We start from the raw sequence: 142,550 nt of genomic DNA, 5'->3' as shown, positions 1-142,550 counted from the left end.
ACCTGAACCAAGCAGAATTAAACTCCTTGTGCATCAGCTGATGGATGGGGACGTCACTCCTGCTTTCAATAGAGTTCAGGTGCACCAGTGAGTTACTTCTCTTTTTTATTATTGAAACTTTTCAACATCCAATACAATAAAAGCCAAACTAATCCAAATAAAAACAGAAAAAACGAGAAAGCAAATGTACATAAAAGAAAGAAAGAAAGAAAGAAAGAACACAAAAAGAAACAGTGGGAGGGAGAAAGGAAAATGCAATGGCCTCTTATCAGCCTCCCACTCTGGGAGATCTTCCCTTCTCTGCATCTCACACAGGGTTCTTCATCATCCATCCACCACCTTCCTTTGTGTAGCCTCATTAACTCATACTCGAGTACAGGGCATCAAAAAACAGAACAAAACATAAGTATAGTAGAGTTTACAGAAGAAGACAAAAGCTAGAAATCATAAAAAATAAAATGAGATGAGATAAGGACTTCCAGTTCTCCATCTGCCAATTATGTACATACAGATTATTCAAAATATTCATTCCAGAATAGTTAGTATCTAGTTGTATTCCAGGATAATGTCCTCAATCTGCTAGGCGTTTTTCCAATCTTCAGTCCCAGACACCTCAAGACATTCTTCTTTCCACACAAAAAGTCCCAAAGGGGCTCTTTGATTGTTATTATTGCTAAAGGCCAAAAAAAGTCTTTCTCCAGTCCAGTATAACAACTTTCTCTCCAAGAAATTCCAAGAACTCTTATTGGAGTAATAGTCCGTAACTATTTGCTTGTATCTTCATTAATTTTGGCCTTGGCCCCGGCCAGGTGGAATGCTCTGCCACAAGAGATCAGGGCTCTGCGGGATCTGACATCTTTCCGCAGGACCTGTAAGACGGAGTTGTTCCGCCAGGCCTTTGGTCAGGACTCAGCCTGACTCCCCTTCTCTTTTTGTATAAGAACTAGTATGAAAGAGGCTTCCCAGCATTTTCACAGGCCCATATAAGAACAGCGTAAACAGCTGGGCCTGATGAACATTTACTGTTCCCAACCCTAATCCTGCGGAAAGCCATCTAATTAGATTTTAATTTGATCCTAACTTGTTTTTAGGAGGTAATTTATGTTATATATTCTATGTTAGCCGCCCTGAGCCCAGTCTAGGCCGGGGAGGGCAGCATATAAATAAAAGTTTATTATTGTTATTAATATTATTATCCAATTCCATATTTTCTTGGCTATGCTTTCCCATCTTTAATTTAAATAAACAGTCCTTCCATTTCTATTTCTTCCATTCTTTTCCCAAAGATAGCCAGCAGCTTGATGGTGTTTTCTTCTGTGTTCAACTTGTACAGAAGAGACGTAAGTCTCTTACGTCTATCATTTCCATCTCCAGATGTTTCTTATTATCTCTATCCATAATTCCACCCCTCTCTTCCAGCATCCCAACACCCACATTTGCCTGTTTCAGTCCTCCAGTCACCTAGGTGGAGATCCTCATCTGCTGTTTCCCACTCTGCCATTTCACTCTCATATTCAGGCAGATCTTGATAAACATAAAGAGCCTTGCAAAGAATCAACATAAATATGCTTATTTACCTCCTGCTGTAATTCTTCTTCTTGTTTCTTGCTTTGCTCTTTCATATCTTCCAACTTTTGTTCATATTCAGCCTGCAGCTTTGTCATGGTCAGATCATACTGGTTTTTCAGGATATCATGCTCCACTACAAAATAACATTGTGTTCTGTTATAAAATTTATTTTCTTATCAGCTGTCAAAATACACACAAAGAATGCACTCTACACCTGAGATACAGCCCTGCTTGTGAGATGACTGCTTCAAACCAGTTTCTGGCATCACAACAGTCCAAACGTCTGAAGAGATATATAAGGTCAGCAGTGAATTTAAATTCTACTTCATACATACAATTCTGTTAAGTTTTCTAATAAATTCCACAATCTTTGTAGCAATGTTTCTGACAAAAAAGTATTATAATGTGAAATGTGAAAAGCAATGCCAGATGCTGTACTTTGTCTAAAAGAGGTGATATTACAATGCAATCCTTACAAGTTTTATTTTAATTTTAACATTTACTGTATTTTTCTCCCTATAGGGCGCACCGGCCCATAGGGCGCACCTCTTTTTTGGGGGGGGGGAATAAAGAAAAAAAAATATATTCCCCCCCCCCCGGGAAGCCTGAGCTTCCCCCGACCCCAGAACAGGCTGCTATCCGCAAACCTTGGGAGCCTGGCGGGAACTCCCGCTGGGCTCCCCAGGCTTGCGGATATCTGCCCGATATCTGCTCAGCGTGCCCCAGGCTTCGGGATGCAGGCTGCTGTCCGCAAGCCTTGGGAGCCCAGCGGGAAGTCGTGCCGGGCTCCCAAGGCTTGCGGAGAGCTGCCCGAAGCCCAGGGTGCGCCCCACTGCGCTCCCCGGGTTTCAGGCTGCAGGCTGCTGTGCGCAAGCCTTGGGAGCCCGGCGGGAAGTCGCTCCAGGCTCCCAAGGCTTGCGGAGAGCTGCCTGAAGCCTGCATTCGCCCCATAGGATGCACACACATTTCCCCTTCATTTTAGGGCAAAAAATACGGTATATCCCAACTTTCTTCTATCCCAAGACCCTGTATATGTGGTTCACAAGTGGGCACCCATCCAAGAACTGACCAGACCCAGACCTGCTTAACTTAAACAAGCCAGTAGCCTTGTGTGCCTGTTTACTCAGAAGTAAGTCTAACTATGTTCAATAGGGCTTACTCCCAGGTAAGGGTGCATAAGACTGCAGCCTTAGTCTCCCAGTAACTGGGAAGCAAAAGAGGAATAGAATTCTGCTATGGAGAGTCTACAATTACAGACTTCCTTTCTTTTGTTCTACATTAAGGAAACGTATCCCAGGACGTGGGTGGCACTGTGGGTTAAACCACACAGCCTAGGGTTTGCCAATCAGAAGGTCGGCGGTTTGAATCCCCGCGACAGGGTGAGCTCCCGTTGCTCGGTCCCTGCTCCTGCCAACCTAGCAGTACGAAAGCACGTCAAAGTGCAAGTAGATAAATAGGTACCGCTCCAGTGGGAAGGTAAACGGCATTTCTGTGCGCTGCTCTGGTTCGCCAAAAGTGGCTGAGTCATGCTGGCCACATGACCCGGAAGCTGTCTGCGGACAAACGCCGGCTCCCTTGGCCTATAGTACAAGATGAGCGCCGCAACCCCAGAGTCGTCCGCAACTGGACCTAATGGTCAGGGGTCCCTTTACCTTTTTATCCCAGGTTTACATGCCTGGGAAACAAGAGTATTAAAAGAAGATAAAAAGAAGTTTAGAAGGGGAAAGGTTTAGAATGTAAAATATGTTATTTCAGAGTCATTCTGGTGGGCTACAAAAATCAGAGAATGAGAAACAACAAATAAGGACACCTAGAGAGGCTGATACATCAAAGTCATTTTGCTCTGAACAGAAAATCAATGTGAGCGAAAAGAATATGTGATAAAACGTAAGACCTGCAAACTACCCCAGCAAGACAAGGGGTGGAAATCCAAAGAGGAGAGAAGATGGAAGTCATCTAAGAAAAAGGATAGCATCATGTCACAAAGAGAACAAGATGATAGACATTGTTCAATAAGACTAGCAAAGGACAAAGAAGAACTGAAAACCTTGGTAAATGCGGATTCAGTGTAAAGTGTGATTGCAGAGGACCAAGTTATGGGATGGAAACAGCCTTGGCCACCCTGGTAAATAATTCACAAGGGACAATAGACAGAGAACTATTTAACACCACCAACCATGGTATCCTCCTGGTAGCTCTGGTCCTTCCTAGAGGGTTGGCCTCAGATGGATAAGGAGAAACAAGCTGAAGCTTAATTTATTATTTGTAACATTTATATCCCACCTTTCCTCTACGGAGCTTAAGGTGGTGTACATAGTTTTCCCTCTTTCCATTGTATCCTTAAAAAAAACCCAATTAGTAGATAAGGCTAAGAGACATTGGGAGGAATTCAATGTTGCACAAAAGTGACCGTTCCGTTACTATGGCTTCCCGGAGAGAATGATGCCCCCTCGCCTCCTGTGCGTCGTTTTGGGGCTCTTCCAACACATACCACCCTCACCCCCCAGCCACATGAGCCAATTTCAGTGTGGGTGGTGGGAGGAAAGAGGTTAAAAGTTCCATTGTGCAAGTTCTTGTGCAGAGCTTCCACTGATGGGGCTCATTAGTTCACTCCTGCCCAGTGAGCTTCATGACTGAGTGGTGATTTGAATACTTGCTTCCCAGGTCAATTTCCAACACTCTAAATACTACACCAAACTTGTTCTCCAAAGAAGATGGACTTTCTGCACATGAGAGAACCATTAACTCTGGGAAGAGGTGTTCAACTTCTGCTTCAAGGAGCTGCACACCCCTGAATGATCACATTCATAGTTTGGGGGCACTAAATGCTTCATTGCTGACTGTGGAAGCTGAAGTGGCGAGGAGTGCTTTTTACCAGCTTATACAGGTACACCAACTGTAATCCTACCCAGTAAATAAGTAATCCATTCACTTGTCACAGACTGAATTACTAAATGCACTTTACAAAGAGTTGCCTTTGAAGATGGTCCAGAATCGTCATATGGTACAGAATATGGTCACCTCGTTATTGGTGAAAGCCAGGCAGTCACAATATGTTACCCTGATTTTTGGATCAGTTGTACTGTTTACAACTGCACTTCTGGATCTAATTCAGGGTGCCAGTTATTACCATTAAAATCCTGACTGGCTTAGAACAAGATTATTTAAAGGACCACTTGTATGCAGGGCTTTTTTTCAGCTATAATTTCTTTAAATAAAGAAATCGTGAGAGTTGGATGACAGAAATGATGTCAGTACTGCTAATCTATACTTTAAAGAAGTCTAGAGGTATATAAAATACAAAGAAGGATAGAGGGTAGTCACAGACTTTTGGAAGGTGGAGAAGACTTGGATATGAACTGAAGTGCACAGTCTGGCTTCGCAGCCCTCTAGCAGCTGACTAATACTTCCCTACCTGCCTCTCATTTTTGATAGCAACATACCTCAAGAATTGATGCAGTTGTCATTCTATTGGCAAGAGTGGGAAAGCACCTACTTTTTTAGAGGCAGATGAAATACTGCTTCTTGCACATAAAATTATATTGCAATGATAATAACTCTTCTCAGAATATAATACCTACTTTCAACCTGCTCTTTTTCAAGAGAAAGACTCTTCAACTTTCTTTTTACTTCTTCAATTTCTGCATTTAGGGTTCTTTCCATCTCATTTAATTCAATCTGATGTTTCACAGATAACTCTTCATGCAAGTTTTTTAAAGTGAGGTCTGTATTTGATGCACATCCTCTTTTAAGATTCTGAAAGAAAATGAAGTCTAACATTGAAAATTGCCACACAGAATCCTGAAAAATACATAGCTTTTTAAATTAAAGGAACAATCATTCTTCCGATTTAAATGCTTTTAACTTTAGTTACTTGTCAGCCCCAGCTGCTACTTGTTGAGCCTTTGCAAAAATGAAGTGGGTTTCCTGGACAGGACTTACCCAATAGCCCATGTGTGTTCAAGCAACTCTTTTTTCAGAAAGAAACTAACATCTCTGCTTTTATTTCATGATCTCTTTAGCAGCTGCCACTTGCTTTCATACAGCAGTCAGCAAGAACACTGGATGCCACCACTAGATTAGCCTTTACATTCACTTTTATGATCTTATTTTAAAGATGCATGATCAATAGTTTGTTAGTGCATTTGTATTAGCATGCTTGGATATTTAGCCATACAAGAAAACATGTACCCACAATTCCTACATTTTAAGAAAGGGAACGTGTGTGTGTGTGTGTGTGTGTACACACACACACACACACACACAAACAAACAAACACAAACACAGAACAATCTGAGGAACTGTAATGTAAATCAAAGAATTTTCATCATATAAAAATCCAGAAGCTTTAAAAAGAAAATATTTAAACACAATAAATTATACACAATACCTCTAAGAGCTGGGTGTGTGTCTTCTCCATTTCCAGAGCTATGTCCTTCTTCTGTTTATCTGAAATATCAAATTTGTTGCCACTGCATAAATTTATTTGGCATGTCAGCTAATATAAATACCAATTTCAAAATATATTAAAAAAAATTATCTACTCTTTAACTTCCACACTTCATATAACCTTCCCCACATCTTCCTTTGTTCTTAATGGCTCCCCCCTTGCTTTTGCAAATATTCTGATTTTGCATATTTATGCTTATTAAAATGACTTGCTTTTACATAATTTGCAGAGGGTTTTTTTTGTTTTGTAAAAAGCTTTTCTTACAGCACACTTGTCAAAAAGCATTATGTACTTCTAAATTATAGCATTAAATTTTATATTTTATATAATCTCTGTACATTGTTAAATCATTTTCAAAGTATTATCTGCTATGATTAAAATTGACATTTATTTTGCTCTCAAACAGAACTGAATAAAACATCAAAATGTCTGCACTAGTATTCTATGGATTGCAATATTTTGGCTGAAAACTACAAGGTAGCTTACCCATGGCATCTAGATGTTTCACGACCATTTCTTCTTTTTCCTTATCACTCTGTTCTTTAATACGCTCCAGCTCAAAATGGTATTGACCTTGTAGAACTGCTACTTCTTGAGCATGTTTATCGTTGAGCATCTCACGCAACTCCATGAGGGCAGTTTCTTTCTCTTTTCTCAGATTAGTCTGCATCAGTTCCAATTGGGATGTGTGTGTGTTATTTGAACTTAGCCTTAAACCTTCCAGTTTAAGATTATGAAGAGCCTGCAGTCAAGAAAGACAATAATTGAAACCCATAACCCTGCTTGCTTCAGGATGAGAACAAAAATCGTGCTCCAGTGGCGTGGCAGCAGCAGGAGGCCCCATTAGCTAAAGTGGTGCTTCAGGTTAAGAACAGTTTCAGTTTAAGAACGGATCTCTGGAATAAATTAAGTACTTAACCTGAGGTAACACTGTACTTTCAGTTTATTACAGTGCAATCCTATGGCTCACTTATGCCAGCTGGACATCCTTTCACCAGGGATGTCACATGGCACTAAATTATGTTGCTATAGGAACCAGAAAAGGTGAGCATCAAGGAAAAGGGCCAGGCTTAGTTAGTACCCTAATTTCCCTCAAACCTTGATTCCATTTTTAACAATGGGGCAAAGTGATGGTAACAACTGAGGTACTACAAGTTAATGTTAAAGCACCTTTCCCAAATAAACAATAATAGTGACTTTTACTAGACAGTAAGGAAGGTATCTTTGTTCAACTTATTAATAATTACCTCTAAGGATGTGGACAGGCTTCTTTGACAAGTGAAACTGATCACCTGTCTCCTGGACCCCTGCCCATTCTGGCTCATAAAAGCAAGCCAGACAAGGCTGGCCAATGAGCTCTGTAGTGGAGTGGTGAATGCGTCCCTCTGTGAGGGAGTCTTCCTGGACTCCCTCACAGAGGGAGAGCATTATTAAACCGCTTCTTTAAAAAAAACCATCTTTAGACCTGGCCATTATGGCCAGTTATCACCCAGTATTCATTCCTGGGCAAGCTGTTTGAGCAGATGGTCGTTGAACAGCTCCAAGCACGCCCAGAAGATGCAGACCATGTGGATCTCTTCCAATTGGGATTCCAGCCGTATCATGGGACTGAGACCACCTTGGATGCATTGGTCAATAATCTTCGGCAGGCTAGGTTCAGAGGTGTAAGCAGTTTCCTGGTTCTGCTTGATCCCTCAGTCACTTTTGATACCATCAACCATGGTATCCTTTTGGACCGTTTAGAGGGATTGGGAGCTGGGGGCACTGTTATGCAATGGTTCCGCTCCTTCCCCTGAGCTATGTCCAGAAAGTGGTGTTGAGGGATGAGGATTTGGACACCTGGGCACTCGCTTGTGGAGTTCCTTGGGGCTCCATCATTTCCCTCATCCTTTTTAACATCTATATGAAGCTGCTGGGAGAGGTCATCAGGGGGGTTGGGGCTTGGTGTTCACCGGTATGTTGCTGATACCCAGCTCTACATCCGATTTAAATCAGAAACAGTGAAGGCAGTGAACGTCCTATGTGAGTGTCTAGAGGCAGTTGAAGGATGGATGGTGGCTAGCAGATTGAAGTTGAATCCCAATAAGACAGAAATACTGTTTCTGGGGGACAGGACAGCCAGGTGAAGGGGACTTCCTGGTCCTGAATACGGTAACTGTGCCCCTGAAGGACCAGGTCAGCAGCCTGGGAATCATTTTGGATTCACAGCTGTCCATGGAGGCACGGGTCAATTCTGTGTCTAGGGCAGCTGTTTACCAGCTCCATCTGGTATGCAGGCTGAGACCCTACCTGCCCACAGAATGTCTCATCAGGGTGGCGCATGTTCTAGTTATCTCCCGCTTGGACTACTGCAATGCGCTCTACATGGGGCTACCCTTGAAGGTGACTGGGAAACTACAACTAATCCAGAGCACAATTCAAAGTGTTAGTGCTGACCTTTTAAGCCCTAAACGTCCTCGGCCCTGTATACCTGAAGGAGCGTCTCCACTCTCACCGTTCAGCCTGGACACTGAGGTCCAACGCTTGAGGGCCTTCTGGCAGTTCCCTCACTGTGAGAAGTGAGGTTACAGGGAACCAGAGGGCCTTCTTGGTAGTGGCACCCGCCCTACGGAATGTCAGCCCAGTATACCTACAGGAGCATCTCCAGCTAACGCTATTCTGGGTTGTATCAACAGAAGTATAGTGTCCCGATCAAGGGAAGTCATAGTACCACTCTATTCTGCCTGGGGTCTTGTGTCCAATTCTGGGGACCTCACTTTAAGAGGCAGGTAACCAAGATGTTCAAGGGTCTAGAAACCAAGCCTTAAGAGAACGGTTGAGGGAGTTGGTTATGTTTAGCCTGGACAGGAGGACACTGAGAGGAGGTATGCTAGCTATCTTCAAATACTAAAGGATTGTCACATGAAAGATGGAGCAAGCTTGTTTTCCCCTGCTCCAGAGACTGGAACAGAATCCCTCGGAAAGTGATTGACTCTGCTTCATTGGAAGTTTTTTTATGCAGAGGTTGGATGGTCATCTGTCATGGATGCTTTAGTTGAGATTTCTACATGCAGCAGGTTGGACCAGCTGATCCTCATATTTCCTTACAACTCTGCATTTCTGATTCTATATGCAAATAACTGTGAATATTTGACAAATTATTTTTTAAAAAATGATATTGGTTTAGGATTCAGTTTATAATCTTCCCTGTGTTCTTATTTCAAATGACCTATTTCATATGTATATGCAGCAGCAAAGGACCTTTGAATTATTGCTTTGGTTAAAATTGTACCTCTGCTTGCTGCATCTCTTCTTTGTGTGTCGCTTCCATTTTTTGTAGCAACTGTTGTTGCTCCTTTAATTTAGTGTGCAACTCTTTGATTTCTTCCTCATGCTGAACAATTAGTTGACGTATTTCACAATAATGTTCTTGTTCATGAACCTAGGGAGAAGAAAATATCATTAAAGACATTTCTTAAAGTATAATTAAAGAATGCATCACCATCTGTTAAGGATGCTTAAACAAAAATGGGTGCAGGACAGAACTATTGCAGAGACTTAAGTGAATGCTTATTAGGAGGGCCTGAAGAGCCTTCAACAATCTGCAGTGGCGGGTTGAAGGAGAAAGGTGCGCGAGTCATTCTTGGGGGGCAGAGGAGAGATGAATCTGGGGCGCCCCTCTCCCTTTGGTCGGGACATGCTCTGCGCGGAGCTCCTGAAAGAGGGCGCGAGGCGGACTACAACTCCCGTCAGCCGGTGCGGCACAACAACGCCAAGCGGGACGGACGGCGGCTCTTGCGGGCGCCCAGCCTCCGGCCCGCCCGCTGCTGTGGGGCGCTTGGCCTCAGCGAGAGGCGGGCGCTGGAACTCCGCCACCGCTTCCCCGCAACGCGGGAGCCCCAGAAGCGCCCCAGCCGGCGCAGCCCCGACCCTCGAGCGGAGAAAAGAAACACCTCCGGGCCGCCGCCGCCGCCACCGGCCTCTCGCTCCATTTCCACGACCAGCTGCTGCTCCCCTCAGGACGCTGCTTCTCAGGCCCGCTTCAACGGCCGCGCAACCGTCGGAGCTGGAAAAAAAACTTTCAGCCAATGGGCTGCCTCGACCCAAACTCCGCTGTCCAATAGCGAGGCGAGCCCTGAGAGGCGGCTAACCCGCTGTCGCCGCCCACCGGGCGCCCGTGCTGACAGTAGATTAGCAGCGCCAGTAGCCAATGGGGCCTCGGATGCGCCGCCGTGTAGTGTTTTTTTTCCTCCGATTCAACTTTGTGTCCCGCCCTTTCCTCCGGAAGCGGTGTCCAGGCCGCCTATGTGACCGCGCGGGGGGCGGGTCGACGAGCCGTGAGGCGGCTGGCGGGTTGGGCCTCCCGGGTCGCCGGGGAAAGCAGCGGCTGCTTCTCCCCTTCCACTGCACAGTTCCTATCCGGAGGATGGAAAGAGGCTTTTCCGAGCTCTGCGCCCGGGCCGGGAAGCGGCGCTGAGGGGTGGGCGGGCGGGCGCCGTCGTCTCTTTCGGCCCGGAATGGCCGGAGCCCCCCTTCCCCCCCCCCGGGGGGGGTGTCATAGAGATTTATATTTTCCCCTGACAAAGACTCAAGGCAGCTAACAGATTAAATATAAAAACATCTTTTTTATTTTAAGAAAAACCGCAGGGCAATTTTTGAAAACTTCTTTTAGATTATTATTATTTTTACACTAAATGAGGTTGAGAAGAGCGGGAATTTCCACCTGCCTTTTGTTTCTGTTTGAACCTGCTTATGATATTGCCACGACAACACGTGGTGGTGGCGGCCCCATCTCCCCTCTCCGCCCCCCTGCACTTTGGCTGGTTGAACAGAACTTGTCTCCTCCCCTTTTCCTGTCTGTGTGTGGAGGGAGGCAAGCCATTTGCTTCAGACAACCCCATCCCCTTGGCTGCACCTCTGCCAGCCCCTCCGGGGCTTCTTCTTCGCCTGCACCACCAACACAGCCTTGTTGCCCTCGCTGCATCACAATTACCACTTTGGCAGTGCAGTGGGGGTACAGTTGTGGAGATGGGGCTGGCAGAACTGCAGGCAAGACCAGCAGGGAGCGTTGGGGGTTGGACGTGGAGCAGTTAGATGTCTTGGGCTGGCCCTGCTCCTTGGCGCTCTCTCCCCACCCTTCCCGCCCCCAGGCGATGTTGCAATGCACAGGAAATTTGAAATATGCACTCGTCTTAGCTAAGGGCCCTTTCACACTTCCTCTTGTCCTGCCACTTTCCCCAAGGGAAACCGGCTGTTTACTGCTGAATCGTAACAAACTTCAAAGAATTGGCATTTGTCAGAGCTGCCCTAGGTCCCAGCTCACAAAGGACCAACGCCAGTTCTTGTTATATACAAAAGTCTTTATTGAAGTTCAGTTTCGATTTCAAAGCCGCGGCACGCAGCTCTACGTCTTGAACTCTAGACCGCTGAAGCTCCGTCTGAATCTCCTCCCCCCAGACACCAGTTTAAGACTCTAGCCCTGCTCCACCTCTTCCTCTGCTCTTTCCTCCTCTGGGTCCGCCTGTCCGCTGACTCCTTGCCCTTTCTGGACTCTTCTGACGCTGAGTCCCCTGAGTCTTCCCCCTCCCTCCGGCAGGCTTTAGGACCTGGTTCCCAATCCGGGTTTTCTGCTGTCCCGCGCGCCTGTACATTCGAACTTGGCGCCCGCGCCCAGCCGGCAACCTTCCTCCTGACCGTTACACTGCTCCTGTCACTGCTTCCCCCTTCGGGGGGGCTAGCTGGGCCTGACCTCCCCTCCGTTCCCTCACTCTCCAACAGAGGCGTGGTCAGCCCTGACTCATCTTCTCTCCCTGCTGGAGGAGACGCTGGCCCTGATACATGGGACTCTTCCCCCCCACTACGCTCTGGTGGGGGAGCTGGCCCTGATCTCCCGCTGCTGCTTTGGGAGTCCCCGCTGGCCCCTTGCTTCTGGTGCGTCCCCCTGGGACCCCCCTTGCCCTGGCCATTGGCGCCCCCTTCTGGGAATCTTCTGATTCGCTGGAGAGGCTCATGGAATCTCTCGGGCCACTGTCATACTCCCCTACGCTGCCCTCCGATTCTTCCCCTTCGCTCTCCATTTCCTCTCTCCCCTGTGCCTCTGCTCCTGAGCCCCTGACAGCATTTGTTCCGATTCAGTGGTAAAAAATGGTATTCCCAGGAGAAGCGGTAGGACAAATGAAAAACTGTTTAGACCCATTCCTAGAACATTTCTTGGTACAAGAAGTATATAACCTCATATACTCTTTTTGTTTACCTGGGCACTGAAATAAATGCTAAAACTCAGTCCCACTGAGTTCTGAATCCATTTGTAGGTGTTTTCACATGTCATGCTCAAAATCTACATTGGTTAATTTGCTTTCTAAAACATAAATAAGATGCAGTGTGTCTTCTGAATTCTACAGTTATAAAGGCAAATTTAAGCCTCATGTCACGTGCAAAAACACTACAAAGGTACCTTGGTTCTCAAACTTAATCCGTTCCAGAAGTCTGTTCCAAAACCAAGGCGCGCTTTCCCATAGAAAGTAATGCAAAATGGATTAATCCATTCCAGACTTTTAAAAACAACCCTAAAACAGCAGTTTAACATGAATTTTACTATCTAACGAGACCATTGATCTATAAAATGAAAGTAATAATGTACTGCAGTCAATCAGTAGCTGAACTGGGTTCCATACAGTCACAAAAACAAAAAATGAGCTTTCCCATAGAAAGTAATGCAAAATGGATTAATCCATTCCAGACTTTTAAAAACAACCCTAAAACAGCAGTTTAACATGAATTTTACTATCTAACGAGACCATTGATCTATAAAATGAAATTAATAATGTACTGCAGTCAATCAGTAGCTGAACTGGGTTCCATACAGTCACAAAAACAAAAAATGAGCTTTCCCATAGAAAGTAATGCAAAATGGATTAATCCATTCCAGACTTTTAAAAACAACCCTAAAACAGCAGTTTAACATGAATTTTACTATCTAACGAGACCATTGATCTATAAAATGAAAGTAATAATGTACTGCAGTCAATCAGTAGCTGAACTGGGTTCCATACAGTCACAAAAACAAAAAATGAGCTTTCCCATAGAAAGTAATGCAAAATGGATTAATCCATTCCAGACTTTTAAAAACAACCCTAAAACAGCAGTTTAACATGAATTTTACTATCTAACGAGACCATTGATCTATAAAATGAAAGTAATAATGTACTGCAGTCAATCAGTAGCTGAACTGGGTTCCATACAGTCACAAAAACAAAAAATGAACAGCAAAAACAAAACGCAAAATAAATAGCAAAAACAGACCTCAGTGTAACTCTCAAAATGGAAGTATGGCACTCAAATCGTCAGTATAACACTCTAAACGGAGCATGTTCGCTTCTGGAAAAAGTTCGCAAACCAAGGCATTTGAGAACCAAGGTACCACTGTACTCTATGCATAGCGTGAAGTTCTATACTTGCTCCTGTATTGCCAGATGGAACCAGCTAGCTCGAGACAATCTGCTGTCCGGGACCTCTTACTGTTTGATTTTATTCAGTTTGTAACAATTTATTAATGAATCAAAAGGTATGCATTATTTTCTCTGTACAGGCAAGGACCAATTTAGGTGCATCCGAATGATACACAATCATGCACATGCACATAGCACCAAACTTGGAAATAGCCCCAAAATGTCGTAAAGATGACATGAAAATGGGCAGAACAGACTTAGGCTCTGCTGACGCATGTGAGGGTCTGGAACAGAAACCCAGGACAAAACAAGTGTTGCCTGTACTGTACAGTGACTTCATGTGAAAGGAAATTTGAAGAAAGAGGGAGATCTGGCAAAGTGAAAAATCTGATGGGTCTAATGCACAGAATCATAGAATTGTGGAGTTGGAAGATATCCTTAAGGGTCATCTTGTCCAACCCCTTGCAATGCAGGAATCTTATGTCTAATACTGGGTTTGAACCCATGACCCTTGAGATTAAGAGTCTCATGCTCTTCCGACTGAGCTATCTCAATATCCAATTTCTGTTTGGGCTTTCCTTGAAGCTTGCCTAGATTAAGGTACTTTTAAGTGATGGTTGGGAAATGCTTGGTTTGACACCCTCATTTGATTTGATAGAATCAAGAACAGCCTCGCCCAATTGGATTTTTATTTTTTGTTTCTTTCAGTTGACCAAACCTCATATGAACCAGGTTAGTGCCTGAGTTTGTTTAGGTCACAGACAATGCAAACAGCTACAGGGTAACCTGAGCTTAACAGAGTTATTCATAGGAGCATGTTAGCAACGCACAGGGCTGGGCTTAGTGACTTTGTATGGGGAAAGCCAGCAACCACTGAGAAAATGCTGCTGTTGTTCAAGCAGAGCAATATCTTAGTAACCATACTGTGCACACTGCAAGAGACACTGTGTATTTGAGAGGATTCTGTTTTCCTTTGTAATTTGGGACTGAAATTATCACAGAGACTTTATGGAAAATTTCGACAAAGAGCCTGGAGGAAGAAAGAAGCAACACACATTAAAAAACAAACTACCGTCCTTTGTGATTTGAAGAGCCTGTTGCCCTGAAATTTTGTCAGGATGACAGACTCGGATGTGGCCGATCACATGACTCGACTCAAACTCAAACTCCTTGAGAAGGTAAGGTAAATTTTTCTAAGGTCATATCTAAGTTATAACTTCCAACACGATTGTTTTTGCAAACTACCATTAATTGGTAGTCGGCAAAGCAAAAAATATCCAAAGCGGGATTTTTAACTAGTTAACTCTTCTGCCCTGTGTCCATCCATGCTGATCAGCAAAGGAGTTTACAAACTCAGCACCCTGACAGCTAATATGTGATGTTCTGGCTACCCTTGTGTGTGTATCTGAAGAAGTGTGCAGGTCTCTAAGATGCTACTGGACAATTTTTAAATATATTTCGACAGTCTACCCTTATTCATGATGCATCAACTTCTCAACTTTCTAATATAAGAGTTAATATCTGCCTAGTTGAACATACTAACCTTCCTTGGTTTTATTTAGACTTGCTTATGTTTTGAAATAGGCCTTGTCTTAGCTATTTCCCCTCCCACATTTCCTTCATTCTCAAAGCCTTTTCTATGTTAAACTTACTAAAAGCATGTTCACCCACTCATCCTCCCAGAACCACCTAATTTCTGGCCTAACACAATCCCATAAGTTACTCAAGAATTCCCCTTATGTACTGTATGCCACAGAAAAGAGCCAGGGTAGTCTAGTGCCGAGCTTTCCAAACTGTGTGTCGCGACACGTTAGTGTGCCGGCTGCAGTGTGCAGGTGTGTCACACAAAGGCTCCCCACTCTCCTCCTGGAGCTGGAAAGGGGTTGGTTTAACCTCTGGTTTGCTAGTGAAACTGAATTACTATGTTGTGAAATGATGCATGTCAAAATCCACCATGAAAAGTTGGGAAAGCTCTGGTCTAGTGGATGAAGTGCTGGAATAGGATAGGACCACAGAGATCCGGCTTCAAATCCCTGCGCAGCCATAAAGCTCAGTGGGTGACCAAGATGGGCCAGTCATTCTCTTTCCACCTCACCCACTTGAGAGGGTTGTGAGGATCAAGCAAGCAGGAGGACAACCAGGTATGCCACCTGGAGTTCCTTGGAGGAAAAGTGAGATCTAAATGTATTTTTACAAACAAGGGTTATTGTTTTTTTTACAATCCAGCAGAATAAAAAATGTATGAAATAATAGAAAATAAATTATCAATACATTTATATCCCACCTTTTCTCTACAGAGCTCCCCCTCTCCATTTTATTATCACAACAACCCTGTAAAGTAGGTTAGGCAGTGACTGGCCCACAGTTCCCGATTGGGCATTTGAACCTGGTCTCTGGGGTTGTACGCCAGCACTCTAACCACTCTAATCAACTTAAATCCTAAGAAGGAATGCAAGCACGCTGCAAAGAACTGTCTTAGGACAGGAAGGAGCTACAGGAGAGGGGTCCGGTTTTGGTGAAAACATTCTTTAAGTACTAAGTATGACTCAACAAGGGACGCGGGTGGCGCTGTGGTGTAAACCACTGAGCCTTGGCTTGCCGATTGGAAGGTTGGTGGTTCGAATCCCCATGATGGGTGAGCTCCTGTTCGGTCCCAGCTTCTGCCAACCTAGCAGTTTGAAAGCATGTCAAAGTGCAAGTAGGTACCGCTCCGGAGGGAAGGTAAATGGCATTTCTGCGTGCTGCTCTTGGTTTTGCCAGAAGCGGCTTAGTCAAGCTGGCCACGTGACCCGGAAAAACTGCAGACAAATGTTGGCTCCCTCGGCCAGTAAAGCGAGATGAGCACCGCACCCTCAGAGTCAATTGCAACTGGACTTACCGGTAACTGTCAGGGGTCCTTTACCTTTACCTTTACCTTTTTATGACTCAATATAAACTAGTGCCAACAACTCCCACTTTCACAGCGCATAGATTGCACAAATCTTTGTAGGTTTTTTGATGTTCAATTACTTGTTGACAGTCAAAGCTGAGGTTCTGAATTTTTTGTTAATCCTCATTCTGCTTTGATCCACAGAAACTAGAAAATGAACGTGAAAACATTGATGATTTGGAATCTTCCTTTTCTGCAGCAAGTAAGAAGTTAAAGCTCACTCATATCTCCATATGAATCAATTTGTAATGTTGGTTTGAGGGAAAATGCATTAAACAGGATTTCTCAACATTTACTATGGGATAGATGTGGATTTTGGCAAACTTTCTCTGCATTCCATCCTCTACAGATCCATGGGCCAATAGGACTTCTGATGGTGAGGAATGCAATGAAATCCCACCCTATATTATCATTTATTAGATTATTTAGCTTCACATGTGGTCCCAGGACATGTTAGAACAACTTTAAAATACAATACTAAAAATAATTAAAACATAAGAGAATAGAGTGGGTTCCAAAGCGTACATCCTGGGTGTCAAAACTAGGGTTAAGAGGCATATGACAAAAAACGACACAATGAAGGTGCCAGACACCCCCTTGTGGGTAGAGAATTCCAGAACAGAGGTCCTTTCCCAGGCTGCTACTACCCAAATTTCTGAGGGTGATGGAAATCCCGGAAGGATGAAGGATATTTGTGGCCTGAATCATTTAGAGCTTTAAATACTAGCTGAGTGCCTTGAATTGGATCCATAACTGAACCACCAACTAAATGCCTTCTTCCCCCTCCTTTATCTACCCCCCTTTCCTTTGTTTTGTAAATTACTGAAAAACTGTAAAACTAAAGGAGATGGCAGACTCTTTCCAATTGTTTTTGCAGGGAATTACGGCAGCCATGGCAATGCATTGCAAAGTGCATTGAGACGAAGAAAGGATCTTCTGCAGCAGCTCAGGGTATGTCTCAAGCAGGGGGTTGGACTAGATGACCCTCAGGGTCCCTTCCATCTGTACAATTCTACATTTCTATGATTCAGTACTATGAAGTTTCTTCCAACACATGAAGGCTGCAGTCCTGCAGTCCTAAATGAGAGTACCTGAGAGTAAGTGCTATTGAACTCGATAAGACTTACTTCTGAGGAGACACACATATATAAGGTCAGATTGTTAAACTCTTGGAAGTCTTTAAAGATGCTGTTAAGAGTTTTCTTTGGAGGGAAAAATTTTTGGATCCAGCATGGAATAACCAGACCAGCCTGGTAATAGCTGGCTAAAGATGGGTCCTTAAGGAAACAGAGGAGTAGCTCTGTTTTGCTTTTCACATTTGGCTTATGTTAAACCCATTGGGCTTCTCATTCTTGATGGCATTCCATACATAGGGTAAAATCTCAGTGGTTTGTGTCTCCCATTAGACACAAATGTTGTTGGCCCACCATGCTGTCATTGCTCCTATCAAATCCAGAATCTCCCATACCAGCTTTAATGTTTAATGGAATTGGGAAGTGCAGTCACTGGTCTCCTATGTCATGAAAAATTATAAATATTTTTAGTAAATAGTTAAATATTTCATTTCTCACTGATACACTTGGCATAACAAGGTTTGTGAATTAGAAAAAAATGCAACATAAATAATTTTTCCTCTTATAGAAAGCTTATATATTTGGTATTGTAGGAGCAAAATGTTCTGGAAGAATTGTCATTACCACGTGGCTTGCCAAGACTCCAGAGGAAGCACTTCAGACCAGAACCAGAACATTTCTACCAAATTCCTCCTCCTCCTCCTCCACCTGAACAGCCAAGGATTATCCAGCAGACAGTGAGTGCCTTATTATAAAAAAGAACTGCCGTATTTTTCGCTCTATAACACGCACCAGACCATAACACGCACATAGTTTTTAGAGGAGGAAAACAAGAAAAAAAATATTCTAAACAAAATAGTGGATATATGATTTTTGTGGTTCATGCTGTGGCCACAGACATGTGATCTGACAGTGAGTTTGGAGTAGCCCAATGCAAAAATCCTGAGGATCCATGTGGATCCATGCTTTGTAACCATGGAGGAGGGAAGGAAGGGGAACCATGGATCCTCTGCTCATGACTGCAGCAGATTCCCGCCCCCGCCACCCGCAGGCATTCGCTCCATAACACGCACAGACATATTTCCCCTTACTTTCTAGGAGGAAAAAAGTGAGTGTTATGGTGCAAAAAATAAGGTATACAGTTTGGAAGTGCAAATGATGGATGCATAGATGATGTTGATCATTCCTATTAACAGATGAAAGCTCCAGCACTGTGCGTGTGAAAGCATATTGCATAGGTGTAATAATGGAGATTTTGCACGTGAAAGATTTAGATCAAATTTGTTTGATACAAAACTTCTAACTAAATGTAAAATGTAAATGTAAAACTTAGAAATGGCTTGGGAAATCTATAGCAGAACATTTTTTTAAAAACTTTTCGCTTTCAGATTATCTAACATAGTGTCAGGGACTATGCTGAGGAGGAATAGTGGGAGCCTCCCCCTCCCCCTGCTCCTGATCAGGATCCTAAATCTTCCCAGGAGCAGGAGGACAGTACAGGGGTACCTCGGGTTACGAACAAACTTAATTTGTTCCGGAGGTCCATTCTTAATCCGAAAACGTTCTTAACCTGAGGCACGCTTTCTCTAATGGGGCCTCCTGCGGCAGCAATTTCCGTTCTCATCCTGGGGCAAAGTTCTCAATTTGATGTACTACTTCTGGGTTAGCGGAGTTTGTAACCCGAAGTGTTTGTAACCCGAAGTACCACAATATAGATTTGGAAAAGTGGTTTGCAAAGGGACATAGTTCAGAAGGCAGAAGCTGGGAAATACTGGATGGGGAACAGCTAGGGGAAGAAGGACTGGAAGAGAGAGAGGTAATAGATTCACTGTCTCTGGAAAGCATTCATCCACTCTCCCCAAGGTCAGGAAGAGCTGATAAAGTGGCAGAACAGAAAGCACAGAGGGTAGGAGCTCAGGTTACAAGACGCAGTAATGACATGGGTGACTAGGGAGGAAGGGGTGGAACTCTTAATTGGGAACACCTCCTTTCCTAGGAAATGGATTCTTTGTTCTCTCACTGTGATCATTAAAGGTTATAACTGGTAAGAAGACTCCTTTCTCTTGTGTATCTGAAGAAGTGTGCATGCACATGAAAGCTCATACCAAGAACTGACTTAGTTGGTCTTTAAGGTGCTACTGGAAGGGATTTTTTTTGTTTTGACTATGGCAGACCAACACGGCTACCTATCTGTAACTAATCCTTTCTCTTTGTTCTGCTTATCTACTGCCAAGGGGGAGTGGGGAGGAAGCAGATTCCCTGAAGCCTGACATAGTAATAGCTTTCACACATAACATAAAAAGTATGAGAGAAAGTACTTTCTGATAGTGTATCTATAGCTAACACTACTGGATCCCTGCAGGACCCATATCTAGGAGGCAACAAATAGGATTCTAATATTCACACAGGACCTACAAAATGTTTTATTCCTTTTTGGTAGCTGCATAATCCTCCTGTTCTTTGGGCCAACCCCTTAACTATCAGATAATTGTGGCTTTACGCAAAAACGGATCCTGTTGTTCTGCAGTTGTTAGCTTTAAATGACTCTTGCCAGGTGTTGAAGTAAGAGGACAAATCCCACTCTTAAACAAAAGTAAAGTCAGGCAAGCTAAACAGTGAAGGTGCCAAATACATCTCTTTGGAGAGAGAGTTCTCCAACCAAGGACTTTCCACAGAGAAGGCCCTCTTCCACCATCACACACCTGAACTTCTAAGGGTGGAGAAACCACCCAAAGTCAGTTAACACCTGAGAGAGACTATAGGACATGAGGCAGTCTTTAAGATACTTGGGGGCTTAGTTGTTTATGGCTTTAAGCGCTAGCGCAGGTACCTTGAATTAAGCCTGGAAACAGATTGGCAACCCATGTACACCCCCAGCATGGCCATGGGTCAAGGTGAAGGCCAACAATGTCTGCTCTAGGAGATACTGATGCCTGCAGAAATAATCTAGAATATGAATACAGCACTCCTGCAATTTACATGGCAGTTATATTCTGGGAATCATGCCCAAAGCTAGTCAAAACACATTAGGTTCAAGGGTGGGTGGGATTGCCAAGTCGTTTCTCTATAAATCCACCCCCTTTCCACTGCTTTTTGCTTTTTTAATTTTTCTACTACATGTGTAAAGCTGAATGCACACAAGTTAAATGTGTGTAAGTTGAGGGAGGCTCAGTTTTGTTGTAACTTAGATGCACCAATTTTGTTCTGTCTACACACCAAAAAAGGAATCCTTGGAAAAAGACAAACTTCTCTAGCAGTTGTTGATGATGCCTCTAGGTTTAATGGTGATTTAATGTGCCATGCAAACCAGACATAGAAGAAACTGTAAAAAAATAATAATCCTTGATTAGTCCAATAATGAACTGAACACAAAATATGTATCAATTTACAGTATTTGCTGTTTAGTGTGTTGAGTACTGACAGGATTTAATCAAAGTCTAGGATTTTGGCTACACTTTGATCAGTTATTATTTTGTTTTTGCTTCCTTTCTTTTCCAAGTTGCCTCAGCAGCCAGCAACCATTATTCAGCAAATTCCTCAGCATCCACCGCTCATTACCCAGATTCCATCTCCGCAGCCTTGCGCAGGCCCACGCTCTGGCAGTATTAAGGAAGGTGGGCAATCCCATATGCATTGAAAATGGGGAAACTTTTTCTGGGTGCATTGAAAACGGAGGGACTTTTTCTGGGTAGATGTAGGTTAAATGTGCAAAGAATTACAGCACATCTTACAACCCTGTGCATACTTAGGATTAAGATCCACTGAATTAAGTGAGATTTACTTTTGAGTAAAGAGGCATGGAAGCAGGCTGTGAGGCCTTTTTCAGATTTGCCTAGCATTTTTTCCATCTCACATGCCTGCATGAACTAAGGTGTGCCTTGCTACAAACTGCAGCAAGCTGGCAGCCCACATAGAACCAAACTTATTTCTGAGTTTATTTAATTGCACCACATTTTCAGAGCGTTATAGTACAATGGAGATGTAAACTTTGCTGAATGCTTCCATACAAGGAAAGCAGAGAGTGAACCCTTGAAGCTTGTAGGAAAGTCAAATCATATTATGGGGAGAGCCAGGATCTCTTCCTGTCTGGCTTGCCAGTTGGAAGGTTGGTGGTTCAAATCTGCATGATGGGGTGAGCTCCTGTTGCTGTGTCCCAGCTTCTGCCAATGTAGCAGTTCGAAAGCATACCAGTGCAAGTAGATAAATATCTGCTGCAGCGGGTAGGTAAACGGCATTGCCATGCACTCTGACTTCTGTCACAGGGTCCCATTGTGCCAGAAGCAGTTTAGTCATGCTGGCCACATGACGCGGAAAGCTGTCTGTGGACAAATGCCAGCTCCCTTGGCGAGAAGCAAGACTAGCCTTGCACCCCATAGTCATCTTTGACTGGACTTAACCATCCAGGGGTCCTTTACCTTCTACCATTTACCCCTAATGAGCAGAAATACATTGATGGCTAGTCCCTTTCCTCCTCTGCCAATTACTCCATCTCCATTTTAATAATGTATTTCTAGGGCCAAACTAGGTGTGACATAGCAGATACTTGAAGGAATTCCCAACTTTGAAAAAACCTTTATGTAGCTAGTGGGGCAGTCTAAATTTTATTGGACTAGAAGGGATGGGCTGCCTTCAGAATTATCCATCCTAGCTTCTTTCCTATGTATGGGAGTTGGGAAAATTGGATATTTGGGGTGTTTCCCACGAGGACAGAAAAGATCAGGAGATGCTTCATTGATTTTCAGCATTACATATAGATTGACACTTCAGTTACAAGATAATACAGTTAAAGCTCTTCACATCTGTTTTCCTGCATAGTGAAGGACTGGTCTTGCCACCAGTGCTTTTTTCGTGGGCATGCGCAAAGGTATACAGTACTGGCACATTTTTTTTAAAAAAAGTTAAAGGTGTGGCACTTACTGTAACAACTTCATGGTGAGTACTGGCACCATTTTTCTTAAAAAATAAAAGGAAAAAGCACTGCTTGCCACACATTTGCATATACACTGGGTGCATTATCCCAACCTCTGGCAGACCTGTTGTCTACAACAACACAGTATGTGCCATTCCACAGATAGAAGGAAACCTAGAGGCATCTTTATTTCTTCCTTCCTGTTTACTAGTTTGCAAATAATCACTCCAAGTTACTTATATTGCTGATCTTTCATAGTTTAGAATACAAAGGAAACAGACAGAGCCACTGCTGGGCTGGTTTTATTCAAAGGCTTCTGAGCTGAAAAGATGAAGACTGCTTCTCCCTAGCATTCTGTTGTGATCTCTGTAGTAAGCAGAGTGTTGTCTCTTGATCCTGATTTTCATGTTTTCCTAGATATGGTGGAAATGATGCTAATGCAAAATGCACAGATGCATCAGATTATTATGCAGAACATGATGTTGAAATCTCTGCCACCACCTGCTTATTCACCAGCTGGTGGGCATGGAGTTCCTGTGCTTCACCCTGGACAACAGGTAAACTTGTTTTTAAAGGACACTAAATGTTATCTGAATGCCAAGGCGGGAGTCAGGAGAAGATCAGGAATAACTCACAAGGTCTCCTTGAAGTTAATTCAGAGAAACAAAACAGCTCAGGGCCAATGAGCACAGCAACTGGTGGCGGGGGGGGGGGGGATAACAAATAAAAAAGTGTACATTTGAAAAGGGAGCTTATGCGCTCCACAGAAGCTCTTCCTCCCCTCCATGCCATGCTGCATGTAATTGTTACTTAAATAATGTTAACAATCTGGAAAGTGTGCAGAGGATGACCAAGAGGACAAGGGTGTGGGAAACAAGCCTTATGAGGAACTGTTGAGGGTGTTGGGTTTGTTCAGCCTGGAAAAGAGGAGACTGAGTTAAATTATTTGAAGCCAAGCCGATAGCACAACTTCTCTATGGTGCCCGGTTGGGTCCCTTTTCCACTAGAACTTGTACAATCCAAATTTCTAAGGTCAGTCCTTCATGTTCCAAAATGTGTCTCTAATGCTACTCTAAGACTAGAGACAGGCTTCACAAAAGTGGAGGCTAGAGTGTGGGTGACCATATTCAATTATTGGCTTAAACTACCTTTCTTTCCCCGTGGCCTTGCCCCACTAACTGTGAATGATGACTTTCAATCCACGTTGAAACAGGCAGTGGCAACTAAAATCTCATCCCTGGGCTTCTCTCCAGGTCTTCCACTTAACATAGGATATGATCAGGCTAAAGCACTCATTAAACAACATGTAGTAGACACAGAGCACCAATTGGATCTAGCCAGGACTCCAACTTTTATTGCCAAGGAATCCACCAAGTACTTTGCCCCCCCCCCCCATGGCATATCTAACTAAACTCAAAGTTCCTAAACAGCGAAGGGCTTTTAGCCTGGCTCTGTGTCATGCCCTCCCCTCTGCCGTTATTGAAGGTCAATACAGGAAGATTGACTACCCGGAGAGACAATGCCCCTGTGACTCGGGACAAATAGAAATGGTAGAGCATGTCTTTCTCCGGTGCCTGTACTACAGAGACACTCATATTAGCCTGATTTTCCCACTACGTCATAAGCACCCGGGGCAATTCTATACCTCCCTGCTGCTCTCAAATATCAATCCTGCTACAAGACATACTGTTGCTAGATTCTGCACAGCAGTGCTCAAAATTCGCTGGAGGAGGACCTGTGCCACAATCCAGATTTAATGAGCATATCAGAGTGCTTTGTAAATTAATAGTTAAAGTCTTTCTATGTATCAACCTTTTATGCTCTTCCACACCCACCCAATGCCTTCTTCTAGCTTCTTTTAAATTCTTATAGACTTTTATATTCACCTTCTGTTTTAATACCTTTAAGCTTTCCAAAACGCTTTTCAGATTTTAAATGACTGTATCCCACCCTTTTATGCTGGTTTATGACCGTAATAAAGATTTGTATTGAGGAGACTTAGAGGTGATAGGATAACCATCTTCAAATATTTAAAGGGCTGTCACATGGAAGATGGAGCAAGTTTGTTTTCTTTTGCTCTGAAGGCTAGGTCTCAAAGTGAAGGCTTCAAGTTCCAAGAATTGAGATTCTGACTAAATATCAGGAATAACTTTCTGATAGTAAGAGCTGTTTGACAGTGGAACAGTCTCTCTTGGAAGGTAGTGGATTTTCCTTCCTTGGAGGTTTTGAAGCAGAGGTTGAATGGTCATCTGTCATGTATGATCTAGTTGAGATTCCTTCATTGCAGGGGGTTGGACTAGATGGTCCTTGGGTTTCCTTCCAACTCTATGATTGTATGAAATTTGGAAGACATCATGATTTTATTACCTTTTATGTAGTATCCTCCCCATCTATGGAATGCTATTCCCAGGGAGACCGACCTTGCATCAACATTGTCATTATTTTGGTACTAAGCAAAGACTTTTGTTTTCCTGGGCATTTGGCCAGAGATTAGTAGAGCAGCCACGCTAATCTCTAAAGCAGGAGGGGAAAACATTTTTGGCTCTGCAGGCCAAATTCTTCTCAGATCCCAACCTTGCAGGCCAAGTACTGTATTTTTTGCTCTATAAGACTCACTTTTTCCCTCCTAAAAAGTAAGGGGAAATGTGTGTGCGTCTTATGGAGCGAATGCAGGCTGCACAGCTATCACAGAAGCCAGAACAGCAAGAGGGATTGCTGCTTTCACTGCGCAGCGATCCCTCTTGCTGTTCTGGCTTCTGAGATTCAGAATATTATTTTTCTTGTTTTCCTCCTCCAAAAACTAGGTGCGTCTTGTGGTCTGGTGCGTCTTATAGAGCGAAAAATACGGTAAGCCCCTTGCACAGTGCTTTAAATCACCTGGGCTTCAGACTGCTCATCTGTTTGGTAGTACTGAGTTTGCTTTCTGTAGGCCCTTGCTGTGTGAGTGAATTCTCCATGGGGAAACTCCAGGAGACTTTGGCTTTACTACCCATCAGCTGATAGGCAATAGAGCCGAATCCTGATTTCCCTTCAAATGCGGAGTTGGGAGTGCACTTTAAGGCTCCCAGTTGTGCATTGGCAGCTTCATCCCTCCTTTCCCCACATCTAAGGTGTGGGGCAGGTGGGCGTGGTTTGGGGGAAACTGCCTCACAGGTCAAAGTTGAACCCCTGGCAAGCTAGGTTTGGCACACATGCTGGAGGTTCCCCATCCCTCCTCTAATGTGTTCGACTTGCTCTGCTCCCTTGCCAATCCGAGCATGGAAGAAAAGACAAGCAAGATGTGTTTTATTGAAACAGGCAGAAATTAGCTACTGTTTGGAAAACATTTTTTACTATGCAGAATTATTGATTTTGCTAAGATCTTTGATCCAAAAAAATAAAACACATGAAAGAGGAATATACTGCATACCTTGCAACAAGAAAGGTTATAATTTTACCTGACATTACTTGCAGAGGAAAAAGGCCAGTGGTTTATTGAAATTGTTTGTGAGGCTAAAACATAGAGTGATCTTAAGCCAGAAAGCTACAAACTGGATCAGCTTCAGAATTCTTGCCTGTCCCAACAGCTGGGCGAATGTAACACACCTTCTTTTTCTTAACTACCTGCAGCTGACTGCTCCGCTTCTAGTAAGAACAGAGAAGTCACGACCCCCAACAGTGCATCATCACCACTACACACCTCCAGGGATGCCAGCCATCCCATCTCAGCTTGGCTTTTCCATGGGCCCTTCTGTGATGCAACCTGGCCTTGGCACACCACTGGGAGGATTCCCATCTGATTTACATCACCTGCCCATCCCAACATCTGCAGCGTATGTGTAAGTCAACATATGTAAGTCAACAGGCTGCCACGCTAGGAACATGCTAGGAACATGCTACAGTATTCCCAATTCAGTTTTATTTCAATATTGTTACTGGCTGTAACAAAGGCACAAAGATAGAGCGGTACCTCGGTTTTCGAATGTAATCCATTCCCGGAAGACAGTTCAAGATCTGAAACATTTGAAAACTGAAAACTCAATAGCCAACAGCTAGCTCTCAGGACCTTGCACTCAGCGGAAGCCGTGTGGTATGTTCAACTTCCAATCCGTGTTCGAAAACCGAAGCACGCACTTCTGGGTTTACAGAGTTCAAAAACCGAAATGTTCATCAACAGAGACTTTCGAAAACTGAGGTACCACTGTACAATACCTAACATTGTTTTGAGAACTAAGAAAGTAATCAATTCAGGCTACTTTGGCTCAATTGTCAAGGCAGGCACCAGGTCTCATATGAGCTCCCAGCCCTCTGCAAACTCATATATAGGATGCTGCAGTTTTTAAGTGTCATATAAATGCCTTCTAAATGATAAAGCAAGGGTGCATGTATAAATTAATTCCTTGCAATGAATGCACATTTCTAATGGCTTGTTCTGTCTTCCAAGTGTACCTACCAATGGACTGCTTGGATTACCCCCGGGTTTGTAGACTTCTACAGTGCCTGACTAGCAAAGGTAACCAGAACACAGTCTTCCTGTGTTCATATTTGGTCCTTCTCTCCATGTGAAATGGGCCTCGTAGTCCAGGAGCCCACGTCATAATAAGTCTTAAGATGATCAAAGTTATGGCGTTTCTAAAGCAGCCAGCCTTATGAGCAATGAGTGGGGCATCTAGTGGGTGGCAAGCAGCCCACCCCTTTCTTGGGAAGATAATTAAATCAGAAGGTAAATGGGTGAAAGAAGCTGTATGTGTTCAGGGATAGTGTGCATAATTCAGAACTGTCCAATCTGACTGACATTGTTTGGGATCATCTTTCTAACCCCACCAGAAGGGGATACTTGGCTGTTTCACTGACAGTAAATGGCTGGAACTGGCAGTTCTGGGTAGAGATCTCCTTCCTGCATCTTAAACTATCTACTCCAGAGATGCTTTAGCTGCCCACATCCTCACCTTAACCAGCAATGGGGTCCAGTTCTGGGTACCACATGCTTTCACTTCACTTCTCACTTCACTATTAACTATTCCTGATCCAGTCTTTTAGTTTTTTAGAAATAAGGTCTTTGTTTACATTTTTAATAAAGATTTCAGAGCTGGCTGAAAACTCAACCGGCCTGTAATTTCCCACAGAGGTAAGCATCTTGCCCCTTATTCATGGGTGAATAACAGTGAATCAATGAGAGAAGTTAAAAATAATAAAACATTTCAGTAGCACTGTTGTAATAATATGAAGGGAGGTTTGAGACCCCTTGTGGGTCTATTGAGGTTGTGAACCAAAGAATTAATCTGTGAAGGAAGCTGTGCTATGCAAAAAGTATTTATAACACCAGTCATCATCATCATCATCATCATCATCATCATAATAATAATAATAATTTATTATTTATACCCCGCCCATCTGGCTGAGTTTCCCCAGCCACTCTGGGCGGCTCCCAATCAGTGTTAAAAACAGTACAGCATTACATATTAAAAACTTCCCTGAACAGGGCTGCCTTAAGATGTCTTCTGAATGTCAGGTAATTCTTTATCTCTTTGACATCTGATGGGAGGGCGTTCCACAGGGTGGGCGCCACTACCGAGAAGGCCCTCTGTCTGGTTCCCTGTAGCCTCACTTCTCGCAATGAGGGAACCGCCAGAAGGCCCTCGGCGCTGGATCTCAGTGTCCGGGCTGAACGATGGGGGTGGAGACGCTCCTTCAGGTATACAGGACCGAGGCCGTTTAGGGCTTTAAAGGTCAGCACCAACACTTTGAATCGTGCTCGGAAACGTACTGGGAGCCAGTGCAGATCTCTCAGAACTGGTGTTATGTGGTCCCGGCGGCCACTCCCAGTCACCAGTCTAGCTGCCGCATTCTGGATTAATTGCAGTTTCTGGGTCACCTTCAAAGGTAGCCCCACGTAGAGCGCGTTGCAGTAGTCCAAGCGTGAGATAACCAGAGCATGCACCACTCTGGCGAGACAGTCCGCGGGGAGGTAGGGTCTCTGTCTGCGTATGAGATGGAGCTGGTAGACAGCTGCCCTGGACACAGAGTTAACCTGCGCCTCCATGGACAGCTGTGAGTCCAAAATGACTCCCAGGCTGCGCACCTGGTCCTTCAGGGGCACAGTTACCCCATTCAGGACCAGGGAATCCTCCACACCTGCCCGCCTCCTGTCCCCCAAAAACAGTACTTTTGTCTTGTCAGGATTCAACCTCAATCTGTTAGCCGCCATCCAACCTCCAACTGCCTCCAGGCACTCACACAGGACCTTCACCGCCTTCACTGGTTCTGATTTAAAGGAGAGGTAGAGCTGGGTGTCATCTGCATACTGATGAACACCCAGTCCAAACCCCCTGATGATCTCTCCCAGCGGCTTCATATAGATATTAAAAAGCATGGGGGAGAGGACAGAACCCTGAGGCACCCCGCAAGTGAGAGCCCAGGGGTCTGAACACTCACCCCCCCCACCACTTTCTGGACACGGCCCAGGAGGAAGGAGCGGAACCACTGTATGACAGTGGCCCCAGCTCCCAGCCCCTCTAGACGGTCCAGAAGGATGTTATGGTCGATGGTGTCAAAGGCCACTGAGAGATCCAGCAGAACTAGGAAACAGCTCTCACCTTTGTCCCTAGCCCGCCGGAGATCATCAACCAGCGCGACCAAGGCAGTTTCAGTCCCATGGTGAGGCCTGAATCCCGATTGGAAGGGATCCAAATGGTCCGTTTCCTCCAGGCGTGCTTGGAGTTGTTCAGCAACCACCCGCTCAATCACCTTGCCCAAGAATGGCAGATTTGAGACTGGGCGATAGTTGGCCAAATTGGCCGGGTCTAAAGATGTTTTTTTAAGAAGCGGTTTAATGACCGCCTCTTTCAGCGGGTCTGGGAAGGCTCCCTCACAGAGAGAAGCATTCACCACCCCGCAAAGCCCATCGCCCAGCCCTTCCCGGCTCGCTTTTATCAGCCAGGATGGGCAAGGATCAAGGAGACAGGTGGTCGGTTTCACTCGTCCAAGCAGCCTGTCCACATCCTCGGAGGTCACAACTAATTAGCAGAAACTGAGTTAAGCCTTTCACCACCTATTCTAGAAGCCAGTGACATCTTTATATTTAGTTTTATTAAGTTAACTTCTACTTGAAAGAATGCATTTCCTGAACCAACTTTATTTCACAAACTCCTTTTTAATATAACTTCTCTTGTTTGTTTAACTGACTCCTGCCTAAGACTCTAATCCCTACGTTTTCCCTCACAAAAGACACCCCCACAGGATGAAATGTGGTAAAAGGTAGAAATTCATTTAAGGGGCTTACCATGAGGTGTGCATGCAATATTTAATTGGGGCAGTAAGCAGGGTGAGTCTGCTGCTTTATTAATTGGTGGTAAGCGGTGGATCTGCTACAACTGGCATTCAGATGTTTGGTGAGAACTATTTAGCAAGGAGTCTTTTCTTTACAGCATGAAATGAGATTAAGAGTGTGGTGAACCCCTTCTTGGAAGGCAAGCGGACAACAATCTTGTGACCCGAAATAAGGAAGGAATGCAGTAAATGAAGATTACATTGGGCAATGTTTGCTTAAGGGAAGAGTTGTATCCATTTACAGTTTGCTTCAATAAAGTTTTAGCATCTTTGATACATAGCTATTTGTTTCATTCTCATAGTATGTTGTATTTATGGTTACACAATTGGTTGTGTACATCCAAAGAATACAATCATTATACAAAGATTTCATTATACATAGGTTTTAAACTATACTACAGTTTATATCTCCTTCATGGATCACTGCCTTGTCATGGTGAAGGGGCTTGAATAACTCAGAGAAGCTATGGTTTTCCCAGTAGTGATGTAGTGAGAGCTGGACCATAAAAAAGGCTGATTGCCGAAGAATTGATGCTTTTGAATTATGGTGCTGGAGGAGACTCTTGAGAGGCCCATGGACTGCAAGAAGATTAAACCTCTCCATTCTTACGGAAATCAGCCCTGAGTGCTCACTGGAAGGACAGATCCTGAAGCTGAGGCTCCAATACTTTGGCCACCTCATGAGAAGAGAAGACTCCCTGCTAACATGAGTTTGACCAAACTGCGGGAGGCAGCGGAAGACAGGAATGCCTGGCGTGCTCTGGTCCAAGGGGTCACAAAGAGTCAGACACAACTAAGCAACTAGACAACAACAACAGTCTATATAGAAAAGTTCAGGTTTGCGATCTTATTTATTAGATTCAGGGTGGATGAATCATGTTCAAATCACATTGTTTTATTGGTAATACTTCAAGTAGGAAGAATATAGAAGAAGAAAAGGCAAATGCAGTTTCCTTAGTGAGTTTTTGCTAAAGATTCCCCATAGTGGAGATGAGAAACCCCATTCAGTTTGCTAGTACTGTCAATAGGTTAAAAAGGGAATTGCGCTAATGAGGGAAACCTGGGGAGTCTGTGCTGAGAAGGAAAAGGGGGGTGTCTTTCCATTAACCTACAAACTTTGCTCCATGAACCCCAGGGTACATTTATCTACATGTGCCCCCTACGTGTGTCTTTTGAGGGGCATTTTCCCTTGTTGTCTGGGCAGGTCTACATCAGCACACAGCAAGTAGTTAAGAAGAAGAAGAAGAAGAGTTTGGATTTGATATCCCGCCTTTCACTCCCTTTAAGGAGTCTCAAAGCGGCTAACATTCTCCTTTCCCTTCCTCCCCCACAACAAACACTCTGTGAGGTGAGTGGGGCTGAGAGACTTCAAGGAAGTGTGACTGGCCCAAGGTCACCCAGCAGCTGCATGTGGAGGAGTGGAGACTCGAACCCGGTTCTCCAGATTACGAGACTACTGCTCTTAACCACTACACCACACTGGCTCTCAAATGTTAATGGTGGCAGTAGATATATCATATCATAACAAATGTCAGCTTATTCAAATATTCTATAAAACAACAACAGTATATCAGGGAAATCAGCTGAATGCCCAGGCAAGTGAGATTGCTTGGCAAAGAGAGCAGACCAGTGGACTAGGGCCAGGTGGATGCTTGGCCTGCATGTAGTGAACCCTGCCAGGATCTCTCATAATCGCCCACTATCTGTTAAGGAGGACACAAATTTGCAGGACACAAACTATGCAAATTTTATGCAAACTTGTGCCCTCTCAAATATTTTATGGGGGGGGGGTCCCCTGAAGGGACCTCAGCCCCTAGGAGTTTGCTCCTATTGGGGGGTGGGGGTGGAGTCCAGGCTCCATACAGGAGAATCATACACCCACCAGCTCTTAGAAGCACTTTTTGCCCTTATTTTTGAATTTGTGGAGCACAGGGAAAATCCAGTTCAGGGAAGGGAGAGAGTGAGAGAGCAGTGACTCAAGGGAATGCCACACAGCCACCAGACCTTCTAAGGAGTGCCAAAAAGTCTAAATAAGACATGGATTAGTTCCAAGGATAGCAAGTGAATCATTGACAGAGAACTCCATCAAAACATACACACAGCAGATCAATCAGGAAAAGTGAGTCAACTTCATTTACATCATCCATTGCTGACCTGCCCTTTGGACTCAGGCACAGCAGCACCTTTGAGGACAGAGTGCAGGTGGGACAATGTGACCAGACTGCAGCAGCCCATTCTCCATTGCAGCAGTAACAGCCTGAGGAGCTAAGGTACTCCACAACCCTAGGGAGCTTAGAATCATTTTTCTTAAAACCCACGTGCTTCCTTTCCATGGTCCCCCCCCCCTACCATCATGCTACTTTTAGTGGCCTGGAATGGGAGTAAGTAATCAAACAGGAAAGACAGTGGGGAAAAACGTCTCACAGGTAGGAGAGTGTGTTCCTCTGCGGGAGGCTTCCAGATCCTTAATCAGCAGGGATGGATAGAAAAAGTTGTGATATTCAGTAATGTATTCAATATTGGTTAGAGTGACACTGACCAATGAGAAGTTTTTGGGATGGAAGAAACAGCAGGTTGTGTGAACCACTTGAGTGCTCCCTGTCAAATGTTCAGAAGTATTCTGTTTATGCTGTAGAGCCTGAATGAACTGCCACTTCTCCTCCCCTTAAAACATTTTCTGTTGAGCAGGAGAGATATACATGCACTCTGCCTGGAGAAAAAAGTGTCATGGATCTTTCAGCTCCGCAGAGGAAAAAAGTGGCCATTATTGGAGGAGGTTTGGTAAGACACTTTTATTTTGTTCTCTAATACTGTGGGTTCACACATAATGCTAAGCCATAGTTTAAGAAATGATTTCTTAGTGCTATGTGTGAACTCTCTGCAACAGCTTAACTATGGTTGCTTACTGCCAGTAAACTAGGATTTGAAGACTTGGTTTTTGCAGGCTCAGAAAACTTTGTTTGTTTTAGCTGTGGCTTGGTATTATGTGCACCTCCATCATGCTTCCTTAAACCATGGCTTGTTCAACTCCAGATACTCACAAAGATACAAAGGTACAAAACAAGAGCTGCTGGAAAATAAACCAAATTTTGGAGAAACAAGCTACATATGTCAACTCATACTTAACTTGTAGTTTGCTGAGCCAGTGTCTTAACTCTGGGCATATAGCAAACATGTAGCTGTAAAACTCATATAAGCTACAGTTTCTGAGATAGCAAATAATTGCACCTGGGCTTAAATTCAGGGTTTTTGCTCTCACAGATCTTTGCTTATACGGTTCATGCTTTAACACTTGTTTGCTTCCCCTTAACTGGGTGTGTGAACTAGCTGACTAGATTAGGGCTTCTCAAACTGCTTGTAGGAACTTTGGGGTTTTGCATCAACACCTGTATTTCCCTACAATTTGCAGCTTCCATGGCATGTCTGATTTTAGGATGTGCCTTCAGTTTACACAGAAGCTGCCTCACAATTCTCCCCATGCTGCTCCGTTCACAGAGGCAGACTTTGGGGAGAGGTGGAGAGTGGCTGAAGAGCACAGGTTCACAGAAGCGCAATGCACAAGAGCTTGAAGATCCAGCATTACATCAGTGTAAAGCCTACAGGCACTATATACATCAGCAGCACCCGCTCACTTTACAGTGTTGCCAAGAGAACCTTTATGCCAGCAAAATATAAGGGTCACTTCAGAAAAGATCTTTGGATATAGGCACAAAAGCTGCTTCTCTTCTTCAATGAATAACAGAAAGTCAGCACGGCTCACAATGAGCTACTGGGAAGAGTATAAGGGTTTTCCTTTTTGTTTAGTGAATCCTGTGTAGTGGCTCAATATCAGGACTACATTCATCTGATGAATATATCTGATGATATAAGAATGTTTGCATTCAACACATGACACACCCTTTCCATGTACCATTGTTTGTGGTACACTATTCGACTCTAAAATTCTTCTAATGCTTTTCTTGCAGGTGGGTTCTTTAAATGCTTGCTTCTTTGCAAGAAGGGGCTTTATAGTGGAAATGTATGAAACCAGACCAGGTATGTACATTTTGATATTTGCAGGGATGCAGTAGAAATTTAACCTTTCCCTAAATGCATGCACATCCCATTGATTATGTGGAGGTTGCTTGCTTGTGAGCATAAGAGGCCTGCTGGATCTTGTTCTCATAGCAGCCGATGGAAAGCCAACAGACATGACACGAGAGCAAAAACATTCTTCCCAGCTGCAACTCCCAGCAGCTGATATTTAGAGGCCTGCCACAGGAGAACATTGCCATGATGACAAGGAGCCACTGATGGTCCTATCCATGAATTTGTCTGTTCATATTATCTATATAGTCTATTAGCCTTTTATTTATTGCCATCTGCTTGTCTTTTTAGAGTGGAGTAAAACTATATTTTGAAGTCATAAGTTCTATATTTTTGCAGTGGGAACCTCTGTGTATATACAGCAAATATAAGTAGGCATGAGACGCCAAAAAATAATCCAGAACAACCCAGAACGATAATAATGCAAAAACACTTCAATAAATACTCATCTAGTAGGGTTGACATATGTCCTCTTTTTCCAGGACACGGCCTCTTTTTCATGGGTAGAGTCGTCATAGCGATCCATAGTTAAAAGCAGAAGTCAGCAAAAGTCCTCTTTTTTGCTCTGTTTTTTGCTCTGTTTTTGCGTCTGTTTATTACATTTAAAACCCACGCTGCAGAAACAACTTTTTGAAAACTACATTTCTCCCCCCCTTGAGACAAGAAAATCCTTAGATAGTTCTAGGTGGGTGTTTTCTGTCATTGTATAAGACAAGTGCTGCACAATACATTTTGGCACCTGAGGCGAACCACAAAATGGCTCCCTCCTCCCCACCAGGTACAAGTCAGGAATAAAGAGCTACATCGGGATCTGCTGCCCCTGTGGATTCTGCCGCCTGAGGTGGTCGCCTTACCTTGCCGCATGGGTGGGCTAGCCCTTAAAGACTAAGACCTGGCAGATCTCATCCAAAGGAAATCCGTCCAGAAAGGGTGCTGCCATCACCCAGGCCTTTTCTCTAGATTGCCAAAACACAGACAGGAGGTTCTTATTCTTGCCTTTTAGGCAGTGTTAGAAACTGAGATATGAAAGCTAAGGGCACCTTAAACCTAAGTTATGGGGGCAACAACAGAATGTCTAGGTCTACTTTTTCAATAACAAGAATACAAAGCTGAAAATGAATGAACTACAGCTAAAATATTATGTTCATTTTTCACATGGTCTAGTCCTTCCCCTGCCCACCCCCCTAATATTCTTAAGAGGGTCTCTTCTCCAGGCTTCAGAGAGTAGCTGGAAGTGGGGAAGCAGAAAAAGTGCTCCTTTCCTTCCACTCTGCAGTTTTACTCTGAAATCTTAGGCACAGTACTGCACCCAGAGCTCAGAAACTACTCGCACTAATGAAATTCCCTGTCACAAAATGTGCCTAGTACAATGGGAGTTTCAAACTCTGCTTTTAGGGCAGGGGTGGTTTCAGACCTGTACAAAAATCCTGGGCTTTATCAAATGCCCAACCCCATTGCCAAAGAACAGACCAGTCACAGGGTCTTTAGCTGCTTTGAAGCCAGGGGCTTGGTTTTCTGTTTTGGTCAGGCATTTCCCCCCCTCCCAAAAAAAGTCCTGTCTTATCTGCATCAAAACCTGGCGGGGGCACATATCCCTTGTTGTCTCTCCGCTGATTAAAGTGTTTGAGGAATCCTTTTGCCACCCCCCTGTCTGCCAGTGCAGCCTCCCTGGAAATATGCATGTTCCTGAGGTTGAAGCGTGAAGCCAGCCAGTGCTGGCTTTGAATTCCTTTTTCCAGGCTGCTCACTCTCTGGAAGGTTTGATGTTTGCACAGAGGGAGAGAGCCTTTTGGTGTCGCTGAGGTCCATCAACAGGCACCCTGTTTTCCAGCCACAGGTTTAATGTCTTCTCAGTCTTGACTAAAGCCTTGGCACACCCCTGGCTGGTCACCTTGGCAGGTAATGGAGCACTTGATGCCACAGCCCCATGGATCTTCTTTGCACACCTTGATGGCGCGGATGCTTAACTCGTTTAGGCCCTATCCCTGTGCCAGTGCAGACAGTCATGCTGCCTCTCAAGCAGTCCAGCACAGCCAGTTTCTCTTGCACTATGGGAACACATTCTGCTTTTTAGCTTTCCCACCTTGAGGAAGAAGCTGTCTTGTGTTTGGGGGGTCATTCACTCAGACTGAACCTCTGCTTGCTTTCAGACCACCTTCCCCTCGCTCTCAGATCACCTTCACTTGCTCTTCATGTTCATGCTAGGCCCATTCACACTCCCCAATGCTGACTCTGTCGCCATGCCCAAGGGACACTGCAGTGGCTGATGGGATTGCCAACTCTTGTTTCCTGCTTGCCTGTCCCTTTCTTGGAGTTTACTTTGGAATTATTTGAATTTTTTTCTATTTTTCCCAAGCAGCCCCCCATTTATTTATTTTCCAGCCAGCCACAAAAGTTTGTGGTTGCCTGTCAGGCTTCAGGGAATCAGCTTCCTTTCCTCTTGGCAGTAGATAAGCAGAACAAAAGAAAATGAGTCTTCTTACCGGTTAGAAATTTAACTTACCAGTTTAACTTACCAGTTAAAACTTTAATGATCACAGTGAGAGAACAAAGAATCCATTTCCTAGGAATGGCGGTGCTCCCAGTTAAGAGTTCCACCCCTTCCTCCCTAGTCACCCATGTCATTACTGCGTCTTGTAACCTGAGCTCCCACCCTCTGTGCTTTCTGTCCTGTCACTTTATCAGCTCTTCCTGACCTTGGGGAGAGTGGATGAATGCTTTCCAGAGACAGTGAATCTATTACTTTCTCTCTCCCAGTGCTTCTTCTCCTAGCTGTTTCCCATCCAGTATTTCCCAGCTTCTGCCTTCTGAACTATGTCCCTCTGCAAACCACTTTTCCAAATCTATACTGTCCTCCTGCTCCTGGGAAGATTCAGGAACAAGGGGAGGGGGAGGCTCCCACCATTCCTCCTCAGTGCAGCCCTCCTCAGCATGGTCCCTGACACTGCCTAAGGAAAGTGAGTGTGTACTATAATAGACCTAACAGCAGTGGCTGTAGAAGCCTTTTCTAAATTAATGTGGCCATCCATTGCAACAGGGTCACACACATAACGAAAGTGCCACCTCGTTTCATTTCAGATATCCGTGGTTCCAATGCCGCTCGTGGCAGGAGCATTAATTTGGCCTTGTCTCACAGGGGACGGCAAGCTCTCAAGGCTGTTGGGCTGGAAAACCAGGTGACCTTACATTTAAAGGATGAAACAAAATGTAATGCCTTTGTGATGGGTTTTTCAGTATTGGACTGCTGGGTAGTTTGAAGGAACCAAGGGTTTTAAAAAGAGCTTAAAATCAGGACTCCCTGAAAGTTTTTTTTTTTTTAGGAAGACCGCTGAATTGTTGAGCTTTTCATAGGACGCCACCGACATTGTTTTTTTAGTTGTTGAGCAATACATCTTTTTTAAAAAATTGATCTCCCTTCTTCCAAGGAAAGATTGCAGTCTGGGACAGGTTTTTAATACAGATGTTTTCAATGCCAGACAGAAAGTTACTTACAGGATTCCTTCCAGTTTCAGTCATACAGCTTAAGTGGGCAGAGCCATTTCCCAGCGATAAAATGCATCATTTGCATGCAGAAAGACCCAGGTTAACTCCCTGGTATCTCCAGGGACATAGAGAGTAGAGTTGAGGAATATATATATAGAGAGAGAGGGAGGGAGAATAGCTGGGCCTCCTGTTATTTGCTGCTTTATAGGTAACTACCAGCCCTTTTAATTATGCTTGGAAATAGATAAGCAAATAGTGCATTGCAACTATTTAAGCACAGGAGAGATGTGGTCTGAGTACACTTGAGAAACCAATGTTGGTGCAGGGAAGGAGTTTAGGGGGAAATATTGTGTCGTCGTCCCCATACACTGTGACTAAGCTTTTGTGGGCCAAGGGCTGTGTTGACCCCTGCTCAACTCTCCAAGGGCCAAAGTGCAACAGAAGTGGCTGTGGAGAGATCAGCAGGGGGGACACATTTTGGAAGTCACAATAACCTTTTGGCACCTGAACGACATCAGGAGGCCTATGGAAACAGTCAATGTATTATGTATTATAATATAGTGTGTGTGAATTTTTGGGTGAGGTGTCTTGCTCCCCTTGCACCAAAAAACCTCTTCGTGGGCCACATATGGCCTGTGAGCCAAGGGGTACCAACCTCTGGTGTTCAGAGTCAACCAATAAATACAGTGGTAGCTCAGGTTAAGAACTTAATTCATTCCAGAGGTCCGTTCTTAACCTGAAACTGTTCTTAACCTGAGGTACCACTTTAGCTAATGGGGCCTCCCACTGCTGCTGCACTGCCAGAGCACGATTTCTGTTCTCATCCTAAAGCAAAGTTCTTAACCCGAGGTACTATTTCTGGGTTAGCAGAGTCTGTAACCTGAAGCGTCTGTAACCCAAGGTACCACTGTATAAGGAATGGTTTAAAATCAGTGCTTTTAAAAACCATATAAGTACAGTGGTGCCTCGCAAAACGAAAAGAATCCGTTCTGCGAGTCTCTTCGTCTAGCGGTTTTTTCGTCTTGCGAAGCTATTAGCGCTATTAGCGGTTTAGCGGCTTAGCGGCTATTAAAGGCTTAGCGGCTTAGAAAAAGGGGGGAAGCGGGGGGGGGAATCGCAAGACTCGCAAGATGTTTTCGTCTTGCGAAGCAAGCCCATAGGGAAATTCGTCTTGCGAAGCGCCTCCAAAACGGAAAACCCTTTCATCTAGCGGGTTTTTCGTCTTGCAAGGCATTCGTCTTGCGGGGCACCACTGTAATGATTTAAAAATTAAAGTCATGTTCTACACAACTTAAAATACAACAAAAGCTGCAAAGATTTAGAACCTTTGGGAACTCTAGCCTGTTGCTTGCTACTTTTAAAGATCTCTTAGGATGCAAATGTTTCTCTTTTCTGATTTCAGATTGTGTCTAAAGGCATACCTATGAGAGCAAGGAGAATTCACACGCTCTCAGGCAAACAATATTCAATTCCATATGGGACAAAGAGCCAGGTATTATTTTAAATATCCCTTTATAAGATAGTTTTTTAGTCTTTAGTGGTGTCTTTTTGTGTATAATAGCAAATTCCTACTATTCCATTGAGCATAGCTGTCAACGTTTTCCTTTTTTAAAGGGAAATCCCTTATTCCGAATAGGATTCCTCGCAAGAATAGGGAAAAGTTGAGAGCTGTTCCGTTGAGAGAGGTTTTATACTGCAAGCACACATGAGAGGGTGCACTGGGCATCTCCCTACATTCCTCTCCCTTCAGAAAATTGAGTCATCTGCAAAACAACTCTGGAAATCAGGCCAGCACACCTTTATTCTCATGATGCCCAAACCCAGGCTTATAGCTTATTTCTCTCCAAACAAACCATGACCGATATTCAAGGTTTGTTCTTGGATTCCTGATTGTGATTTGTTTTGGGAAAACAAACCAGAAGTCAGGATCTGGATGTCATGACAAGCCACTTGGTCTACTTTCCCGGTGGCACAGCAAGAGCGTGGCTTCTGCTGATAATGGTTTGAGATCATGTTGGGGTTTCTATTGCATGCCAATCACCGTAAAAACAACAGCTCCTTGATTGATCAGTCCCAGCACACTTCCATTCAGGAGAGCAGTAACGACACACAGCTTCCAGCATGTGGAAACCCAGATTGGGGTAGTGATAAATCACAGGATCCCTGTATCCTAGGTTTGTGATGCATGGAAATTTAGGGAAAGGGGATTCTTAACATAATTGTGACCATTCATATATGTTACAAGACATTCAAACTTATTCTGTGTCTTATGTATTTCCCCCCATGCAGTACATTCTCTCTGTAGATAGAGCAAATTTAAACAAAGATCTGCTAACTGGTAAGTATGATGCCTGCCTGCCCCTGTTTTCAGTCATTTTTTACCTCTTAAAGACTCAGATGATGGAGACTGTAATTACTCAATCAAAATGAGATATAAGAAAGACTGAGCGCAGTGCTACTTCACTGGCGAATGTGCACATATTCCTCATCCAAACCATGGCTGGTGTGAATGCACTACTAGCAGGCAGAAACTTACAGTAAACTTCATGGTTGTTTTGCTCCTCCCGGGTTCTGCTGCTGTGCTACCCAAAGCTAAGCCATGGTTCTAATTATAGGAGAAGTGGTTTAGATGTGCATTGGCTGCGTACATATGACAGATTGTTCTAGAATCAATGGAGACAGGAGTACTTGGTTTTTTTCCTATGTAGCTCATCCACAATCTGGATCTAGTGCACATTTTGTGCCCCTGAATGCACTTCTTGAGAAACTGGTTGTATTCTGAAAATAAAAGCTCATTGCAAAGAGATTTTGCATTACCTTACAGTGTGTCCTTGTAAGGACAGATGTCAGTGGTCTTGGCGATGGGAGTGTTTGTATATCCACACATATGCCAAGGGGAGCATATAACAAGAAGGTTATCACCACTTCCCTCCTCTTTCACCTGGGGTAGGTGCAGAGAGGGAAAGACATGGATAACCTAATCAAGGGGTATCAAATCCTAATCAGATAAACCCACCCACTATTATGGATGGCCGGATCTAGAATCAAACTAGATTGATTCTACATCCGGCCATTGATTCTTCCCTGAAAACAAATACCTCAGAATACAGCAAATGTGTTCAAACCACTTTCATAATAACTTTAAATACTGCTACTCTCTTCACTCTCCATGTGATTCAAATGTCACAAAAAGATTCCCCAGACAGCCCTTTTTCCTGTGGTGACCTCATGCCCCCTATAATCCTGGCAGCCTCCCCCTTTCTTGTCTGTTGCTGAATGTCTCACCTGTCAGGGTAATGACTCTGTCACCACCATTGCATTTGTTTTTGGATGGCACCTGTTGAGGTCCAACTCTCGAGGAAGCTGGCTTGGCTTCAGACCTCACATTTACTAATTTCAGAAATTCTGGGGAGAACCTGGTGCCCAATATTTTTGGGGGATCCTTGCCCCCTGCAAATCCATAACAGTATGTTACATGAACTTTACCTTGCAAATAGCTGTTCAGCCATTCATTAGGAAAAACGTAATTTCATTATGCAGCTCCCAGTTTGGGTCATATTTGTGTTCAGTACAATATATTTAATACTGTATCTTTCTACAGCTGCTGAGAAATATCCCAATACTAAATTATACTTTGGACACAAACTGCTTCACTGCAATGTGGAACTGGGAACACTGACCTTTTCAGGGTAATCATTATCTCCATCCTTCCTGAACATGCTGATAACTAATCAGAACCCAAAGGGCGAGTTGACTCTGTCCATCCCTCTTGGTCTGGTGGGGGGGTCTGGCGAGAGGCCCACCAGTTGCAATTGCTCCAGGAGTCATTAGATCTTTCAATAGGACATGTCACCTAAATAAATTAAGAATATATTTATTTGAAAGTACGCCTCACTCAGCGATAGAGGAAGCCGCTTAGGGGCCTGGGGTGGTTCACCCAGGGGCGGGGTGAGCTGCCCATAGGGACGGGGCGAGGGTGGGGCACACCATGCGGCCTCCATAGTCTGCCTCCTCCCACTCAGCCGCCCTACAGCTGGTGGGGGGAGAGGCAGTGTGCAGACCGTTTGGGCAGCGCAGAGCCTGCGCGTGCCCTAGCCACCGCGTCTCTCCCAGGAGAGACATGTGGCTCGGGCACGCTGCAGGCCCCGCGGTGAGTGCCGCACAGCATTTAGTCACCCCCCTCAGTGGTGACACCCGGGGTAGTCTGCACCCCCTGCACCCCTCTTTCTCCTCCCCTGGCCTCTCTGTGTTCAATGGGGCTTAAACCCTAGTAAATGTGTTTAGTTTTGTAGGCTAAGAGCATCATAGTAATTTTCTTTGACGAAAATTTTTTATCACTAATATAATAATAGCTGCCTCTTTCATTGAGCTAATATCATAGTACTGTAGCTTATACTTGTATCTTCATAATCAGAAGATGTCAGTTCCTCCTCAATAAATAATTTCATAAAAATAAACTGCAAAATGTTGATTTTTGTGCCCAAACATTCAATAGGATTGTTTACATGTTACATTCAACAAGTGTATAATCTGTGTGTCCATGTACACAAATGACTTAACTGTACGCTCGGGACAGTTTGACAAATGTAACATTATCAAGTGGACAGTCTGTGTACTTGTCTGCACAACTGTTTAACTTTACAAATCAACTAGTGTATACTCATTCACACTAACACTTGTATATATGCAGAGACAGCTTGTACAGTATCTGTATGAACAAGCCTAACAAGAGCGGCTTTTTGTGTTAAAATTTTTGAAATCAGTATGCACAGGCCTGAGAGGATGTTTTGAAAAGATTACAGCTGCTTGAATAAATGGAAGAATGGACTAAAAAGCATAAATGGCATAATCTGTTTTACGTATACTTGCATTTTTCATACTATTTCAGAGGTCAGCTGCTGTTTTTGGAATATTCAGGGTTATTTTCGACCCACATCTTGGAAAGAAAGTTAACCTTCTTTCTCCCTGTTTTCTCAAATCCATTTGAGCAAAACTCAGTGTGGATTTTGTGTGTGATATGTTTTATAAAGTCCAGACGTAAGAAAGAAAAAAAGCAAACCCTTAGGGTCTTAAAATGTCATGCTACAAAAAGAGGTCCAAGCAAACAGATGTAGGTTTGGCCACCACTGAAAATACTGTAATAGCAAATAAAACATGCAAGATAGGTTTGATTATCAGTTAGTGCAAGGGAGTACAAATCTTCTTCTTCTGCTGCTGTTCTCCTTTCTAGATCCAACCAGATGTCAAAAGAAGTCACTTGTGACCTAATTGTAGGCTGTGATGGAGCCTTTTCTACCGTTAGGAAGCAGTTCATGAGACAAGCACGTTTTGACTACAGCCAAGTATATATTCCTCATGGATACATGGAGCTGAAAATACCCCCAAGGGATGGAAATGTAAGTACAGTTGTACCTTGGTTCTCAAACGCCTTGGTACTCACATGTTTTAGCTCCTGAACGCCACAAACCCAAAAGTGAGTGTTCTGGTTTGCGGATGTTTTTTGGAAGCCGAACATCTGGTGCAGGTTCCTCAGCTTCCAATTGAATGCAGGAAGCTCCTGCAGCCAATCTGAAGCCGCGCCTTGGTTTTCGAACGTTTTCAGAAGTCGAATGGACTTCCGGAACAGATTACGTTCGAGAACCAAGGTACAATGGTAGTGGTAGCAGAATCTCACTATAGACCTTGCTTTCCAAGTTGACAGCTGCATAAACATTGACAAACATATTTCTGCCCCTCTTTTGGTCTCTTTTTAGTTTGCAATGGAACCAAATTATCTCCACATCTGGCCCAGGAATACATTCATGATGATTGCGCTGCCAAACCTGGTAGGAGAAACAGTACATGTTTAAAACTGTTTTTTTAGTAGTAACACATAATTTGAAATGTTGATGTAATTTCAGGATCGTTTAGATTTAGATTAGGATTTCTGGAAACTAGAATAACAACAAAGTACAAACATTACAGTGACCTAATGTACCTAGTTGAGACAGAGACAATATTTTCTATCTACTGTCAGAACTAACAAATATCTTACATGCTGTCTTGTGGGAGAGGAAAAGGCTAAGGAGTAAACCCTACACAATTCCAGAGTGGAGTCGCTGATGGTTCATGGTGCCTTGTATGCTTCCTTCTGGCAACTCCTGCAGCCAAGCGGGCGCCTAATGTATTGCTCTGCTTTCTTTTGGGCCCCATCAGTGAGGCCGAGAGGGGGACCTTGTTGTCTGGGCAGCCTAGGACCTTGACACACACTGCCCAGTGTTGCGTCCCAGGGAGGGCACTTCAGTGCTGCTAAAACAACAGTTTGCCTTCACTTCCAGAGGCCCACTCCATTGTCTCTTGAGAGGCCAACAGGCTGAACCTAATGGACACAAATCCCACATCCATCTAAAAGTAATTGCAACCAGTAGGACCTGCAACGTAATGTTGCAATGTTTCTCCATCCTTGAAGAGGAATGCTCCTGTTGTGGTTTCAGATCAGAGGTTAATTTCAGGGTAGGCTGAGGCATCCCACCACTTTCCAGGGTATGTCTGGAATAGATATAACAAGTATCAATATTTAAAAAAAAAAAAATCTTTCTCCTTTTCTTACCTTTGTGCTTTCTTCTTCATGTTGTTCCTCATTGCTGTAAGATTCTCCCCTCAATTACCTGAACTTAAGGGTGCTTGGACCCAGGTTAGTTAGAACACCAAGATAGCAGTTTTATGTTGGACATCCAGATGAAGACTGAAGACACCTTGCTGTGCTCAAATGGTTTTTTTTTTTGGGGGGGGAGGAATATTTATCACAGGTAACTTTTGAAGAATTTAGAAACAACATTTTTGCACATATTTTATTTCCCCCCTCAAACACTGCTCTTCTGTCCATTTAAACTTCATTTTATTTTATTGTAATTATGTTTTTATTATGGGATGAAGAGAGTTGTTGTTCAACCACAACTGGGGTCCCAGGCTATTAGAAGGTTGCAATGAGTGTTGAAAAAGATATAAGACCTGGAATAAGCTGTGTAATGTACATCTGTATTTTAGACAGAAATGTATACTGTATATACTAAAATGCAGATAGTATGTTTACCACAGCACTTGAAAACTTTGTTTCCAAAAATACATTTTACATAAATGAATCAGTGGAATTTAATTTTTTTGCTGATATTTCAGAAAATTACTTTCAGCTTTAAAACTAACCAGTGATATCTCTTCTTTCAAGTTCTAACATCCTTTTTAATTCATAGGATAAGTCATTCACATGCACTCTCTTCATGCCTTTTGACGATTTTGAAAAGCTCACAACAGGAGACCAAGTGCTGGATTTCTTCAAAATGTACTTTCCGGACACAATTCCTCTGATAGGAAAGTAAGTTTGCCACTTACAGCCAATGAATGGACACATGAGATCTCAGAGTGAATGGAGTCTTGCAGGTGGCTCGCTCTAATTAATGGGAGAGATAAAAATGGAGAGGAATGGCACAATGTCTCTGGAGGTGAACCAGGCAAAACAAAGTGCTTTCATATCTAGTGAATCAGCATTAACAGTTATTAATGAATCCGTCTCCTTTATCTTGCCTTTTGAAATAGGATGCAGAAGGAATATCTTTCATTTTCAGGAATTTTCAAATCATCACAATATTTATAAATGAACTTTATGATTACTAAAATTATGAACAGAAGTGATCATATATTAGCATAATTCAAAGAAATGTTTTATTATTTAGGATGCTGAAAGTCAGGATCTTCATGGTGGATTTCTCTGAAATGCTGCCAGTTCTACACCAGCTAGACAGACAGCTGTGTGGTCTCCATGTGTGTGTGTGAAAGAGTGGTGCTGTGCAGGAGAGTTTTGGAACAAGCCAGGCCTGTGCAAAAGGGACGGGCTCCACTTGAAGCAGGATGGAATCAGACTGCTGGTGCTGCATATCAAAAAGGTGGCAGAGCAGTTTTTAAGCTGATAGTGAGGGAAAAGTCGACAGGAGCTGAGGAGTTTCCAGATCAGAGCAAATCATCACCATGCAACAATCTTTTTGTAAACAGCCTTGAAATAATTGATAAAATGTGGCATATAAATGTGTTAAATAAAATAAAAAAAACTTACTCTGGATGTTTACCAAGAAAGCCTCAAAAGACTAGACCAGCTATAAAACAAACCTGGAGGAACTTGCCCATCGCTTCCCTGCAACCCCAAGTTATAAAATCCTAGTGACTCTGATTAAATTCCCATATCTGGATTAAGCTTTAATCAGTGTTTCTTTCATGGCTACAAAAAATCGACAGAAGGAATGATTTATAATGGCACGGCCACGCTTTGGCCTGCAGAAAAAATTTCATGTAGAAAATGTTCTAGTGTACCATTTCCTTCTGTATCTTAGGTTTATAACATGGCCATATTTAGCATTTGATACATGCTCTGCTATTTCAATTTCAGGCAAGAACTGATGCGAGATTACTTTTTGTTACCTGCCCAGGCCATGGTCTCTGTGAAGTGCTCCTCGTTCCACCTTGGCTCTCGCTGTGTGCTGATGGGAGATGCGGCCCACGCAGTCGTGCCCTTCTACGGACAAGGCATGAACGCTGTGAGTCAGAGCATCAGCTCCGCCATTCCTTTGTCCCTCTCCATAATTATATTACTTGGGGAATTAAAAATCCTTTTCTTTTTGATTTAAAAAGATTTAACATTGCCGTGTAGAGTTTATTGGCTTTTAGAACTGAAATGCTTTGTGATATGTGGCACTTCAGGCTACTTCTTCCCCAGTTAAAAAAAGTAAAGCAAAAACTGAAGACAAAATGTCCCAAGCATACCAAACTAGCAGGTCAGTTTGTTGCATCCCATTTTTCCATGTGAAAAGGGCCGGACTTTAGTGAGCCTTCTATTAGAGGAATCTAATAAAACACAACACAACATCACACGCTAAAAACTTCCCTTCAGATGTCTTTTGAAAATCACAGAGCTGTTTATGTGTTTGACATCTGCTCCCAGAGTAGCTCCCTGTGGTCTTCCTTTGGCCTTGTGCGTGGCTCAAGCAGTCCAGTTGTCCACAGCAAGAAGAGTCTTGTGGATTACATACTGGATCTGGACTGGATGATCAGTTGTGTTAGTGCATTTTGTAATTTTATAAGGTTTGTGACTTTGTTGCTTGGTTTGATATTTTCCCATGTTTTTTATGAATTGTGATATTTTATATATTGTGATGCTGCTGTTATTTTTGTTGATTATAGTCTAGTCATGATTTGTTGTAATTGCCAAGTGAATTTCTGTTTAATTATTATATATTGATACTTAGAATGTTAATTTTGTTGTGTAATATCCTAAATGCATTATTGGCTATTACTTTATTTTATATAAGCTGTTTGTTTTAAAGTTGTATTTTTTGTTATAACATTTGCATTGGATTGGGATTGTTATAAGATGCATGATTTTTTTGGGGGGGTGTACATATATACAGCTTTATGTATAGCAATATAGAAAGATGGTATAGAAATTAAAAGTGGAATGAACTTGAAATAAAATATGCTGGCTGGCAGCTGCTTTCCAGATTTTCTGGAGATGCTGGGGTTTGACTCTGGGACCTTCTGAATGCACAGCATCTGATCCAGCCCACAGGTCCTATCCTAAGCTGTTTTTCCCCTTGTACTCCTCCTTCAGGGATTTGAAGACTGTCTGGTTTTTGATGAGTTAATGAACCAGTTCCAAAATGATATATGTGAGTATATGTTTCTGTCACGAAAGACCATATTCCTCATGAGCCTGAATGAAAACTGCTGCTGGAAGAGTCATTCCAGCTTGTTAGCCCTCTTCTCAGACGCTCCCTCTTCACATCCTCAGTTGCTCTGATGGCCTCCTGAAACCGAGGAAGTTGGTTACAGAAAACCTCCACCAAGCAGGTGCTTCCTCTTGCTAGGATTCAAAGCTGCCCCCAATATTGCTACATGGCACCCCAATCTCCACAGCAGGGAGAGAGTCCAGGGAGTTCTGGGTGCCCTTCGTTACCAGGATCTGTGTTTCCTTTAGGAAATGAGGCACAGCAGAGAATACCCAGCTGGGTAGGAGTGGAGGCACCATAAGATGGTGTCCCCAAACCCTTTACCAGTTGGACTCCTCAGAAGGATATCAAGGTTGACAGTTATTAGCTTCTTGGGCAAGTTATCTGCCTTTCCCCCTTACCACATGCACACCCTTCCTCTTCCAGGACCATCCTGTCCCCTCCTCCCCTGCTGTGCCTCTTGCTTCATCCCCTTTCACATCTCCCATTGCTCCCACAGTCCTCACCTACCTCCAAGTTTATCAGGTGCTCCATAGCCATTTTCTAAGAATGCCTCTGAGTCTGAGTCAACATAGCACCCAAAAGCATTCTGGGGAAATAAAGATGGAGGGTAACTCTTTGATTTACTTTGTGGGATGCTGGAGCCAATGGGATGGCTATGTCCTTGTGATGCTAGGCAGCCACAAAGAGTTGTGTGAAGCAGCCTCGACTCCTCGGTTTTTTTCTCTTGCCTGGCGCAACAGTCCTTCCTCCTGGCTTTCCTTTTTGTCAGATAAGTCTATCTTGTTTCTTCTCTAGATCCCTGTCTTTAACAAACCAAAAAACAAACCAAAACCTCTCCTCAAACCCCATTCCTGCTTTCTTCCGATCAGCATTATTATCTTTGCCCTGCTTTGAGGTTATTGTTGCCATTCTGCAAATTTCCTGGGTTCCTGTGAACGTTTCTTCCTTCCTTTCCTTCTTTCTTTCTTTTTTTTAATAAATATTTATTGAGGTTTTTCATAATAAAACAAAGTCAAAGAAGATACACCAATAACAACAATCAACAAAAAAGAAAAACAAACAGAGTCAAAAACGGCACAACATAACAAAAGAAAAATAAAAAAAGGAAAAAATTATTACTTGCATTTACTATCTCTAGAACCCTCTTTCCTGACTTCCTCACATCTCCCTTTTCTGTGTTCTCCTTTACACAATCAATTTTAGCAATTTCCTACCCTCTTTCCAATCTTGTTCCATGTTGTATACTTCAACCTATTATGCATTTACTTTCCTTCTCTTTTAAACACTATTTCACATGTTCATTATAACTTAATCCCTTATATCATTTATTTAATCACAACATAATAATGCTCTGGTCTTAGCCCTTCTTTTCCACATAATTTTTGCATATTTCTTTTTACCAATTTCCTAATGCCATATTATTTTTATATCCAACATCATTTTAACATTCAAACATTTTACAATGTTTTTGTACGTATTCTTTGAACTTCTTCCAGTCCTCTTCCACCGATTCTTCTCCCCGGTCTCGGATTCTGCCAGTCATTTCTGCCAACTCCATGTAGTCGATCACTTGCATCTGCCATTCTTCCGAAGTGGGCAAATCTTGTGTCTTCCAATGCTTAGCGATGAGTATTCTTGCTGCGGTTGTTACATACATAAAGAGTGTTCTATCTTTCTTTGGCACCGATTGGCCGACAATGCCCAAAAGGAAGGCCTCTGGTTTCTTAGGGAAGGTATATTTAAATACCTTTTTTAGTTCATTATATATCATTTCCCAGAAAGCCTTAACCTTTGGGCAAGTCCACCAAAGGTGAAAGAATGTTCCCTCAGTTTCTTTACATTTCCAACATTTATTATCAGGCAAATGGTAAATTTTTGCAAGCTTGACTGGGGTCATGTACCACCTATATATCATTTTCATAATATTTTCTCTTAAGGCATTACATGCCGTAAACTTCATATCGGTGGTCCACAACTTTTCCCAGTCAGCAAACATAATGTTATAACCAATGTCCTGTGCCCATTTAATCATAGCTGATTTGACCGTTTCATCCTGAGTATTCCATTTCAACAGCAAGTTATACATTCTTGACAAGTTCTTGGTTTTGGGTTCTAACAATTCTATTTCTAATTTCGATTTTTCCACCTGGAAGCCTATTTTTTTATCCAGATTGAAGGCTTCTCTTATTTGGTAATAATGTAACCAGTCTCGCACCTTATCTTTCAGTTTCTCAAAACTCTGCAATCTCAATGTATCTCGATCTTGTTCTAATATCTCCCAGTATTTTGGCCATTTAGCCTCCATATTAAGTTTTTTCAGAGCCTTAGCCTCCATAGGTGATAGCCACCTTGGAGTCTTGTTTTCCAGTAAGTCTTTATATCTTGTCCAGACATTTAACAAAGCTTTCCTGACAATATGGTTTTTGAATGCTCTATCGACTTTTACCTTGTCGTACCACAAATATGCATGCCCTTCCTTTCCTTCTTTCCCAGCCTCCCTCTCAGGCATGAGGCAGCTTTGTTTGTTTCACAGCTTTACTGATTGCAAAGATGAGGAATACTCTTTATTACTGCAGTGTTTTGGCGGCTTTTTGCAAATGCCACTGTTTTTTTCTGCAGGGTTTCTTCCTGTCCTTTTTTTCTATTTAGTTTGTGGATTTAAGGGATTTGTTTTCTCTTCTGGCAGTTTGTTTCTCTTGCTTTCTGTGTTGCTTTGGCAAATGGGCAAATGGAGTGGAGCCTCAACATTTCTAATTTAACCTAAGGTTACCAGATTTTTTTCAATGAATCCGGGGACACTTTTCAACTTCAATGGATTTTGTATGGGGACTGTCCCTGGGAAACGGGGACATCTGGTAACCTTAATTTAACCTCTTGACAGGCACTTGTGTGTATCAAAGGCAGTTGGACTTGGCCTATTTTCTCCTGGTCCACGGTGTGGCAAAAGGAGATTCAGCATCCTGTGACAAACAGAGTTGAGAGCTTATATTTTGCAATCCAGGGCTGTGGCTGTGTAGGGTGTCTCTTTGTCTTGTGTTTCTCTGACTACAGTGGGGCCTCGCAAGACGAAATTAATCCGTTCCGTGAGGCTCTTCGTATAGTGGTTTTTTTGTCTTGCGAAGCAAGCCCATTGACAGCTTAGCGGATTAGCGGTTTAGCGGCTTTTAGCAATCAGCTGTTAAGCGGCTTATCAGCGGATCAGCTGATAAGCGGCTTAACGGCTTAGGAAAAGGGGGGGGGAGAAAAAAAACCCCGCAGGAACTCGCAAGACATTTTCGTCTTGCGAAGCAAGCCCATAGGGAAATTCGTTTTGTGAAGCGCCTCCAAAACGGAAAACCCTTTCGTCTAGCGGTTTTTCCGTCTTGCGAGGCGTTCGTCTTGCGGGGCACCACTGTATTATGCAGCCAACCCAGGCTGTGGCTGAGCCACCTCTTAAGAAAACGAAACAAAGCTGAAGCACTTGTTGCCCTCTAAAGGGCCTGTTGTTTAGTCGTTTAGTCGTGTCTGACTTCGTGACCCCATGGATCAGATCACGCCAGGCACTCCTGTCTTCCACTGCCTCACACACACGCACCAAATTTGCTCCTCCTGTCCACCCCAGGAAGCGTCTTTCTTCCATTATTGTTTTTCAGTCTAAAGTTTCAGAGACAGAGCAGTCAGCTGTTTGAAATGATTCCACCCATTTAAATGCCAAGGATGCACTGCCACCTGCTGGTCACTCTCAGGTTGACACATTATCTGAATCTGAACCAGACCTTTATGTTCTTCTGATGATCAGGGACATGAGGTTCAGACCTCCCCTCCCACCAGTCGGGTTGCCTCTGCCTCTGTCCCTCAAACTTTTCCAGCCCCGCTGTTATGTACTGAGTCGAATAGGATCCAAACTGCAGCAGTCTGATTGGTCCTAGAACAATAGGATCCAAAAGGCAGCAGTCTGATTGGTCCTAGAACAATAGGATTCAGAATGCAGCAGTCGGATTGGTCCTAGAACAATGCAGCAGTATGATTGGTTGGCAGGAACCACCCAATCATGCTCCAGATATAAGTGAATCCACAACCTGATTGGCTTACAGTAGAATTCCAGAATTAGCCAATCATGTGCAGCCCATTGTGTAAATAATGTATATAAAGCAGATACCTTGAGGGGACTTTCATTCATTCCTCCTCACCACTATGAGCTGAATAAAGAGCATGAAATCACTTTGCGACTCTGAGTATATTTCACCCGCTTATTGAACAATTTAGAGAAGCTATAATTGCTTCACACTTACAATTGCAGAATGAAGAAATTGGTTAAACCTAAGAAGGCTGCCCCTTTCTCATCACAGAGGGCTCAGGTTCATTTGGATATAAAGGGACCCCCCCCCACCCCATTCACATCCATAGGTGATGATGAGAATGTGGATATTCCCTTGGTTTCCTCCCCAACCCTTTTCCAGGAAGGGGAGCTGGATGATAACTGGAGTGAAGGATCTTTGCAAGATGAAGATTAATCTATGAGGCTATTTCAGGAGGCCAGCACCCCCATCCTGGAACGAGAGAAAATGCATGCCTTAGAATTAACTGCTCAACCTGACAAATCAACCACTGAACCAGAGTGTTAACTAATAGCTGTACCCCAGCCAACTACTGCTTAAGGCAATAGTTAAATCTTAGCTAAGAAATTATATGTCTTGGATCTGGAATTCATGGCATATATTAAGACTCCTTCTATAGACAGATCAGTTTTAAATCTGTCATCGTGACATCTGGTCACCAAGGAAGGAAATACTCAACTTTGGGACACTACTGATAGGAGAATTAAATTTGCCTTACGTGAGATGCAGTGGTCCTCTCTATGAGAGTGCCTGGGTAGCATCCTCATGTGCTTGAGCTTGTATTGTTTGGCTTGAGGATTTATTGCAATCTCTTCAAGATCCAGCTCAACAGCACCAGATTCTTTTTTTTTTATAGAATATTTATTAAGGTTTTCAAAAAATAATACAATATAAAATAAAAAAGAAAGAATAACAAAAATACAAAAATACAAAAATAATTAAAAACACATAGAATTTCCATTACTTATTTTATTTTAACTTATTTTCCAGACCTCCTCATACCTCCCTTTCTTGTATTCCAATTCAAATTGTTAGTTCAGCAAGTCCTCACCATTAATTTTTACTTATTTCTAAACCTTTATTTTCATATCTCTTAAGCATTACAGCTGGAAACCACTTAATTTCTGTCCAACATCATTCTAACATTCATTAATTTTACAATATTTCTGTAAGTAATCTTTAAATTTCTTCCAGTCTTCTTCCATCGACTCTTTTCCCTGGTCTCGGATTCTGCCGGTCATTTCTGCCAGTCCCATATAGTCCATCATCTTCATCTGCCATTCTTCCAGAGTGGGTAGATCTTGTGTCGACGGGCACCAGATTCTTACCAAACTCCTTTAAACTTTTATGGCCGATGTCTCCATGGACCCCATGCAGTTTGCAGCTAGAGCAATGGCATCCCAGGTAGCTGCTAAAGTCCTGGAACGCTGAGGCTGCCTCTAAAGTAAACCTTTCCACTGAACCTTTCGGTCAGCTTTCAGAGAAGGGGTGTTGAAATATGTCTTTATAGAATCAAAGATAAGAGAAAAGTATTGTTTCAACGCCTCAACTTCTTCCAAGACCAAAGCCACAAAATAGCGAGCCCAAGGACGGGTCCACACCCAGGGTGTGGGGTGGTTGGAGTCTGACTGCTTTCCTTCCTGCCTGGCAGATGTCAGTATCTGATTGCTGGGTTTTAGGAATTATTTCACAAGGTTATTTCATAAAATTAATTTCCACTACCCCCTCACGTTCATTCCCTCACCCTTGCCAAGAAACAAAGTATGTTTGCAAGCTGTTTGGACTTGTGTTTGCCATCTTCTGTCTATGGGAACTGTTGTTTCAAGTGGTCTGTGTTTGCTTGAGCTTGAGTGTGGACTAAGGATTCTGAGCTCCTGTGTTCTGATTTGATTCATGATGTCCAATCACAGAACATTTCAGGATTTGGACCTCTGCCATTGGCCCTTGAACTCTGAGTCATGATTTGCAGCTTGGAAGTTTAGACAGCCAATCACGTTGGGAGTGGGAGTGGCCCAGGCTTTCAGGAATATATATAAGCAGTTGCTTTGCCCGTTTCCCAGTTATGTAGTTCAATAAAGGTTATTTCTGTTATCGCAATGTCTTGGCTTGTGGGAACCCACCTACACCTTAGGAGCCATAACTCCTGTTTCCTCAGATCAGCGGTTTCGCGGCTTCTAATCCGTATTTTTAGTTGTGCCAAAAAAAAAAAAAACCCTACCAAAAATGGTGTCCTATTCTCAATTTACATTTTCTCAGTCATTATGTGGCTTACAAAGATTCAAAATGGAATATCTGAACTCAGTCTGAGTGTCCTCACACCACGGAGTTTTCATTTTGAGTGTAGATTTTGAAGACAACATACCTTCATCTCCTGTCCCATCCAGTGCACCAACAATAGCTTTGATTCCCCTGCGTGACCACCATTTTCAAGAAGGGAATGTTTTTCTATCTCTGGAGAGAATAGCCAAAATCAAAGCTGCAGCCTCTTTCCTAATTGCCTCCAAGATGATGTCAGCTAAACAGTTGGCAGTTATTCTAGATCTCTGCATGTCTGCCTCCCAAATTACCTCCTGGGCGAAACATCACGCCTGAACCTTACAGTGGTTTCTTTTACCTCACCAGTGGGCCATCACCCACAACATTCATTTCCGATGCACTGTTAGTGAAGATATAGTCTATTGATCATAATTTCCTTGCCTTTCAGATATCTAGCACATGTCTTTCTTTAGATTTTCAAGCCATGGAGAGAGGAGGTAGGCAGACCTTTTTATTTCAGTGACTCCGTCAGTGTTTGCTACTTGGCGAATCCGGAAAACTGAGGAGTCAAGCCTGCTTCACACAATTATTTGCTCCTGCCTAGCGTCACGTGATGAGGACATAGCCCATTCCATTGTCTAGAAATAATAATAATTTGCAGTCTAAATTGAAGCCATTAGTAACTGCACCTACTTTGCTGAGTGACAAACCAAGACTTACCTTCAGTGTAATGAGTGAAATGACCTTGTTTCTTCCCCAGGTATTTGTCTCCCAGAGTTCTCAAAGCTGAGAGTACCTGATGATCATGCAATTTCAGATTTAGCTATGTATAATTATATAGAGGTAAGTTAAATATAGTTAAATAGAGAATGGGTGGCAGCTGAACGATGAGAGATGTTTCCAGATGTTTCTCTTGGTTGTTTCAGATGCGGGAGCATGTCAATTCAAAGTGGTTCATTTTCCGAAAGCACATTGACAACTTTCTTCACGCCCTCTTCCCCTCCACTATCATCCCTCTGTACACCATGGTAAGACCAGCAATAGATATATTGCAGGGTTTCCCTTGTTTTCTTCATTCCCAGCTGCCATCCCCTCCACTTTCAGTGATGATCTGTATGATTTCGTAATCTGATTCAGGTCACATTCTCCAGAATTCGATACCATGAAGCTGTGCAAAGATGGAAATGGCAGAATAAGGTCAGTGGCAGCTTAGATGAATTTGTTTGGGCTGGGAGCATATTGTATTATGGGTGATATAGCCATGGGTGTAGCCAGGATTTTTGTATGGGGGGGGAGGACAGGACTTGCTTAGGAGGGGCAGAACCACCGTGATTGGTCAGTTAGTTATTTCTATTGTTTTACTTGGTCTGGGGGGGGGCAGCTGCCCCCTTGCCCCCCCCCCCCGGCTACACCCATGGATATAGCCAACAAAGTCCTACTCAGAGTAGATCCTATAATGGAAAGGGGAGATTAAACACCTTTTACTCCCTTTCTTTGATGACTGCCTGTCTTACCGCCATAGTTTGCCACCACACTAGTCTGCCACCATAGTTTGCTACCCCACCCCATTTGGTTCCCTCTAACTGTGGGTGACAGGGCTTTCCTGGGATCCAAGGTACATGTATACAAGAAGCAGAGAGAGCAGTTTACCTCTCTCCCCCCAGAGACCAAAATAACTTGCTTTTGTCTGTCAAACTTATACACACACATAGCATAAACCAAGTGACGAGGCACATAAGAGTTTGGAATAAAATACAACCAAAGCACTCCTAATGGAGTTAAGAAAGAAAGGAAGAGAACAAACAGAAGAGACAGAATGCTGCTCCAAAAAAAGAAAAAAGGAACCTGTGTTTTATTTGGCTTTATCAAGCTCTGTTTATATGGGTTTTATGCTCAGATATTAGTATCTGTTTAACAAAAGGCAGTGTACATTTAAAACAATGGGTTGAATCCAATTTATTCACAAATACCATTGATTTCAATGAGTTTACTCTGAGTATGATTATGTCTGGAGCCCATTGTGATTTTAAATTGGTTTTTAATATATGATTTATTAAATTAAATATGGAGTGATATGTTATGCATACCTTAAAGCAACTTGTGCATTGTCTTTTGTATACAAATATTATAAATATATTTTATTGTGATCCTTTAAAGATTCTAAAATTTATTTTGAATGGTATCTTATGTAGTTAGCGGAATAGACCAAAAGATTTAACTATAGACTAGTAAAAATATTGCAAACTATTTCCTCCTCCAACATTTTCTGACTCAAATTTGATTTCTTCTTAAAAGGTAATTAATAGAGGCCTCTTTCTCACTGTGGCTGTGACAGCAGTAAGTGGCATCTATCTGCTCAGAAATGGTATTAAGCTACAAATTGACGTATGTGCAGAGAACCTGTGGAAATGGACACTCAGCCTCAGAAAATTTGGAAATGTACCACTGGTTACCCAATAGTGTTAAAAGCGAGAGAGAGAGAGAGAGAGAGAGAGAGAGAGAGAGAGAGATGTATTCAGTGTTTTAATTTCACTTCTGCTTGGAAAGTCAGAACATCAAAGGATTCCCAAAGGACTAATTGTGCTACATGGTGCTGAATCCAAGTGTTAGAAGGCCATCCACATGGAACCCAACAAGACACTTGCCATAGACTTGAGTGCCCTGCTGTCATCTTCCTAAAGAAATGGTATGTGTCCCTCAAGAGCCTGAGGGTCTGTAAGCTGTTCTTCCATACTTCCCCAAATACCAGCATCAACTTTTACACACAAGAGGACATGTATAAATTAACTGCATTTTGTGAGTTTTAGAATAGTTCACTGAACTTGCAATAGATCTGTATCCAGTTTTTAAAGTGTCAACCAGTTTCCCAGTTTCTTAAGTGAACTATTGTCCTACAATGTCAACGAGAAACAGGATCAGCAATAAATTTGGCATATAAAATTCAGTTTTGTGTGGTGCTTTTTTGTCACATAGAAACTAATAAATATATATACCGTATTTTTCGCCCTATAGGACGCACTTTTTCCCCTCAAAAAATGAAGGGGAAATGTGTGTGCGTCCTATGGGGCGAATGCAGGCTTTCACTGAAGCCTGGAGAGTGAGAGGGGTCCGTGCGCACAGACCCCTCTCGCTCTCCAGGCTTCGCGGACCTCTCCGCAAGCGGGGGGAGTGCTCCCGCTGCTTGCGGAGAGGTGCCTGCATGCGGAAGCCTGGGCGCACTGAGCTCAGCGCGTCCAAGCTTCGCGCACCTCTCCGCAAGCGGGGGGAGCGCTCCCGCTGCTTGCGGAGAGGTGCCTGCATGCGGAAGCCTGGGCGCACTGAGCTCAGCGCGTCCAGGCTTCGCGGACCTCTCCGCAAGCGGGGGGAGCGCTCCCGCTGCTTGCGGAGAGGTGCCTGCATGCGGAAGCCTGCGCGCGCTGAGCTCAGCACGTCCAGGCTTCGCGGACCTCTCCGCAAGCGGCGGGAGCCGGCCCTGGGCTCCCACGGCTTGCAGAGAGCTGCCTGTTTGGGGGCTGGGGTCAGGGGAAGCTCCGGCGGGCCTCCCCCACCCCAGCCCCGCGCCTGGGGGGGAAATAATTTTTTCCCCTTTATTTCCCCCCAAAAAAACTAGGTGCGCCTTATGGGACGGTGCGTCCTATAGGGCGAAAAATACGGTATATAATTTCAAACTTGAGGCTTGCCTGCAGCACAATGGAGAATGTCTACGTATATGGAACATGTCACAATTCAATTTTCTTATTATCACTCTGAAACAGATGAAGGTTCCACCCATTCTGTACTTAAAAGAAATAAAGTTATGACCAAAGATGATACAATCCTTTCCCTGTCTTAAGTTTAGTCCAATAGATACTGCAGAGAATGTTAACAGTGGACACAATGACACTCCAAAACAAGTCACGTCATTTCAGGAATGGTGTTTTGAGATTTATTACTTTCAAATCATAGGCACACAGTAGAGGTTTATACACTTGCAGCACCTGACAGCTTGGGAGCTTATTCACTTCAATACACAAGGCTAGAATGAAGGCTTTAGGTTCCGAATCCTGTATTTCTTCACATGAGTACAGTGGTACCTCGGGTTACATACGCTTCAGGTTACATACGCTTCAGGTTACAGACTCCACTAACCCAGAAATAGTACCTCGGGTTAAGAACTTTGCTTCAGGATGAGAACAGAAATCATGCAGCGGTGGCACAGCGGCAGCAGGAGGCCCCATTAGCTAAAGTGGTGCTTCATGTTAAGAACAGTTTCAGGTTAAGAACGGACCTCTGGAACGAATTAAGTTCTGAACCCGAGGTACCACTGTATATCGTCTGTCTGTTTCTCTGAGATGTTTCAATTTGACTGAGGTCTCTTTTGCGCTGATGGTCTTGTACAGAATTAGGAAGGTGTGGATTCATCATCCTACCTTATTACTGTACACTGAGCAGACTGTCGTGAGATTTATCTGCCCAGAAACCCAGAGCTAATAGAAGATGACAGTTCTCCCCGCCTGCTAATGCCATTTGGTAAGGCAGAAAAGGGCCAGGGGGGTCAAGGTTTTATATTCTAGAAGCACTGAATGTGAACAACAGGGGACCCCATCAACCTAATATTCAATAGCGTAGAGCATGCTTATTGTTTCGTGTGCTTCCATAATATGTAGCACTACAATGTTTAACTTAACAGGTTAATCTTCTCAATTAGGTAGAAGATTTCATCATTATTATATTTATTTTATATGTGCATTATAGAAGCACATATAAAAACTGTAGCTGGAAAGTTATGTCTTAAGAGGCATGAGCCCTTTTCTGTCACACAGGAAGGAAAACTTTCAGATTATGCCTTTCTACAACACATGCATGCATGTGGAATTAACAAATACTTTATCTATGTAGATGCTTGAATGGCCAGCCCACCTTTTCCCCTTCTATTTGGGTTTCAAGGGTTGACCTTTAACAGCTGATAACTGGAGAAGTTGCTCAGAGTGCCTTGGGCAGGATAAGTGGAAAGGCAAGTTGAGATCATTCCATGGTGTGTGTGATTAAGCAGTCTTAACAGGGAGACCTTTTAATGAAAAGAAAATCATCAGCATCAAAGCATGTTTGAAAAAAAGCCACACAAAGGGTTATCGAAAACACATGAAGTGACATGGATAGTGGTTGACAGGAATAAAGCACAGTGGAGAATAAAGTCAATATCTTCTGCTTCCCTCCTGAAGAATTTCTTTGTGCTTTCCCATGTTGCTGTAGTTGAACTTCACTGGCCATTGAATCTGGGGTTCACAACAGTGGTCGTGGCACTCTTGAAAAGAGGGTTATCAGCCTGCCAATAAAAACATCACAAGTGTCTGTAGCTGGTGCTGCTGTTTTACTCATTCAGTATTATTACTATCCCAGGCTACCACATTAAGTAAGTAGATCAAGTGGGCAAATGTCACTACAGCTTGGTCTCCTTTAATGATCTGACTATATACAGGGCTACTAAAAATAGTAGCCATTGATGAGGAAATGGGGACAGTTTACTCAAGAAGGAGAGCTTCCATTGTAGATCAAACACTGACCCTCTTCTGCTGGTCTAGGAAGACAGGGAGGAGGTTGTGTGGCTTAACTTGCTGGTCCTTGGTCCTCTCTCCCATCACTTCCTCCATTCTACACCCAGCTAACGTATCTAAATTTAATCTATGTGGCTAAAAAAGATCATTATACAGTGGTGCCTCGCAAGACGAAAAGAATCCGTTCCGCGAGTCTCTTTGTCTTGCGTTTTTTTCGTCTTGTAAAGCAAGCCCATTAGCGGTTTAGCGGATTAGCGCTATTAGCGGCTTAGCGGATCAGCTGATAAGCGGCTTAGCGGATCAGCTGTTTAGCGGCTTAGCGGATCAGCTGATAAGCGGCTTAGCGGATCAGCTGTTAAGCGGCTTAGTGGCTCAGCTGATAAGCGGCTTAGTGGATCAGCTGTTAAGCGGCTTAGCGGCTCAGCTGATAAGCAGCTTAGCGGCTTAGAAAAAGGGGGGGAGGGAAAAAAACCCGCAGGAACTCGCAAGACATTTTTGTCTTGCGAAGCAAGCCCATAGGAAATTCATTTTGCGAAGCACCTCCAAAACGGAAAACCCTTTCGTCTAGCGGGTTTTCCGTCTTGCGAGGCATTCGTCTTGCGGGGCACCACGGTATAGCACAGTAGCAAACCACACCTCCCTGTGTGGCTGAAATGCAGAGGAGCAACCCGACCATGCCACTCTAACATAAATAGGACCCCATCAGTGGTTAGTGCATCTCTGAATCTTTCTGAAGGCACATCTCCCTCCACAGAATAATTGTGTAATAATAATACTAGCAATTATTATGATTGTGCCCTACCCTTCCCCCCAAATAAGTGCAGGACAGCAAACAAACAACAAAGCGTCTTAAAAACAATTCCAGTGCAGATGCATTATGGGAAAGATCTCAGCTTAAAAGCCTTGTTGAAAGGAGAAGGTCTTCAGTAGCCACCCAAAATACAACACTCTGTCGAGTATTCAAGGGGCTAGTTTCCAGAGGGCAGGTGTCACAACACTAAAGACCTAATTCCTACATAGTGCAGAATGGACCTCCTGATATCTACAAGAGGTTCTCGCCTGCAGAACACACACTATTTATTTCAGGCAGTTAGGTCACAGTGTAAACGTAGCCTGTGTGTGTGCTAATGTAAGAAGCTTAACTTCTCATGCTTGAGCAGCTGCATTCAGGCCTGCCAGAGGTACTGGAACTGAAACAAATGTTATGTCCCTGACTTTTCTCAAGAACTCGGAAGAAGGGGGGAAGAGCCAATGCCTTAGCAAGTCTTCTTCCAGCCCCTCCTGCTGAAAGGGGAGTGTCTTACATCATTCCACTTGGCCTTGGACTTCTCTTTCTCAAATCGGTGATATTCCTTGCGATCAATCAGCTCCGTTACCAGCTTCCAAATCAGGAGGAGGAGGAGGCCGATAAGAGCCACGCCAGCAACGGTGCCCCCCACAATGGCTGCGACATTAGGGGGTTGTGGGCAATCTATGAAAAGAAAAAACAACGGAGAAGGTGTCTCATCTGAAGGAGGAGGGAAAGGGTGCATGTGCTGTATGCCAGGAATGAGCATACCACAGATCCAGGAAAGGTTGGAAGTCGATTCAATGAATGGGGCAGCTGCACATCAAGTATCTCTATCTCTCCACCATGCAAAATACTACTGAAACTGCTCCAGATAAATTGCAAGGAACTCTCTTAAGGCCACATATACTTCCCGCTAGAGGAGCCTTGCTCACCTGGCTATGTAGCCTCCACTCTGCTTCCTTTGCCTCTTACCTGGAGCTGGGTCCCCACCTGCACTCAGATAGCTTGGAAAGGAAGCCACTCCCAGGGGCCCCTCCATCTGCCACACCTCACAATTTGGAGGGCCATCTGCCTCTGAAGCCTTGGGGGATGCAGACCTCTGACATGCACAGTCTCTCTTCCTGTTCCAGTACCCCACCCCTCACAATGGGACTTTATGGGGGGAACTGGTGATTCTCTCATGTATCAATTCAAAGTTTTGGTGTTGACCTTTAAAGCCCTAAATGGCTTTGGCCCTGCATACCTGAAGGAGCATCTGTTGGCTTCGAGGGCCTTCCGGCAGTTCCTTCATTGCGAGAAGTGAGGTTACAGGGAACCAGACAGAGTGATGTCTGCCCTGTGGAATGCCCTCCCTTCAGATGTCAAGGAAACAAATAATTATATGACCTTCGATTGACATCTGAAGGCAGCCCTGTTTGGGGAAGCTTTTAATGTGTGATGGTTTTGTGTATTCTGCTGGAAGCCACCCAGTTAGATGGGTGGGGTACACAACATTTATTGTTTATTGTTTATTGTTATTAAGCCACTGAGCCCTGGTGCTAGGTGCTGGGACCAGAGCATGGAACTGGTGTTGCAGCTGGTGGCACCTTCCCTCACATACCTTTTAAAGGTTCCACTTTAACGGAGTATCTCTCCTCTCCATCCAACTGAAACATAGAGAAGGAGATCCAGCAATTCTGAGAATCTTTCTCCTTGCATTCTTTACTTCTGGGCATCACATTATCTCTCAGAATAATGTTTGAACAAGCTTGAGAGCAATTCTTCTGAAATGGACCACTCTGAAAGTAACGGCACTCAACACACGATCTGGAAAATCAACAAGAATCATGTCTCCAAGAAGAGTTGCTTAGCAAGACAGAGATGCAATGGATCTATACTACATAACATAAATCTAATATTCAGTGCAGTTACAGCCAGAGATATAAAGGAAGCCAGTATTGTCATCCTCACATTGCAGAAGCTAATAAATAATAATAATAATAATAATAATAATAATAATAATAATAATAATATTTATACCTCGCCCATCTGGGCGGCTTCCAATCAAATATTAAAATACAGTAATACATCAAACATTAAAAGCTTCCCTAAACAAATGCAAAGAAGATGCAAAGGAGGCAGGGACTCTAAGAAAAAAGAGGCTTGTCTAAGCCCAGCTGTGAGTTAGCTGAGCACCTCTGAAATTCCCACAGCGATTTCATGTACATGTTAAAAAGGGAACTCTGCTGGACTCCACAGAATGAATTTGACCTATCTAATTTGGCTATCTAATTCAATATACAAGGAAGTGAACAACTACCAAGAAAACCCAGCACAGTTAATTTTTCTCCAGATTGTTTGTGGGTTATCCAAAACCATGACTCCTGAAGCTCTGCTCCAACATCCGCTGCAGACCAAGAAAGGTACTGTCAAATTCTAAAGGATTCCCGTGTGGTTAAGAAGCAGAGCCAGGGAAATGGTTAGAGGCAAGAGGCTTCCAACAGGAAATATAAATCTAACCCAAGTGAGAACACAAAGGAACAGCAACTTGCTCTTTAGACATTCATCCCATGCCAACTTGCCAGCACCACCTTGTGCAAACTCCAGGCAGGGACCAGCACCATTGTGCCCAGGCACTGGCTGTCCTCTAAAGGATAGAAGTTTTTCATCCCTTTATCTAGCTTTGTTAAGGTAGGTTTATGTCTATGTTTTATCATACTGTATTAATGTTTCATTTCTGCCTAAATTGCCTTCACCTTATTGGTGTGTTTGATGGACTAACGTTGGAGAGAGGAAGACAGAATAACTGAGCTATAAAAGCCCAGACTTTAAAGGAGACTTCTGTACAAGAAAAGCAAAAAAACGAGGCAGTGCAGAATCAGTTTCCGCTACCCAGCCCTGTTACCTGGAGAAACACTGCCTATTCTAAAGGCAAGACTTTAAAATACTGACATGCAAAGCGCAGTAATTTTCACTGTGGTCCCTCTCATATCACTTACACATGTTTGGGACAGGGTGATGAACAGCCTTCGCAATCTTCACAGTGTGGAAGCTGATAGCCTGATTTACATTGGCATGTGTTGCACAGACATTCCCCACGGCCACTGCAGACGGTCTCATTGATGTTCAAGCAACCATCTGTTGAAGTTTCACATTGGCAGGCACTGCCGCCAAAGCCAAGATTGCATTTGCATTTCCCACAATCACACCGTCCTCTTACTAGAAAGAGAAAGTGGAGAGTTCAGGACAGAACGCATTCCCCGTATTTGCAATTCTGTTGGAAAACCCAAGTTTGCCAGTAAGTACAATTTAATTTAATTAATTTAAGGGATGCGGGTGGTACTGTGGGCTAAACCACAGAGCCTAGGACTTGCCGATCAGAAGGTCAGCGGTTCGAATCCCCGTGACGGGGTGAGCTCCCGTTGCTTGGTCCCTGCTCCTGCCAACCTAGCAGTTCAAAAGCATGTCAAAGTGCAAGTAGATAAATAGGTACTGCTCTGGCGGGAAGGTAAACAGCGTTTCCATGCGCTGCTCTGGTTTGCCAGAAGTGGCTTAGTCATGCTGGCCACATGACCCAGAAGCTGTACGCCGGCCCCCTCAGCCAATAAAGCGAGATGAGCGCCGCAACCCCATGACTGGACCTAATGGTCAGGGGTTCCTTTACATTTACAATTTAATTGCATTCTGTTCTACAAAGTCACATTCCATAGTAAAAGGCCATCTTGGTATCACCTGCAAAACACTGAAATTACCTTTCATGAAAGAATAGGCTGCCATTGTAAAATGATGCAAGTGTTTTAGAAGTCTTAGAAGAAAAACTAATATTTAATATTCACACCTGGATGATGGTAAGCCATTATATGAAACAAAGACAGATTGATAGCAGCTTAGCTAGCTTCCAAATTATTGTGCTATTCAAACAACTCTTCCTAAGAATAACAGAATCACAAAACTGTTGACTTGGAGGAGCCCAAAGGATCATCTAATCCAACCTCCTGGAATGCAGGTATCTCAACTCAACCTCTGCTTGAATCTATTGGTTCAGATCCTACCCTCCGGAGCAGCAGAAAACAAACTTGCTCCATCTTCTATGTGACAGCCCTTAAGATGTTTGAAAATTACTATCGTATCTCCTCTCAGTCTCCTCTTTTCCAGGCTAAACAGACCCAGCTCAACAACTTTGCCCAAAAACTTTTGTGTCCGGATTTTCACCTTTTGAAATATGGCAACAGGATCTTCTGCACATGTTTCAGGTTGCCAACACCCTCCTTAAATTGTAGTGTCCAGAACTGGACACAGGACTCCAGGCAGGGTCTGACCAACGCAGAAGAGAGGGCTACTATGACTTCCCTTAATCTGGACACTAGACTTCTCTTGATGCAGCCTAGAACAGAATTAGCTTTTTTTGCTGCTGCATCACACTGTTAACTCATGTTAAGCTTGTGGTCCACTAAGACCCCTAATTGCTGTGTGCCCTTTAAGAGCTTGTGGTAGAAAATGTAGCTTGCTGGAACTCTGGCAACAGGAAGCTGGGAGAAGTAAAGCAATGGAGTCCAGGATATTTCCATGTCCCGCAGTCGCCAGCTACTCACTTTCTCCGCCACAAAGTTGACCATTGTGAATCTCACAGTTCATGTTGTCACACTCGCAAAAAGAACCATAGATCTTCTTTTTGGATGCTTCATCGGTGTGGCAAACACACTGCCCACACACACAGTCGCCCAGGCCGGAGCAGGTGACGGAGGCATTGTCCTTGCGGCAACTCTTCTCCAGTTCCTTGCTGGACTTGCCTCCAGTTTGACAATCACAATTCTTTCCAATAAAGCCAGGAAAACAGCTGACATGAGAGAAGAAATGTTCAGAATATAGGAAAGGCTTACTAAGCAATACTTGTTTGTGTTGGAGGGTTGATTTGCCTGAACTCACACAGATTTATTGTTTTATTGTAATTATAACCCACATTTTCACATTACAGAACCCACGGCAGCACATTCCCAGAAGGTCACCCATCCAGGCACAGACTAGACCTGAACAATGGTCTGACAGGCCAAATGTGGAGACCTGGGGGCTCTGTCAGCCCTCACCCTAGTCCATTACCCAGAGTGGCTTGAGAATTTGGCAGGAAAAAAAGTCTCAAGGTCATTTTCCCAAATGTCCTCATGCCAAATTCTCAAATTCTCCTTTTCATTCTAGGAAAAATTATACTCAAGCAGTCTGCACATTCTGTGACAACAGATGTTGTTCCCAGACTGCATAAAACTGCAGGTGCAGATGTTTCTTGCATAAGCAATCATTCAGATGTTGATCATGGTTAACCTTTCCCAGTAGGACTGGCATATCCCCTTGTGATTTGGAGGGAGAGTATTGGTGAAGTGGTTTGATTACCTGCAGATTCCACAATCTACTTTCCCATGTCCACTGCAGTCAGAGCTACTTGATATTTCCTCATCACATTCGCAGTTGCATCGACCGCGCATGTGCACAGCAAGGGAGTCTGTGAAACCGAGAGCCCGGATGGTAACCGTTTCGTTGTCAATGCATTTGGTTGCTGTAACTTTCACCTGGAAAGTAATCTGTAAGAAAACAAAGAACTCCATTAAATATTCTCCATTAAATATAAAAACCACTAGGAAAGCACGAAGGAGTGCATTTATAAATAAAAGACTAGGCATGCTAACAGTCAGAAGGATGTCAGTGCCAAAAAAGTGCCAAACCAGTGAGTGTAAAGTTCTCATGTGGACAGGAAAGGGAAACTCACCCCCCCCCCTTTTCTTGTGGGTGTGTAAACACACGGCCATTAAGTGTGGTTGCTGCCTTCTGCATACACTCCTCCTCCTCCTAAAATACTGTTTGCTTTTTATTTTTTAATTTATTTATGTATGTTGTTTTCAGAGATTTCTATTCCTTTATATTACTTAAAGTAGTGTAACCTGTTTTTCTGTGATTGATATGATTGTGATGGTTGAAACAACAACAACTTATTGTTTATACCCTGCCCAAATGACTGGGTTGCCCCAGCCACTCTGGGCAACTTCCAATAAATATAAAAACATAATAAAATATCAAACATTTTAAAAAGCTTCCCTATACAGGGCTGCCTTCTGATGTCTTCTAAAAGGTAGTTATTTATCTCCTTGACATCTGATGGGAGGATGTTCCACATGGTGGGTGCCACCACCGAAAAGGCCCTCTGCCTGGTTCCCTGTAACTTGGCTTCTTGCAGTGAGGGAACTGCCAGAAGGCCGTTGGTGCTGGACCTCAGTGTCCAGGCTGAACGGTGGGGGTGGAGACGCTCCTTCAGGGATACAGGGCCAAGGCGGTTTAAAGCTCAGCATCAACTGTTATGTTTACCAGGGGTTGCTCGTGTGCAAGCAGGGCAAACCTCTCCCCGGCTGGCTGCTAATGTAAACTTTATCTGTCCGGATGCCACTCGCCCATGGCCGCCTCAATCGCTGGCAGAATATGTGAGTGGGCGTTTCTTAAACTTCTTCCAGCATAAAAGCTCCTTGACGCCCAGTCTCCGCCTTCCCTCTCTGCGCGAAAGCCTTCTGCGAGAGAGGGTGTGGACAGCGGAGGACCCCTTCCTTCCCCGCTTGTCCCAGGCAAGGAGTTGTGGGACCGCCTCACCACATCCAACTCCTGCACCCCCTCTCCTCCTGGAGCTGCGTTTATTCTCTTCCCCAGAAGAGGAGCTGCTTCTCCCGATCCCTGGAGGCTCTCTATAGTCCCTCTGGCTTTTGCTCTCTCCCTCTGGCACTGATGGCAGTTCCCTGACATCCACACTTTGAATTGTGCTTGGAAATGTACTGGGAGCCAATGTAACTCTACATAATGAAATAAAGCCTACATATTGCTTAAAGTAACAGGCTTAACCCAGCTGCAACTTTTAAGGAGTTTGGGAAAGGAGAATAAGTGAAGACCCTTCTCACAAGCAGCAGTATTGGAAGAAATGCACACTGCTCTTTTCTCTCCACATACAGAGCAGCAGCAATCAGAACAGCTTTAGATAGAAACAGAAAAGTCTTCTTCTACCTGATCATTTATCTTCACGTTGTCACATTCCCCTCTTGGTTTATCCTTGGTGTGTATTTGGTTAGGGCAGAAGGAATCATATGTGATTTTGATGAAATTTGGCAAGGGGCCATGGTCCAAAATAATTTTGGAAGACAAACTCTGCAAGGAAATGAGAATAAGGAAGAGGTGAGAATAGGAGCTCAAGTCTCCAGCGAGGGAGAAAAATATGAGAATTAATTGTAATTTCCATTCCCACTGCCTCAGTTCTTCTGTTGGAAAAGATGAGCCTTGAGAGAAGAAGGGAACTAGGGCCAATATCTCTAACGGTTATGCACTTTCTTTATAGAACTGTCAGGTCAACACAGTGATGCTTAAGTGAACATAGAATCATAGAATCATAGAGTTGGAAGAGACCACAAGGGCCATCGAGTCCAACCCCCTGCCAAGCAGAAAACACCATCAGAGCACTCCTGACATATGGTTGTCAAGCCTCTGCTTAAAGACCTCCAAAGAAGGAGACTCCACCACACTCCTTGGCAGCAAATTCCACATGTTGAAGCAGAGGCAGAGGCAGGGGTTTTCCTGCAATGTAGGCTTGAGAATAATTTCCCAAGGGACAAAAGGACTATGTCGGGGACATAGCCTACTGACAAGCTGAAATATACTCAGAGTTGCAAAGTGATTTCAGCTCGTAGTGGTGAGGAGGAATGAATGAAAGTCCCCTCAAAGTATCTGCTTTATATACATTATTTACACAATGGGCTGCACATGATTGGCTAATTCCGGAATTCTACTGTAAGCCAATCAGGTTGTGGATTCACTTCTATCTGGAGCAAGATTGGGTAGTTCCTGCCAACCAATCATACTGCTGCATTGTTCTAGGACCAATCAGACTGCTGCATTCTGAATCCTAATGTTCTAGGACCAATCAGACTGCTGCCATTTGGATCCTATTGTTCTAGGACCAATCAGACTGTTGCAGTTTGGATCCTATTCAACTCAGTACATAACACAAGCTAAAAAACCTTGACTACTGGGTGTGTACTGGATAGATGTAACCAAGAGCAGATAAGAATATTTGGCCAGTGTGACACTTCCAATGTGCCACAGCAAAGCTGATTAGTGCTTTTAAGAAGCTCAAGCAAGGAAAAGAGAAATGTGTTACTGGGAAAGGAAGTTTAGGATCGGTTCAACCAAGGAAATTGCAGTGGGATGCAGGTCAACGAGTGTTAAGCTTTGAGAAAGTGAATTTGATCACTTGTTCATGCTAATCAAGACCCTGCCCTTATAAACAGGCAACTCACAAAAATATGGTTTACAGCGAAGAAAGGAAGAAAGCATTTGCAACTGCTCAAATGACCTCCTCCTGTTTCTGGTTTAATAGTAGGAAAGCATGTTAATTGTTGACCATTTTCTCCCTCAGCTTCCATTATGGCTGCTTTTTCTTTTGTTTCATTTCTTTTTTAGGCTTGGTGGGTGCTTTAGTCAGGGAAGCTTTATAAAGGGGAGACGGAGAAAGGAAGGGGAAAAGGTGGAGCAGGGTGGGGGGCAGCTATCCCCTGAAAACTGATTTGGAAATCTGAACCAAATCTGCATAATTTTGAGAAAGTTACACAAACATGCTTCATGTCAACAAAGTGCAAAGTCTGGCAAAATCTGGCTGGCTGAAATATATACTGTAAAGGATTAAAATGATAATATCAGTAACACTTACATCATAGGCACGCTGGATGAGTTGGATGATATTATTTGAGTCTTCCTGCAGCTCTCCCACAGCAGATTTGGGAATCATCTCACTGAGTTTCTATCAACAAAGAACAAATGAATTGAAAGCATTGTCTCACTCTATTAAATAGAATGCCAACCAGAATATAATGCAAGAGCAAAGCAGTAAATATCTGTTGTCCTAATTGTTCCATGTATATTGCTCAAATTATAGACTTAGGCATTTATGTTATTTTATTTTATTTTATTTATACCCCGCCTTCCCCGGCCAATACCGGGCTCAGGGCAGCTAACATCAGGTATAAAAACAATTGATTAAAATACAACTTAAAAGCCAGATTAAAATACTACTTAAAATGCAGCCTCGTTTCTAATTATTATTATTATTATTGTTATTGTTATTTCTAATAATAATAATAATCTAATAATCATTTTCGCCACAGGCATTGTTTACTTAGCCTTCTTTACTGCTGGTAGTTTTACTTACCCGATATGTATCAACCATTTTACTGGTAACAGCAAAAATGGGCTGGATATTGTTTTCTTCAAGTTTTTGAACCAACTGACCAACAGATGGATAGTCCTGTGTAACAAAGGAAACAGTATTTAGGACTCACTCTCCAAGTTAGTGAAGATCCTGGTGGGATCTTGCAGGCTAGATCTGGCCTGAAAAGAATCCCTCTGGCTCCGCCCCTTCAGTCTGGCCCCTCCCTCCCTGGTTCCTAAGGGCAGGGCCACTGGTGTAGTTAAAGCAGAGAGACTGTCAGTCAACTGTGGTCTGACCTCTTGTTCTCACAGCAGACAAGCCACACACACCAACTCACTGGTGCTCCATCCCCCAGAGAAACAGAGCAGCGCTCTCAACATGTTGCTCATTCCTGTGCAGCAGAGATTATGAGAGAGGGCACTGATGAAAACAGAAGCAAAGGTGGCAGGGAAACTGCTGGAGGAGCCTAGCCCCATCCTTCTCATCCACTGTGCTCTTGGATTTGTTCCCTGGCACCAAAGGAAGGTGGCTCTCTACAGGAAACAAAGGTATCCCCATCGCAATTGATGGCTCAGCTTCCCAAGGTCTGGCCTTGAGTGCAAGCACGCACACACCAGGTTAACAAACAGCTTGGTTTACAAATCTGTTGAACCTTTAAAACAATAAACAAAACAAAAAACATGGACCCCTTGTCCTTCTGCCTAAGAAAAGAGTTCTTAGAAAATTAAGAGGACTTTTCCTAATATAGCAGTTGTATGGGTTGTCCAGTCGGCTCCAGTCTAAAATCGTAAATCCAGTAAGGTAAAGGTAAAGCGCAGGTACTTCATAAAGTGTGCTGCCTATTCTGAGTACTTACATATTCATTGCTCCTTTTATACATATTTTCCTCCAGGTGGCATTTTCCATCATAAGGGGTTAAGATGGCTCCAAGTTTACCATCCCCAGCAAAATGGAAGCCATCATCTGTCGTATACACCAGTAAGCGTGTTACATTTTTCCAACCAATCTTATCCTGGATTTAAAAAGCAAGCAGATTAAAAAAGCAAACCACACTGGGTGAAAGATTCCTGCTTTGCAGCGGCTTGGACTAGATGACCCTCGTGGCCCCTTCCAACTCTGCAACTCTAAGATTCTATGATTCTACATAAAATCAGAGCTGAAAGGGACACAATGTCTGTCCAGATCTCAGTCCTAAGACAGGATAACCTATGTATACACTAAAATGGCTTTAATAGGTTTAAATATCCACCCGTACATTTTGCACCTTTATGACCAGTTTGTTCTCCTGTCATTATTTTATGGGACATTTTAATAATGCTGCCACAAAACGGCCACTGTATAATTAATTAACCCATTGTTTCTTGTATTTTGGAGACTAATCAATCTTTATTTTTAGGAAGGTTTGTATAGGCAGATTGTTTTTAGCTTTTGTGCTGTTGTTTTATCTCATTTGTCGTGAGTTTATTTTATTACTCTATTTCATTTTTAATATTTATCTTATTTATTGTAATATTTTAATTTAATTTGTAACAATACAGCAACAATAATAAAGATCCTGCCTAGAATCTCTCCAGGCCTTCAGCACTGAGCCTAAATACAACATTAAAAGCAACAGCATATCTTGACAACATTATGATTATCGGGGGGAACTCTCTTCCACTTTGGACAGGAATCCATGGCCCCCCAAATTCAACTTCCTCACTCCCCAAAAGCACTTTGTCATGGTGCCTGTTCCCATATGGTACTCTTACCCCACAGACAGCGGCTTGCATCATGGCGTCGAGTCCTCCCTCCGGTGCGTCAAGATTCCCGGATATATCCTGCTTGCCGACTTCTTCTTTAAACTTCTCTACCCTGTCTGTGAGGCTGAGCACATGCCTGAAAGCAAATGGTGGCTGACATTTGGTCTCCTTGCTTGGACAAGGGTTCTGCAGCTTCTCTGGGTGGGTGTTAACAAAGGGCAACACAGTCTTGTCCACAAAGGCGCCAAACCCTAAGGGAACACAAGGGAAGTGCCGCTGAAAAGAAGGGTCCAAAATGGTTATTGTCACCGAAGATATATAGAGGGAAGAACTCTAAACCACTGAGGGGAATAGGGCAGTCAATATATCCTGCATTTGTTAAAGTTAAAGTTAAAGTTAAATAGAGGAATACAAGTGGAAAAAGCGGGGATTACAAAAGGGGTATCATTTTACAACTGAATACAACAGAAGAAATATTAATTCTATTCTTCTCTGACCTTAAAATCTCCAACCCCCCTGAAAGAGCTAGATCTTTTTCTTTACATGCTGCCTGTCACCCAAATGAGAATAAATGTCATATTTTTCCTTCCTATGGTTCAGATCTCGACTGTTGGTATCTTTCCTTCAAGAAAGGGCTCATCCATAGTTCCACTTGTTTCTTGCCTAAAAAGCACTGATCTGAGCAGTTTCCCGCTTGCCCCACGCTTTCAAATAATAATAATAATAATAATAATAATAATAATAATAATAATAATAAATTTTATTTATATCCCGCCCTCCCCAGCCGAAGCCGGGCTCAGGGCGGCTAACAACAATCAAATAATCAAACAGTCAAAAAATCACACATTCTAAAAATATTTCATTATAAAAATTAATTAAAATCAAATTGATGGCAACCAATTAAGCAAAATTCTGTGCAGGTTGCCAGAGGAGGGAGTCAGGCTGCGCCCAGACCAAAGGCCTGGTGGAACAACTCTGTCTTGCAGGCCCTGCGGAAAGATGTCAGGTCCCGCAGGGCCCTAGTCTCTTGTGACAGAGCGTTCCACCAGATTGGAGCCGCAGCTGAGAAGGCCCTGGCTCTAGTTGAGGCCAGCCTAACCTCTCTGAGGCCTGGGACCTTGAGGATGTCATTATTTGCAGGCCGTAGGTTTTTCTGTGGGGCATACCAGGAGAGGCGGTCCCGTAGGTACGAGGGTCCTAGGCCGTATAGGGCTTTAAAGGTTAAAACCAGCACCTTAAACCTGATCCTGTACTCCACCGGGAGCCAGTGCAGCTGGTATAGCACCGGATGAATGCGATCTCGCAGCGAAGACCCCATAAGGAGTCTTGCCGCGGCATTCTGCACCCGCTGGAGTTTCTGGGTCAGTCTCAAGGGCAGCCCCACATAGAGCGAGTTACAATAATCCAGTCTGGAGGTGACCGTCGCATGGATCACAGTGGCTAGGTCAGGGCGAGAGAGATAAGGGGCCAACTGCTTAGCTTGGCAGAGATGAAAAAATGCCGCCTTTGTTATAGCTGCAATCTGTGCCTCCATGGAAAGGGAGGTATCGAAGATTACACCCAAACTCTTAACGGACGGTGCTGGCACTAATTGCACCCCCGCAAGAGATGGGAGTTGCCCCCTCAATCCCATATCGTCCCGCCCCAGCCAGAGGACCTCTGTCTTCGAAGGATTTAACTTCAACCGGCTCCCACGTAACCATCCAGCCACAGCTTCCAGACATCTGGTCAGTGTGTCTGGGGCCGAGTCAGGATGGCCGTCCATCAACAGATAGAGTTGGGTGTCATCAGCGTACTGATGGCAACCCAGCCCAAAACTCCAGACAAGCTGGGCAAGGGGGCGCATAAAGATGTTAAAAAGCATCGGGGAGAGAATCGCACCCTGAGGCACTCCACACACCAAGGAGTGGCGCGATGACAATTCCCCCCCAAGCGCCACCCTCTGTCCCCGACCAGAGAGAAACGAGCGCAGCCATTGAAGGACTGTGCCCTGGATCCCCACGTCGGCAAGGCGGTGGTCCAGGAGTTCGTGGTCGACCATGTCGAAGGCTGCTGACAGATCTAGAAGAATCAGCAGCCCCGACCCACCTCGATCCAGCTGCGGAGATCATCTGTTAGGGCAACCAGAGCCGTCTCGGTCCCATGACCAGCGCGGAAGCCGGACTGGAATGGATCCAGAGCAGATGTTTCATCCAGAAACCTACCAAGCTGTTCAGCAACCGCTCTCTCAATCACCTTACCCAGGAATGGAAGATTCGAGACCGGGCGGTAATTGGATAGATCTAAGTGATCTAATGATGTTTTCTTTAAGATCTAATGATGTTTTCTTTAAGTTTTCTTTAAGAGTGGACGCACCACTGCCTCCTTCAGTTCCCCTGGGAATATCCCGGTGCCAAGGGACAAATTGATGATATCCCCCAGGGGGGCCCACACCTCGTCTGGACACGCTCTAATCAGCCATGACGGGCACGGATCAAGAGGACAGGTGGTGGGCTTTCCAGCTCGGAGGAGTCCGTCCACATTGGCTGGAGATATCCGGTCAAAGTGGTCCAATACTGGACCCGAGGACAGTCGAGGGGCCTCCAGTTCCTTTATTGTATCCAAATTGGCAGGGAGGTCATGGCGGAGCAACAGGACCTTCTCCGCAAAAAAGCTCGCAAATGCCTCACAGCTGTGTCAGATTGTTATTTAAATTTGGCTGTCCTTCAAGGGACGTTAAAGACCGAATTATACTAAATAATTGCGCCGGGCGAGAGCTAGCGGATGCAATGGAGGCCGAGAAGTAAGACTTCTTAGCGGCCTTCACTGCCATCTCATAGGTTTTCATAAAAACCCTATAAGATGTTCTTGAGGCTCCGTCACGGGCACCCCGCCATACTCGCTCTAGCCGTCTGAGGTCCCGCTTCATTTTCTGAAGCTCCTCGGTAAACCAGGGAGCCCGGTTTCTGCGGGGTTACAGAGGGCGCTTAGGTGCGATCTCATCGATGGCTGCCAGGAGCTGGGTATTCCAGCCCTCAACAAGCTCAGTCAATGAGTCGCCAGGGGGAGCAAGGTCCCGCAAGGCCTGACGGAATCTATCAGGGTCCATCAGCCTCTGCGGGCGGGCCCAAATCGGCTCGCCACCTAAGCAGGGTGGGGGTGGAAAGTCAATCATGGCTTTCAGAGCGTAGTAATCAGACCATGGCACCTTCATCGAAGGAGACATGATCACATCTATACCGGCGCCAAAGATCAAATCCAGCGTGTGGCCTGCTTGATGTGTGGGGCCCGAAACAAACTGGGAGAGCCCTAGTGTCGCCATGGAAGACACCAGGTCCAGAGCCTGTGAGGAGGGAGTGGCATCAGCATGGAAGTTGAAGTCTCCCAATACCAATAGGTTAGGGAACTCCAAGGCCCAGCCGGCCACCGCCTCCAGCAGGCATGACAGGGTGGCTGCTGGTGCGCTAGGTGGCCGGTACACCAGCCAGACAGCCAAGCTCTCCTCGGAGCCCCACACTAGGCCAACACATTCAATGCCGGGGATCGATGGCGATGGTAGAGCCCTGAAAGAACAATCTTCCCGGGTTAATAATGCCACCCCTCCCCCCCGGCCCACAGTCCGTGACTGGTGGAGGACGGAGAAACCCGGGGGCGCCATCTCTCGTAAGGTAACAGTTACCCCTTCACGCACCCAGGTCTCCGTCACACAAGCCAGGTCGACCCCCTGCGAGGTAAAGAAATCTCGCAGGGTGGCGGTTTTGTTGCCTATAGACCTGGCATTGCACAACACCAGTGACGGAGGTGAGTAATCCTTGCTCACCCTACCCTCGTCTCTCGGGATGGGGCGCAGATTGGAAGGGGTACGAGCATATCCGTATCTCAATCTGAGTTTGACCTGCTGCTTCCCCCAGGGAAAACTGTTTTTTGCCACTGAATCAGAACAAACAATTGTTTCCAAATTTATTTTAATTTCCTCTTGAAGCTTCCTGAGAGCCATTCTACCTGGGGGGGCTGCCAGAGGGCTTTCTGGGGTCCCTGGCTGGGTGGAATATGACTTGGAAGCGGAGGAAAACCCATCCTGCAGAAACGACGCAGCAGCCTCTATGGACAGCTAGATCCAGAAACACATCCCTTTCTGAATTATCTTCGGGAAAAAAATAATTTACAACTTAAGTGAGTTTCTTCGTCTGCCACTGAGAGCTTTTATTGGATGAGTCAGCTACTTTTTACCACTTAGAAAGGAGGAAGCCGCTGAGTGTAGAATGAAGGCAAAAGGCTTGATTTATGCTCTGAGATAACAAAAGTTTAAACGAACAAAGGAGTTTCTGTGCTATGTTTAAGTGCACTGTTTTATTATTAAGCAGAATTAGTATTATTATATTATGACAAAAATGTGCATAAGAATATAAAATCTACTTTGCCAGTTGATACTTCCTCCATGGGAATGATTTTTTATTATTATTAAATGAGCTAAGCTTACTGGTACTGCTGTCAAAACAAGGTATCTAGAGGAGCTGTGCTGCTGCTGAAGTTTCTACAGGAACAGTTATAATAAACATTTTATTATTTCTACTCCACCCCCCCTCCAAAGGGACAGATGTGCTAACATTCTTAAAAAGCAAAGTAGAAAACAGAGGGGGTGGGATTAAAACACTCCCAACACAGCATGTTGGGTACCAGGAAAAGGGCAGCAGAGGAAAAAAAGGCATCTTTAGATACCTAGCAGATGATGGTAGAACAAACAATATCACTTGAGTTAGAGATTAATGAAATTAAAAATTATTTGGACACTTTGGATTATGGAATAGACAAAATATCGGAAAACTAGAAGGAACAGTTAATAAAATAGAAGAATCCTATACACAAACATTTGGATAAATGAGGCAAATAAATGAAACAAAGCAATTAAGGATAGATCTACGCAAAGGGGAAAAACGCTATAAATAAGTCAGAAATCATATCGTTATAACAAAAAAAACCCTATTGAAAATTACGTATAAAATTTTCCTGCTCTCTGGTGTTGCATGTTTATAATGCATTCAAATAATTGTTTCTTTGCTAATATAAAGGTAAAGGGACCCCTGACCATTAGATCCAGTTGTGGCCGACTCTGGGGTTGCGGCGGTCACCTCGCTTTATTGGTCAAGGGAGCCGCTGAGTCCTAAATCATGTTTCATTTTGCCTATTATCTTCTATCCACTGTGTGAAGTAGCAGCAGAAGTTCCATACCCAGCCTCATTGACAGCGCCTTCAGTGCAAAAATAATTTCACTAAATCTCAGTAAATCTGTATTTGATATGGAAGAGTTGTGCTCTGTGTAGTTCTACTCTTTTGAATTAAAACAATCCTAGATGCTAATTTTGTTAGTACCAGGAGAAAAATGGATTAATCAGAAATGTACGCACCTATTCGAGCATGTTTGGTAATACTTTTGAGAGCATTCAGCAGGTCTCCTCCTAGCTTCTTCACATTTTCCAGATCATCATTCATAGAGTATGAGAGGTCCATCAAATAGTAAAGATCTATAGGGTAGTCTTCCCCACGGCGGAATGTCACATTAAAAACAGCAGGTAGATCTGTTAGCAAAAGGGGAAAGAATGAGCATTTGCCCTAATCCTGCCACTCTCAAAGTCTGAGAGCATCCTCTATGGCGGGGGGAGCCTCTGGTCTGAGGGCCTTAATTAGGCTCCCAAGGCAGTTTTGGTCAAGCCATGCCCACCTGCATATACATATAGATATAGGCAACGTCCCGTTTGCACGGAGGTTGCATTCCGGGTCATTGTGCATGTCAGTGGTTGCATGTAAGCTTGTTCCATTCCTGCCCTTGTGGGGCAAGTAAAGCTGGGATCAAATGTGGGAGGGGGTTCATACACTGTGGGAAGCACCTACCAGGCACCAACACTCAGCTGACAGTTGTGGCTTCTGTGCACAGCGCAATGCAAGCCCTGAAGATCAAGACTTGCATAGCGCTGTGAACACATGCCCTGATGATAAGGTGATCAATGGGATGGGGGTGTTTGTGCCCAGTGCCATGCAAAAAAAGTCACCTGATATATTTATGCTGCCAGATGATTGACAGGTGGGCAACTCTACCCATCTGTCAAAATTGCTCTGCAGGTGGTGGAGGAGACAAGTATCTAACTCTACAAAAGGCATTTGAGATTTACTACATCCACTTCCGGTGCTCTCCACCATGATGAAGGCAGATCCCACATTAGCAGAACCCGTTCGCGGAACATAAACAAAGACTAATTTGAGGGTAATTGTCCTTGCAAGCCCCTCCCCCTCTGGTTAGGGGGGGGGTGAGCTTCACTCACAGATCATCTGATACCTGGCTCCCATCCTGAAATGGAAGGCGGGAGGCGTTGAGTGCAAAGCATTTTGCGTATCGGAAACCCTCTGGTGCAGTAATTATGAGCGGAGGATCTTCTGTATCTTAGAGAGAAAAATTTGGATCTAATTTACAGACATGTGCTGGACTAATGGGACAAGATGACCTCCTAAATGAATCAGCCACTGAGCAGCAACGTTTTGGTTTGGAGAGAAGAAGATATTCTTTGTAGTGAACTGAGGTGTGTTGGGGGAGGGGAACCGTTACCCTTTCTTAATATATTATGTTTGCTGCTTTGATGATTCGGCAAACCTCCCCCCGAATGCTAATGGATTGAAAAAAGGCAGCAGGAGATCAATGAGAACAAGATAATATTTATGGATTATTACAAAAATAGGACACTGTGAGAATATTGTTATGATGTAAAGGTTCACTGAACTGCAATTAAGATGCCTGAACTGCAATTAAGATCTACCACAGCTATGGTGGGACGCCATATCGTTAACAGCTGAGCGATGGATGGGAAAGAATAGTTGGAGACCTGCCAAGGTCTATGGTGGGACACCAGTCTTTTTTTCTTTTTTTTTTAGACTTCGACAAACAAAAATGGCATGTATGACGCAGTGAAAATTAGCCCTTGAGAGCAGAGCAGTGAGATCGAGAGATGCCGTATATGATGGATTACAACAGGAAGAATGAAGAAATGAAAGGAAAATAAACATCTCACACAGGAAATTCACGGAATGCAAACTCCTCTTGCAGAAGTAAAATTTATTAAATAAGTACTTATGAATGAAAGTCAAGAAATCGTTGACTGTTAAATTAAGGATTAAGATCAGAATGGTTGTAATTGGATTAAGATCAAGGAAGCAGGAAGAAATAAGAACTATGTACCCTGAAACTTAACACATGGAAAGGCACTAAAAATTGTTTCATTTGATATTTGAATAATTGGCCTTCTGATTGTATTGTAATTTGGTATTGTCATAATGCAGCTTTTATTGGATTATGATAATTGAAAATTAATAAAAATGATTATACAAAAAAAAGAGAGTTTTACTACATCCTGACTGTTATGGAAGAAAATATCAAAGCTACAGGTTGCAGGAAGCATATCAAAATGCCAGCGTATTTCAACCTGCACCAGTACTACTCGCAATGCAAATAATTAAGTACTAGGTATTATCCTGTGGTCCTCCAAAGTCTGTTGGACTTCAATTCCCAGCAGCACAGCCACCCTAACCAAGTGGTTCAGCAACATCAGAAGAACCACAAGCTCCCACCCCACCTAGAAAATTGTAAAACATTTCAGTTTGTCCTGGAACTAACTTTTGAGGGCAAGACGCAGAAGTTCTTGTTGTGCCAAGACTACAAAGCTCCTCTCATACTTAGAAGTACAGGCAACAACCAACTGGTGCATGTCCAATTGGCATGCAACTGTGTGCATCGCACTGAACCCAGAAGTGACTTAAAAATGACAAAAACAGCCCCCAAAGAGTCCAGAAAGGGCAAAAGATGGTGTGAAAACAGTGCCTATCAGTCCCATGAGCCTCTGCAAGTGCAATTCCAGGAGCCCTTCCAATGACCGTTGAGGCCTGTGGAGAGTTGGGAGTTTGAGCAAGGAGGTTTGGTGCGAGGAGTGATTGTGGTGGAGTTTGGCGTCTGGGAAGAAGAAGAAGAAGAAGAAGAAGAAGAAGAAGAGGAGGAGTTTGGATTTGATATCCCGCCTTTCACTCCCCTTCAGGAGTCTCAAAGCGGCTAACAATCTCCTTTCCCTTCCTCCCCCACAACAAACACTCTGTGAGGTGAGTGGGGCTGAGAGACTTCAGAGGAGTGTGACTAGCCCAAGGTCACCCAGCAGCTGCATGTGGAGGAGCGGAGACGCGAACCTGGTTCCCCAGATTACATGACTACCGCTCTTAACCACTACACCACACTGGCTCTCCTGTTGGTTGTTGTTTTTTACTGTTCTTTCAAGAGTTTCCAGAGGTTTTGAGGGTGTCTGCAGGCTGTTCCAATGGCGCTGATTGCACTTAAATGCATGGTGTGATTGCTCTTAAATGTGGTGTGATTGCACTTAAATGCATGGTGGCTTGGAACACAGCCCCTGCATAAATGGGGAGTTGCCTGTAGTGTTGGGTAAACTCTCCAAGGTATAGCATGATGGGGTGCAAACGTAGTACTTTCAGTGGCTTTTGTAACTGAAAGAGCCCCTGAAAGAACTACCCCTCTCATCCTATCACTCAGGATGACAGAGCTTTTGGGGAGGGGGCCCCCTCTGCTGTCTCTCCTTCCATCACTCCTGCGTTCTGCCTATTCACCAAGGTGAAATGCGATATTGAGGGCTGGCAGGTGGGGAATGGGATTTCCTCTGAGCACTCATATTCTGAGGCAGAGTTTGGGAGACACACTTCCCATTTTGAGTTGGGTCTTTGGAACCACCGAGGGCTCATTTCCAAGTCAGGCTCAGATAATCTCTCACAACACCCATACTTAGAAGTGAACAAGGTGTGGCCAACACTCGATATTTGATGTTTATTTCTGCATACTGTTTTTTGTTCTTTCAAGCTTTAATAAAAATTCAAATACAAGAAAAAAAAAACAGAAAAAGAAGTGAACAAGGTGCATGTGTATAACAACACGGGTGACATATATTTCTCTGGATGTTCAGCATCTACATCTTACCTCTGCTTATTTGTTTCAGGCACTTTATAACTAGTTCTTCAGCCAAAGGCTCCCAAAGAGGCATTATAGAATTTAAACAATCAAATCCAACACTTAAAACCAGGCATGATGTACTTCCCCACCTTCCAAGAATTCGAGAACTATTTATATACCTGTACAAAGGAAGTCACACCTGTTCTTTGCCCTGTCACTATAATCATCCCATTCATCCACTTTATATTTGTCTAGTAATTACTCAGAGTAGTACCTTGTCTTAGCTGCAGGTGCACATTCTCAGGCTGGATTTGCTTTATCTGACTTGCTGGTGGACCTGGCTGGGCAACGCTTTCTGGAAAAATTATGTCACCCCCACATCCCCTCTGCCGGAGTTGTTCCCTGGTGTCACAGCGACTGGAATCTTGTTCTCCTACTTTTGTGAAATCCTGTATTTCATAAAAATAAAAAAGAACAAATGGTCAGTATGTTTCAGAAATGAGTCTGATACATTTTGGACAACAGAGAAAGAACAATAGCTCCAAAAACATGCTTTGCCTGCAGAACTTCCAATGTCCAGTGTCTCTAGTTAAAAGGATATCTAGCTACAGGGCTGAGAATACCTTTGCCTGAGGTGGTGGGCATTTATAACTAGTTCTTCAGCCAAAGGCTCCCAAAGAGCCTGTCTACAGACAGTCAGAATAGAATTTAGGAGCTTAAAATATTACTCTTCTAAAGGATTGTACTGGAAAGGCATTCATGGGACTTCCATATGGCAGTCTGTTGTGGAATTGGTCTAACATTGCTCATGCTTACAGGTTTTGTGTCATAGTATTCATGTATGATGTTATTGAAATACTAGTCTGTACTTTTCTTACATTTCAACCATATTTCCCCTTGCCATCGAAGTCAATAAGGGGACTTTTAGGGAGGAAAGATGGCGGACTAGACTTTTATCGTCAACATACAGTGGTACCTCCATTTACAACTTAATTCATTTCGGAAGTCCGTTCTTACACCGAAAGTGTTCTTTAACTGAGGTGCACTTTCCCCAATGAGGCCTCCCGCCACTGGTGCCCTTCCACCAGTCGGCTTCTGTTCGTCTTCCGGGGCAAAGTTTGCTAGCCGGAACACCTACTTCCGGTTTTGTGGAGTGCATTGCCCGAATCATTCGTTAACAGGACTGTTCTTAGACTGAGGTACCACTGTACTGTCAACAGAGATAATGATATGGTGATTAATGTTAGCCAAGTCATAAATCTTGCTTATTGCATTCTCTCTGGGGAAACAGAGATAACAAGGATTAACCTCTGATGCTCTGAAAAGCTGCTTTCCACCCTGAGAGACTGAGAAGTTTTTGAGGGACTCAGACGGGGGTGAGTGACTAAGAGTGGAAGAAATCACAATGTTGCCCAAACACCACATACGTAATTGTCCTAAGGGACATAAGGTTGCCTAACCTTCCTTTCTTTACTTACTTGTGAGACTACTATAAATTACAACAGGGGTGGTCTGTCTGCCAGCTGAAATATACATATGGAATGCAACTGACTGACTGATGGTTTAAGAAAAAAGGATAATTACAAGGCTGAAAGCAAAACAATAAGCAAGCAAAACAATAAGCGTGCTTGTGCCTAAGAAAGATTTTAAACAGCAAAAGGGTGTTCCAACTGTTAAAATTCTTTACTGTATTTTATTTTTAATCCTCTCCTGAAAGCACTGGTTGCAAAGTTAAACTAACATAATTAAGCTACTATGAGAAAAGAATGCAAAGAATGCATTCTAATAAAAAGAAGCCAAGGGACTCAGACTTAAAGCAAAGACTGTAAGATCTTCAAGAAAGTGAGTAGTTAATAAGACCTAGAGCACTTGGTAATGGCAAAAGTACCGCTGGACACCCCATTGACTGTTGGCATCGTGCAGCAACTATTGGATGAACAACTGAAAGAGCTCAGAGCTGAGATGAAAAAATGGTGAATGAAAATGGACAAGAGTAAGATGCTAAAAAAGACACAGAACATTTGGAGAAGAATTTTGATGGAGGACTGCCAGAACAGGAGAGTGGGACAGTAACGCTAAAGGCAGTAGATGGTGAATTGGAGAGGACCTTCACATGGGTGCCTGGAGGAGTGAAACAGTCAAGCAGTGGAATTACAATGTTGGAGGAGTGGAATGAAGACATGGACAGAAAGATTAAGAAATATTCTGAGCTGGCAGACATAGAGCGGAGAAAGAAAGGATCCTGTGTACAATTTTGAGTGAATTTAGAGGAAAAAGCTACCAAGCTTCTATTAACACTCGTGGGAGGGGGGAGAGGAATTGGAAGTATTTTTTCCCCCTAAATTAGGATGAAAAACTATGACCAACAGGAAATGGGATTGGAATATATGGAACTGGGTTTGAATTAATGAATATACAATACATAAAACTATGAAATACTGTTTTAATATATGACCACAGTGCAGAGACTCCTATATGAATAAAGATGAGGGATTTATTGTTTTGCAACATTGGAGGTAAAGTTGTTATGCTGGACTGGAGGAAGACAATTGCTGAAATTTATCAATAATAATAACTGGAGAACCTCTTTTAGACTTTTTGTGTAGAATGAAAAATGAATGAACTTGAGATGTCTGGATCTGGAAAATGGAAAAGTAAGGACTAGCAGAAGCAGGAACAGCTGGATACCATCCTGGAGTGAATACTTGAATATTTTGGATGATCTTTAAATATATAACTGACAGATGGAGAATCAGAAACCCTCTTTATTTCTTTTCTTTTTTCATACTTTCATACTTTCATTATTTTCCTTCCTTGTTTTTGCTTTGCTCTTTCTTCTTCTTCCTCTGTCCTCTACTCTGAGTCAATGAGTAGATTATACGCACATGAAGGAGATGGGTGGTAGATCCTATATAAGAAGCAAAGCAGGTAAGAGCTTCCAGGGTGGGAGGCTGGGAAAAGAAAGGGAAGCCCCCAAGTGATAGGGTTGCCATATTTCAAAAAGTAAAAATCTGGACACGTTGAGCTTTTTTTTCTTTGCAAAAAATCTTTTTACCTATTTTTAAGGAAAGTTGACAAAAATCAACTTTTCTGACACATCCCAGACATTTCAGCCACTTTTTGAAAATTTCGCCAGGATGCCATTTTTGATGGACAAATCCTAGCTATGTCCTGGAAATTCCAGACATATGGCAGCCCTACCAGGTGAGTTTGGAGGGTCCACACTTTTCTGTGTGAGACAGGGGTTAGGATCTGCTTTTGAGAGAGAGGACTTTGCATTGTTATTTTTTCCTCCTTTTCTTCCCGCTTTTATTTTCATTTAGATTAGTCTGTTTTTTTAATTGTGGTGTATTGTGAAAAAAGGATTAATAAGATTTTATGGGTGGGGGGAGAAACAACCCTTGCCAAAAGAGAGAGAGAGAGAGAGAGAGAGAGAGAGAGAGAGAGAGAGAGAGAAATTAAATAAGGAAATAGTAATGTGTTATATATCCATAGTTACTGGCAGTATGGAAGCAGATTATCTTTTTTTTAAGGTGGTTTATCACATGTAGGGCAACATTTCAGTGGGTGGACTCTATTGCTTGAAAAATCAGTTCTTATTGGTTTTGAAAAAGTATACAAACCTTGAAAGAAAATGGGACTCCTCCCCCCAAGCATGTCTTAATTTTTCCTCTTATGAAACCTGATAATATCTGCTCTTGTGCACTACTTTTGGGTGTTCCCAGGTACGGAAATACATGCCTGGCTGGCCAGAGAGGAGGAGGATGGATGGGAGAGGGACAAAATAAAGAAGAATCCCCAGAGCACAAGCTGCATCCATTCGTGTCGACAGCAAGTGCCTGAAGAGCAACTAATGCCCATAATGGAGGAGGCTAACAGGGCCATCATGCACAGCTAAGAACCAGACCTGAGGGACCTGTGTGTGATATCAAGCCTCCATCTTGATGGAAACTCCCCTTTCCGATTTGACCCATGACCTATGGCTAAAAGATCAAAGTGATAGGAACCATGAATTGTGAAGTTACCTACAATCAATGCCACTTCTCATTATTTGCTTTCAATTTTTATTTGAACATTATTAATTTATCCCACCTAATCTGCACATTTCAAGCACGGATCTAAGACACCTAAGTTTTATTGTGTTGGTTTTGAATTTGGGTTTAGGTTTATTGTGACGTTAAGTTTATTGTGGTTTTGTGTGGTTTTATTATTTTTCTTTTTGTTGCACCATGTTGAGAGAAATCCTAACAAATGTTGCTGGCTTCCATCCTCCTGATAGCAAAGTCAATGCTGTCCAGTCAATCTCTTGGGCCACATTTTGGCGTTGCACAGGGTACCACTGAAATTTGAGACCCACAGGTCTGCCCCCGAAGAGGGAAAGGGGTGCCATGAAGCTGGAGATCTAGAAGAGCAGAGCATTCACCATTTTGAAAACAGCAGATTCAGTTTATTATTTTTAGGACAGTGACGATGGGTCTGCCCAGAAAGCAAAACTTGAAATGGGCATCCACTATCCAAAACAAAAAAAAGTTTCATTATCTTTATACCAAAAGGTATCATTCAGAGTGAAAAGGTTCAGAGGAAAAATTATTTGACGGAACATAATAATATGCATGAAAAACAAGAGATGGAAAACTTACCCGCTTCTTACACCAGGCGCATCCTGGGCCAGACTGGATGCAGTCCTGACAGGTTTTCACATTGTATTTGGTGCACTCAAGAGACAGCACTTAGGAAGAACAGGGCAGGTGGAATTAACATGAGGAAAAACTACGCATAATATGAAGCTAAAACTTACCACAAATTGAGTACATGGCAAACTATGTAGAAGGTTGATATATGAATATGCCAATGCAATATTAAAACAGAGACAAAAACAATCTCAAGACTCTACTTCAATATTAATTGTTGAGAAGGGGCTGCATTATCTGGCACTTAAGTTGCAAACCTATCAACAGCCTGGATTCAGAAGGACATGCAGGGCTTGTCCACACTTTGCTTGTCCCACACCTACAAAGCTTGCGCCCGAGAGCTTTTCTGCTTGTCCTGTGCTTTCTAGGCATGTGTCTGAGTGGGTTTTCCTTTGCCTCACTGCTTTCCCCAGGAAAACCTGCTCTTTACTGCTGAATTGGAGCAAACAGTGGTTGGCATCCGTCTCTCATGAGTGCAACTCCGGGGGCGAAGTCAAACCACTGCATTAGCAGGGCACAAGCCTGGGCAGGGTGGATGGAGGTCCTGGGCTGCCCAGACGACTCCTGTGGAAAGGGTGATGGCCAACTGACTGTCTCCATCAGCCGCTGGCTGGCCAAGATAGTTGTGTGGCATCCTGGTTGATGTTTGCTCCAGTTCATCTGTAAAGAGCAGGCTTATCTGGGGGGAAGCGAAGGGACAAGTGGATGAGTCCTCTCTGTGTGGAATATGTCTGTTGGACAGGATTTCACAGTTATTTTATTATTAAGATTACTTATATCACGCATCTTCAACCACACAGGCCCAGAAAGTTGAGGTGAATATGATACAATATAATACAATATAATTAAAATAACCCATAAAAAGTTTTACCTCAGCGAGAGATACAAAAAGAAGCATCATACCTCATCCCCCAGCAAAATCACAAACAGGTTAAGAGCGAGGCAACACAGCAAAGCTTGTGGGGGTTTGGGGGTGAGAGAGAGAAAGAGAGGTAGGTATATATATTATATCTATTCCCCCCCCCCCCCCCCCGCAAAGATGCAGAGTGCTGAAATCCCAGGACAAGGAATCCCACGGTCTGGGCACTGCTATTAAAAATGCCCAGACATGAACCCGCAGTTTCCAGGTTTCACAATGTAGCCAGGAGTACAAAATATCTCCGCAAATGAGGGTGTTGAAGGGATCCTTCTGTTATTGAGGCTCCAAGCTATAAGCAGCTATCGGTTGAAAGCAGCACCTTGAGCCGGGCATGACAAGACGGATCTTGCCGCTGCTTCCTGTAGTAACTCCAGTCTCCAGACGCCCTTCAAGGAGAGGCTTACATTCTGTTGCTGTTAGGAAGAATGGTGCCACATCCACCTTGTTTTTCACAAACTCTTTGGGCTGCAGTTTGTTGCAGACTGGGGCAGAAGAAATGACTGTACATTCTCTTACAAACCATTTGTGTGCCTGATCCATTGTCCTCAGGCAAACAGTCCTGGAGGCTGCTGCTTCAGGTCATAGCTATCAGCACCGTAGACCCAAAGCCTGAGTGTCCCGCACCTTTTCACTTGCACAGACACTTATTAAAGTAACCAGTAGTTATTTTAATATGTTTTGATTGTATCGCCCCCTCTCAATGGCCCATGTTTTAGCAATATGGTGTGGTAGATGGCATCTATTGGTAAAATGAACATGTGATCCTGTAGCTCAGATAAGGGCCTCTTGCACAGGAAAACACCACCGACTTGGGATACCGATTAACAAGATTTCCCACTGAAGATAGGATAATGGGCACAATCCAACAGAAAGCTGAGCCTACTTAAGCCCAATTAGTTCAAGGCCCTTACAGGCTTAGCTCTACAAGGAGACAGTGGTCATTACACCGCTACAAATGCAGATAATGCTGATCTAGCACTACTTCCACCTAATAGTGGCAGGTACCTGATGTCAGAATCAGCAGTCCAGCGCCAGACAGCAGAAGGAATCGCTCGGGAAGCATCTCCTGTGAAATTGAAATAATATACCATGAAATGACTACACTAAAAGACTATAAGATGACTTTGTTTGTTTGTTGACATTATATTCCGCCTTTCCTCCTGAAAGAGCCCAGGGCAGCAAACCTATCCTACAATCTTTTTTAATTAAAAAAAAAAAACACCAATCAAAAATACTGTGGTTAAAACAATCTAAATATAATTACAGTTTAAAACATCTTAAAGCATTTACAGTTAAAAACATTATTCCCTCCAATAATCTCAGGCTTTCCGTCAGCAAATGCGGGAATAAACAAGTTAACAAGGATGGCAAAAGTTGCACCAGGTGGGGGGGGGGATTCCACATCTGGGGAGCTACCACTGAAAAGGCCCCGGTGGCAGCACAACTACCCAGACCTCACCTGTTGATGCCATGGACCAAGACGGTTGATACTTGGTTGGTATGGAGTTGCAGAGTTAAACATCTTATGAAGGATGCACACAATTTGTGAAGCTCAGTTACAGATGTGATATTTTCGGGTAGGATAGGAAATTTGGGGAGAAAGCAGAAATATATGCAGCTTTTGCTTACAAGTGCATTGACTAACTTAAAATGAAATTTAATTCTGGTATCTCACAACATCGCAGCAAATCATTCTTAAATATCTGCACTGCCTGCCTCACTCTCACCAGGGCCAACTGACACCAACTGCCCTGGGGAAAGAGGTATTGCTATGGCAATACTGCAATCATTTATTAACTGACGTGTAAGGAAAATTTTGTTTTGCTATGAAACACAGTAGACTCAGTTACCAGTTTATACTAAGTTTTGGGTCTTTGGAGATGAGTCCAGTATGTATCTGAGAGTGGTTGGACTTTCTGAGGGGAATTACACGGGGAGAAAGCTCAGTCAGAAGAGCATGTGACTCAATCTCAAGGTTGCAGGTTCAAGCCCCACATTGGGCAAAGGATTCCTGCAATTCTACAATTCTATGAGTATTTAAAATTTATTTAAATATTAAAAACGCTAAATGGGTTTTAAAAGAACACTATTTCTTTCCGTAAGCTTTTCCAATAACCAGTTGTTATAGTAATGACTGGGATGTTATAGATGTTTGACAGTGGAAGAGACTCCCTTGGGAGATGGTGGGCTTTCCTTCTTTGGAGATTGGTTGGCCAACAGTCATGGATGCCTTGGTTGTGATTCCTGCATTGCAGGGGGTTGGAGTAGATGACCCTTGGTGTCCCCTCCAACGCTACAATTCTATGATATCAAGAAAAGTATCACCCTCATTATGAAGAAGTGAAGTGCAACACCCTTACTCACACGTACCCAGGACTGCAACATATTCCCTGTGATCCTGTGTAGGCAGATGATAGGCACAAAAAGAAGAACGCTTTTCATCTTACTTTCTGTTTAGCTCCCAAAAATGGTGAGGGACGCTCTCCTTTCCACCAGTACAGCATCATAATCCAATAGTGGATAAAACTGGAGTATCAAGTTTCAGACTTGAGACGTGATTGGAGCCTAAGACTGCAGCCCTGTACCCATGTATGTAAGAGGAAGCCCCAATGACCTCAACAGGATTCCACTCTACAATGTTAAAACAGCTAAAGAGCAATTCAAAGCAGCATTTCCCAGGTAATACCCCCAGGAAACTACTTGAATGACTGGATTCAAAAACATGGCTGGATGAAGGCAAGGCAGCCTCTGCAGCAGCACAATTGGTAGTGGTTAATTTGGTCTACTTCCAACACTCTGCAGACTAAAAATATTAGAGGCAAACTAGTCAGGTATCCCAATTTGCTTGCACAAAGCTTACTGGGAAGTTAGATGATATCCTGGCTTTAATGAACATTTAATAAACAACTATCTGACTTTTAGAAGACATCTGAAGGCAGCTCTGTTTAGGGAAGTTTTTTAAATATTTTTAATATTTTGTTGGAAGCTGCCCAGAGTGGCTAGAGAAACCCAGCCGGATGGATGAGGTATTGATAATAATAATAATAATAATAATAATAATAATAATAATAATAATAAGGCAGTTTTATGACAATGAGCACATATCCTGCATTCATCCTACTTTGCATGCAGGGTTCTCACATGTCTATCCATTAGTCATTTATTCACCCCACACTTTCAACACAACTCCCTGTCACTTTTCAAACCACAAAAGGTGCTTTAATCCACTTTCAGTGCAGAAAATTAAAGTTCCGTTGTACTTCTGAATCCCTCTGACAAAGCAGTGAGTCTGGAGTCATTTACACTTTGGGAAGCAGCTAGTGCAGTGGTTAAAAGAGTGAGCTATATGAGTCAGGCTCAAATCTCCCCTTATCTCTCCGGATCAGCCCCACCCATCCGCCATGTGGGCAAGTCTACTTGCCTACTTTACAGAGGTACTTGTAAAGATCCCAACAAGAGTGTGAAATGTCAGCCTTTGCAGAGATGAGAATCAAAGAAGAGACAGGCAGTCTCCTTCATGTGCTTTTTCCACCTCAGTCACAGCACATATAGGAGGATCCTTTTCAGCTTGCAGATGAACACGACTATTTTCAAAGGCAAAGTTAGAGAAATTTGTGTGATTTTAAGGGTTTGCTAACCTTTTGCTTTTTTAAATAATGATTACAATCTTGTAAATGGTAGCATAAATGTCACTCTTCTGGGACATATAGCTGTGTTCCCTCTCTACTGTGCCACTTTTCCAAGAAAATCTAATTTGCTTGCATTCACTCAAACAGTAGTTTGAGGCAATGGCATTCTTCTACCCACCTGCAAAGGGAGTCTATAAATCGATTAGGCTTGCTATGCATTAAGTGGCTGAATCAGTGACATCACTGATGTTAACTCCCTCCTTCCATGTTTGCATACATTCTTTGGTATTTTTCAAAGGTTTATTCATTTTTAGTTATTTTCAGCCCCATTGACCACATTTAAAAAGTGTTGAATATGAACAAAGCTACCACCTTCCCTGCAGCAATGTCTCACCATTACAGAACATTTTATTGAGGGCTGCCATATTTGAAAAGCAAAAAAGAAGACACTATGATGGCTCTCATTTTAAATACCACTACTATAGGCCAAAGAAGCTGTGGTATATTGCTGAGAGGGGCAGGAGAAGAGAAGAGGAAAGCAAGTCTTCAACCACTAGTTATGTCTGTGTCTAATCCAGAAAGTATAGCCAGAGACATTTTGACAAATTTAAAAAATCCACCTAGACAGCAATTTTACCCCTGAAAAAGAGGACATGTCCTGGAAAAAGAGGGCACATGGCAACTCTAGCCCTGGCACACGCCTCAGGACCACATGAGCATTCTTTTAAAAAACGGGCAAATATTCCTGCCCCACCCACCTTCATCCTTGCACCAGGGTGGCTCTTCTCCCCTGCACCCCTCCAGAATGCGTGCATGCATCTCTTGCTATTGCTCTGTAAGGAGGCTAGCAGAAGAATAGCGCTGAAATAAAAGATACTTCCACTGCTTTTTATGTCTTTCTGTAAAAACAAAACCCTAATTGGGCATTCTAGATGCCTCTCAAAGCCGTAGTCTAGCAAAGTGCATTACTGTACTGATATTTCGACAACCCCCCTCCCCAGCAACAAAAGGAATTGTTTCCACAAACAAGCATATTTCTGGCTAGTTGTGTAGCTACAGATCTATGTCACAAAAGTGTGGAAAACTGTTAAGTTCTCCATAATACTTTATCAGGCAAGGTGTTACACAAGAGGCAGGAGTGGGTGGAGGGGGAGGAAAAATAAAAACCGAAAAAGTTCAGAAATTAGGCTGTCATAGCCAGTTCTAAAATGCAGGGCTAAGTAAGTTCTTCCCAAGTGCCGCGGAGCTATCATGTTACATGTTTAGGACTCCAGGATGAAGAAGCAATGAGTAATTAAAATATGTTTTTTAAGATCTGTCCCAAATATTAACCAAAGGTGTGGAAGCTGCAGCCCTCCACATATTGTTAAAATCCAACTTCTGTTATCTTTCACAACTGATCATGCTGGCTGGGCTAATGGGAGTTGGAGTCCAACAACACATATTCCCCATCTCTGTCTACAAGCTTCCTGGAGTAGGCAAGGGGCAGAAGTAAAAAAACACACTTTAATTTAGAAGAGCAAGGTATAAAAAGCACAGCTAGGTAGCTGTGTTGGTCCAAAAAAGGGGAAACCTCTCCAACCTCGCCCCCTGCTTTGTGTAACATCTTGCCTGATGACAAGTTATGGAAAAGGTCAGGTGCAGTTTCCAAAATGGGGCCCCTCCCTCCCCAACAAACCAATGAAATAAAGGACCACAAATTGTCTTGTGGTTGCTTACAACTTTATTATTGCAGAAGCTTTCATGGACTACAAAAACATCCAACCTTTGAGCATGTGCAATTTCACACCTTTCAGCAAAACACACACACACACACACACAGAGAGAGAGAGTATTTTACCAACCTTGATAAATAAAAATATATTCTTGAGTTAAAGTCCAGTCAAATGAAATTTAAACTCGCTGCTGCTGAAGGTGATGAATGTTAACAGCTGAAGTTAGTGGCTGGTTTTATATTTTGTATTTTTGTTTTATGATTTGATATACAGTAATAAATACCCCCCCCCCCCGTGATACCCACTAGACCAAGAGTGGAAACGGAGAGAAAGCCTTTAGAAAATTGGGAGGTGGGAGGAGATGGCAACATTGCAATGTCACCATTTTTTACTCAAGAAGCCTCACTTATTTTGAGGTGGTTACTTCTGAGTAAAGGGACGCGGGTGGCGCTGTGGGTAAAACCTCAGCGCCTAGGACTTGCCGATCGCATGGTCGGCAGTTCGAATCCCTGCGGGGGGGTGTGCTCCTGTCGTTCAGTCCCAGCGCCTGCCAACCTAGCAGTTCGAAAGCACCCCCAGGTGCAAGTAGATCAATAGGGACCGCTTACCAGCGGGAAGGTAAACGGCGTTCCGTGTGCTGCGCTGGCTCTCCAGATGCAGCTTGTCACGCTGGCCACGTGACCCGGAAGTGTCTGCGGACAGTGCTGGCTCCCGGCCTATAGAGTGAGATGAGCGCACAACCCTAGAGTCTGGCAAGACTGGCCCGAACGGGCAGGGGTACCTTTACGTTACTTCTGAGTAAAACATATCCAAACCAGCCAATTGTGGATTATATTGTACAGGCAGCACGCTTGAGAAGCAAATTAAATAATGTGGACACAGAGGAAAGATGCACATGCCTTCCAGAGTTTAAACCAACCTGTCCCTGTGTATTAATTCCCAGGTTCACTTCCTCTGACATCTCCTGGGGCAGCTCAGCCAGGAGCCAGGAGCTGCTGCTATGGGAGGCCCCCTCTTGTATCCCACATGGGGAAGCTTGCTGTGGTGAGCCTGGCTGCAAAGGCCACAGCAGGCATCACAAGAACCACAGATGACTATGGCAGTGAGGATGTGCACGTGTGTGCTGCACATTAAGCATTGCTGCTGCTTGTGGCTGCTTCTTCCTACAGCTCTTGCTTCTGCCATCCCCTTGGGCATCAAGGTGCAGGAGTAGCTCAGCTGGTCCCTCTGCTAGCAACTGTGCCCTTAGAGGTGAGGAGGAGCAGACACAGGCAGCCATTCCATCACCATCGTTGGCAAGGATGGATGGTGCCCAACCTGATCACAACTGAGAGGTCCCTCTGCTGCTTCTGTTGGTGGCGAAGGCAAGAGGGACCCTCACAGGCCTTGGTGCAATTGATGATCTAATCATAGTTACGGAGAACTAAAAGCTTGCAACACTTTTTGCCATTTGGTTTGTTCCAGTTAAGTATTACTCAACTGTGGATTGGGGACTTTTTGTTATTGTGGAACAACACATCTCCCTTTGCTTGTTGTGCTTCAAAGAAAACCGATTCTAGTTGTTCAAGAGGAAATGTACAACCAGAAGAAAATAATTGCCCACCACCTGTGTAGATGGGCTTTTCCTTTTGAGAGCTACATTACAACTTGATAATACTGGATAATTTGGTTCCAAGTGACTCTATTTATCCAGCACTCTGCCAGATTTATCCCTGGCTTTGCCAAATTAAAGGCCACCAAATTTCTCTTTACTTTTGTTTCGTGCCTACTCCAGGAGCCTGTGCGCTTCGTGTTAGGTTTGGGACAGACCCTGGGTTCACAACCAAATTTTAATCTCTCACAGATGGAGACCGCTTCTTGTTTTTACATCCCAGAATCCTGGCATCTTGGCATCCCCTGAAGATTTCTGGGAGAAGGACTTGGCTAAGGGAACTGAGAATTGCTAGAGGACCCCATTCCCCCCTCCCAGAGGTACAATTCCTAGATTGGTTTAATAATCAATCCTGTTTCACAGGGAACTCTGGAAACAATGACTGTGGGAGGGGAATAGGAGCCTCCTAACATCTCTCAGCACCTTTTATCAACTACAGCTCCCAGGATCCTTTGGGGGAAGCCATTACTTTTTAAAGTGGTATCACAGAGCTTTAAAGGTATGCTGTGGATGTGGCCTCTGTCTAAGCAATTCAGGAGTGTGGGAAAGGTTTAATCCTCCCTCTCCACATATATGATGCTACAACACTAATAAAGGACAACTCTTGCAGTCACTTTTCTCATATGATGTTGAAGGTATGTCTCAAGTTAGCTATTGCAGTGTCCAACATGGAAAATGTCCCTCCTAGGAGGCTCCCTCAGGAATAAATTACATGTGGCAGCAGCAGATCCAGTGGCCTGCAGTGCTGGTCAATTTTAAGAGCCAGGGGGCTGTGTGGGCAAGGGGAGCTGAACCCTGCTCTGCCTCCTGCCGCCTTTCAGTCTTCCACCCTAGCTACTTTGCTCTCAGTCAGAACCAGACACCAAGTCAGGGAAACAAGTGAAAGAGGACAGCCCTGATGGATCAGGCTGAAGACAGTCTAGTCCAGCATTTTATTCTCAAAGGGTTCAGTCAGATGCCCATAATAAATAATAATAATAAATTTTATTTATATCCCGCCCTCCCCAGCCGAAGCTGGGCTCAGGGCGGCTAGCAACAATCAAAATAATCCAACATTCTAAAAACATTCATTATAAAATTAATTAAAATCAAATTGATAGCAACCATTAAGCAAAATTCTGTGCAGATTGCCAGAGGAGGGGGTCAGGCTGCGCCCTGACCAAAGGCCTGGTGGAACAGCTCTGTCTTGCAGGCCCTGCGGAAAGATGTCAGGTCCCGCAGGGCCCTAGTCTCTTGAGACAGAGCGTTCCACCAGATTGGAGCCGTGGCCGAGAAAGCCCTGGCTCTAGTTGAGGCCAGCCTAACCTCTCTGTGGCCTGGGATCTTCAGGATGTTTTTATTTGCAGACCGTAAATTTCTCTGTGGGACATACCAGGAGAGGCGGTCCCGTAGGTACGAGGGTCCTAGGCCGTATAGGGCTTTAAAGGTTAAAACCATGGGGAAGCCAAGTTCAGACATGCACACCATTGCCCTCTCCTGCTTTGGGCTGCTATTAATGTGCACACTTCCCCGGACCCTGTGTATTTATAGCCTTCCTGATGAGTACCTATTATCCTTCATGAGTGGCTGTGGCAAAGAAAGCCACAGAATCAGGGGCAGATTCAGCTCTTCTCATCTACAATGAATTTTGCTATTAAAATCAGCCCTAAACCATGGAGGCAAACCTGGTTTTACAGAAAAAGTTCAGGCAATTTAAATATTCAATGACATTTTAAGATGTAAAATACGTTTCTTGGCATGGATGGTATGTTAATATCCTGGTCTAGTATTGCCTTCTAACTGTGTAACATGTTTGGAATTGGTTTAGGTTATTAAAGTATTTAATTATTTAATATTAATTAAAAGTATGATGGGAAAGCTCCTGGATAATCAAGGGTATGTTAGGACCACAATGAGTGTTTACAACACGCTACTTAAGTTTTGAGCAGAACATTTTCCTTGAGCTGAATGTTCAGACAGGTGTTTGATTTTCCAAAACGTCTTGGAGCCGACTTGCTCTGAGGTATGAGGATGGAGATTATTGACAGTGGCCTGGTTTCTACATAACACTAAACCATAGTTCAGCACTATGTGAACAAGCCTGGATGAGATTTGGGCTTGTGTGCACACCTTGCTGCTCTCCCCTGTTGTAGATGCAATTCGGAGATTGGAGGCATCTTTTCTCTTAGTTTAAATAAACTGGAATATATGCTGTCAAAGCCAGGAACTGTTTCCTCAAACAAGCCAGGATGAAAAAGCATGGTTTGATCTTGGCTTGTTTCAATAAGCCATAGTTTCAACTATGTAACAACAAACTATGATTAATTTAAGGCAGGAAGTGAATGCTTTCAATTCCCTCCATGTGGATGAGCCAGAGGAGGAGGGGAGAGGGGGAGTGTACAAGACTGAGGCTCATTCATATAGTACTAAGCAATAGTTTAGCATGAAGTTGGGACAAGTGCCATTGGCTTCCAAATTCCCTGGGGAAAATAAAAGCAGCAGAGGATGCCTGGAAAAGACTGGGCCTATTTGCTTCACTCTTTGCAGAATTCCTCCCTTGCTTCTGGCTGTCTTTTCTGACTTATGTTCCTTATTTTCAAGTTGTTGTGTTGAAAGAGCTCTGAGAAAAAGGGAACTCTTGATGAGTCTTTCTCCCTGCAGCGTGGAAGAAGGAAGGGCAAGGGGCATTTCACTGCTGATGGAGACATATGGAAGGCAAAGGCAAACGCATGCTGTGCCTGTGATTGTATCTTACAACATTCATCTGAATGTTGTTTCCATAAATAGTCTTAGGTACTGTCTGAAGCAGGAAATGCATCTCCCTCTCTTATCTTCACAATAAGGGAAAATAATTATAAATGTTGTCAGACACCTTTTGAAATATGACTTTAAAAGCCCAAATTTCGGATTTTATGGGCTGGTGATCTATGTACCATAGAGATACAATCCTAGGCATACTAGGGAACAAATCTCATTGGTGAGCTCACTCTCCCCCCCCCCCACTTTCTACTTTAAATATCATTACATTTATGCTGCATGTTCCTACAAGCATTTGTCTTTGGAGAACCAGTGTGAAAAAACAGGGTGAAACACTATAGAAATAATAGAAGGTTATATGTTATTCTCTTCCTTTATCTTACAGGATTCCTAAAGTTACAAAAAAGGAGATTCTGACAAAACATCAGGAATAACTTTCTGACAGCAAGAGCTGTTTGACAACAGGACTGTCTCCCTTAGAGGGTGGTGAACTCTTTCTGTGAAGGGCTTTTAAGCAAAGGTTGCCTGGTCATCTGTCATGGATGCTTTAGCTGCGATTCCTGCGTTGCAGGGGGTCCCCTTACAACTCTGCAATTCTATGATTCTAAGTTATACTCCAAGCCTCGTGTGATCCTGTGCCTAAAATCCACACACCAGGAAAACATTCAGCTTCCCAGCTGGCAAAACTAATGTTTATCACTGGAGTTGCCAACTGATTTCCCTCTTGTACCTTTAGCATTTATGTGATTCTCAGCAATTATGCAGGTGGAGTGTTCCCAGTTCCACTTCTTGCATTTCTATCTGTCAAGTTAGAGTTAAAGGGACAGGAGCGGGGTCAGTAAAAACACTAGCATCCCTTTATGTCATACAATTGTTATAAAAGCACAGAAGCCCTGCCACAAAAAAAGTTAGCACCCCAATGCAGACAAGCAAAGACAGTATGTATTTCTATTAGTTACTGTTCAGTTACACCAATCTGTTACAAACGTACCAAAAGGCAGAGCACACTACACAATGTACGGCTGCAATCCTAACCCCACTTACTTGGGAGTAAGTCTCTTTGAATTGAATAGGACTTACTTTTGAGTAGGCAAGGTTAGCATTGCAGTCCTGGTCAGACTCATATCCGCCTGGGGGAAAACAGAACTTTAACCAAATCTTGGGTATTGGATCTTCCATTGTTGAAGTCCTGTCACTTTAAAAGGATTCCAAGCTTATACAATACTATTCCACACCAGGTTTCATCAGAAGCCACAAAATGTAGCTTTCTCATGAGATATTCCGCAGAAGTGTGAAAAGCAAGCTGACCTGCAAACTTACACATGCCATACCACAAAATAGCTAGCATACCGCTTTCACAGAAGCAGAGATGAAAGTTGCACATTGAACTATAGGCCAGCAAGAAATGGGCTCATTAAGGATATAGTTATGACCGTTGGGAGGAACATAAAGAAAAAACTGCCATGGTGCATCTAAATCAGCACAACGTGACACCTGTATCTGTCCCAGATACAACAGAACATGTCTTTCCCACATTGGTCTGCTCAGCCACAACAGGTGTTTGAAATTCTCATTGTCCTAGGTGCATTTTGCGACGGGGAATTTCATTAGTGCAAGCATTTCTGAGCTCTGGGTGTCGTACTGTGCCTAAGATTTCAGATTAAAACTGCAGAGTGGAAGGAGAGGAGGACCTTATTCTGCTTCCCCACTTTCAGCTACTCTCTGAAGACTAGAGAAGAGACCCTCTTAAGAATATCAGGGGCGTGGGCAAGAGAAGGACTAGACTACGTGAAAAATGAACATAATATGTTAGCTGCAGTTCATTTATTTTCAGCTTTGTATTCTTGTAATAAAAAAGCATGCCAAGACATTCCATTGTTGCGCCCATAACTGGATTTAAGGTGCCCTTTAGCTCCTAGCTTTCACATCTGTTTCTAACACTTCCAATGGTTTGACTTCACCTCCAAAGGTGCAATCCTCCATTGTCTCCCCAGAGACAACAACTGCTCCCTCACATGCAGAATACTAGGCAGAAGGTCTGTTTCTCCTCAGAAATATTTCTCTTCAGCCTGGTGACTCTAGAAAGCTCTAGCCCTTCTTTCTGTTGTTTTCCTCTCAGCTACAAAGAGAGAAACTGCCTTGCATTTTGAATCCCACGAGGAAAAGGTGCGTGTAGGGCGACTGCAACCTTGACAATAGTGGGTAGGGAAGGCATTGACCCCAAATGCTTTCCTTTCAATGAACAACAACAACGAGGTAGGGGGCAGTCGGGGCTCTGTTACAGACATCTACAGGAAACATACAGCTAACCTTCAGTGCTAGACTCACACCTGAGGGCAGCCAGCATCTAAAGAACTGGAAGGTATGGTGCCTCCATTAAATACTGAAGTTCAATTGAATTAATTACCTTTACAGTTACAGTGGTACCTCAGGTTAAGAACTTAATTCGTTCTGGAGGTCTGTTCTTAACCTGAAACTGTTCTTAACCTGAAGAACCACTTTAGCTAATGGGGCCTCCTGCTGCCGCCACTGCTGCACGATTTCTGTTCTCATCCTGAAGCAAAGTTCTTAAACCAAGGTAATATTTCTGGGTTAGCGGAGTCTGTAACCTGAAGCGTATGTAACCCGAGATACCACTGTACATGTATTGGCTACTAGTGGTAGTTAAGACTTTGGACATACCAAGCCCACAGGAAGATAATACAGATGTCAAACTCTGCATACTCAAAACAAAAAAATTCCTTCCAGTAGCACCTTAAAGACCAACTAAGTCAGTTCTTGGTATGAGCTTTCGTGTGCATGCACACTTCTTCAGATACGTATCTGAAGAAGTGTGCATGCACACGAAAGCTCATACCAAGAACTGACTTAGTTGGTCTTTAAGGTGCTACTGGAAGGAATTTTTTTGTTTTGACTATGGCAGACCAACATGGCTACCTATCTGTATCTGCATACTCAGTTTGCGAAAAGAGTAAAACACAAATAAACAATTTAAAAACATACATCAAGTTGTCAGTCTCTCTGGCTTCTTCTCAGCTATTTTTTTGGGTGTGTTGTGAAGTTCTCTGTCTTCTGATCAGTTCCCTCTGTAGAAGTGAGAAAAAGCCAAACCGCTCCTCAGAAGGCAGAAAAAGGCCCACGCCTCTTCCTTTTTCATTGATATTGCATATCTTGCCCCTGTGGGTTGTAGAGGAAGTGAGAAGTGAGGGAGGGTGGAAAGCTTATTTTCAAGGCATCCAAAGTTCAAAACTGTGCCCAAATCCCCATAATGTGTGTTCAGTTAAAATATTTCTCAGAAAAGGACTTTTACCCCTTGGTAAAATCTTGATCTTTTTACCCCTTGGTGAAATCTTGATCTTAGCCAAAAGCCTGAGAAAGACCCCTTGGAAGCTTTTTTCCCTTCAGCATAAAACACTATGAAGCAAACCATTACAGTGCCCACCGTAGTCATTTCCAGGCCGGCTGCCCTAAAGTCCTTTAGAGGTCTCTCAAATGAGCCAGCATACCTTGGAGGGTTTTCCACCTTCATTTCTAAGTGAGAAATAGTTTCCCCCTAACTGGAGGGGCCTTTTCATATGGGCAACCCTAACTTTATAATTTCCTGGCCAGCGATGCTCGCCAGGTGCCATTCTTGATGTCTTTTTCTTTATCCTGATTTTGAGGCATGTTATTTTACTGGTTTTAATCTGTTGGGATGTTTCTTAATCTGCTGCCATTTTCGTTTGCTGCCATGTTTCTATTCAATACAGTGGTGAGCTACCCTGGGAGTCTTTTAAACTGAAGAGTGCTATAAAAGTTTGGATAAAATAGAAAGCTAAATAAAACAAACATTGTTTAAGAGAACCCTGCATTTTTCACTTTTACAATTGTCTATTTTGGAATAACGTCTGACCCCATGTCAACATCTTGTTACACATTCGAGGGTAAATCAGAAGATGCTGGAACCTGAAGAAACAACTTGTAGGGAAATAGTGGGGTCTTCACTCATTTCTTTTTGCAGGATAACTGATCAGTAGTAAGTTGCTATTTTAGAATGAGGAAGAGAGGAAGGAAATGGTGCTTTTTCAACACTGTAACTTGCAAATGAGTCAAAGTGTCAGCAAAGAGTTGTGCCTGAAACTGTGGAATATGTGTACGGTATAACCAAGATTTGTTCCAAAGGTAAATGTCATATTATAACACTGAAATAAAAAATATTTGAAAAATACGTGAGCAAGTTCTTTGCCAAGGAGGCCCATGCGAGGCCTGCCTCTGCTGGCTTCCTGTAGCAAACCACCTTAAGAGAGTTCTGTCAGGTTTCCTGTTGCCAAGGGATTCATTACAATTTTAGGCTAAGGGGCTAAAATAATAAACAATAAAATAAGGGGTCATTATAGGACATATTGGGTCAAGCCCCTCTGTCCCCCTCATCATGATAGTGCTTGGCATCACAGTGTAGACTTTTGCAGTTGCTAAACAAGGAAACAGATTGGTAGCAATTGTGGTGAAATGTTGCCGGTCCCCTGTGGGGTGTGAAGCACATCCTGATTCTGATGCAACCTATCAGGAGTTAAGTAAAAGATGCCTCACATGTGCGTAGTCATTTTCTGAGACTTCCTAAAGTAAAAAAATAACTACCTGACAATATGTATTGTTACAAAAACATTTGCTGGATAATAGTGCATCCTGACTGTCCAGGGGGAAAATCTCACAAAACAATAAATCCCACTTAGCTAAATGGTACATCTGCACGTTCATATGAAAAGTTTATTGGCTTTTCATTTCTTTTCCTTGCACACACTCAACATACCAACATGTGTGGCTACATCTAGCCTTATATTCCTTTATAGTATTGCATTAAATGCTAGATCTTTCCTAGTTTTATCAGTAGGAAAAGCGGCTGGGGCCAAATTATGTGTCATACATAGAATACCATCAACTCTTAGTGCAGAGGGTGACAGTTTTAACCATGATTCATGTTTCAGTGTAACTAGAGCGGCATGCTACTGGTTAATAGAAATGGTTCCTGCACCACAAATGTTAATGTATAAATTGAAGTTACAGATTTGGAAGAGAAGATATTCTCCATACCTGTGTTCAGACAAAGTAGCCCACTGGACTGTGACCTGGCACTACCACCACACAAACATATGATACGACATAAAGACATGACCAATAATGAAACCATTACTATGTATAAACAGGCCATACCATTAGAATGATGAGCCGGATCCTTGTATACTGTAAGATGCTGTTTAATAAATAGTAATTGATGTATACATAAAATGGCATTGTGGCTTTATTACTGATTTGGTAGATTCTAATAATAAGGGGTGGGTTTTTTTTGGCGATTTTTCAATCCCAGAAGCAACCATGATTTAGCTTACAGCTTTAAGGATGCACATAAGTGAGTGGCGGAGGAATCCTAAGCACTGGGTGGAATCAGCAAGGCAGAGCAGGGCAGCGGCTCCACCATCTCCAAAGCTCTGCTGATTCACGCTGACTAGGACACACAGTATGCGTGGTATGGGGTGGTGTGAGTTTTCTACAACTGTTTGTTGCACAGCTCGAGTCTTATGCAAGTCGAAGGGCTCAGATCAAGCCCCTCCCTGGAGAAAGGCATCTGTGCTCCCCCACCCTGCACGAGCCAGTCTCACTGGGTAAAGTGGAAACAATCCAGCACAATTTCCATGGCTGCCGTGAGGGCATCTGCTGTGGACAAGGACATCCATGACATCCTAACTCCCTCCAGCAGAAAGGATTTTGTTTACTTATTGTTTATTATTAACTTTGCAAACCGCCCTTTATCTCAGCCTAGTTCACAGCATAAAAATACAAAATGAAAACACTACATAATAAAAACACAAACAAAAGCAGACACATAACCACACCTGGAATACTGTGTCCAGTTCTGGGCACCACAATTTAAGGGGGATGTTGACAAGCTGGAAGGTGTCCAGAGGGCAGCAACCAAGAGGATCAAGGGTCTGGAAACTAAGCCTTATGAGAAATGGTTGAAGGAGCTGGGTAGGTTTTGCTTTGAAAAGAAGAGACTGAGAGGAGCTATAGAAGTCATAGGATTGTAGAGTTGGAAGGGACCCTAGGGGTCATCTAATCCAACCCCCTGCAAGGCAGGACTATGCTGCTATCCCATATGACAGCCATCTTCAAATTCTCAAGGGAAGATGGAGCAAGCTTGTTTTCTCCTGCTCCAGAGGGTAGGACTCAAACCAATGACTTCGAGTTAGAAGTGAAGGAAGGTGAGGACAGGTGACCCCACCTAGGCCCGAAGTCACCCCCCCCCCACCAAAGCAGGCTCAAAGCTTCTCAGAGCTTTTCAAAATCATTTTTCTCAGCAGCTAAAAGGCATTAGCTAAGCATCAGAAACATTCCGCTTGCTGTAACTAAAAAGATTGCAACAAAGGTAGGGAAACAGTCCATTGTTTCTCAGGCCTTTCTGATGCCTTCTGGCCTTGCTAAAGAACCACATTGCAACTTACTTTCTGTCCAGGAACCATGCCAGAACAAGAGATTGAAACATATCTGAACACTCTGAAACCCTTTTCCTGGGAAGGGTGCCAAGAGTCCAATAGTCCCAAGACAGCTTTCTGTTCATGCTCAGAGGAACTCGTGGGCAGGACTCCTGAGGGAGGAGAAAAGGGGAGGGATCTGGAGGGGTATATATGCTTGTGCACATGATTGTGAACTCGTGCATGCTTTTTGTGACTTATCACACTTGCTCCTTCTACCAGTTCATGGATGGTAGAAATAAAAGCCTTTTCTCTGAAACTATTCCTTGAGTGTCTTTTGACTCCCACTTCCCTTTCCCAGGCGCAATATTTTTCCCACCAAGGGCAAAGCCTCATAAGGCTACAGAAGAAAGGTGATTCTGGCTAAATAAACATCAGGAAGAGCTTTCTGACAGTTAAGAGCTGTTTTGACCGTGCTTGGATAGAAGGTGGCAGACTCTCCCTCCTTGGAGGTTTCTCAGCAGAGCTTGGATGGCCATCTGTCATGGATGCTTCAGCTGAGATACCTACATTGCAGGGGGTTGGACTGGATGATGATAATAATAATAATAATAATAATAATAATAATAATAATAATAATTTATTATTTATACCCCGCCCATCTGGCTGAGTTTCCCCAGCCACTCTGGGCGGCTCCCAATCAGTGTTAAAAACAGTACAGCATTACATATTAAAAACTTCCCTGAACAGGGCTGCCTTAAGATGTCTTCTGAATGTCAGGTAATTCTTTATCTCTTTGACATCTGATGGGAGGGCGTTCCACAGGGCGGGCGCCACTACCGAGAAGGCCCTCTGTCTGGTTCCCTGTAGCCTCACTTCTCGCAATGAGGGAACCGCCAGAAGGCCCTCGGCGCTGGATCTCAGTGTCCGGGCTGAACGATGGGGGTGGAGACGCTCCTTCAGGTATACAGGACCGAGGCCGTTTAGGGCTTTCAAGGTCAGCACCAACACTTTGAATCGTGCTCGGAAACGTACTGGGAGCCAGTGCAGATCTCTCAGAACTGGTGTTATGTGGTCCCGGCGGCCACTCCCAGTCACCAGTCTAGCTGCCACATTCTGGATTAATTGCAGTTTCCGGGTCACCTTCAAAGGTAGCCCCACGTAGAGCGCATTGCAGTAGTCCAGATTGCAGATGACCCTCGGGGCCCCTCCCAATTCTACAATTTTCTATTTCGGCCTGGCCCCTAAAGGCGTACCATGGAGGCAGCAGGCGAGCCTCCCTCGGGAGCATAGCTGTCAATGTTTTCCTTTTTTAAAAGGAAATTCCCTTATTCCGAATAGGATTCCTCACAAGAAAAGGGAAAAGCTGACAGCTATGCTGGGTAGAGCCATCCTGTGGGTCAGGAGGGCTGAAGTCTGTGGGGTTCACCTGGGGAGACAGAGGCAAGAAGGTGGAGAAGGAAGAAGCGGCTTCGAAGGGCGCTGCTCGTTCCTCGTCCCTTGGTTCCCCCCTTTCTGGAACAGAGAAAGAGAGAAGCCGGACTTGGAGGAACCAGACAGGCGCCCATCTTGGACCCCAGGGCGCCCTCACGGCCTCTTCTTGCCTGGCCACAAGCCCCGACGGAGGCGCCCGAGACCGAAGGGAAGGCGCAGGCCGCGCTCGCCGACCGAGAGAGACCCGCCGGCCTCCCCTCAGAAATGGCGGCCTGACGGGGGCAGCGAGCGGGCGAGGGCATTTCGCGGCTTTGGTGGGCTACCCTGGACCCGAGGGCCGCTGCCTGCGCCTGCGTGCTCTCCGTTCCGGCGCGGCTCCCTCTTCTCCCCCGCTTCCCCCGGCCTGTCTGGTGGCCTCCGTAAGCCGCCTCGAGGCCGCGCCAGGGAGAAAGGCCTTCTCGGCGTGGCGCTGAGGGAGACGGCAGCACGTGGCGCGCGGCCTCGGCGCTTCCCCGGGGCGCCGTGAGGGGGCGACTTCCCTCGGCCTTCTCCCGAGCCTTCCTCCTGCTTCTCCTCCTCCTCCTGCCGCCGCCGCCATGGTGGGCAAAGCGGCGAGGCGGCCGCGGCTGCACCTGGCGGCGCCCAGGCCGGCCAAGGGCCTCTGGACCCCCGGCGAGGACGAGGCGCCGCTCCCGACGGGCGCCCAGGCGGCGAGGGCCACGGCGGGCGAGGTGAGGCCTCTGCGCTCCCTTCGGCGCCTCCACGAGGCCGCGCGGGCGGAGGCGGCGTCCGGCGTTGCCGCGACCTCGCTTGGGGGTTTCGCTGCCTGGTTCGCGGCTGCCCTGCCAACAGGTGGACTGGATGCCCTCGGGGTTCCTCCCTCCCCCCATGAGCTCGGGAAGGGGCTGGGCGGGGGGCGGAGAGTGGCAGGCAGGCGAGGCGCCCCTTCATGGGGGGCATCGGGTCTTCGAGCGCCTCGTCCGCCCCATTGGCGAGGCGGAGGGGGAAAGGATGATGCAGCCTCCTCGCCCCCTTCCCGCTCCTTTTGCAGCACCTGGCATGGGGGGGGGTGCAGGTGCAAGTAAGTAAATGGAAGGGCTTAACTCGCTGACCATTGCGCCCCAGATAACTTTGTTCTTGCCCCCCCCCCGAAGTACGTCCAGCCTGCGCCCCTGGCACCAGGGGGGAAGGGCGTGTGCCAGGTGTGTGGGAACCTCAGGCCCGCCAGATGTTGCAGAGCAGCAGTTCCCAGCAGCCCCTGGGGCAACATCTGGGCAGTTGACCTACGCAGCAGTGCCTGAGAAAGTTGACATCCCTCTAGTGGCGTAGCGTGGGTTGTCAGCACCCGGGGCAAGGCAAGTAATTTGCGCCCCCTAACCCCCAGATGTTGCGCCCGGTGCGGCCGACCCCCCCCCTGCACCCCCCACGCTACGCCACTGCATCCCTCGAATCCTTCGTCAAAAGCCCAGGGCTATTTCTCCAGAGAAGAGGTGCTGCGACTCACCCTGAAGGCCTCCTTCCTTCTCTTGGAATGGCAATGGCACCCACCTGAGAAGGGCCAGGGCTGAGTTCCAGCTGGAAAAAAGCCCTGGTCCAGCCCATGGCACTTGGTAGCACCTACAGCGGTAGACCAAAAGGAGCGGTGTGCGCCTTCAGAGCTCGGAACAAGGCTCTCCACAAGATGGTGATACAGGACACGTTTCTGGAGGGTAAAACTTTCTTAGGACAGGAGGAGATGAGGAGTGAGCCATGGCAAAGTTTGAAAGGATCCTGCAACTGCCGCTTCAGTTTAGGGGTGGTTTCTTCAATCGTTTTATCGCCTTTACTTTTTATTCACCAATTTGGGTCAAAAGTTATAGTAGAAGGTAAAAAAAAAAAAGAATATCCACTGATTACAGAAATAATTCTTTGAGAATAAAAACTGATCAAAATTTTGCTTTTATACTTGAGATATGGTAAAGTAACAACTCTCCAAATGAGTATATTCTGGCCAGTATATTTAATGCTTTTGTCATAGGTGTTGCCAGGATTTGTTTTTTGAGGGGGGCAGACTGTTAGGGGGCAGAACAAGTTCTGTGATGCAGTTGGCCAGTTAAGTACAGTGGTGCCCCGCAAGACGAATGCCTCGCAAGACGGAAAACACACAAGACGAAAGGGTTTTCCGTTTGCGAGTTGCTTTGCAAGACGAATTTCCCTATGGGCTTGCTTCGCTGTCCCGGACGGCTTTTGAAGGCAGGCGGGGGGGAGCAAAGACTTTTGCCCCCCACCCGCCTTCAGAAGAGGTCCTGGACCTCTTCTGAAGGCTGGCGGGGGGCAAAAGTCTTTGTCCCCCCTGCATGCCTTCCCGGGGGCTTTTAAATCGCCCCGGGACAGCAGAGAAGTCCTCCGCTGTCCCGGGGTTTTTTAAAATGCTGGGGGTGTGAAGAAAAGCCCTTGCCCCCCCCAGCCTTCAGAAGAGGTCGGGGGACAGACTGTCCCCGGACCTGGTCTGAAGGTGGTTTCCATAGGAACGCATTGATTGATTTTCAATGCATTCCTATGGGAAACCGTGCTTCGCAAGACGAAAAACTCGCAAGAAGAAAAAACTTGCAGAACGAATTAATTTCGTCTTGCGAGGCACCACTGTATTTACTTGGGGGGGCAGTCGTCCCCCCCCCGGCTAGGCCCATGGCTTTTGTCCTCCTGCTCATGGATGGTGCAGTAGAAATAGCAGCCTAATAGAAATGCCATGTTGCACTTGTAGCAGCAAAACTGAACACCTTCATTTGCCCCAGCTGCAATAAAACATGTCTCTCCTTTATTGTTCTTACAGCAGGCCCTGTAACTCTCCAATGGTTTGACTTTACTCTCAAAGGTGCCCTTTTCTATTGTCTCCTGAGACAGACGGATGCCAGCAACAACAACAGTGCATGGGACAAAGGGAATAGTTACATCACATTTTATTCTTAACATGTTTTTTAATCACATCTGATGAAATGTATAGTAGTCCACCTGAGCTTAGGCCATGATGAAGGTGTCACAAGACTCTTTGTTGTTCTTGTCTGTGTTGGGACCAGGTATTTATGACCTCAAACGTCTTTGCTGGAGTGAAGATTGATCCAAAAAGTCTGGTGAAGACGTTGGACATTGATGTGAAAAGCATTTCTTCAGCCATAAAGGGTAAGAATTAAGGATCTTCTAGTACATCTGCCTCACAGTGACAAAGAATGCAGAAATTCACTTCCTGAATCAAACCTATTCTCTTCCTAGCTTCAACAATTTGTAAATTGGCTAGATTCTTTGGAATGGGTTACAACTTTTTCCACTAAAAAGTGCATTCTCATTAGCTGTTGAATTTTAGACCACCAGAAGATGTTAACCCTATTTGCATACAGTTTAAGGTTTTTCTCAAGCTGGCAACACCTTTGAAGCAGTTTGTATGAAACTAGGCATAGTTTTGGTTTGTTGAACTATTGTATTTGAATGCCCTTCCTGGAACAAGACACTCTAATAACATAGCAGGGTACACTGCCTACTCTACCTGTGGGCTTATCCACACTTGCCTTTGCCTCACGCTTTCTAGGCACTGATCCGTGCTTTAAAGTGCTGTGTCTGAGCATTCCCCCCTGTGCGTCCCCGGCAACAAACCCACTTTCTAATGCTGACTTGGACCAAATGGCCGTTTGGGTTTTCTACAGATTGCAGCTCTGATTCAGCAGCAAAGAGTGGATATTTGTGGGAAAGTACTGGGACATGAAGAAAAAAGCACTCTGGCACAGCGCTTTAAGGCGTGGGCTGATGCCAAAAAATGTGTCACCAAAAGAAGTGTAGATGAGCCCTTATGCGCTGCTTATCACCCCAACCCCCCAATATTTTAATTAAACTTCTTAATGAAAACGATACAAATTACACCATAAAGTAGCCAGAAGCGTCTGCTTCAGCTTCACAAACGTGAGGGGAAAAGAAATAAGAGAGATTTCTGGGGCAAAGGAACTATTTAGGGCTTGCAAAACACCAAGTGTAAATTGGGAGGCTTGTGTATGGTCCAAGCCAGAGGGGAGGGGAGACAGAAGAAGAGGAGAGTCATTTCTCATCCTTGGGGGGGCAGAGCATTATGTGCTACTTGTGAGATGCCTCTTGGATCCTCATGCTAGGACTGAGTCATTAATTGGGTGGGAGCCCTTATCATCTCTAACTTGCCAAAGCAGCGTCATGGGCGGCTTCTGCTTTTGAATTGTTTTGAGAGGTTTCCCGTTGTGTTATGAATGTTAATATTTTATTATTATTATTTTTTGCAATAATGAAAATGCATAATGTGCTGCCCTGTGGAAATTCAGGCAGTGCATTCGTGCACATTGTAACTTCGTTTCTCAAATCACCTGACCTTTTGCATTTAACACTAAACTGTAGCTTATTGTGAGAGGGAGGCGCAGCCAAGGAAGTGTCCTGGACCCGGCTGTTCTTCTGTTCTTAGGCTGTGTGCCCAAGCCTCAATTTTCTGCTCTTCCCCTGTTCCCTCTCCTCCTCTAGCACCCCTGTGAGGAGGATGTGCTTTTAAACCAACTTTTAAAATCTAAAGTCAGGAAAATGGATTAGTTTAAAACTGGGTGGATGAAGCCAGGGGCAAACTGTTTACAAACTAAATAGATTCTCTTGAGTTTGGATGTAGTAGGGAATGCAAGTGAGTTTGAAAACAAAAGTGCACGCATTGGATCTGCTTGTGGCCATGTCAAAGCTGGTCAGGGGAGGTGCAAGGCTTGAGCCAAAGAGTCCTTGGGCACTCAACAGGCCTTGCAGAATGATGCTTTCTTGTGTTTAAAGGTTTGCAAGAAGTACAGTAAAATACATTCTGTGACTTACTGACAGTTCCTTCTGAGCTCTTTAGATATAAATATTTCTGATTTAAAATTAAAACTAAAGCATGAGAGATAAGCCATTCAGAATGAAAATGAAAGCTTATGATGTATGTAATAAAAGCAGTTTCTATTTCAGTGTTCAAAATGCATTAAGTTTTTGTCTAGTAAATGCCCACAAAGGTCGCTGTTATAGCTGTTCTCTGCATTATGAACATACTGGTTTTGCAGGGTAATATAAAATTGAAATATTATGTTTAGTAATCTGTTTTTTCTCCCTGGGATGCACAGGGGCCTTGGAGATCGCAGCTGTAGATGAGCTCATTATTGAGCTGGACCCTGCGCTATTTTTTAGCTGGAGAGAGTGGGACTCAATGTTACTTATTTCAAGAAGAAAAATGTTAGTATTAATAGTCATATAATCTAAATGTTGGTGAAAGGAGTTTAACAATTGAGAGTCTAGCTTCTAGCTCATGAGAATAGATTTTTAAGTACAGTCATACCTTGGAAGTTGAACGAAATCCATACCAGAAGTCTGTTCGGCTTCCAAAACATTCGAAAACCAAAGTGCAGAAGCTCTGTCGGACGTTCGGCTTCCAAAAATAGTTCACAAACCGGAACACTCATGCCAAAACGTTTGAGAACTAAGCTGTTCAGAAACCAAGGTACGACTGTATACAGTATTTTAATTTTAATTATGGCCTGGTAATACTCACGGCCTTAGAGAGGTTCAAGTGCTTAATAAGGAATGTGGCAGCTGTTACTTTCCTGATCTCAAGTTGCATCTATAGTTTGTGATGATAACATTTCATATAGCAAGGCACTAATCTAGAATGCTCTGCATTTCATCTGGCAAATTCAATTCCGTGTTAGCCAGTGCTGTGCAACCAGTGGGACAATACCTGCTCCCATCTGAAGCGGCAGGGTTAGGAAGGAAGCTGGGGCTTTCTATGGTAAGTGGAAATAGCACACTTGCCACAGTGAGTGAAAAATTGGATGCTTCAGTGTGGGAATGAGCAGTTCTCTTTGTGGAGGTTCTCAGCATCACATTAGATTGATGTGTGTGTGTTGCATAAAAACTTAAATGATCTCATTAACTAATGGCAGGTCTTCACAATGTTCATAGGTCTTGGTGTGCTTGGTTTTGTTTATACCCTTTTTCTTCAGACTCATGGAAGGGACCCTCCAGGTTCTCTTGTCCATCCCCCTGTAGTCCAATCCTTACTGTTGTTTAATGTGGATAGTAATCTTCCTCTAGGGATGCAGGTGGCATTGTGGCTAAACCACAGAGCCTAGGGCTTGCTGATCAGAAGGTCGGCGGTTCGAATCTCCGCGACAGGATGAGCTCCCGTTGTTCGGTCCCAGCTCCTGCCAAGCTAGCAGTTCAAAAGCACGTCAAAGTGCAAGTAGATAAATAGATACCGCTCCAGTGGTAAGGTAAACAGCATTTCCATGCGCTGTTCTGGTTCTCATGACTAAGAAGTGGCTTAGTCATGCTGGCCACATCTCACTCTATAAGCCTAGGGAGCTGGAGCTGGCGTTTGTGTGTAGACAAACGCCAGTTCCAGCTCCCTAGGCTTATAGAGTGAGATGAGCGCGCAACCCCAGAGTCGTCCGTGACTGGACCTAACAATCAGGGGTACCTTTACCTTTTAATCTTCCTCTACCACCATGAATTTGCTGTTGTCCATGTGATGTTCTCCTCCAGCTCAGTGCCTTCCTACACTTTCTCTTCCCTTGTCCTTCATTTTCTCATACCATGGGTACTCCAAAAACAAGAGGATGTGAAAAAATCCTCTTTGAGGGAGGGGAAAGTGTGGGAAAGCAGTGAGCCAGAAGAGAACCTCATATGGACAATGGAAAACTAATGGAGGTTCAGGACGCCTGCTATGCACATTAAACAGCTGTGTGGATGAGCCCTTCCTCTACTTCGTTTTCTGTCAGCAGGTGGCAACATTTATTCTACATACCAGAAGCAAAATTTTCAAACAGCCTTGCTGTTTATTCCAGCAGTTCAGGTCTTGGAATTTACATAATGCATTTAATTTTAGCCACTCATTTGCCCTAGATTTACTTATTTATTTGAAGGATTTTTACCCCATTCTTCAGCCCAAAAAGGCTTCCATAGTGGCTTACAGTGATCCAGTCCCTCCCCTCAGGCTTGCACAATCTCAGAGATGTGATGGAACAGGATTGGGAAGGAGAAGCAAAGCAAACTCCAGAACTAGTACTAACTTATCTTCCTCGCAACCAGCTGGAGGAAGCTCTTGTCAGGGAAGAGTGTCTCTGTCCACTGTTTGGCACATGCGTAGGTGCCAGAGGGGCTGGCAAAAATGGTTGCTGTTTGTATTCATTTGCAAAGCTGAATAAGCCCTACATTTAAATTACTGTACACATTTGACATGCTGAATATAATTTGTTTAAACTTCTGTGGTTGTTTATGGACAAAGCTTTGGCTGTGAGCCCTGGAAGACCTGCTCCCTGCCTCACAAGCCTTTTCCCATCTGGCCTGCAAGCGCAAGGCCCTGGCTGTCTGGAGCTGAGGAAGCCTGTGTAGTTTTTGCCCCATGCACCAGCATGCTGCCTATTCACCACTGCATCCTAGTTATGCTTGAGTATAGTGATGTGTGACTCATACGGATATGAACTCTTTTAAAGTGCTGCTAGGCAGTGAAAGGTTATGCATGAGGCTAAAAATCAAGTTAACATCTAAAATATTTTCCACCGTCCTTTTATAGGAAGAGGGGGGCGGGTGACCTACCCCTTTGTCTTGAGCCCAGAGGTAGAGCTCATTTGGAGCTCTTTTGCCTGAACAGGAGGTGCAAAGAGTGGCAAGCAGGACACACCTCTGCTCAGAGTTCTTTCGCTGGCTGCTTCCCCACTTCCAGCTGTTTTTGCCAGTCATTTTTTTAGGCATTTTTAAAGCACCCTTTACTAGGACGAGCATTTTATGAAAATAAGATAAAGTGTATTTCATAATAAACACAACTTTAAAATAAATAAATAATAAGGTAAATAAAATAAATAAAGGTACATTAAAGCATAGTTCACAGCAGCATTAAACATACTTAACCCATTAGTACCTGAAAGCCTAACAAAACCTCATCATCATAATTTTATTATTGGTACCCCACCTATCTGACCGGGTTGCCCCAACCACACTGGGCAGCTCCCAACAAAATATAAAAACACAGTGAGACATCAAACATTAAAAGTTTCCCTGTGCAGGGCTGCCTTCAGATGCCTTCTAAAAGTCATATAGTTGTGTATTTCCTTGACATCTGACGGAAGGGCGTTCCACAGGGTGGGCACGACTGAGAAGGCCCTCTACCTGGTTGCCTGTAACCTCACTTCTCACAGGCAGGGAACTGCCACAAGGCCCTCAGTGCAGAATGATGGGGGTGGAGACACTCCTTCAGGTTTACAGGGCTGGAACCATCAGCAAACTTTTTCAGCAGAGGGCCATTCCACTGTCCCTCAGACCTTGTGGGGGGCCAGACTATATTTTGAAGGGGAAAAAAGAACGAATTCCTATGTCCCACAAATAACCCAGAGATGCATTTTAAATAAAAGGACACATTCTACTCATGTAAAAACACGCTGATTCCCAGACTATCCGCGGGCCGGATTTAGAAGGCGATTGGGCCGGATCTGGCCCCCGGGCCTTAGTTTGCCTACCCATGATTTAGTGCTTTAAAGGATTAAAACTTAATGAAGGTACCACTGTAGTTGCATCTTCCCCAAAAATAAAGATTGTGAGCAGTTTGACAACTAATATTCAAAAGTAAATTAGTGCCATTTAGCTGCTTCTGGCTTTGGCCCATGAAAAGCCTTCTTCCATATCTGAGGCACACTTCATAATAATTTGGAGTCATTATATGAATGTTTGCAATTTTTTAGTGCTTTTGATTGGATTTATGTTCAGTTCAACCCCTCCTTTCCTCTCTTTGTTTTTTTTCTTTTTCTGTAGTGTTTAGATTATAGACTTTCAGTGGGGATCTGTTTCGTTTAACTTTGTTTAACTACTATTGACAGTGGTTTATAAATCATATTAAACTTGACTGTTAGAAAAAAAATACGGCGAACTTTTACAGTCTGGCTTATATCTCTTATTAGGTGTGATTTTCAAATCACAGGGAAGCCCACTGAAAGATCTTACATATTGGTGAGAGCAACCTAGGGCCTGGGTGGAAGCAGGCCTGTGAAGCAGCAGATAGGAAATAAAGCTGTACTTCCAGCATCCCAGATGTGAATCTCTGCCTTCTTGGATGTGCTGTCAGATGTGGGCCCATGGGAGACAGAGAACCTTTGAGGTTCCCTTCCCCTGACATAAAGCACAGGGGTGCAGTGGTGCCTCGCAAGACAAAATTAATTCGTTCTGCAAGTTTCTTCGTCTTGCGGATTTTTTGTCTTGCGAAGCACGGATGCACCCTGGTATTAACGGTTTTAAGAAAACGGAAACAAACTCGCAAGACGTTTCGTCTTGCGAAGCAAGCCCATAGGGAAAATCGTCTTGCGAAGCAACTCAAAAAACGAAAAAACCTTTCGTCTTGCGCGTTTTTCGTCTTGCGAGGCATTCGCCTTGCGAGGTACCACTGTATGTTAAAAGATCAAGATTGGAACCGTGATTGTGTGGAGTTGGCAGTGAGCTTTGGACATTCAAATAACTCTTTAAGATGCTGTAAACTCAAGATGTCAGCATCTGGAGTCTAGGATTGGGTGGTGTGTTTTAATAGTGGGCTTTCCGTAACTATCTCTTGTTCTGTCTTTCTGCTCATCTACACTAATAATAAATCTCTGCATAGTGCTGCTGAAACAAACGTTTTATTTTGGTACTGGACTTCGTGTACCATCATGATTTGTTATTGCACTCATGGCAGCTTGTTCTTCCAGAGCATAATAAAAAAGGGGGAAGAGTAACTCTGTCATGAGGTTGCATCATGGCTTGGAGCACTGCTCCCAATGGGGCACGTGAAATCTTGGAATGGTCTAAAGATTGGCCAGCACCTGCTTGGCTAATATTCTTGTAAAAATAACAAATGTGAAACAGATTGGCTGTCCTATTGCAGTATCAGTTGGCATGTGTAGAGATTTAAAATTTATCTTCTTTCATGTAGTGGTGAAGTGGATAATCAGATAAGAGAAAGCCGTCGTGTTTTCATTTCCAGAGTGGCTACCTGGCTCAGATAAAGATGCTGGTTCCTACTTTCCGTTCCACAGCATTTCATAACCCAGAATTCTGTTCAGCTCCCTGCACAACAGCTGCAGATTGCTGGCTTAACTCTTGACGCATAGTTGTGAAATAAATAGATCAGTGTTTTAGCTATACTCCTTTCTGTGCAATTTATTAGAAAGACTTAACAAATCAAGGGCAATGTCTGAAATAGGGTTCTTTTTAGTGCATAAAATGTTTAGGATAGCCATAATAAAAATAATAAAAATAGTAGTAGTAACAACAACAACAAAAACAGCAATATAATAATGATGGTGATGTTACCTGGTGTCATTTTACAAAATTGTCACTATCAGTGTCTCTTCATGTTGTTGTGCAGTGCTGCTTTCTGAAAAGTGCCCTCTCGACACTCTGCTGAGGGCTTTCCTGGATTGCCAGTATATGGTTCTTTTGAAATGGTGTCTTTATGGAGAGCAAGGTTTAGAAACATTAAGCCTTGGTGGTTTGTGTATGGCAATCCTGTGTGCCCTCTTTTTAAGGCAGTGATAGGCAGGGTTCATCTACCATTGGGCTAAGAATTCCCTCCAGAAATTGGGAAACTGCAGGCCCTCAGCTTCAATCTGTACCTCCATGTCCTCCATCTTCAGTGGAATATTTAGCATCACCGGTGAGCATTTGCACCCTTTTCTGCTACTTGGAAAAGGGGAGACTGGTTGCTCCAGGCAATCCTTTCAGCACAGCATCTCCACTAGTCCTTTTTATCTTTCACTCCTCAGAACATTAGATCCTTTTTAGAGTTTATTTTTGCTTTGGCAGGAGGAGAGCTTTAACTTTAAGCTATTGGTGCCATCTCCCACCCACCCTGTCCAATTTACCTGTGTTTTAAAATCAACCGTGGAGACCCTTCTCCATGTTCCACCGCAAGAAATGATGCATTTGGTGGCAGTGTGAGAAAGGGCCTCTTCTGGGTTAGCATCCTGACTATGGAACATGTTCCCTGTGGTCTGGTTGGCTCCAGAAGTATGGCAATCTCCACACCAACTGAAACCATTCCTGGAAAACCAGATGTTCTAGCTTTATTGGATGAGTGGACCTTTATGAAAACTTCTGCTGTTTTTCTTAATTTCTATTCTCATGTGAGTTTTAATTGTTGTTTTTATTAGTTTTTTTTATTCTGATATAGTTCATGATGTAAGCTGCCCTGATTAAAGCATGATATGAACCTTTTAAATAAATCCCTGCAGTGCTGTTTTGCTTTTATCCTCACATTGGTTTGGTTGAGTAGGCAAAGAAGAAGAGGGCGCTGATGGGGGCCAGGGAAGAAAGCAGGGATGGAATGGGGGGGCTGGAACATTGAACAGATGCATTCTCCACTGCTGAATGTTATTGCAGGGCCCCACGTGTGACATATAAAGCTGAAAGGGTGACATCCAGTGTTGCATGGATGGCTTTCCCCTTCCTTTCCCCCCATGTCTCCTGCGCCATGCACAGTCTGCTCCAGAGGGACCCCTGGCATGTTTGGGGGCGGGATATGCTGAAATGTTGAGTTTCATCATTTATTTTCTCTTGGAATACCTCTACCCCAAGGTTTGTGCAGTTGGGGGTGAGAGGAGAGGAATCCAGTGTCTGGCAGAATGTATATCAGTTTCTGGTTGGCACCATTTGAGACAGAGAATGTTAGCGTATCAAATGAGGGACTGATATGGGCAGAGGGAGACAGAGAAATGGCTTTCTCATTACATTACAGTCATACCTCGTGTTGCATCTGCTTCATGTTTCATCTTTTCGCGTTACGTGCTGTGGCAACCCTTCCGGAACGGGTTACTTCCGGGTTTCGCCTCTTGTGCATGCGCAGAAGTGCTAAATCACGCTATACGCAGAAGCACCAAATCGCACCGTGCACCTGCGCAGACACAGCACTTCGACTTGCGGACATTTCACGTTACGGACAGGCCTCCGGAACGGATCCTGTCTATAACATGAGGTACCACTGTACAGAACATATCCTCAAGTCTCCCCATCTGTGCCGTGAAAAACTTACCTTGCCGTATGTAGAGATCCCAGAATAGAAAATAGATTAAAGCTAAAGGAGTCCCTCCAGCTCCAATGTTGAGAGGCCTGAACACCCACCCACCCAGGCTCCTGTTTCAGGCTGCTTGGAGCCCTGAAGAAGAACACTCCTTGAGGGAATGGTCAGCAGAAGGGGCGAACTAGGAATAACTGCTCTGCAAAGTGATTTCGTTGGGGAAAACAGATGTTCTGCCTAAGGACCCCATTTGCTTGAGTATTTTGCAAAGAAAATACACCTTCCCTGAAACTTAGCAGTGCCGCATCAATGTGCATGGAGTACTCTGCACATTTTGTTCTATTCTTTTAAATCCTGGCTGGCACAGGCTCTGCCATTCAGTTCTAAAGAAGTGAATTGTCTAAGGCTAAATGGCCTTTCTCTTAAGTCAAACAATGTGGGGTTTTATCTCTTCATGGGGCAAATGCAGACTCTGCAGCATTCAGTGAAAGCTTTTTGATGGTGTCCCAATCTGATTTCAGGTTGATTGTGCAGATTCTATTTGGAAAGCAAGTTCTGTGAGTGAGATTAAGGGGTGTGCCTAATCTTCTTTGGGGATTTATTTTACGTAGTTATTTCACAACATTTATATACGGCTTGATTTATATTCCCCTTTCCTGTAAGAAAATCTAGAGGTGGTTTGCAAAAAGGTGTTTTTTTGTTTTTATGAGAAGAAGTTTTGAGTGGACAGGTCATTCTTGACTACATTGTAACTGCCTGAGGAAATGAGATAGCAGCGCACTCAGTTGACCTGCATAGAGAAACTGCTGCATGTTTGGAGGTCAGGTGGTAAGCGGATAGGAAGGTCAGTTTAACAGAGTTCAAATCAATTGGCTTAATTACTATAGAACTGATAGGTTTTGAATTATGTATGGATGCCTCCTTGGAGAGCCACAAGAGAGGAATGAAATAAGGCAGGTGGAGATGCTGTGGGCAACTGCTTTCGTTCTGGAGAGTCAGACTGACCCCCATGGAAGAGCTCTAGGCATTGTAGGCCACCTGTGTGGTTTGTGCCAAGTGGTCATCCTAAATATGCAAGAAGGAGTGAAACAAGAATGGGACTGCATCTCAGATATTTAATTCTCAGCTAGCCACAGTGTGTACTGTTTCAGGTGCCTATGGCCTTAAAGGAGAATAACAAGCTCAAACAAGAACCCAATACTTGGTTATTAGAATTCATTTTTAGTGGAAAAGGGATATGTTGTAAATAACCTCTGCCTCATTTGTAGAACCGGAAATCAGTTGGGTTTCAGTGCCATTGGGTTTGATCACAGCCTAGCAAAGTTGTCTTGCCCAATCTGTCTTGTTTTCCCAACCTCAGAATTGTCCTCCCGTTTGTGAGGCATCCTTTAAGGAGGGGTGGAGCCTCCTTCCGACACTTTGCTTCCCATATAGGCAGAGCCAGCAGAGAAACACCCTCCTCAGCCCCACGTCTCTTCCAACCAACCATGTGGTTGGAACCATGTGCAGTGATCTCAGGTTACTTACAGGTAGGCAGCATGGATGTTCAGTTTCTCAGTGAACACAAAAGAGGTCTGGCATTGGTTCTCCTCAGCAGTCTCTGTTGGAATACCATTATTGCCCAGGCAAAATCCCAACCCCAATGGAAAGCCTTTTCTATCTCTTTTGGTCTAGGTGGGTCAACTGGCCAGGCTGGTGGAGGTGGATGAGACAGTCCTAAGGCTAAGAATGCTTTAATGCCAAGTCCTTTTTTAAAAAAGAAGTTTTAATAAGATATAATGCTTTTACATTTAAAGAAACTTAATAGCCAATCTCTTGCCACTTTTTAAACTGAAGAGCAGAATCCTATGACGTTCCAACAACAACTTGCTTTGTGTTTTTATGTGTAGGAGGTAATGCCTGTGTGGAAGGAGCAGGTGATGATGCTTGGGTGTTTAAACATGAATGTATAAAACAGAAGCAGTGACCAAAACTTCTGAGGGCAGAAAGGCCTTGAAAATGTGCCTATTTCCTCTCCCCCCCCCCCGCCCACAACCTCACAATGTCTATGGCAGCAGTGTCTCACACTGAATGTAACTGACCTGTGGAAAGGACTCTATGAATTGAAAACAGAGATGTTGCATGTACCCTTGTTAAGTCTGAAAAACCTTTCATAAAAACAACTGTTATAAAAAAGGGTGAGGGCACTGCAGCTACCGGTAAATTGTATGCAAGCACAATATACAGGGTGAGTCTTTTAAAAGAGGCCCTGTGGACCATGTGTACTCTGTATCCATGGGGCCTCTTTTAAAGGACTCACCCTGTATGAGACTGTAGTATGAGTCTGTTGCTTACACAGCAAGGAAGGTCGAGTGAATGGCCTAACATTTCAATTTCTATGCTTTGTGGTACTTGAGTGATTTTTGTAAAAAGAAACAAAACCTTAAGTCTTTGCTCAAGCTAAAGGCTTCATGAACATGTGTGTTAATGTAGTATTTTAGTTTATTTTTTGTTAAACAGAATTCCTCATACTTTGAAATTAGCCCCCTGTTATTTTCCATATTGTTTTATTTACCAAATGTCACTATTCTCTTCTAAAGAAACTACGCCTAGTACTTAATGTGAGTATTCACATAACAGAAGTGAAGTTGCTTTCTCTGTGCAGCGCAATAGGAACAGATTTCAGCTTAATGTCATGTCAAGTCAGCTAATCTACTTAGAGCAATTTAGGCAGACACAAGGCCATAATATTCCCAGATTACAACCTTTCATCCCTTCATTATTATTTTAGTGTGAATCTGGTGGGTTATTAGAAGCAAGATGTCTGTGTGTGTGTGTGTGTGTGTGTGTGTGTGTGAGATAAAATCCCATTTAATAAAACTTAGGAAATCTCTCCAAGGTCAGCTGTGGGGAATGATCTTCAAACATACCACAAAGTGCTCAGTTTCAATTCTCATTTTATATCTGGTTTATACAGTATTCTTTGTTGCAATCACAGTAAAACTCCTGTTGCTACCAGTAGTAGATTGCCAGCCTACTTCAGTCACGCCTTCAAAATAAGAAATACTGTATCAGGTAAATGATATAATAATAATAATAATAATAATAATAATAATAATAATAATAATAGATAAAGGACCCGTGGACGGTTAAGTGTAATCGAAGGCAACTATGGGATTGCAGCGCTCATCTTGCTTTTCAGGCCGAGGGAGCCGGCGTTTGTCCACAGCTAGCTTTCCAGGTCATGTGGCCAGCAGGACTAAACCGCTTCTGGTGCAATGGGACACCATGACAGAAGCCAAAGCGCATGGAAACGTCATTTACCTTCCCGCCACAGTGGTGCCTATTTATCTGCCTGCACTAGTGTGCTTTCGAACTGCTATGTTTATTATTGTTGTTGTTGTTGTTGTTGTTGTTGTTATTATTATTATTATTATTATTATTATTATTATTATTTCCCCAGTAACTCTGGGCGGCTTACAGCACATATAAACACATAGTAAAAGTCAGACATTAAAAACTTCCTGATAACAGGGCTGCCTGCTCCCTCTTGTGAAGTAAGTATCCCAGAGATGCAGCCCAAGAACCTTGCTAATTTTGTGTTGACCTTCTTAGGCTGGACTGTGTTGCTTGAGGTTTCCCAGGCTCCCCTTCTGATATTTCTCTTACCCTGCAAGAGTTGACCCAGCGTGCACAACTGAGCCTACTTCAGTAGAGCTCAAGAGACTGGACAATATTGTTTGGAAGGACATATTATTGTCATCATGTTGAGTTGGAAGGGACCATGAGGGTCATCTAGTCCAACCCTCTGCAATGCAGGAATCTTTTGCCTAACACGGGGCTCAAATTCGCGGCCCTGAGATTAAGAGTCTGCTTCTCTACCAATTGAGCTATCCCAGCTATCACATGGGTCATGCTCTTTCAACTTCAAACTGGACAAGGTAAACAAACAGCAGGCAGACAGGAACTTGCAGGAAATAGACATTTAGGTGGTTGAAGAAACTATGATATGAACTTATTTCTGCTTTTAATTGTGTTTGTCATTGTTGTCCTGCACAGAGAGACATCATTGCAACCAATGAGAGGACGGAAGGACTGGGGGATGGTGGTTTAGGGAATCAATAAGTATTGGGCTTCAGTTTATGCTTGGCTAGCCTGTGCAGGACTTATCTGGCCAAAGGCAAATCCTTGATTTTGCAAAAGAGTTTGGTTATTTTTTAAGCAATTTAGTTTATGTAAAGTGAGGCTTTGAGTTTGAAACTGAGACTTGAATTTCAAACCAGAAAGAGCAGGGAGTTTTGTAACTTGATAGCCATCTTTGTGCAAGTGCACTCTGTGATTGTTCTGTACTAAGGGTGGGTGGGGTCCAGGCATATACTTGCTTCTGCAAGGAATAATGGCATTACAGTCTCGCCCTGTGCTCTCATACTCATTTTTCTGAAGAAGATAATTGAAAGGTGGCTCATTCAGTATAACGTGTCTTCTAGTCTGTTGTTATTGTGGTTACAACTGACTCAAATGCTGATGGCGTTTTTCTCTGAGATGCCAAGAGGTTGTTACATGGAGCTGTTTGACTTTTCCAGAGCCATGGTACTTAAGCAAGGTGTTGCTGGAGGAGAATGACTTCAATTGTTTCTCAAAACACCGGGCCACTTAAAGAAATGAGCATCCCCACGTGCCTGTTCCTTCTGTAAAATAGGCATGTAAAAATGATAAATGTTTGGTGTTTTCCCTCAGACCTTCACCTGTAACCAGAGTGCTGTTGGTGTAAAGGAAATGAAATTCAATTTCTTTTGGAGAAGATGTGTTACAGCGTTTAAGGTTAAGTGTACTGAACACTTTGAACTACTTTTAAGATGCAGTTTTCTTTTCCTCAAAATGAGTGTGATGATCTTTTCTTCATAATTCCTTTCTGTCTTTGAACAGCCCGATGGAGCATGGTTTTCAAATATTTCTTGGAACTAAGGCAAATGAGGATTCACAGGTCTCCTTCCCCATGTTTCTTTTAAGCATTGACTTGCTAGTTTCTCAATTACCAGATTGTGGTTGTGGCCACAGAGTTTTAGGGGATTTGGGTGCACTATTCTAGTGTCCTTGAATTGGTAGGGTGTTTTGGCCTGTGCTGATGCTTTGCTGATCCTCAAAAGGTGATTGGGAGGACTGGAGGACTGTGGAAGAGAAATGGTACCTATTTTCTCTCTTGGGGTGTTTCTACCATTGTGCCTGAACATGGAAATGAAAATTTGAAAGCCTGAATGTCCCCTTGTAAATCAGAGCAATTATGCTTTATGACTGCAGAGTTAAGCAACTGCTACCAAACATTTGCTAGCAGGAAGATGTATTCAGTTCCTTCACTCTCACACATACTTTGACATATCTAATCACATGTCAGCAATCATACTTGAATGTCTGGAGATACAGAACTAGAAATATAAGCCATTCAGAAACTTGCCTGGTGCTAAATTGCTCAGATGATACACTGATTCACAGTGCCAGCTTAGGTCTGCTATCGTAGAATAGTAGAAAACTTGGAATTGAAATAAGCAATCTTGCCACACAGAGAAGTATTTTCAGGCCCCTACTTTATCACTAGACTTTCATTACAAGCATCTACAGCAGTTTCTGCATAGTCTTGTACAGGGGTATTTCTGGTTGCGAACAGGATCCGTTCTGGGGGCCCGTTTGCAGCATGAGCAGAATGCAACCCGCAGCGGCACGTCTGTGCACGCACTGGTTGCGATTCACCGCTTCTGCGCATGCACGTGACATCATTTTGCGCGTCTGCGCATGCGTAAGCGGTGAAACCCGAAAGTAACCCTTTCCGGACGCAGCCTGAAAAAACGTATCATGAAGCAAACGTAACATGAGGTATGACTGTATAAATAAGTGTGCATCCCTTGTTTGTTGGTACAAAATGGTTGTTGGCCACAAGTTTGCTGGCCGACTGATTTGCACAATTGGGGACTGAATTATGGCAATAAAATACAGCAGTTCTTAAATTTCTTGAGTGTTTCTGTCAGTACAAGACAGCATTCTGTCACAGGCAGCCTAAGGCCCATGGGCCAGATCCAGCCCAATCGTATTCTCAGTCCGGCCCACGGATGGTCCTGGAATCAGCGTGTTTTTACATGAGTAGAATGCGGCCAATAAAGCGAGATGAGCGCCGCAACCCCAGAGTCAGTCACGACTGGACCTAACAGTCAGGGGTCCCTTTACCTTTACCTAGAATGTGTCCTTTTATTTAAAATGCATCTCTGGATTATTTGTGGGGCCTGCCTGGTGTTTTTACATGAGTAGAATATGTGCTTTTATTTAAAATTCATCTCTGGATTATTTGTGGGGCATAGGAATTCGGTCATCCCCCCCCCCAAAAAAAAATAATAGTCTGGCCCACCACAGGGTCTGAGGGATTGTGGACTGGCCCACGGCTGAAAAAGGTTGCTGACCCCTGGCAAAGAGTCATGTGCCATCGTAAGGCTAAAAAGTAGTTGTGGCTTGAGCTTTTTGTAAACTGGAACCTACTTTGTGTGAGAGAGGGGTGTGTGTGGGTGGGTGTGCCAAAAGCATTGCATGTTTTTCATTTGAACCCCTGTATCTGCTTGGCTTGACATTTGGCAAGGTTTGCATAGAGCTAGAGGGGGGAGGGATCCCTTTTCAGAACCTCTTGTCTAGCCTTTAACTTGTCTAGTTTTTAACTGCTTGACTTGTCACCATAAATGAGCAACTAAGGACTTCACCCAGGAGGATGAGCTGCCAGAAGAGTGGTGCCACGTTCAGCCTCTCTTCTGACAGCCTGCAGCATTTCTTTGCTGGATGTGGAAGAAGATCTGTTGTCTCCTCCCTGCCTAGCACAGAATCCAAGCAGACAAGGGATAGAAAGGGCCCTCCTGTGGCACCTCATTTCATTTCATCTCTGTTGTGAGCCCCTCCTCTTTGCCCAGCACAGAAACCAAGACAGCTCCTGGTGGAGACATGGAGTGTTATGATGCTGAATCTGCAGTGGGCAAAACTCCCTCTTACACTTCCAGTGTAGAAATCAAGAGGGCTGGAAGTGGAGGAAAGAAAGAAATGCTGCCAGCCTGCTGCATTTCAGTGCTAGATGAGCTGCAGGTGAACCTCCTATGCATCTAGCATAGAAAAACAGTGGACTGGTGGCAGAGGGAGAAAGCAGTCGGTGCTTTTGCCAGGAGGTGGATGTGCAGCAGGAGTGTCGTCTTCACACAAATCCAGCTCAGGATTGGCAGTGGGATGTGCAAAGGAGGAAGGGAACACTATTTTTTTATTTATCTGCTTTTGATACATAAAAGGCCCTGGAAAAGCAGGGGGGAGTGCCCAGCTAATGAGAAAAAAACAGGTTGTTTTTTTTTAAAAAAAGAAATTGCTGTAACGTTGGGGAGTTTATTTACAAGGCTGCTTTATTCTTTTAACGAATTAGTTTCTTTTGCAAATATTGAATAGCATAACTACTTCTAGTCTCCTAGTTGCAGCAGGCTGTGGTTTTTATTCTGTTGCATAGTTGTTGTGAAGCATGCTGTCTTTGCCCTTCACAAATATCTGGCTATGCTGGATTAGGATCTATGCTAAAGCATTCAACGGGGCAGATTATAGCTGAGGTGCACAGCTTGGAAAATCAATATGCTGCTAATGAAAATGCTCTTTCACAGATATCGACTGAAAGTACGGGTAAGCCTTAGCAATCCTCAAATGCCCTCTGTGTGCACATGCTGGCTGTTATAAAAAGAGATATAAGGGGGGGGGGGGGAGAAACAGAGAATCCAGAAATAATACCAGGGGCAGGGGGAATAAAGGATCAGGAGATCCCACTCAGTCTCCCTCTCTCTTTTAGGTTTTGGAAAGGGTAATGCAGGGAACTTGTAGCCTCCAGACCAACCATTGACCAGTCTAGATGGGGCTGATGGGAACTGGAGTCAAAAGTCAGAGGTTACTTATCCCTGGGGTAGTGTGTGAACCCTCTCCCTGCGCTGGATTGGGGTGTTCAGTTGCATTGCCGCAATCTGTCTTCCCTAGCACCCAGCCTTGCTCTCCCCTTTTAAATACAATTATTTCTCTGCCCACATGGGGTGCTCCTGAGTAAAGAGAACTCATCTCTTACTTATGGATAGGCCTTGTCTGGCTGCCCAGCTAGCTGATGTTGGGGTATTCATTGATGCTTTGCATAAAATAATCCTGGATTGACTAAACATTCAGCATTTGCCCAACAGTTACAAACTACACGTTCTTTTTCCCCCAATTTTTTTTTATTGGTTTTCACAATATTATAAAAAACAAACACACAAGACAAACAAACAAAACAAACATAGATCATAGCCTTATTGAAAATTAGTTGTTAACTTTGTTAAGTGATTTCCTCACTTCCCCTTAGTTGAATTTCATTGCATGTTCTTTTAACGGTTTTCCAAATCCCAATTTTTATGAAATTTAACTTAAACATTAACCTTCTTAAATCTTCACCTTATAGAATTAAACATATTACTTCATCACTTAACATAAATAAAATCCTAAGCCCATTAAGTACCTGCAAGCTATTTCCAGTTAATTTAGCTTAACAAATTTAACTAAATAATCATTAAATTTCTTCCATTCTTCCTGACACTCCTCCTCCTTCTGGTCGCGGACTCTTCCGGTTAGGTCGGCTAGCTCCGAAAAATCCATCATCTTCATCTGCCATTCTTCTACTATTGGTAATTCTTGGGTTTTCCACTTTTTAGCTAAGAAAATACGAGCAGCACGTTCTTAACTCCTTGCATATCAAAATAAATTTTATTCTTTTTCCCCACCTCAACTGATGAAAATGTTTTTTATGTTTTAACTTTATTCTCCTCTTTAATGTTCTTAACATTAAGGAAATGTGATGAGATATTAACTGAAATGGGTTTTACATGCAGCATTCACTGTGACCGACCTAACACCACAATGTGCAACTTACAAAGCAGAAATGTGTTGTCATGTGTGTCATTCAAACCTCTCTATAGGACTCTCATATTTTCCTCCCTGATAATTTAACAGTTAGTGGGGGAGCAATCTCATGCACAAGAAACTGGCATAAAGCAAGCCGGTGTAAATTAAACTGGAGTAAGGTTAGACAAGAGCCAAACTCTCTTCAGCAGCAGAGCTGCTGCTCTGCCTGAGTTTGGCAGAGGAAAACAAGCCTTCAGAAGAGTGTTCTGTGCTGGGTTTCTAGGTCACATGACTCAGCTGAAGACCTCACCTCTGGTTCTGCCCACCCACCCACGCCACTGGAGTGCCCCTTTGGCGAGGCTTCAACCTGCCCTGGCTCAGCCAGCTTCAGCCGGGATGAGCAAGTTATGTCAGTATACGTACGCTGAGCCAGGGACTTAATGTCAGAAACAGTCTTTTGTGGTGAAAGTTTCCCTAGGGAAGCAGTTAGGACCAGAGGTGCCAGCTTGGAAGGGTGATGGGAGGGGCACCAACATCATGTACCTGTGCATCATGCCACCCTCCCTTCCTCCTCCTCTGTTCCGGGAGAAGCTTCCAGGGCTTTGGGAAGGAGGTGCCAGACTTTAATACTCCAATTTACTGGGAACATTCAGGGGACTATCCTAGTCCCTCTAATCCACTGACCACACACCGCTGGCCAGTAGAGAGTTCAGGGAGCTCCATTGCATCCTGCATTGCTCATCTCAGAAGCTCTTGCCATAGGATCGCCCCCAGAACATTCTATGTGTACCATCATGCCATCAGTGCATGACATCTTGCAGAGTTTTACGAAAAGAGACAGATGCCTGCCCTCAAGAAGCTTGCAGTCTGAAAGACTAGATATAAAGTTACCCTTCTAGGTTAATTTTTGGTAACTTCTGCCCTGATACATCAAGAAACATGTAGACTTTATATTTTCCCTGTGGACCACCACACCCTTTCTTGAACCTTGTAGAACCTAACCCTTCAGGAGGCAGGCCAGTCCCATTTGGCTCTCCATAGCTAGGCTGCAGAGCTGGGCTCATTGGGGATGAAGACGGGACGGACCTTTTTGGCTCATGGGCCACATCTTTATCAGGATCTGCCTTGTGAGCCAAAGTGGACGGGATGGCAGGTCTGCCCTACCGGTCTAAATCCCTTTTATTCCCAACACAGTGGCTCTGGGTTTAAAATAGCAGAAACATAAGTGCACTGCCTTGTGTACCTTTTGGATGAACTTGGGCCTAAATGCATAGAAAAATTAAATACTAAATTAGCAAGTGCTGAGAAGGGGAGCCTCTTTATTCTCTCTGAAGTTTAAATAAGGTTGTTAACATTGCAAGTCTGCTGTTGTAATTGATCCTATAGGTTTGGCGTTTATAGCTATATTATCTCCTAAAGTGTACAATGAGAACAGATGGTTCACCTACGTATTTTCTCACCTCAACATGATCTTTGGAATGTTTTGATGGTTTTATAATGCCATGTTTTCTCCTTTTCCTCCCAATTGCCATTTTCTGTCTTGTTTTTGTGAGCCTGCTTTTGATTTCTGTACAGTGGCTAGCATATTTTAGGCACTTTTATCAATAATAAAGGATAGTGAGGACAGATTTACTCTTTTGAATGCCATTCACTTATTGTTACATCTGTTTGATTTTTCAGGTGAAGATGAAAAGGTACTTTTGCCTAAGAAAGAAAAAATGAAGCTGCGAAAGGAGAGGTGGTTGCAAAGTAAGTCTTTTTTTGATGAATCCTGTTTTCACAGAAGACAGGTAACTCTTCAATGCTTAGACTTTTACCTAAGAATATTCTGTGCAGTAGGCAAGCACCTGAAAATCTCTATGGGAATCCACCTGACCGGAAGCAGTTTCAGATGCTCCCTGAAGCTCTGTTGGCTGATTGCTCAAGTAATTGATAAGTTCAGCAGATGGCACTCATAATACTCACAGTTCTTCTAACTTTGCTGAATTATCTAACAAGTAATAGATTATCAAAACTCATGTACAATATTTTTAAAACAGGGTTAGACAATCCAAAGTGAATGTCATTTCCAAACTTACAAGCACTAGGAGCCAGAGAGATGACTATATGTTACATGAGAAGTAGTTACATATAAACTCAAAGGTTGCAAATTCTGAAGTCACTTCCCATGGAAGTGAGAAGGGAAAAGTAGATGTGCTCATAGAGCTGTGGACAGCCTTTCTCTATGGGTCACTGTATGCTCATTTCACTTTTAGTGGCTAAATTTCCAAGGGTGGTGATGTTGAGGAACAGGAGAATTCATGTAAGCATTGATAGAGAAAAGCAGCTGCCAGTTCTAGGATCAGACTGCTCTCTTTGCCTTCAGAGGAATCTACAGAATTCTTAATAGGAATAAAACTAATAAATGAATCTAAAGAGAACCCACCCACATGACACACATGCACACACACACACACACACACACACACACACACACACAATATTAAAAAAGAACGTTTACTACCCCAGCCTTCTCCCTCCCAACTTCTCTTCTTTCCCAACCTTAATCCACCTATAATATTTGGGCCTCACATAGAATAAAACTGATTTGTAGAAAAGATTGAATGAACAGAAAACTGAGACACTGTATGTACTTTTGTAATACAAGAAAATCTAAATAATAATAGTAACAACAACGAAAATTAGTCAGAACCTGGTTTACACATGACTAATTATTGCATGAGGATTTAAAATAAGTTCATAGAAGACTTGTTCAGATCTTGCAGGATGAGATTAAGAATAGACCTCGGGCTTGCATTCTTCTTCCTCTGCTTTCTTCAGCTCAGGAATGAATTATGGAACTAGTCAATCCCATGTTTCTCTCCCAGTGGGCTTATTGCACCCCCCCTTTCTACCCCACTTTCCTTCTTTGTGGCGCAAAGATATCTCAGCCTTAACCTTGTCATACATGAGGATACCTCGGGTTCATGGTGAGGAAATGAGGACACAGGAAAAAATTATAGAATGAAAGGTAAAATCCTCTGTTCTGTGGTGAGGCTGTCTTTTGCAAGGTTCAGGCTGAATACTCACAGAGGGTAAAGCTCTGGAGTTGCTTCCACAGCAGCCAGACTTAGGCCAATCCCTATATAAGAGCAGCACCTGTATTCCAGTTGCAAGCTCTGCCTTTACTGAAAGGCGCCTCTTCACCTGCAGGGGCCCAGGCCACCCCAGCGGTCTCTTAATCCTATGGGGCCAGGGAAATTGGTCACGTGGATGCTTCTGAAATAGGGTCCTCTGAGATGTAGTTCTCTTGTCACAGATACTTTAGTTGATTGCAGGGGGGTTGGACTTGATGATGCTTCCAACTCTCCAACTCTCCCATTGGCTCCCATTGCAGAAGTGTTTCTGCCCTCGCTTGCAGTTCTTTTTCTGATTCAGAGCCTCCAACCTTCATCCCTTGAAGAAGGTGAATCTGCCTCCAGGGCTATGACACCTCCTTAGATTTGATTGAAAAGTAAAAATTGGATATTCTCACAGGTGTGGAAAGAAACATGTGAAAACTGCATTATTAGGCCCACATGAATAATGTTTCCTGTTGTATAATAACAGGGTGTTCACTTGAAGGAATTTAATTACACATTTGGTAATGATATATGTTTTTACTTCAACAGTTACTTGTCTATAAAGCAGATAATTTTCCTAGTATACAATAAATTTCACTTATACAGAAAATTGTTGTAAGATTTAATCACTTGACTATTGAATATATTTTTGTTATCTTCAAAAGTTGACTTCATGCAAATGTACTTATTTTGAGATTAATTTGCTTTCTGCCTGATTTCTTTTTTGAAGAGATGTAGATGCCTTTTGCTCTCCCCTTTTTTGTTTGCCAGCTGGGAACTGAAATTCTGCCTAATGGCGTAATAGAAATTATTCAGGTTATATTCTATTCCAAGCAGTGGTAAATCATATCAAACTAAAGCCAAAAAAGATGCAGTTTCAGCCACTAGAATCACAGGTAGAATGTCTTTGTCCTTAGAAAGATTTCATAAGAAAAGAATTCAGAATCAGGTATATCTAAGCCTCATTTCTGGAAAGCTTTGAAGTACCGCAACTTCATAGTACAGTGGTGCCTCGCAAGACGAAAAGAATCCGTTCCGTGAGTCTCTTCGTCTTGCGGTTTTTTCGTCTTGCGAAGCAACCCTATTAGCAGATTAGCGCTATTAGCGGCTTAGCGGCGATTAGCGGCTTAGAAAAAGGGGGGGAGCGGAAAAAATCGCAAGACTCGCAAGACGTTTTCGTCTTGCGAAGCAAGCCCATAGGGAAATTTGTCTTGCGAAGCACCTCGAAAAACGGAAAACCCTTTCGTCTAGCGGGTTTTTCGTCTTGCGAGGCATTCGTCTTGCAGGGCACCACTGTACTGGACCAGAAACAGGGGAACTGGTGATCAGAATGCATGTGCTCTTCATGCAAGAGAGCCATCCGAGGTGAAGTATACACGTCCACATTTGCCACAAGCATCTGAAAAGGCAAACGTTAACAGGACAGCCAAAAGAAACAAGGATGTTGTAAATTCCAGCTCCAAAGATTCCAGTGAAGAGCTGAAGAGATCTAACCACGGTGAAAGGATTGTATCTTCTGAATCACTTCTGAATCCGTAGAATCTTGCCTTACTTTCGAGCTGAACCATTCATACTAAGGAGATCAGAGGGACACCCTGACCTCTTTGAATCTACGTGATAGTGGGTTCAAAATGGGCATATGTGGCTTAGCCATCCCCTTCCCTCTCTCGTTACAGCAGAACGGGTCAAGTTCATTAACTCCTGGTTTTATGCTGTGCACTTAGGTAAATTATACCGGATCTTACATCTGAGTGAGCCTGGAAAGCTCCCTTTGGTGCTCCGATGCCATGCGACTCCTTTTGTTCAGTTCTGTAAGCCCCAACCCCGGCTGACTGAATATTTCCAGTGACCAGGCTGGGTCACTGCATTCCTCCCTCTCCTGTTTCACTCTAGCATTGTGACACAAATAATGTTATTGCCCCAAATAATATTTCAGCTAGTAATTAGTCACTATGGATAGTTACCCTCATGGGTCAAGCAAAATATTTTTTCCTAAAGAAAGAATGATGGAACTATGACAGGACCCTGTAGTTAATAAAAATGGACTTGAAACAGACTTCTCAGACATAAGACTTTAAAAAGTGGTAAAGACATTTTAAAGATTCAATTAACAGAATTTAAAGTATACTCCATGGGTAGGCAAACTAAGGCCCAGGGGCTGGATCCAGCCCAATCGCCTTCTAAATCCGGCCCGCGGACGGTCCGGGAATCAACGTGTTTTTACATGAGTAGAATCTGTCCTTTTATTTAAAATGCATCTCTGGGTTATTTGTGGGGCCTGCCTGGTGTTTTTACATGAGTAGAATGTGTCCTTTTATTTAAAATGCATCTCTGGGTTATTTGTGGGGCATAGAAATTTGTTCATCCCCCCACCCCCAAATATAGTCCGGCCCTCACAAGGTCTGAGGGACAGTGGACCAGCCCCCTGCTGAAAAAGTTTGCTGACCCCTGGATACTCGCTTAACAATTGTTTCTCCCTCCTGCCCCTGTTTTTTTCAGAAATAGAAAATATCAAGCTAGCAAAACAACAACAAAAAGCAGAAGCAAAGCGAAAAGCTACCCCGGTAGTTGGAGATATGAATCCTCTGATGGACGCTCTGCCTGAGCTCTCAGACATGGTAGCTGTCAGCAAGTTCTGCAGACACCCTAAAACGTAAGTTAAGTGCTGCACACACAATTTAGGTAAGCTGAGGTGGTAAACAGACTTTGAAATTGGAACACTTGTTTGTTAAATTGGGGTCTAAAAGCATGAAGTTATTTTCCATCTAATTTTTTATATTCATTAGGGTTATAGAAATATGGCTATTATATACAGTGGTACCTTGGTTCTCAAATTTAATCTGTTCTGGGAGATTGTTTGACTCCCGAAACTGTTCAAAAACCAAGGCATGGCTTCCGATTGGCTGCAGATTTGTGGCATTTGGGAGCCAAAACGTACGAGTTCCAAGGCGTTCGAAAACGAAGGTATGACTCTATAGCAAAGTAAATCCTGGTGGAGACCTTACATTTCAGATTTTACTAGCTGCCACTGAAAGTCCTTGTGGTTGATTTCTTGCATCATTTGAGAATCTTCTCTTATTTGAATAGTCACGTTAACTGCCCTAGGAAGCCATGGAAACCTTTGAAGGTAAAGGAGAAAAGAAAATTAGTTATGATGATAAGTATGTGAAGACCAAGATTTGCAATAACTGAGCACTGAAGGTGAACATGATGCTTAGAAAATATTTGCAAGTGGGTACAATGAAGTTGCTCTACATCCACACAAGATTTTCATTAAAAGTTCACTTTCTCATGATCTTGTCTCAGAACAGGAGTTCCACTGACCTCTCAGTTCCTAATTCTTTTTACTTCATAAATTGGGGCTAAAATTAAATTCTCAACACAGATGCATGTTTCTTAAGAACAGATTTTATTGTAGAACTGCTGTGCGAGAGGCTTTTGCCTTCCTAGTGTTGTGCTCCATCAGCCTTAGAGAGCTTGCTCAATGATCAGGGATGGTGGGAACATCTGGAATGACACGGGTTCTTCAGCCCTGCTCTAAAATTGTCGTCAGACTTGGTTTAGGCATTTAGCCTTTCTGGAGTCTTCAGTTGTGTGGCTTTCTTGCTGTTGTGACTCTTGAATAGACACTCTGTCCAGCAATCCTGTGTATATCTATAGAGGAGTCTTTCCCACTGGGCTCAGCAGGACTTCCCCGCTTGAAAAGATGTTTAGGACTACTGCCCTGTCCTACTTCCCTGCACTGTTAGCATGGGAAAATCTTTCTTCCTTTGATTTACCACAGAATAAGGCATTTTAGTATTGACATTTTCAGTCTTATTCAGTGGTTGAGTGAATTCACTTATGTTTTTTGATAGCTTGATATCCAGTGGAACAATTTTCTGAATACTTTCAAATCTAATAGATTGTTACTTACAATTTACAGCTGTCTGAGTTATTTTGTTTATATCCCCTCTCATTTGCTTTCCTGATTAAAACTTATTTTGAATAGGATAGGTTCTTACATTTGGTTATTCGTTATACTTTTCATTACAATGTTAATATTAGAAAAATGATATGTTAATACTTAAAAAGAAGAAAGAGAAAAAAAGAAAAAATGTATATCAACATAATACAGACAAACATGTAGCAGCACCTTGTCTTCAAAGTTATTGTTTGATAAATGCATAAACAAAGACTGTCTCTCAGAAAACCTAGCAACTGGTTTCCTAAAATAACTCATTTTTGAGATGTCAACTTACACCAAAAAAAGTTTGCTTGTTTTTTTGTCTGCTTTGTGTTGGATTTCCTCTGGGAATTGTGTTACGGTTGGCTAACTTCGAAACAGCTCAGATGCTTTAAGCCAGTAGATCCAGGGTGTTGTAATTTATTTTTATTTATTGCATTTAAATCTTGCCGTTTTCTCCAAGGATCTCAAAGTGCCATACATGTTTCTTCCCCACAACAGTAACTGGCTTAAGGCCGCCCAGGGAGTTCCTGGCCAAGAGGGGATTTAAAGCCTGGTCCCTTGGGTCACAGTCCAACACATTAAGCACTCCCCACATGGGCTCAGGGCAGGAGACCTCTTTCAACTTCAGAGCCACATTCCCTGCTGGTCAACCTTTCAGGAGCTGCATGCCTGTGGGGATGGGGCCAGAGGCAAAACATCAGCTTAGCACAGGAGGCGAAATGCTTCCGTTGCAGTTCAAAGACACATTCCAGGAAGCTGAAACCCCCAGGCAGGAGTGGCCAGAGGGTGTGGGACTGAGGGGGCAATCTGGCCTTGGGAGAGTCCCCAGGGTGAGATAGAGAAGCCTGGAAAGCCATGTTGACCCCTCAGCCGGAGAGTCCTCGCCCCTGTGGTGGGGACTTAAAGAACGGCAGCAATCCTTCCTCTAATGTGCATTTGACGTGTGTTATTCCAGCCATGTGCAGCTGAAGGCAGGCTGGTTAAAACTGTGCCAGTCAATCTCCAAGCAAGGCAGGGGAGCTGGAAAGCTCTTTTTGCACTGGGCAACCCAAGCAGACCTGGTGCAAAAACATTTCTCAAGCTTTTGGCCTTTCTTGGAGCTTGACTTGCGCAGTTTTAACCAGCCTGCCTTCAGCTGCGCATGCCGTTCTTTAAGTCTTGGCACGCCTGCTCTGGGAGTGCGGAGAATGCTCTCTGTGTCCCTCACCCACTAGTCGGGGGGAGGGGGGCGCCAAGGAAGTGACTCTAGGTGAAAGCATGACAGGAACACTACAGGTTTTATTTTTCGAAGGATGGAGACTCTTCCCCACCCCCCTTTCAGATTGACACAAACCCTATTCAGTTTTCTCTCCAGAAAAGATTGTGCTAAACAGTCATGAAAAGGAATGAACTTCAGAATGAAATGGTCAGAATCATTTTAATGTGGGCAAGGGTGGGGAGAGATGTTTAAGGTTCATAACCAAGCCCAGAGGATCAAATAAAAGTTCTACATTCCACATTTAATTCTTCTATTTAGAAGCAGCTACTAGTTAGTTCAATGTCTAGAAAGTGATTGCTGCTCCTTACTTTGCAGTTGTAAATCCCCTTTGCATTTCCTCCATTGTGCAGGGGCTGTTCTGGTTGCTCACAGTCTGAATCTGTTGCATGTGCTATTTAATCAGCACAAATTTTTAGAGGATTACAGTTATTGCATAAATGAGGAATTATACTCCCAATGATTTGTCAGCTTTTAGTCATAGAAGATCAGATTCTCCAGAAATGTGATCCCCTGCTGGGGATAAGTGCATTCAATTGAGGTTTTATTCTGATTTATAATGAATGAAGTCTGCAACATGTAATGAAACAAGGATGCCTTTCATGATGAATAAATAAAATGGAGGAGGCGGGCATCCCAGCAGCACATCACAGGGCCTTGAGGCAAGTTTCCACAAGTGGCACAGACATCTGTATATGGGAATAAGTCTTATTTCTTGGGTTAGTTACAGGTCACATGCATTTGATCTCAAAGAGAACTTTGGGTTAACCTGAAGTCTGATAATACATGGATTCAAATCTGTAATGAGAAGCTTAGAGAGTGGTCTTAATATAGTCTTATTCGGGAATAACATCTTTCACCTGGGATTACTTCACTAGGAACTGATGTTTTACGTTTCTGGAAGTAACGAGAGCAGTGCAATTTGCTTTGAAGGTTTGGAGCAAGGGGCTCCCATCCTGCAGATTTTCTGTTGTCTCTTCAGCAATTGTAGGCCGTCTTCTCCTGGGTGATGTTCTGGCTTCCTCAGAAGGCTCTTGCTGCAGAGCCATCCCAGAGCATACGTGGCGGGGGGGGGGGGGGGCGATGGCAGCCTCCTTCCAGTGCCCCCAATTTTAGAGATGCCAGTTTTCTTTCCCACATATTAGAGCTGTAAGTTCTCAGGGGAGGATTTCATCTCAGCACTATTTTCATATAGACATTTTTTAAATCATCAGACAGTAGTTTTGACAGGTTTGTGCTAGATCATGAAAGAATGCAGTTAATCACTAAAGTATGTATTTATAACAGTGAGTAACAAAGCAGAAGACACAACATTCTCATGGCGAATCATTTTGGCTTCTGTTGCTCTGACATGAATCAAAGGGTGCTGCTGCAGCCTTGGCAGAAGCCAAAATGTTTTGCTGTAATAATTTAACATCTACTTTGTTAGCTGCTGTAGTTTATGAGAGAGAAATAGCAAATTCAGAGTTTGTAGAAGGACAAAAAGTTCTTTGTAAAACTTCAAAGGTCTCTGGGGCCACAGAATGCTACGTAAGTGCAGGGAGTGGGGTTTGAGAAGGGAAGGGGCTTGGAGTGGCTGGAAGCCCAAGCTGAAGGTGCTGCACACGGCAACGTTTTTGGCAGGTCTTTGGTGTCAATACTGTTCTCAATTAATACTTAGTTTTTGTTTTCTTCAGCCCAGCAAAGAAGATGCTGCTGACTAACTTCTGTCAGATGAAATCAACCCAGAAACGCCAAGTCTTGTGAGTAATGGTGGGACAGTCGCAAGAAGCCCTTCTGGGCAGCAAAGTCAAAACCTGTCTTGCCTTAAAATAGAAGGAAGATGCAATAAGGGCCAGTGATGTGGCTCTTCTTCACCGTGGTGTCGTGAAGTCATGCTCCTCTGCGCAACCAGCAGCAGAAACAAACTCTGAAGTAGCAGCATGGACACCATCCCATAATTTCCGAGGAACTCTGCTGCCACCTAACCATCCCAGCATCCCATGTTGGTGCCTTCAATGCATGGCGAAATGTGTGGGGTTGCTCTCACTCTCCCCCCCTTTCTTTCTCCAGATAGGCACATCCCCCATCCAAGGCAAGTGAAAATTAAATCCCACAGAGGGCACTTCATTACAGAAGCAATTTCATATTGCTTCCCCTAAACTTCTCTGCTGATGATCGGGGCCTCTAAATCATAGCTCCCCTTTTGAAAACCGCAGCTGAAGAGAGACCATGGTCTCTTGCTGGGTTTTGGGATGTCATCTGCTTCTTCAGAACCTTCCATGCCTTTAGACATCGGACTGAGTGAGTCCCTCCTGCTGTGCTTTTGCAGAAGCAAGAGGTTTGGGCAAGTCCATTTGTCCTTGGGAAGTTCTCATTCTGTGTCTCACTGATCTGATGACTCACTTGCCGGGGGCCAAGGGCTCTGCTGCATAAGTGGGCTTTGCTAATGCAAAATTTGGCAATTTGCCTTGTTCCTCTTGGGTATTTTTGTTCACTGATTGCAGGGGATAGGGGTGGGCACTTCCTAAGAATTTAGCCAAGGCAGCGCCAATATCCTGTTCTCTTCTCCCCCCTCCCTCTTCTGGCAGAGTTCTGTAACCTTAGTTCTGTTTGTGCCAGAGAAAAGTCGACAGGTCAGGAAAATGATTGTACTCACCGACGCAACACCATCCTGTTTATCCAAAGCAGCTAATTTGGGAAATGATAATGTTATGCATGCAAGAGGAATAAAGGCTAAAATGTTAACTGAAAAAGACAAGGCAGTCCAGGTCCCAGAGACGAGGGCTGTGTTCATAAACTTTGATTGCACTAGCCAAAGGCCAGGGCATCAGTAGGGGTATGTACCAACAACAAAAGTTGGTTCAGACCCCAATTTGGTTCTTTGGAATGAGTAAAAAAGGAATCATGTTCTCCCTTGATGTTTTGTGAACAAATGTTCTGAAAATTGCATACATAAGAGAGCTTAACTTATCACCGGATAAGAAAACTGGCAAACTGCCGTGAAATATGCCCACCATTTTTTGTGGAGGCAAGGGGGCTTTCGAGGTAAAATCAGTTCCTCTGATGACAACTTTGCCCTGTTAGTCACAACGATCTCTCACGTAACTCTCCCAGTGCGGGTGTTTCTTCTTCCTTCCCTCAGCATTCCACCCTGGCGTTTTCCTTAGATGATAAGCTTAGTTCTGCTTTTAGCATATGCTTGTCTGCAGTCGCTTTTTGACATCTGAATTGCCAAGCCCCACAAAGTGCTTCAAGGGTACCAGATCCTACTTCACCTCCAACAAGCCCCAAACCTTTTTGAGGCGCCACACTTCATCTTGGATTCAGGATTTGTCTGAATTCAGTGCACACCCCTACTGGATAGCACATATACTCCTTGAGAGGCTTGCAGAATTACAGAACTGCCCTTAGCTTCAGTAGAGCTGCCCAGTAGTGTTGTTTGCATAAACACTTGTAGCACCTGTACGCCAGCCTAAACTCCATTGTGCCTGGCTAATATAACTTGGATTCTTGCAAATTCAAGCGAGATATTATAATGAGAGCACTGGAGGTAGGATTGTGTTTCAAATAAATCCGGAGAGCTCTTCTGCTCAGAGACATACCGGTAGCTCAGAGGGCCCCATATTTCCTCTCGCTCTCCCCCCCCCCTTTAAAGTTTAAAACGTTAAGCTTTTCTTGGCTTATAAGGCAGTTAAGCACTGCAGAGCCCAGAGCTGATAAGACCCTATCCAAGACCATCTTCATTTCCCTATAAATTAACAAATGCACATTTTGGGCAATTCTTTAAATTTATTGCTACACTTTTGCTCTTACTTCTCTCTGTGAATAATTCTATTGCCAGATACAGTGGTACCTTGGTTTGCAAACAGTGTGGTTTGCATACATTTTAGATTACAAACATGTCAAACCCAGAAGTGCATGTCCTGGTTTGCAAACTTTTTTTGGATTACAACCCCCCTTCCCCCCCTTTTTTATTACGAACAAATTTTTTTTGGAGGTCCCATTGGCAAAAGAGCGCCTTGGGTTACAACCTATTTTGGTTTACAAATGGACCTCCGGAACTGATTATGGTTGTAAACCAAAGTACCACTGTACATGACACACTCCTGATTTTATGTTACTTTTCTCAAGCCACCCTAGAAGCAAAGCCCTGGTTTACAGTCTTTCATCAAGTAATTCACATTCAAAGGAATAGGATGAAAGGTCCTATTTGTGAACTCCTGGTTCTATGCTCTGCACAGCTGCAAGGAAAGGGCTCTGTCTAATTGAACTCAGACTGTAGTGGGTATGTTATGCTATTCCCATAGAATAAGTTTGAGTCGTTCAAGGAATAAGGAAGACACACTTGGATATGAGTATCTTCAGATGTTGGGAGTCCTGCTGTTTGCACGTGACTTCTTCCTCGTGAGCTCTCTTACACTGAACCCCATAATTCACACAGCGGATGTGCCTAGATGACACCCTCCAGTTTATGCCTTTTTGTTCCCTGGGGTGTGCTAGAAGTTCAGTCAGAGCCAGGTTAGGTTAGCCCCACCTGAATACAGTGAGTGACTTCACTCAAGTACAGTGATACCTCAGATGTCGAATGGAATCTGTTCCGGAAGTCTGTTTGACGTCCAAAACATTCGGAAACCAAGTCGCAGCTTCAGATTGGCTGAAGGAGGCTCCTGCAGCCAATCAGAAGCCGCGTCGGATGTTTGGGTTCCAAAGAATGTTCGCAAACCACAGCATTTGGGAGCCAAAACGTTCGACTCGCAAGTCATTCGGGATCTAAGGTACAACTGTACTTTTAACTTGCCTATTGTAATGCTAGCCTATCATCTGATGCACTTTCTCCCTTTTTTCTAGGATGCAGGAAGTAGCACAGTTTCACAAGACTATATCGGATCCTTTGTTCAAAGCTAGCCCTTTGACAGTCCTTGGTGAGCATCTTTCCAAAAGACTGCAGCTGGAGAGGGAGGGAAAGCCATTCTGACATCATTGCTGAGACTGTTTGAGAGCACAAGAGATTGGATTCTTGCAAACACACTGCATGATGACCTTACATGCCCAGTATGCCAGCATAACTTGCAAGAGTCCACAGGATTATGACATTCAGTGACCTTGTTTTCCGCCAACAGAAATAAGGCTGCCAAGACTGATGATTGCCAGTACTTGCTGCAAAGCTGTCTGCTGTTTTGCTAGAAGCTCTTGGGGATTGTTCTCGATTCCCACTCTCTGCTATATCACGCACCAAATGTTGTTTCTCTTTTCTTTCCATAGTTCCTATGAAGTATAACATCCTCTCCTCTAGGAGTAATGCAGCATTTGCATCATTCTCCTGAAACTATATTTAATAGAGGTTAAGTCTGCTCCTGTTTCCACGAACAATTCAACTGAAAAATATCTGTTCTTGTTAGTTTTTGATACTGATTTGGCAGGTGCACAATGTAAAGTTTAGTTTTTCTACATAATAAATATTTTCCCCCGTAGTATGATGTTGTAAGATAGCAGTAATAAAGGGAATACCATCCTAATTTTTCAAATGAAAAATGATGAGTAGTGAAACTGACATGGGGACAAATAGAAGAAGATGCCTTCACCCTGGTATGGTTCCCGTTTATCACATACACAGCCCAACAAGACAACAAAAAGAATCTGCTGTCAGTATATAAATCAATCTGGCTAACCTGACCCCAAAACCCACACACAAAAACAAATCTCACTACAGACAACCAAAGACAACCAACCACACCTAAGCCACCCCAACCTCTCTCACCACCAAGGAAATACAACAAGCAAATAGTAAGAACTCACATGAGTGACGCTGACACAAAACCCCACACATACACTAAGTAGAAGAATAGAAGCATTGCCACCCAACCCCACCCCACTCACCAATCCCCTCTTTCCCCCTATTTCCTTCCTAACCTAACACTAATGTCTCACAAGAAATGAAACTGATCTGTAGAAAACACAACTTGAAAAAAGAGACAATGTACACATTTTTGTAAACTAAGAAATCTTTAATATTTTTTAAAAAAAACAAAACAAAACTGGAGAGTGTGTTGTGGTACAGCGGCACTTGACCATCCAACCTGAGCTAATGGTAAAAGAATAACTTGGGTGGGGGAGCTTTACTCCTGCAAGCTCATCCACCCAGGTATTTTTAATGCAAGCCAAAGCTGGCATCCTCCTCAAGGACAAAGTCCTGGAAAAAAATCAGTTTTTCACACAGACATAGCATTCAGCTAAAGCACCACCAGATTTGATTTGATTTCTTTTTGGCAGAGCAGCCAGGTTTGCTTTGGCTGGGAGGAAGAACATGAAGGGGGGGCACACTGTACAGTCCCATCTTCATTAACCCCTTAGGATACCAGTCCATGGAACTTGGTTTTATTATTATTATTGGTTATTCAGATATACTACTAGTTTTGGCTACAGTATATTGTCAAACAAATAATCATTCTTATCTGAACACAAAGCAAACTGTAAAGCATATAATAAATTCTTAACACAAAACAAACCACAGGTGTGTAGTACCTTGGAAAATTATACTTGGGGCACATCATCCAAATTCAGTAATAGAATTGAAATAAAAAACAATCATAAAACCCCACCATGCCAACATGTGACTTGTCTTTGAGTAAATAGCACATGTATGACTTGGCTTCTTGAAAATGAAATCTGCAGGCCATGTCAAGAAAGGAAAGCCAAATGGCTCAATATCTGCTTTGGTTCACCTTTCCTTACATGTACAACATGTTGCCCTCCAGATGGTGAGAACTCTAGCTCCCATCTTCCTTGACCATTGACCAGACTGGATGGGGCTGATGGGAGCTGGAGTCCAACAACGTCTGCAAGGCACCAGATTGGCTGTCCCTGCCTTCAGATGACAGCCAAATTGCAAAGTCAGGTAAATCAGGATGGTGAAGCAAAGAACTTGGCTAAAGGTCTCAATTCCTCAAGGAGTAACAAATGTTTGAGATACTGCGGAAGGGCAATTCATTGGATTAAAAATTAAAAATAGGACCTGTGGCAATGAAAGGGAAAATTAAAAATAAGGGATAAATCTACCTTTTGGAATTCTTTGCGGCAGGAGGTATTGTTACTAAAAGCAAATAGGGCAAGAATAAAATTATTCATTTATTCTTATAATTAATATCCTGTCTCTCACAAAAGAGCAGCAAACATCTCTGTGATAAAAATGCATTTAAAAATAATAATACTTAAAACATTTAAAAACTATTTAAAACGTTTTAAAACAAGTATAATAAATGAGTAAGTTATAATGTCAAAACAATGCAAAAATTAAAGCCAGAGCTTTAATTGGGCGGGGGAGAGAATGGAGGCACCTCATTCCCATGTTTAACAATATATTATCAGGCTGGTATGTTAAAACATTCAATGACATGGTTCACTCTAGACAAAGTGACTAGATTTGGGGAACATGATCTATCCACACACCATAAATATATCCTTTGGTATTAGACCACAGGAGATCCGAGGGCATGGGGTATTTATAAATGTAAGTTAAGCCCTGGTGTGTCGCCTTGCACAGCAATTTATTATAACAAAGAATGGGAAGAAAAGCAGTTCTTGGGGGACTTACAAATCTGGGAAGCCCAAAGTCAGATATCAGAAATTTATTGGGGAACGGTCTAATAAGGAGTTACCGGTAGATTGTTACTAAAACAACCCCCTTCTATCAGTACCTACAAATTCTACATTTAGACAGCCCTATTGTTCTTTTCAGTGGCTTGGTTGAGCAACAACGTTAAAAGGTGGCCCAGGGAATAAAACTGAATGCTCTAACCCTAAGGAAATGCCATCAACACACAGTCTTACCAACCCATTGTTAAGATTTTGTTGGTGTTAATGGTGATGTTGTTTAAAGTCATAGCATCCAATCTTATTTAAGCACCCCAGCAAATATTATTTTAAACGAATGACTTGGTTTTGGGGTATGTCAGAATGGAAGTAAAGATTGTCCTCAGGGCCAGCCCCAGACGTAGATCCCAGCCCAGAAGCACTTGCACAAGAGGAGTGTGTCATGTCTGCCACTTGCACAAGAGGAGCGCATGTCTGCCACACTGTCCCCTGAGGACCCCAGCTCAGCAGCCCTAGCAGAGCCACCGTCTCACATGCTCCATCAACAGCAATGCCTGGGAAAGCAGGTGGGCTCCTTCTACAAGTCGCTGAGACAGAGCGGCAGCTGCTGAAAAATAATGTTTTGGGCTCTGCTCTTATCAAGTCTTCTAGCTGAGCGCTGTATGGAGTTGTCCAGGCTGCCACTGAAGCCTGCCTTTCCCTCTGCACTCATGAGGCTGTGGCTCAAAACACAACACCAGGTGTCTTCCTCTCCGGAGCTCCTCATAAGATTTAGAGATTATGTATATCTAGAGTCAAGTGGCCGATGCTGAGCCCTTGCTGGTCAGGTACAAAGTAAACAGAGTAGAACAGCTGTTCCCAGTCCCCTCTCTCTTCTGAGCAAATTGACATCATCATCATCATCCTTCATCCAATGATCCCAGGGCAGTTCAGCTATGATATGTAATATGTAATGAAGGTGCCAGGAGAGCCTCTTGTGGGACAGCATCCCGCAAATGGGGAGCCACTGCAGAAAAGGCCTTTTGTCGTGTTGCCAAGGCATCATGGCATGGGCACTGTGGAAACCAACCTTGCATCATTAGGGTTTTTGTGATAAAGTGCAAGACTATTATGGTATGCAACAGCCCTCCTGATGAGACGGTATCTGCAAAAGGCCATCAACTGGGTATATAAAGGATGACACAATCTTTCAGGTGTCTTGGTCTTGGGCTGTTTAGGGCTTTATACCCCAAAGCCAGCACATTGGACATAGTCAATGCAGTTCTTTCAACAGCAGGGTAATGTGTTGGCGATACCCTGCCCCAATGAGCAGCCACATTTTGCACCATCTGCAGTTTCTGGATGGACCTCAGGCGAGTCCCACAGAGTGCACCGCTGTAATCCAGCCTGGAGCTGAAATCTCATGGACAACAGTAGACAGGCAACTTCTGGGGAGGAAATGGCAGACTGGATATTGACTGCTGGTGCTCTTGCCAGCAGAAATAATTATGCAGTGACGAGAGGTTATCAAGATATCTTGATTGCCATTTAATTGTGATTTAAGAGAGGACAAAGGGTAAAGGCTCACATGCTCAGAAGGCATTCATCATCATACCAGGGGAACAAATCTGTGGGGTTGGGGAACTGTCTAGAGCTAGGAAAAATCTTCAGCCTGCACACTGCATAACTGCATAACTGGGTGATAAAAGAACATTACATAACAGCCTGGAAGATGTATCAAAAAGCTTAAATTGATTGATTACCTTGAAAAACGTTTAATAGCTCTGAAGTTGCTTATAACCTTTACTTTATGTTGTTCGCAATTCTCCATCTCTGTCTGTGCTGAGTTGACTGAAAGCAAAAGCTGAATTTTATCTATGTCATACGTTCTGGAAAGCGGAGAGAGCCAGTCAGTCATGGCAATATGGAATGCTTAACTGATTCTTGATCTTTTACAATGACTGTTCAAAGAACAGCTAGCAGAGCTAAGAGATGAATTGTGTGAAATGTCCAGGCAGACTGGACTACATATAAAACAGATGAAAAAATGTAGAGAAACTGCAGAAGAAGACTTGGAATTACTTTTACTTAAACAAAGAAACATCAGGTGGCAAATGGGAGACAGCTTTACAGAGGTCTAAAGGTTGAAAGCAAGAAAAGGAAGCTGATGTAACATCAGAAGAGATGAATGAAATTATGACCAAATTATGATGACTACAGAGGGTAGAGAGTGAAATGAATATCCAAGCAGAAATAGCATCTCATCTTGGGGAAAGTGGGGAAAAGAACTTTTTTCTTAACTGGAACGAATCATAACTGACTGGAAACAAGGATGAAATATGATTTAATGAAAATGTAACAGGCAAATAAGTACGGACTATTGTATTATTAAGATATGTTAGAATTCCAGAGGAGAAACCCATCAGGACGAAACAGAGAAAGACCATTTTGACACCTGAAGATAATAATAATTGAAGAGCACTTTGGGACTTTTTGCATGGAAAAGGGTGAATTTGAGATGCCTAGAAGGGAACGTTGAGAAAAGGCCATCTAGAAGAATGAGAAAAAGCTGGATAGCAATACAGCTAGAAATTATCCTAGAGTGCATACTCTAAATATTTTGAATAATTGTTACATACATAATCGGCAGACAGAGAATCAGAAGACTCTCTCCCCCCCCCTTCTTATCTTGCTTTTTCTCTGATTTTAAACCCTTGATAGCTCTCTCTTCATTCTATTTACATGTATGTTTTGCTCTTTGAAGATTGATATTTGGGTTAAATGAAGCTGCATACAGAGAGAATATGGATCGAAGAGGAAGGGACCTGCCTGAGAGGCGGGCCAGAGAGGTTTCTTCAGGTGTGGGGCTGACAGAAGAGGGGGAAGCTCCCAGGTGAGAGATGGGAGGATTCGCTCTTCTGTATGTGGAATAAGGCTCAACATATCATTGTGATAGAGGG

At 43.7% G+C, this 142,550-nt stretch overlaps 5 protein-coding genes and 2 long non-coding RNA genes across 17 annotated transcripts in view; 4 read left to right on the top strand and 3 right to left on the bottom strand.

Annotated features, from left to right (window-relative positions):
* Positions 1-10,115, bottom strand: part of PCNT (pericentrin) — a 75,383-nt gene extending 65,268 nt beyond the window's left edge. For both annotated transcript variants that reach the window (XR_014556164.1, XM_083702554.1), the window contains exons 1-6: positions 9,952-10,115; positions 9,291-9,440; positions 6,506-6,761; positions 5,960-6,018; positions 5,151-5,325; positions 1,578-1,702 (exon numbers count right to left, since the gene is read on the bottom strand). Coding sequence is in view for 1 of the 2 variants with exons in the window: in XM_083702554.1 (XP_083558680.1) it covers positions 1,578-1,702; positions 5,151-5,325; positions 5,960-6,018; positions 6,506-6,761; positions 9,291-9,440; positions 9,952-9,990 (804 nt within the window). In the remaining variant the exon portion in view is untranslated. The remainder of the gene's footprint in view (positions 1-1,577; positions 1,703-5,150; positions 5,326-5,959; positions 6,019-6,505; positions 6,762-9,290; positions 9,441-9,951) is intronic.
* A 2,970-nt stretch (positions 10,116-13,085) lies between these two features.
* Positions 13,086-29,939, top strand: LOC310832501 (uncharacterized protein C21orf58). 7 transcript variants are annotated; one of them, XR_014558321.1, is made up of 9 exons: positions 13,086-14,624; positions 16,520-16,577; positions 17,220-17,326; positions 18,042-18,185; positions 20,948-21,062; positions 22,775-22,914; positions 25,967-26,189; positions 26,781-26,849; positions 29,764-29,939. XR_014558321.1 is itself a non-coding variant. In XM_083714346.1 (9 exons), exons 1-8 carry the CDS (start codon positions 14,565-14,567, stop codon positions 26,821-26,823), a joined length of 876 nt encoding a protein of 291 aa, XP_083570472.1. In that variant the 5' UTR covers positions 13,087-14,564; the 3' UTR covers positions 26,824-26,849; positions 29,764-29,939. The 7 variants fall into 7 exon arrangements, 6 of the variants coding, with proteins under 6 accessions (XP_083570475.1, XP_083570472.1, XP_083570474.1 ...); XM_083714346.1 differs by having other exon boundaries at positions 13,087-14,624; positions 25,967-26,175; XM_083714347.1 differs by having other exon boundaries at positions 13,088-14,624; positions 17,253-17,326; positions 25,967-26,175.
* A 1,870-nt stretch (positions 29,940-31,809) lies between these two features.
* Positions 31,810-56,286, top strand: KMO (kynurenine 3-monooxygenase). The gene is made up of 16 exons (XM_083711163.1): positions 31,810-31,935; positions 32,354-32,446; positions 33,631-33,700; positions 36,830-36,927; positions 38,637-38,726; positions 39,524-39,572; positions 40,836-40,923; positions 42,465-42,630; positions 42,988-43,059; positions 44,464-44,585; positions 45,651-45,798; positions 46,869-46,926; positions 54,103-54,185; positions 54,269-54,370; positions 54,480-54,539; positions 55,638-56,286. The coding sequence occupies exons 2-16, from the start codon at positions 32,393-32,395 to the stop codon at positions 55,800-55,802; spliced, it is 1,425 nt and encodes a 474-aa protein (XP_083567289.1). The 5' UTR covers positions 31,810-31,935; positions 32,354-32,392; the 3' UTR covers positions 55,803-56,286.
* On the bottom strand, positions 43,083-47,944 carry LOC310833651. The gene is made up of 3 exons (XR_014558862.1): positions 47,497-47,944; positions 44,603-44,660; positions 43,083-43,762 (listed from the first exon to the last, which is right to left on the bottom strand). It is a non-coding gene; the product is annotated as an uncharacterized lncRNA (long non-coding RNA).
* Positions 52,413-53,990, top strand: LOC310833858. Its single transcript, XR_014558967.1, has 2 exons — positions 52,413-53,861; positions 53,910-53,990. It is a non-coding gene; the product is annotated as an uncharacterized lncRNA (long non-coding RNA).
* Positions 56,287-57,241: 955 nt separating the features above from the next.
* On the bottom strand, positions 57,242-104,441 carry ITGB2 (integrin subunit beta 2). 3 transcript variants are annotated; one of them, XM_083707383.1, is made up of 17 exons: positions 104,310-104,441; positions 97,926-98,099; positions 86,197-86,257; positions 84,222-84,310; positions 79,856-80,030; positions 75,998-76,168; positions 70,623-70,864; positions 69,728-69,883; positions 68,872-68,967; positions 68,374-68,463; positions 66,678-66,818; positions 65,031-65,218; positions 64,238-64,482; positions 62,645-62,864; positions 61,267-61,472; positions 60,181-60,347; positions 57,242-58,647 (listed from the first exon to the last, which is right to left on the bottom strand). In XM_083707383.1, exons 3-17 carry the CDS (start codon positions 86,252-86,254, stop codon positions 58,582-58,584), a joined length of 2,310 nt encoding a protein of 769 aa, XP_083563509.1. In that variant the 5' UTR covers positions 86,255-86,257; positions 97,926-98,099; positions 104,310-104,441; the 3' UTR covers positions 57,242-58,581. The 3 variants fall into 3 exon arrangements, with proteins under 3 accessions (XP_083563509.1, XP_083563510.1, XP_083563508.1); XM_083707384.1 differs by lacking the exon at positions 104,310-104,441 and adding an exon at positions 100,793-100,922; XM_083707382.1 differs by lacking the exons at positions 97,926-98,099; positions 104,310-104,441 and adding an exon at positions 86,651-87,095.
* On the top strand, positions 103,382-138,526 carry SLX9 (SLX9 ribosome biogenesis factor; the record flags this gene model as incomplete). 2 transcript variants are annotated; one of them, XM_083714918.1, is made up of 6 exons in its annotated part: positions 103,382-103,536; positions 105,862-105,964; positions 125,415-125,483; positions 129,335-129,488; positions 133,716-133,781; positions 136,870-138,526. In XM_083714918.1, 6 exons carry the CDS (start codon positions 103,402-103,404, stop codon positions 136,994-136,996), a joined length of 654 nt encoding a protein of 217 aa, XP_083571044.1. In that variant the 3' UTR covers positions 136,997-138,526. The 2 variants fall into 2 exon arrangements, with proteins under 2 accessions (XP_083571044.1, XP_083571045.1); XM_083714919.1 differs by lacking the exon at positions 103,382-103,536 and adding an exon at positions 104,406-104,540.
* Positions 138,527-142,550: the final 4,024 nt, after the last annotated feature.

Source organism: Podarcis gaigeae (genome assembly GCF_964106915.1).
Source record: "Podarcis gaigeae genome assembly, chromosome: 1".
Classification (NCBI taxonomy): domain Eukaryota; kingdom Metazoa; phylum Chordata; class Lepidosauria; order Squamata; family Lacertidae; genus Podarcis; species Podarcis gaigeae.
Note: the sequence above shows the minus strand (reverse complement) of the source record. Positions and strands in the feature narration are given on the sequence as shown.

Bases quoted from the DNA above. Each gene is read 5' to 3' on its own strand.
- LOC310832501 (XM_083714346.1), top strand. From the start codon at position 14,565: ATGACAGACTCGGATGTGGCCGATCACATGACTCGACTCAAACTCAAA. The intron at 14,625-16,519 runs GTAAGGTAAATT...TTTGATCCACAG, and splicing joins AACTCAAACTCCTTGAGAAG to AAACTAGAAAATGAACGTGA. The intron at 21,063-22,774 runs GTGGGCAATCCC...ATGTTTTCCTAG, and splicing joins CTCTGGCAGTATTAAGGAAG to ATATGGTGGAAATGATGCTA.
- KMO (XM_083711163.1), top strand. From the start codon at position 32,393: ATGGATCTTTCAGCTCCGCAGAGGAAAAAAGTGGCCATTATTGGAGGA. The intron at 54,186-54,268 runs GTAAGTTAAATA...TGGTTGTTTCAG, and splicing joins CTATGTATAATTATATAGAG to ATGCGGGAGCATGTCAATTC. The intron at 54,540-55,637 runs GTCAGTGGCAGC...TCTTCTTAAAAG, and splicing joins GATGGAAATGGCAGAATAAG to GTAATTAATAGAGGCCTCTT.
- ITGB2 (XM_083707382.1), bottom strand. From the start codon at position 86,713: ATGTTTAACTCTGCAACTCCATACCAACCAAGTATCAACCGTCTTGGT. The intron at 70,865-75,997 runs GTGCGTACATTT...GTGTTCCCTTAG, and splicing joins TACCAAACATGCTCGAATAG to GGTTTGGCGCCTTTGTGGAC. The intron at 64,483-65,030 runs GTAATCAAACCA...CTCTCATGTCAG, and splicing joins GTAGATTGTGGAATCTGCAG to CTGTTTTCCTGGCTTTATTG.